Source organism: Sander vitreus, chromosome 10, assembly GCF_031162955.1.
Source record: "Sander vitreus isolate 19-12246 chromosome 10, sanVit1, whole genome shotgun sequence".
Taxonomy (NCBI): Eukaryota; Metazoa; Chordata; class Actinopteri; order Perciformes; family Percidae; genus Sander; species Sander vitreus.
Genome location: NC_135864.1, coordinates 20,961,919 through 21,106,097, shown reverse-complemented (window position 1 = coordinate 21,106,097; position 144,179 = coordinate 20,961,919). Strand labels below are relative to the sequence as shown.

Here is a 144,179-nt window from a genome sequence, read left to right as displayed (position 1 = left end):
TGTGTGTGTGTGTGTGTGTGTGTGTGTGTGCGTGCGTGCGTGCGTGCGTGTGTGTGTGTGTGTGTGTGTGTGTATGTGTTTTACCCACAGTGCCGTATGTAACATGCAGAAAATAAATAATGTGATAATTGTTAAGGGCACTTGTTACTTGGGTATAAAGACATCTTGTGTGCGTGGAGCAGTGACGCGCAGTCTCTCTCTCTCTCTCTCTCTCTCTCTCTCTCTCTCTCTCTCTCTCTCTCTCTCTCTCTCTTTCTCTTTCTGTCTCTCTGTTATTTCTCTCCCTTTAACGCAAATGAAATAGCCCGGTGACTTGCTTTAGGCAAATGAAATTGCAAGCTCTGAAGTTTAACGGAAATTAAACAGAAGCATTAATGAATCAAATCGCCCAGGATGACATAATATCTAAGATTTTGTTTTTATAATGCCAATGGGATCTGGCACCAATTTGTAGCAAGCTATGTCCATCTGTTGTGGAGCAGGATGATCTGCCACAAGCATATGGGGATCCCCATTTTCCCTTCTTTTTTTTACGTTTTGCACATGAATTGATTCTTTTGGATGTTACTGGACGAATAAAGCTCGCTCAATTTGGATGCTTAATTATAATGCTTAAGGTCCAATGGGAGTTTGCCTGGTCAATTACGGATATTTCTTTCTCAAGGGTGCAACTCAAATGAAAATCTTTTATTAATTTGGTGCTTCTATGTGTTATATTCAGGGCTACTTATCACTGAAATTCTTTCTTCTATCGTATAAATCTACCTCTTTTCATCATTGATCTTCTGACCTTTTCCATGACTCTGCTAAATTCTTGTAGTAAACAACCTCACTTTCCCATCTCTGCAATTCCAGTGACAGCTATAGAAACCACATGCACAAACTCCTTGTGGAAGGCGAGAGTATGAATTCAAAGCACTGTGATGATCCTGCAGGCCCCGTGTGTCTACTTTCTTACTATCTTGAAATTTCTGGACACATGGCAGACTTTTAAAGATAGTGTCTTTTAAAGATAAATAGTGTCACAATGCTAGAGAGAATAATTAACTGTGAGAGCTGAATCCCAAAAAGGGAAGAGGTAGTGAAAACGTCAAGCAATCGTTGTCATGGTGATAGGTTGAATAATCAATGTGTCCCTGAAACCAAGCATTTAGGAAATGATCCAGAATTTTATTTGGCGTGCAAACCACACTGTTGATGAAAACAACAGCCCTTAATGGGTGATAATTACGCAAACGCATAGAATTCTTAGTTTTTGTTGCACGCATTTAAAGACCACCCTATGAAAGTGCAATTGCAGGCAAATTGCGTTCATTTATATTGTATGTGTGTCTTCATCATGAGAAGGATTATGCTGCTGCTGCGGCTGCTGGTGAATCCTCTCTCTGGCCCTTTAGAGCTTGTATTCCAGTCAAGTAGAGTGCTATTTTTCAAGTTTCCTGCTGTGTTAATATCCATTCTTCAGTCGTTTTCTTTCTAAAATGTTCTTGGCTTGTGCTTGAGGTGTGCAGCAATCATGGCAGCTAAAAACAAAGTTTTGTGTTTCAGCTGTTGGGGAATAATCACCAAGAACGCTGCTCCCTCAATGTGTTCATTAGCTGGACGTAGCTTGGACTTTGGGTCTTTGGGCCATGGAGAAGTGGTCGACAATCACTGACATGCGCACAAACTAACGCACAGCATTTCAAAGTGCAACATTGAGTCTATTGTTTACCCTGCGAGTCTCAGGACTGCTCAAGAAAAGCTCCATGAGACTCTCTGTCTGCTGAAAAGGTCAGCAAGGCTTTGTCCTGACCTAAAGTGAATACACCTGAGTACGTCTTGGCTTGACTTAACATGGATGAACCGCTCATTGGCCTGAGAGGCCTCTTGTTCTTTAGCCTTCAGCTCCTCTTTCCGCGTGCTCCCGTTATTGCTCTCACATCCAGCCCCGTGGACGGGAGGTGTGCAGGTGCGCATGCTCCTCTGTGTATATGCAGAGGTGTGTTGTTTCACATATGAGAAAGGCTGTGGAAGGCTATTTTTGTTTTCTAATATTCTTCATTGTGTTTGACGTGTTGTCTTGGAGCAGCAGGAGCAGGAGCTGAATAATTTCCCAAATGGATACCTCTGACCTTCTGAAAATATGTCCTATCGCTGCCTATCCCACACCCAAATAAAAGCCTGTCATTGTTCTAGCACTGCTTTCACTGCATCGCAGTGTCATACACAGGAAAAGAAAAGAGTATTTGTGGAGAACTTGCATTTGATATATATTAGTTGTCACTACATTTCTAAGTAAACAAGATACACAATGACATTGATGTCAAATGCTCTTAAAGACACTGTAGAAATATCTTACAAAGCAGACTTCTTATAAACTAGACATGTTCTGATACTATTTTTTTGATACCAGTGCATTTAATATATATATATAACTATTTTTTTTAACAGCTGTACACTAAAGGATTCAAGATCCTTGAGGTTTTTAATTAGCCTGAACAACAGAACAACAGAGCTCTGAAACCTGTTGGGGCTGTACTTTAAACCCAAGTCAAACTGTGTATCCTGACGTGTCAACTCGGGGTGTGCGATATGACGATAGTAGATTGTGAACAATTAAAATGTCTCCACGATATCTGCCTTTACAGATATATTGTTAGTATTGTGCTACAGTGCACATTCTATCAGTTGCAACTCTAAAGGGCCGTCCACACCAAGAACGATAACTATAAATACATAGTTTTAAAAATTGTTCTAACTCAAGTGGATGGTGGAGCCCACACCACAACTATAACGACAACGGCAGTGGAGAACGATATCGTTCAATTCAGAGCGATTTGATGAACGATAGAAACACTGACAGCCAATAAAAATCCATCTGAATTTACAACATGGCACGGCGGAGGGAGACACTGCGGCCAGATTTGTTTCACACAGGTGGTTAGTGGCGTGACTTTTCCCCTCTGTGGGGCGACGATCCTTTAGCTCTGTGTATTTTTGTATTTTCAAACATCAGTACTTACTTTTTGTTCCAGTGCTCTGCACAGATCTGACACCGCCCGCCCGCTCTCATCCCCGGCTCTCTGCAGCACTGTGCGTCCGCTGTTTCCTGGTGTCGGCGCCCCGGCGACTTTTTTGGTTCATAAAATGTACCCAAATTCACAAATATGTAGGATATTACTACAGACATTCCTGAAATCATACGTTGCAATGTCTGCTGTGATGCATTATTATCAGCTGGAGCGTGCAGTGCATGCTTGACGTCGCTGTTTGCAGAAAGTTATCGTTTAACAGGGTGGATGCTCACATCGTTATAGTTATGGTTATAGTTCTCGTTCTTGGTGTGGAAGGCCCTTTAGGCTCCAGTGTTTCCCCTGCTATGTAAAAATCTCCCCAAATGCAACAAACTCGCCATCTCTCCTTTAAGCAGCCAGAGTCTGGGACGAGCGAGGATTATAGATTGAACACCCCCAGACATCGCCACCGCTAAGCACTCCGTTATTGGTCGTTTGACAACTTGTGGTTTCTGTACTGTTCAGTTAGTTTCAAAATAGTCTTAAAAGCCAACATGAAAAGAATCGCGATAAATTCGTGGATCGTGATCCTGCCTAAAAAACAATCACGATATGATCTTTTTGTCACATCTCCCTCCCCTTGTGTCAACTGAGCTCCTTCCTATTCTAGCTTTCCACACACATTGTACAGATGTACAATGACTAATGAAAGAGGATAAACTTGTCTATATTTGCTCAGGAGAATGCGCTTTCATCATCATTAAATTCCATCTTTTGTGATAGAATTACTGAAAAACACCCTGATGTTTTTTTTTTTTTTTTTTAATATTACCCAAAACTAGTGACAATTCACTAGATACACTTGTGTCATATTTGTTTTCAAAATTAATAAGACGTATTTGTTAAATCTGTGAAAAGATGAAAGAGTCTTTGTTTGACTAACAAAATGGTTTTGGCCTGAGGCACAAAGATACGCCTCAAGTCTAGTGCACATAACGTGTTTAACAGAGATTTTACATTGTTCATGGCCCAAAAACATCTCCCCTGACTAACAGGTTTTCTTGCCAAAGACCAATGTCTGCTTAGTAAACAAGATTATTTTGGACATTTGGATTCTAACTACAAAGCAGATGTCACACAGTATGTCTTCACTCACTGTTTGCCAGAAGTGATCTGTTTATTATTTATTTATTAATTAGAAAATGTACACTCAATAATACACAGACAGAGGACAAAGCCTGCTGAGTTTAAATCAGGGAACCGAATATGCAGCAGCAGTGGGGAGCTATTTTCAATTGTTTTCCTTTTTAAAGGAGACTTTTTAAAAATGCATCGCGTCGAGAGAGACAGCGAGAGGTGGAAGACTGCCATGATAAGAAGAGAGGCTCTCGGATGCAAAGCTGTACTTTACACTTACAGTGCATAAGCTTAGTTTGGGATGAAGCTCAGTTCATTCATTCATGTGGAACATGAAAACCACATGAATGACCTTTTCAACTATGGCGTACTGGAATCAATCCACTGAAGCAGTGTATGCAAGTTTGTTTGCATTCCGTTGATTTTACTTTGTGAAAGTGTCACACTTATTTGCAGACTGTGATTTTGCATTCTGTGATGTTATTTGCTTTCCACTTGCACATACGGTACGATATGACAACTAACGCTCAGATTAATGTATAGATTTCTGTGGTCCTGCTGCACTTTGTGTCCTCTAAAAGTCCACATCTGCACTTGCCAGCTCATTTGAATTTTGTCATTCTGTCCTTACTTTGTAGCTGACAGGGGTGAAGCCCTGCCCGTTTGTTTTTGAAAAGTTCACCTTAATCCATGATTCAAATTGCATTTTATTCCACTTAATCCACCCTGAGAATAGACAGACAAGTGACAGGGAATCAACACTTTTTAATCCCGGGGATGAACGTTACTGTTCAGGTAAAGTGGATGTGGCATAGTGTGCCTTTTCCCCCATTAATTCCCCAGTTTCTTATCCAACCAAGCAATCGCTAAGCCCCTTTCTCTCCTCATTTTCTTAACATGGATTGAGTATTGTGTATGGCTGGCAGGACAGAAGTGAGGGCCCGTCTAATTCATGGGGTAAATTAGTGAAGATAAGGCCTGAGTCAGTACCTCCAGCCTACCATAGATCCCCCGGGGGCAGGCTCTTAAGGAGCTTAGTAAAAGCCTGTCGTATGAAGACATGACATGGAGCTGGCTAAATGGCCTACGTTGGAGTGTCTTCCATCAACCTAATATTCATATATGGGTCACTGTCGTTCAAGCTTTAATCCCATTCAATTTATTCATTTTTGGTTTTTAATTCACAGTTTTAGGAAAATAATGTAAGAAAGGGGAAAGAGGGTGTATTAGTGAGGCTCTAATGCATTGCGTACTAAACTGACAAAACACATTCATAAGACCATGTTGTGTAAAAGTCTGTGCCACCAAATCAATAATAAATAAGAACAAGGAAGAACTCCTCCAGAGTCACTGGGTCACATACACTGGGGGAACAATTAGAGGCGTACTCTGGCACGTTTTGTTCTTTTTCTTTTTTCAGCTGTGCATATTTCCCTTAATTTTTCTCTGGGGTCCAGCAGCATGTCTGTACAGCTGTTGAGAATTTACAGACACCGGTCGCAAAATCTTTCTCAGCCAGAGCAATACAGAAAGGCCGTGTCAGGTCCTGGTGATGTATGTGGGGCCACATAAAGTGGAAAGCATGGTGACAGATAGGACACCAGTCTTGCGGGTGTATGTTAACCTCATAATGCTGACAGATTACAGATTTAAATATTTTAAATCTCACAGAGCACATGCTGCTGGTGATGAAGAGAGTGGAAATTACTGCAGTAATGCAATATAGATCCTTCCTCACTCTCTCTCACACACACACACACACACACACACACACACACACACACACACACACAAACTCTCCTCTGAAACTATTTGGCCATCGTACACTCACAGACCTATGCGCCACAAGTAGACTCTTGAATTAAAGTTTCTTTACACTCTTTTGTATAGTCACTTCTTTTCTCTCTCCTCTTGCCTGTTTCACTTGCACACACACACACACACACACACACACACACACACACACACACATACACCAATAAACACGGGCAAACAAATATGGAAGGTTTTTGATTATATCTACTGTAGATTTAGGCAAATCAGTGCTGACATTGAGTCCAGGGTCTGTGTCATGCTGCTTTATCTTTCATTCTTTCTCAAGGCGAATTGTAAATAATGTAGAAGTGTTTATTTCTATCCTTTTTAAAAAAAATCTGCTTTAAGGCAGACCTTCCACCACACTTTTCTGGCTGACTGAGATATTGCCTATTTAGGTTTTATTTTTCCATCTCACTATTTTAGCTACTGAGGATCCTGGAGACCAATTCAAAATATGATGTGTATCATAAATGTAAAGCACAGGATTGGGTCATTGGTTTGTCCCTGTGTGGACTATGTTGTTTTTTACACAGTGCCGTAGCCAGAGGTTTTAGAAATACTGAGGCAATGAGTCCAAATTCTCCCACTGCAACCTGCACCCTCTTAGAAAGTTTTGTCAAAATGTTTTATTATTTTCTTCTGCATTTTCTTTATTCTTTTGAGTATTTTCATCTCTTTGAATGTTGTTTCAATACCTTTTTCCTAGTGCCAGGGATACAATTGGTGGAGAAATACTAACTTAGCTGTTTATTCATCAATTTTTAGAATATCAACTCCAAAAACAAATACTGCCTTATCAGCCTTAAATAAATCACGTGTAATTTATGTGTAATTGGAGAATGTAAACTAAGGTTTTAGAAACCCCCAATTCCACAAAACAATAGGTAGGACATGTCCTCATTGTCCTCAGTAGTAGCTACGTCTCTAGCTTTACTGATGCTCACAATTCCTCCCACATTCCACATACATGCAAAATAGACTGACTGGAGACTCTGAATTGCCTGCAGGTATGAATGTGAGTGTGAGTGGATGTCTGTGTGTTAGCCCTATAATGAATGTCCACCGTGTCCTGTGGTAGTTGTAGTCTCCAGTAACCTTAATAGGGACACGTGAGTAAAACAATATATGGATTAGTGAATAGTAAGCATCCAAATCTAATCAGACTATTTTAATAGAACTGTGTTGTACAATGTGGAAGCTTTTTTTAATGTGCCTTTATGACATTGTAAACCATCTACCTTAATAGTACCTGCTTTGGGATTGGTTTATTTTGGTGCTTACATGTAGACCTGCTCCTGACTGTATTCTATTAATATCTTGCCAGCTTGGCAATGCTTCCCAATAGCCTTTGAGGACAGAGAAATTCCTCCATCAAACTCGGGGCCCATCTGTGCTCATATTCCTCCCAAAAGGAGCCATCCTCCACAATTATAGCATTCTTCCAATGATACCATAATCATGCCATCACTCTGTGTAAGAACAGGCTCCAGGAAATTGTCTTGCTATTAATCTGACAAAATTACCAAGAAAGGAAATTAGACTGGGGAGGGTTTTTTTCTGGCATTGATTGTGTTTTAAAGGCAAGATGCACACGTTGCATGGCTCTTGGAGCTTAAATAATAGAACATTTAGCTTATTGATTACTTTAAATATGTGAGATATTTAATGTCAAGTTTTGACCTAATATGTTATCTTTGAGGTATTGCCGTTCATTACATTGATACGGATCCAGATTCACCTGAAAATCTGGGTCACTACAGAAATAGCCTTGTGGCGTACTCTCCCAAGACGGCAGCTCTGATAAATTGGTGGCTGTAGGTCACTATGACAATGGTTTGAGTGAGAAAGTGAAGATGAGAGCATGGGCTTGAGATTTTGATGAGGTTCTTGTTGGTTTTTAATCTATAAAAAGTTTTGTTTCTGAGGAGTTTGATGATGTGGGCGAACACATAAGACTAGAGGGATCCTCTAGGCGTTTTTCTGATCCTTTAAGTAGCACAGATTTGAGGGTTTTTGCACAAGTTATGCGTTCAAAATCCATAATCGCATATTATTTGTAGAATGTTCTTACTATGTGGGATACAATTTGAACCATGATTATTGGTACACTGTATTTCCATGGGCTAAAAGTACTTGTGACATTTTAAATACAACTTGCTATATTTTTTGGGGAATCCTGCAAAGTGACAGATGTTTTGTCTCGAGTCACCACAACAGGAAGGCAGATTTGGGACGAGAGACTCTAGAGTTGTAGTTTCTCTCATAGGTCTTTTCAGCTGCGCCCACTGTGAATTTCGGCCGGGTTTAAGTACAGGTGTTGAATGACATAATAGTGATGGGCAGTTCAGTCCTGACGCTAAAGAGTGAAATGATACTGTTGGATAGAAATGGTTCTCTGAGAGTAGCAGGAATGGAGCGGGGATCAGAGAGGATAAGAGCAAGGACAGAAGGAAGAATAGAGATTGAAAGAAAACAAGAGGAAAATGGTTAGGTAGTAGAAAGGTAAGCCTGGATAAGCCGTTTGACAAGTGAGCTCTGGACTGGAGAAAGCCAGTCAATGAAAAAATCTGCCAAGTTTATTTTATTCATGCTGTGGACAACTACGGCTTCACCATCCATTTTCTTTTACAGCCATACACAAACAAGGAAAACATAAATGCTACCAAATTCTATTCCGCGTTCCCTCTTTAATGGGAAGATGTTTTGATTGAGGCAGATCTCTCTGTCATGTTGAATATGACTAAATGATTCAAGCTTTTCTGACACCCCAGAATTTACTGGCATTCACATCTCTTATTCTCTTTAATCATATCCTCTTTCTATCCAAACCTGCTTCACACACATTGCATGCATGCATTTAAAATTCTACAGAAGCCCCAACTCCAAAGCAAACAGCGACAATAAGCATTTATTGTTGAAGCTTTTTGGTAGCCTGGCACCAAGTAATATGTTAACTAATGGGATGTCGAATGGAGTTATTTGCTATTGCTGCTGAAGAATAACAATTCACCAAACAGGATATTGAAAATACATTCTTTGAGGCTCTTCTTGATTTGTATGACCAAGATATCTCCCAAGTCTACATCTGAAATAAATTATTGAAAGGAAGACCTATCGTCTATTTTACAGTGCAAAAGGCATCAGCACTGTAAAATATATTTTAGCAAGGCTGTCAAACTGGCACACATAATTTTACTTGATACTTGATGATTGGCTGTAGAGCAAATACCAAAAGGAAAGTCATAATTCAGTATGCACTTTTACACACTGCACCCAAAGACTCCTCAGGGTTGATTCTAATGATACCCATGTGATTTACCCAGCAGATCCATGATCAGTGGGTAAAAAGGAATCCAGAGCTGACCTAATAAGCCATATATTTGCCTTTGTTACCCACTGTGCTTTTGGAATGAAGACATTAGGAACTATGAATGAGGAAACCTTATCACAAGAGACGTCGGAAATGTGACATATTTCCTGGGGGATAATTGTGCTTTATGTCTCGTTGGCCCACTTTTCCTTCATATTGATGCTTTGCTGCACACGAATGACAAACAGCTGCATCCCATATAAAGGTCTTTTTTAGTCAAATCCATTAGCAAAGGTTCAGAGCAAAGGACTTGAGAGCAGAATATCCTCCATTTAGGAAATGTTTACTGTTTGTGTTTAATTATTCGGCACAGTGTGAAAGGACTTGTCGAATTGGGTTAAAATGAAGATCCTCAGTTTCCCTTTTAATCTGAGACTTGCACCCAATACCCACGCAAAAACACAAACGCTGCTGAAGATAACAAGCGAGCAATACAGTAGAGCATGGATATAGTGGTGAATGGCTCATAGAGGATATTTATGTAATCTTGGGGCACCAGGGCTGACTCAAACCCGACTCAGAGCCGCTGTTGCAGAGAGAGGCCCAAGGACAGTAGCACATTTTCTAAATCCCTGGTAGACACAGAAAGTTAAGACAAGCAGTGTTGCAATAAAACAAAGCCCAACCCATTTATCTGAGCATCCCACACAACCCCTGGCCCAGATTTACAGCCCCGGGCATCCAGAGCTTCCAAATCTTCTGGCAGCGACTGCCGCAGATATTGATAGGAAGAGCGAGAATCCCACCAAGGAATCTGGAATCTGAGCTGGAGGGGCTAACTTCCCAAAACATGAGCTGTCCCTTAATGGTTTAGAATCAAACACCAAAGTGTATGATATAAAATGTTATGTACTATAATCACATTGTAAATTGGGATAAATTGTCTCCCATTGATTTTTGCTCTTTCTCTGAACTTGTCTAGCAAGTATCTTTTGCTATGTGGCATTAAGAGTTTATAGATTGTTTGATAAAGCCAGGTCTTTGATGAGCATTTGTACCCTCCGGAGACGGAACACAGCCGCTATTCCATCAAGAGCAAAATGCCTGTTTGAAAACAAATAAAAACAGACCCTTTCTCATCATTAGATCTAAAGCACTTAATCCTGCACAGAGTCGGCTCTCCTCTTCCACAGAAAACCTTTTCTTTGTATCCATCACATATGGATTTCCTTCATGGAGAATGTCTGCATACCAAGTTGCAGATGCTTACCACTGGAGTCTTCGCCATCAAGACCCTCTTTAGGTCACCCCAAGGGTGTGTATACAGATACTTTTTAAATTATTCACAAGATCAAAAATAATAGATTATAGCGCTGAGATAGAAAAGAGAATTTGTTGTATTAACAAATGCTTTTGTTCCTGAAAACTTAAAGCATTGCAGTTTGCTTCTGCCATACAGACAAGCTTTGAATAAATAGCCGGATTCTATTCCTCCTGAGTGAAGAATTTCAGCTTATTTATCTCACCATTTTTTCACTGCCAACTCATAAAACATGAAAAGGATAATACAAATCACTCACACACACACACACACACACACACACACACACACACACACACACACACACACACACACACACACACACACACACACACACATAAACTGGAACTGAGACACACCTACACAGGCCAGTATTTATGATAGCCAGGCTTTCTGTTCACCACAGGGGTAAATATTGGTACTAGTTGACGTGCCATTGTGGCTCTGGGGGCTTTGCTTTTAGTAGGTATAAAAAATGCGGGAAGGCCTTGTAGTCACATGAAATTTTACAGTAGGCATGAGACACTTTCATTGTTGCGTTTGCGTCTCTCAGAAGCTCCAAGGCTCTTCAGCTAGAAAACAACAATGGCCTCGTTGTTCCGTCTCATCTGCGTCCATGCCTGGTAAAAGGAACATAAAAGTGTCTTCCCCCTGCGAGCCACGGCTATAGTTGCACTGGTATCGGCACAATTCAGGCACAGAGGAATAGTTTTTCAAAGTGTCACCGTTTAGGGCATGGTTTGGATGTCAGCAGCTAAATGAATTAATAATGTGCCCTCAAGTTACATTTGATGTAGTGGGATCTGATCTTATATGACTTTTCACTCAAGGTAGCTAACATCCAGATGTTCGAGGAAAACCCTTTTTTTCCCCCTCAGGTTGCTAATGAAACATGGAGCAGGGAGGATGTTTACACTCGTTCCACCGACAAAAACATTACGAGGAATCTTGAAACGAGGCAAATGAGAGAAGTTGTTTCGTCAGAGCGAAATTGATTCAGAAATGTTGCACCATGTGTAAGTCTGGATGCATAATCACGGGGCGTATGAGTACATATACTGTGTCTACAGTATGTTTTGTCATTGTTCTGGGCTCTTTTGCTGCAAAGTATGCCCAGAATAGGATGAGAGATACAGTAGCTCACAGTGTGTGCTGTGTGCAGTTTTTGAGGAAGTGCAGACAACCCGAGGCCAAATTGCCTGCAGTGTTTGGACATGGCCTACTTCTAAGTGTGCAGTCATTAATGTGTTCCTCTACTCTGTTTAAAGTACACAAATGGGATTTTAATTCACGCCCAGAGATCAGTATGCAGATTGTCTGTACTGTGTATTTCCATCCCACTAAATTCAGTGCTGTAGTTCACCATACAGTAGTGTATATACTAGCGGTGTGAATCACACATTTTATCACAATACAATATTGATTCTTAGGACAACGATACATTTACTGATATCACAAAGTCTACCACGATACGATTTAGATTGGATTCAATTCTGGGGCCTGTTATGAATACAAGGCGATATATAAGCCCATTTAACACAATCAGTTTCATTTATATACTGTACAGTATATTTACAAAAAAACAACTAAAATATGACTTGTCAATGTCATTACAAAGCTCTTCCAGACAATTAAATTAAAAACAAACTCTTTTTAATAAAAAAAGAATAAATATAAAGTGGAAATTTCAAAATAAAGGCGCATCTTAAAGATGGCGATATCTGAATCGTTGAAGATTGAAGCGATATATCGCTCCAGATCGATGTATCGTTACACCCCTAGTATATACAGTACTTATGATACAATGTCATGGATGTTTAGACAGTGGTGACATCCTGTATGTGTGGCGCCTTGCTGTATAACCTTGAGTACCCTCAGTAAGCCGCAGTGTCTGAGGATGTGTGTGTGTGTGTGTGTGTGTGTGGGTTTTGTACCGTAGTGGCCTACTCTTGTCTCATGGACTTTGTAGTGCCTGTGTGTGTTTGAATAATGTCCTGCAGGAGACACTCTAAGTGCAACGTCTAGGACTCAGGCGTCAGCAGTAATATCAGGGCAACCTCTCCTCTTTGTGCATTGGCATGGGGGATATTACAGCATTAGAACTCATGAATTATAGCCATAGTGTTAGCTCAATGTCATGGGACATACAGTAGAAGTGTTGCTGGTACCACCAAGGCACCAGACAAAAGCTAGAAAAGGAGAAATGGGGATTATGGAATGTGTTTTAAGTATATCCCTGTGCATAGTGTTTTTGGACTCTTGTGATAAATTTAAGCCAATTTCACTTAATAATGCTGTATTGCATTAGGATGCCACATTTGTCACAAACTGTTGTGAGCTTAAGGCTGCTCTCCTGTTTGATCTGAAGGCTGCTGTGCTATCACAGTGCCAGGTCCGACTCAGTATTCTGTATCATAGTAAAAGGATCTGTGTGTTTCCCAAAGACAGGAGCAAGAAAAAAATAGAAACCGGTGCAATAACAAAAGATGCATTACCTAATAGATTTGGCAGAAATACAGAGTTCAAGGCGGTCTGATAAAGCTGGGTTACAGTACTTTAATCAATCACTAAGAACACGAGCCAATTTAGGAAGAAGCTTGACATTCAAGATAGGCTTTCAGACAGGATTAGAAATAGTGAATGGAGAGTAGACATATCTGCCAGGGCGAGCCGAAAGGACTGTTGTCAGGGGACAGTGTTCCCTCCTCCATGTGTGATATTGAGGCATGTCTCTGTCTCACCCACTCACACAACCAATCCCACCCCCCTTTTATATTTGAAAAGTCACATCCTGTCTTACTGGCCTTGCCCCTCAGTTACATGAATGCAGATGAGTATTAGTAACAAGACAGCATTGGTCGCCTCTGTTGTTTACTCTCTCCCTTCAAGAAAAGGCACTGTCATTTAAAATGTCCCTCGCAGCTCATCATCATCTGGAGTCTCCGGTCTTACTAATAATATCTAGAATATTAATGTGAACATGTAATGAGCAGAGGCTGCTTCTCTAAACAGACAACTGGGAGAATCACTGGAGGAAAAACAGCTGCTTTCTTTGCCTACAGGACATCGTTCTGGTGTTGTTGTTTTTTTACCTAGCTGCAACAAAAATGCTGCCTGTTTATCTTATCTTGAACACTCAAATATCTGGACACCACAATCTAAGTCGAAATGTAAGGATAAATCTGACTCTATCCTCAAATTTTGAGATGAATGTATCTATTTTCCGAAGCTTAAGGATTCCCTGAAGGGATAACCTAGCCTTTAGCTCCAGCCCTGCAGCCTGGGATCAATGGGGGAAACAGCCACGGGCTGTGATGCTGCTGGATAACTGTGGTGATTGATATCACCTCACTAATCCCTCCACATCTCCTCTAAATCCACCTGGCTGTTGCTCTGAATGAGCCTGTAATGTGATGACTTAAGTAAATGCTCAAAACCACATTTACATTTCCGATTGTCATATTATTATTCAAATTTAGATTATTTATTATTGAAATGAAAGCAGTCAGGATTATATTTTTATTATATTTCTTATTAACTATTAACTTATTTCTTATTATTCTTAGATCTGTATTCAGGCTTTCTGATGCTATACAATATCCCGTGTTTAAAATCGGATTACATTTCACAGCAAATATTTCTCTTAAATGTCAAATAGTGTATGCCACATAGTCCTTCTGTGCTATTTATTTCTTAACCACCTCTTATTAATGGCTGATAGAGGCCATGTGGCGCGGCATGTGTTTGTTTGGTCTTTGTTTACGCTGAAGATGAAGGTCACCCCCTCATTAGTGTAGCAGTATCTTTTTTGATGTTGTGATATACATAGTAATCAAGTGGGGCTCACTTTGCTGTTTACTGTTGACCTTTACTTAAAAGCACATCACTGTTGGGTCACTTTGAAACTTAATTATGCTCCCATGAAACTCCAAGCATCATGTACAGTGGACAGACCTCATTTAATCTGTTGTCATTAGGCTGCAGTAACCCTGTGCTCCCTCTGTAAATAGGGCTCACACCATAATGTTTATGAATCCATTATGTCTTTTTTCTATGTAAGAAAATAGAAACTCACTCGTGTACATCCCGGGTTTCAGCTGTGTATTGAGAAATCCTGCTTGTCACACAACAATACAGTTTGGCACCTCTCACTTCTCTGCAACTGCCATGCATTTGCATGTCAATAGCATCAGTCTACCACTGTGCTTTCGGCATTTGTGAATACTCTGAAAGGAAGCCAGGTAGTGGAGTTTGAAAAGAAACATCAGAATAATGTGTTGGGTGTTCCTGCCTTCATTAACACGTTATTTTCTCAAAATCCATCTTAGCTCATTTGATCATCAATCCCAATTGATTCATTTAGAAGTACAACTCAGGACAGTTTTAAAAGTACATGCAGCATTTTAAAGCACATCCTCAAGGGAAAAGGCAACACACTGTGATACTTTTAGATCAGATCAAATTAATCAATTCCCGTTCTTACATTGAGTTTAACACCATATTTTACCTGAATGTGGAATATCTCTGTGTTTGCACATTACTGTAACTGCTGCAAATGCTAAGGCACCTAATGCATTATTAGCTCATTAATTTTATGGGCAGCATCTGGGTCATGTCTCTGCTTGGTATATGTATTATTCTGTGGAGCCGTTTCAAACCAAATGATAAAGTTGATCTTTCATTTTTCCCTGGGAACTGCAGCCTACTTACCTTAAATTAAAGCCGTTATTTAGCTTAATAGGCCATGGAAAGATTCATTTTCTCAGCATACTTACAGTACATACTGTACATGCTAGCACACACACATAAGCACACAAATGCACGAGGCTATTACATTTTGCAGTCAAGGCCCAACAGCTTTCATTTTATTGTTAAAAAATAAAAAGGGAACGAAATTAATTCACATTCTTTTGGACAAGTTGATCTGAATTTTTAATCTCCGTCTGCAGAAACATAATTCACAATGCAGTGTATGAAAGTGGTGAATTACATGCACTCAGAGCAAGGCTTCACTGCTTTTTGAAATGGTGCATAGCTAAGTGTTGTCCTCAGGATGATCAGCACTTCAAAGGCCTGGCGTTGTATGGTTTATGAGGATACTTCTGTTTGTGTTTTAGTTTCTGTAATGGGGGGGTGTCGGGGACATTACAATTGCAATAATTCATTTTCTGTATTCCTAGCACTACATGTCCACCAAATTGTCACATTACTGCATGTAAATTACCCACATAATCCCAGTTTTAGATACATACTTTGTGCTATTCACTGCATAGGCAATCTAAATCACGTTATCATGAGATCCATTCCTCTGGCCCGGAGGAACTCTTTTGTTCTGTTTAAATAATTGCCCTCCAATGTGGGTTACTCTTAGTTGCATATCTGCATTTGATATCGGTTCTGCAAATGATTATTCAGGCCAAGGACAACTGCATGCTCTCTTTAACTCTTTAACCCAGAGTAAAAGGGTCAATACTAGCCATAGGAGCTGATCCATCTAAGATTTTGTAATGCCGTGCCAATGAACTTGGAGCCCTGATTGTGAGAGATCAACTCTCCGTTGTAATTACCAGCCAGACCTCAATTAACTCACAGCAAACCCTCAGTTCAACTCTATATGTTTTTTCAAGTGTTAATAGCTGCCTTAAGAAAAATGTTTCCCCCATTCCCATCCCAATCAATTATCAATTATTTGCTGCTGTCAATTCAGCTGATCCACTTGGATCAATGTTCAATGTGCTGCATATTGTCAGATACATTACTTAAAATTACATACTTTAAGCATTAAATACAGAGTTTAAATAATAAATAAGCCATTAATCCCAAATGGGATACTCTCATTAATCTCAAACCATAATCAATCAATTTTAATGTTAAGCAAGTTTTCTTCTCAGGCAGTAACTCTAGATAACTGGTGGGGAGCTCCATGACAACCAGCATTTCGACCAAGGAGTACAGCAGGAGTAATACACAGCAGTTCACATTTGAAGTCATTGTCATAAACTTTGATTTGCTTTATATACGTAGTGCCATGCCAGCGCTGTTCAGGTTCCTTGCACTTGCCTGAATTTTATTAGGGATGCATCCCAGAAGGCTAAAAATCCATCCTCCTTTCAACTGTAAGCCAGAAATTGATGTTAGTGCTGCCATGTTATACGTGCTGTCCTCACAGTGGAGGAGATGAGAGGAGCTGCTTGAAATATCTGCTGAATTCTCCTTGGTATGCTCGAGTGTATCCTCTCTAGGAATTCAATCATGTTTCACATGTGCTCACCAAGTCCAATCAAATGTGTTGCCACTTTGCAGATGTGGGATGATATGACCAACAACTAGGAAACACAACATTTAGTAATGCAAACATGGAATATCTGATTCAGCTGGTCACTGACACTTGTGTGATAATACGTGATGAAAATGCTCTTTTGGGTAATTAGCCGGTCATGATGCTGAAACACAAAGAAGCCATTGAAATTCTGGACTACTCTTCTTTTCTTTTATTATTTTTCCCCTCTAGCCTCTTGAGCAATAGTTTTGTAAAAGTGGTGTCAAAGACAAAGAACAGAAAAGGAAAACAAGACTACGTAAGTACAGCCATCCTAGTGCCTCTGTGAGGCTTTATTTTAGGCAAAGCGGTATTTTGAGTGATTTGGACATAAATCATAAAAGCACATGCAAATATTGGACAAATCTGAATTTTGACCGATCATGCTAGATAAAAAGTCAATGATCACTCAGGTTATTACAGTTCATACTGTGGGGAACACAAATTTCAGTACCACATTTTCATGGCAATCCATCCAATAGCTCAAGATATTTCACTAAAACATTTGACTGACCAGACTGGCATTGCCACTCTGAGAGCCACACTTGTAGTGTGGCTAAAAAACCCAAAACACCAACATTCATAGTATATGTTTGTGTTATACTAATGCTGAGAGCTAGGCTGAGTATTGGTACTGAAATAACCCAGTACCAAAAAGTATCGAAACCAGTCAAAGAATACCTGCATTTAAACAATTTTTTTTTAATCAATATTTTAATTGAGAAAGGCACAAGATTAACAACATTACACATCACAGTTTTAGCCCTTTCTTTTCTTTTTTTTCAGCCCTCCTTTCCCTTAACACACACACATACAATGTAAGACAATCCAAAACTAAAACCAGAAAGTGTCTCTCCCCCCAAAAACAAAACAAAAGACTAAAGACGATGATGCTGCACCCTTTCTTTGATTAAAGTGTATATTTCATCCCATGCCTGGATTGTTTTAATGCTGGCGCCATGTATTCGGGCCACGGACCACTCCATCGAAACAACTTCAAGAAATGAGTTGGCCCATTGCTGCCAGGTTAAGGTTTGTGGCAGCTGCCATCTCAAGGCCAACATCTTAGCTGCCGTGAGGCCAGCCCATAAGATGCATCTCTGCTGTACAGACAAATCTAAACAGGAGTTATCATTTAGTAGGAGCAAAATCAGAGAGACTATAATCCTAATTTACCTGTGTTTAAACCATTAACCATTTTGTGCCCAGGTCTTTAGAAAAAAGACTATTTGTATGGTTCATTTGGATGGAGAGGAGTGGTGATGGCATTTTACGCAACCGAATGCTTCCATTCACATGAAGGGTATCAAAGGTATCAAATGAAGTACTCTATTGGTATCAGTATCACTTTAACGGTACTTGTATCATCATTTTTTAATCAATACCCAGCCGTACTGAGAAACAAAATTATGTAACAACATAGGAAATGGTCTGTAATGGATGGTTTGAGCTGCATAGAATAAACAAAATTGCCCTATTTTATGTAGACTTTACTTTTTTTATGGTCAATGGTATGGTTATTTCTGCAGACACAACTCAGAGACCATCCTTGACTTGTGCTCATTCGTTAGCAGCACTTTGGAGCTGTGTTGGCAGGGTGATAGAAATTGCATACAAAACACTTTGTCAAGAGAACAGATCCTACCCTGCAAACGGCATCCGTGGGAGGGTGGATAATGAGTATGCCATGTGTAAAGCCTTGATGTGTTTACATACGACTAGATTAGAGACGGACCCAATACTTGCCCCTGCGGTTTCTCAAAGAATCCCTGTGGGCTACTTGAGCGATTAGCTACTTTGAGTATTTTTCAGTAGGAGTGTCTAGTGGGACTCTGCAGTGGATCAATAGGAGTTAGGATGATGAACTGTTGGGGAAATTTCTTTATTTATACTTTTTTTAAATGTAAGCTCCCCAGTCGTTTGACTAATATCCCTATACCCCCACAAATTGTTTCACATATTGTATTACTGCCTTAACTGCATCTGACACTCAGAAGCATGCACACCCAGTCAAGAGAAAAAGAAGCAATATACTGTAGATGTCAGGATGGGCCCACTGCATCCACTTGCAGCTTACTTCTAGATCAAATCTGCCCCTATCATTTTAGTCACAAAGAGCAAACAGTTGTTTCAAGCACCGTCAGCAGTTAACAGAATGGCCATTATTTATTTGCTCCGTAGCCACAGTATTCATCTCAACATGTACTCACCTGGAATCTGTCTTTATTTGGCCTGCCAAGCTCACCTCTCCATGTTTCTTTGGCCGTTTGGCTGGTAATGATACTCACAGTAACATTTATCCAGCAGCCAGGAGATGGGGTGGAGACACGTGGCTTAGCAGGCGGCCACAGCAGCAGCACCTTCATTCCTCACCATCTCCCGTTTGCTTTTTAGAAATATGTCAGCATCACTGCAGTGATTAGCAGTCGAATGTGCTGCGTCTTTGTCCTTGATTTAATGCCAAATCTCCTAAGTAATAATGACTGCACAGGCTCTGTGTCTGACGAAAAAAGCAAAGGAAACAAAGAGTGGGCCCTCATCCCTCACCGTTATAGTTGTACTGGTTCCCAGCAGGGGCCTCAGTTCAGTTTGCAGTTTGGTTTTGACATTTTTTTTATGTTGTTTTTGAAACATGCCAATCTCCTTGATTTAATATGGTGGGCTGTTGTTCGTCAAGCCCCAGAGCTTATATACAGAGCATGCCTGCGAGAGTGTATTCGCTGTATTGAAATCCTGCTGTTTGCCTATGTGAAATAAACATGTGTAAGCAGACAATTTACAGATTTGTTTTCCACATTATTGACACGCAGAGGCCAGATAGCAATCCTATCATAAGCTGAGCATTCGCACTGATGTAGATTGGTATCTTTCTGGAGCACAAATGGAAGGTGAAGACACTAAATTAAGTTTTTTGCCGTTGCCTCTTACATTTTAATGAGTTCAGCTGAGGTAACCGCCCGGGTACATAGGTTTCTGTCTTCTGCTTCCTGTCTTGTTGCCTGTCTCTTATCGTTTCTAAAATGGTACTCTCAGCCTTTGTTATAATGTAACAGCACCAGAAGCATTTGTAATCAGTGATTACACTCTCTGAGGTCGGGACAGCTCACTTCATTTAAAGTTAGATGTTCCAGAGGACTAATGCAGCTTTGTGAATGCCATTGTTGCAGTCTAGCTACTATAACAACAGAGTAGGGAGAGTCAGAAACTCTATCTACTCAGAACTGTTATTGGTTCCTTTTTTAACGGAGTCCATTCAGCCTCTCTCTAAGGGATGTCGGGGCGTAGGAGTACATTTGGCTCTGTGCTTAGACTTTTATTGCGATGCCGAGATCTCTCCGGTGTAGGAGAACAAAGGGTCTTCTACAGTAAGCGTACATGGCTGTGGGCTCGGACCAAAATAAAGAGGAATAAAGTCTATATATGTTCTTCTAAATATGGGATCTGTATGGGGACATCTCCCATGTTGTTCTTTTGGGGTGCTTTTGACTATTGATGAATAGGGATTGGACTGGCAGAATTCAACATGTCCTATTAATCTGGGACCAGAGAATTGGGGAGGGTGGTGTTTAACGGCTTGTACTTGGTGAAGTGCCGTCTTGCATTAAGGGATAATAACCTCCCTTAGACTCAGCAAAGCACCCCTCTCTCCTCTTCCTCCTCCTTCCCTCCCCCCGCCTCCATCACCCCAGTTGTATTTATTATGGGCTGCAAGGCCACGGTGATGAGACAATCAATATTTCTGGGATGATGAGGGAGAACTCATGCAGTCTCTCTCTCTCTCTCTCTCTCTCTCTCTCTCTCTCTCTCTCTGTTCCTCCCTTGGCAGTGCTTCAGCAGGTAGAGAGATCAAAGCAGAGAGGACCTCTGAGATGCTGTTGGAGGGGAGACTGATGAAGTCCTCTGTGCTGTGTGTCCTCTAAACACACACACTCCATCACACTGTCCTATGTCCTTGCTATGTCCTGATTACAAAGTTTGACCTGATGTATTTTATCTCGACAAGAATTAGTGTTATCACACTTATTCTGCTGCTGTGTGCACAGATCTAAACATAAATGGCCTCAGTTCAACTTGAAATTCAAAATCTTGTGTCTATGGGGAATAATAAGGAGCCCTTTTTAAAACTTCCTTTCGGGCAGACATCTTTCTCTGTTCAGTGAATCAGTATGTGGAACTCTCTTAATGGATCATAAATGTGATTAGTTTAAATTCACGTTCAAACAGTTTTTGCAGATGGATCAGTAGGGCTGGGTATCGTTAAAAAAATGTCTATACCAATACCGTGACGTTGATACAGGTTCTTAAACAATACTTTTTTCGATACCAATTTCGACACCAAAGTGTAGGTCTTATGGCTCCATTTTGCTAACAAGCACTCACCCCCTGTTAGCATTCCATTGACTGCTATTAATTTGGACATCACTTTGACAGCGAATAACTTTACATCTGAATCGTTTAAAGACTTCATTTGTCCATTGTTTATTTCTAAAGAGACACGACAATGTATAAAAGGCTCAATTACCTTGTATCTCAAGTTATGGCTCCGTACGTTTTTGTAAAAATAGGCTAACGATTGTGTCATAACCACGCGACTTACTGTCGCATAGTAGAGGAATTACCGTATAGTACAGGAGAAGCTCGCGGGCAGTTTCGACTTACTTAATTAGCTGTTTAAGTTTAATTACTAATGTTAACTAGCATTTTATTTAGCAATAATTACCCTGTGTCCATGGTATCTCCTTACATATACCTACGCTCTCCGTCTCTGCAATATTTTGAATGATTGAGATTTCTCTTGGCACAGCTACCAGAAGACTTACAACTTTCAGACAGGTTGCTCACGTCACATTTACGTCGTCTCTCTCAGTTGGAGGCTGCGTAGTAACGCTCAGCGATCACCGGAAAAGTGCTTCTAATATCCTTCACTGGTCTCCGTCCAGAGCAACGGGATCTGTTGGTCCATTTTATATACTGTCTATTGATGTACTCCTTAGGTATTGAAATTGGGTAATAAATGATGAGGCATTTTTTCGATTCTCTATACTTTAGAGGCAATTCGGTCAGTGCCTAAAAAGTATTGAAATTGGTACCCAGCCCTATGGATCAGACATTAAGGCATAAATCACCAGGTGCTTTTCATGGTACTTTAATTTTCTGGTTCCAGAAGTGTTTTCCCCCATTCTGTGTTCTCATTTAAAAAAAAACTTTTAAACTATATCCTCAATGTTACTGAACATAGAAACAGAGGACTCTCTCGGCTTATGTAACAATCCCATAGGTTTATGTTATAGCCATCGGTATTTTAACTTCGTTTCTGAGATGTAATGTTTTGTCCGTAATTTTGGCATAGCGGACAGATTTTCCGTCGCTATTGCCAATGGAGAAGAGGCAAGTCTGAGGCATGAATTGGAGAAGTAGCAAATCGCCGTTACAGTTGAGAACAAAACACAGCGCCGTAGTTGCGTTCAACCACAATTAATTCACGTTAATTTTGAAAGGTTAAAGGTGAATAATTTGTTTATATTTTTGGGGCTTTTTGCCTTTACTGGATAGGACAGCTGAAGACAGGAAAGTGGGAGAGAGAGGTGGTTGACATGCAGCAAAGGGCCGCGGGTCTGAGCATCGGTACATGGGGCGCACAATGAACCAGGTGAGCTACCAGGGTGCCCCAAAAGTAAATTAATTTAAGATTCAGATTGTTTTCAGTTTTCAAGACTGTAATCATTAGCTTCCACCCCCAATAGACACATACTGTACCTGTACAACATTTTAGGCTTATTAGTTTTGCTGATATACCAAAAATGGGTTGGACAACGTTTTTATTCATAGAAATGGAGTGGATGTCAATGGGGTGTGTGAAATATTAGAACTACCTCTCAGTATAAAGTAAAACAATTCAACAGCACAACAAACTACAGCCTCTGAAATTAACATAAAGTTTAATCAACACCTCTCTAAAACGGTTCTAACAAAAGCTGAACATAACCTTCATGTAGGTGGGATTTAATGCATGGCTGTTAGCCTATATTAAAAAGAATTAGGTTTAGCTAGGTGTAGTTAATAAACCAGCAACTGAGTGTATTATATGACTGGTTGGGGTTTGTAGGTGTTTTCTTGTTGAGCTGTATGTATTCTTATAAAGGTCCATCTAGGTTTCACTCTAGCTTGGGCTATACATGTTGTGGTACTGTATGTAGCACTGGTCGATGCTATAGTCTTGTCTTGTCTTGTATAAAAACTAAACAGGAATGAACTTTTGACAATGTAGTTCATATAGTCTTTGAACTATGATGGCATTAAGGGACAAATCCGGCACAAAATTAACCTAGTTCATTGAAAAAGATAGTTTAGGAAGACAGTACCGTTCACGTATACAGACGGGTGCCATCTTGGGAAAACAGTCACGACCAGTCGAATGACGAACGCCGTGCAACCAGTAACCAATAACATAGCTCAACCACGGCGTACGACTGGTCGTGACTGTTTTCCCAAGATGGCGCCCGCCTGTATATGTGAACGGTATTGTCTTTATAAACTATCTTTTTAATAAACTGTCTGTACACTTACAAACTTCTCAATGCTTCAGTTTACATGTAGAGACTCTCATTATGCTACCGTTGAAGTGTGGTGCTATTTTGAGCCTTGTTAGTGGTATAGAAATAGCGATTTATTTTTACTTTAGCCGCGCCCCGACGACTAGCGTTACAAGGTAATTAGCGGTTTACGATAAAACTGGTCACATTCGATTAGCATGAAAACATATCCCAGAGAACGGTCGACTCATATGTAACTAACCCTAGATTCATTTTGCGGATTTGTCCTCTCGGCTCATACTACAGGGATCCTAGTGAGAAGGGAGGGACTTGTCAGAGTGACTTTTCTGCATTTCGAAGCCTTTGCCAGCCCTTGGCCCCCAGCAATACATGGCTTTTAGTCCCTAGATTGGCTATGGATGGCTTTTCATGTATTATCATTTAGCAGGTGCTCGCTGTGCTGGAGTCTCGAAGCAGAATTGTCCACCACACACATTTCATTTGCACAAGTATCATTGAAGGTGAGCTCAGTATTTACAAGATGTACTGTATATGAGGGTTTCCATGTACAACTTCCACCGGCAGGCTTCCCGTTGATACACGTCTGCAGCAAATGGGAAAGCTGCCTAGCTATAACAGCACCTCCAGGAACGTCAGGATTGCTTTTTCTCAGTGGTTAGTGGCCCTCCGACGGCTGCTGATACATTATAAATCATTTACACAGTCATTTTGGAATGCAATATCCTCCTCTAAATGCTGACTTTTCTTCTCCATTGTTATTAGAGTGAATACTGCAGTAGGCGCACAAGGCAGTAGGGGACCCTAAGCCACAGAAATTGAAAATTGATCAGGCAGTGTGAGAAGTTGTTGTCACTGGCACCCCTGGATCACCATGGGACTGTTGATTAGCATTTACAGCGCTGTCACTGGAGGTACCTGTACTGCCTGTAGCTACATCCTCCTTTGGCTCTTCTGTTGTTCATCCCGAAAAGAGATCACTTGTAAGAGCAAACAAGGAAGATGAAATTTAAATTCTACCTTCATATATCTGTTCCGAAGGGAGTTGTAGGGAAAATGCTGCATGACATTAAGCCATGCATGACATTTTTATGACTACTGTTGGGTTTTAGCAGTGCTTTTCCTGTAGATGGCTACATGTGTTTTCAGTTGAAGTAATGGGGGGGAAATCCACAGATCCTTTCTCTGCATATACATTTCAATGTTAACCTGAAGCTGATATGAAGGTTCTGCACTCAGAATTAGTCAAATCAAGTGGGTATCTTCCAAAGTCAATCTTTTAGTACAAAAATCCCTCTTTTTGTTACAATCCTTCACTTCCACTGCAGCATAACAATGACATTTTACTTTTTTAATTAACTTTTGACCATACCCACTTGATTTGACTCAATCAGACTGCAGAAGCCTCATATTAGCTTTAGATAAACATACACACACATATATACAAAAGTGTTTTTTTCACAGCCCAAAGACTGTGGATTTTGTGCCCCATCACTTCCATTTGAAGCATATGAGGGGATCTTTTAATCAGTATGAATTGTGACAACAAGCAAAAACTGCATCAGTGTTTATGTGGGTACCTGGCATTTGTTTTAAGACAGACTTTAAAACAAATGATTAACCTATCATGTAACTATTTATGTAAATGTTGGCCTTTGAAGTAGAGAATAATTACCTACTGACAGTTGATACCTTTCACATTTCACTTGTGCTATTAGCATTATTTGGTACATCTTGACAAGTTGCCCAGCAGTTAATTGCAATATCCAAGTCAAAGGCAGGTTCTTGATTATGTGGAGTGATGCACTGAGAGCTCTGTCATCTTTATGTGATCTGTTTTATGTCATTCCAGAAAGGGACTCCACAAGTCAATAAAAATGGCTTGACTAAAAATGAGAGCAAACTGGTGGGCTGTCAGGGAAATGTCATTAATTTTCCTGTCGTCTTCTCTTGCAGTACGGGATAGAAGATCTGACGAGCAGCGAGAGGACGGTGAATAAGGACCTCGCTGCGTGCGGAGAGGAGCTGCGTGACTGTGACTGTTTCTCCTCGTCTGTAAGCCAGCGGGCTCCAGTATCACAGCTGATGACTGTCCCTCAGGTGGCTGGACTGCAGGGCTGAGTGGGAAGTTTTTGCTGAGGGGGGTTCCCCGGCTTGTATGTTGGTCACTTGCAGTTGCACTCGCTCACAAGGACCATGTGGTTTTCTCCAAGGAGAAGTCGTCTCCCCTCGCAGAACTGGCACGGTGCCCACAGTTGCACTTTCAATTTCAACGTGTCCTTGTGGGTGTTCAGTTTTTGTTGGTGCTTCGTGGCCGTGAGAGGTCAGAACTACCACCCCACTGTGAACACGCAGTATGGGAAACTCCGAGGGGTGAGGGTGCCCCTGCCTAGTGAGATTCTGGGGCCGGTGGACCAGTATCTGGGGGTTCCGTATGCCGCCTCCCCAGTTGGAGAAAAACGCTTCATGCCCCCTGAGCCTCCTTCCTCCTGGTCAGGGATCAAGAATGCCACTCACTTTGCTCCTGTCTGCCCCCAAAATATTCACAACGCTGTGCCAGAGATCATGATGCCTATATGGTTCACCTTCAACCTGGATATAGTTACTACATACATACAGGATCAACACGAGGATTGTCTTTATCTAAACATCTATGTTCCAACTGAGGATGGTGAGTGCGTCGAGTAAACAGGATGAAACCAAACCTCTCCTCCTACTATTCTGTCTCTGCCTCCTTCCTGCTCTGTCTTTCCTCTCAAATGTTGTGTCACCTCTGTACTTTGCGCGGAGCATGACCTGTTGTCTGGCGCATGCTGTGTCTGTGTCCATCATCTCAACCTCCCATCTTGACTTGATCTTTCATTTAGTCTTTTCATCAACTCTCCCCTTCCATGCCACTGTTAGAGGTTCCTCTTTTGATGACTAATGACTTATTAGTATGAATAAGTAAAAAAAAAAAAAGAGAAAAAAATCTAATCATACAAGAAGCAGATTGGAAATACCTGGTGCACCTTCCTACCCTCACTGTCTTGACTGTTCTGGGGATATTAGCCATTAGTGATTAGTAGCCTGCCTCATAAGTGAATGATCTACTACTGTAGGGTTGGTGAAATATTCGGTCTGGTACACGAGAGGCCTGTGGCATCAGCCTGACCTATGTAAGACCCTTTACTCTCCTTGCTTTATCCAGTTTGTCCTTGCACAAAGCTAAAAGCAATAGCAGGTTTTGTGCAAAAGGTAAACATAGATTGGGCTCCACCATGACTAAAAGTCTCACAAATTTTAGATTTCTAGATGTTGACTCTTAAATAGCCCACATTGTTTCACCACTTGAAGGAGACCCACACAGGAAAAATAATGGGCTTGAAATGTTAAGTGCTCTGATAATCAAATGGGCAATGTCGAATAACACTTTCACTTTTCAGATTACAATGTGAACTGCAAAACTTGAGAAAATCTAGCCTATCTGCCTGCTGTGTGGCTGTAATGGGTCTTAAATAGAAGTGCATGTGAATATGGGCTTCCTGTGTCCCAGAATGCAGCAAATTCATTCCATCATTTTGGAATATTTCTGCAGCGACACCCCAGTTACTTTCTCAACAGGTCCTCTGTTGTTCTTGTTGTTGATGATGATGATGACCGGGAAGGGGGGAGGAGGAGGTGGATGGAAAGAGGGTGAAGATGGGGGTCTGACTCAGTCTGAGTTGTTGCATGTCACGTGCAATCTTTTCCCAGAGCTCTCTGTTATTTTGTAGTTTTTCCATTCATTTTACAGTCAAAAGAATATCCAAGGAATGTGCCAGGAAACCCAACAAGAAAATGTGTAGAAAAGGAGGTATGTAAAAACAAGAAAAAAAAAAAGAAAGAAAGCCAACACGGAACGAAAGAGGAATTGAAAGAGTGAAAGCGAGAGGAGAGTGATGGTTGCATCCTTCCCAAGCCGCCAATATCACCCCCTATCAACTCCCAAATCAAAGTGATAATTGGGATGAACGTGGGACTTGTGACTCAGATCAACCTTGACATGAGTGTGAGAGATGAGAGTGTGTGTGTGTGTGTGTGTGTGTGTGTGTGTGTGTGTGTGTGTGTGTGCTGAAGTGTGGTTTTACTATGAGAAAGTAGTGAAACTGCAGGTCCCTAAATAAATAAATAATGACGCTTTGGCAAGCAAGTGTTCATGATGTCCAAGAATAACGTTTTTTTTTTACATGATTGTATGGATTGTTCATGTTTAAAGTGTAATACTCTTCAATTTAAATACAACTGTAGATTAAATCAGAGGCACAAGTGCTGCTTTGAAATACTAGACGATAAAATTTGACTTGGTATGCAAAGAACTTTAGTCATGTTTCAGACGGCTCTGACAGCACTTAAGACACCAGCTTATTGGAAGTATTTGTCAAACATGACACCTGAAAGCGTCGGAGCCTCAGCCGTTGATTAAATTTACACAAAAAAGTGGAGGGCCACCTCTCTCTTAAATTTATGATTCACAATTGTTCAAATAGGGGGTGGTGGGGTGTTTTATTGGCATGACAGCTTTCATCCATCCACGTGGCAAGTGCGCAAACACACAGCCACGGGGAAACACAGTCCAATTTCATTAGCAACAGCTAAAATCTCACTGTTGGTAACAACAGAGGGCTCATTTTCTAAGCCTGCCTGAAGGCACTAGAGGACCTTACGAGTAGCCTTAAGACTGTGATCATGAGCATATTTCATTCCACAGTCAAGATCCAGTTTCAGCTGAGAAACCTCTGCTGCTGATTTCCATGGAGGCAAGAGGCAGCTATTGGCCTCACTCTCTGTGCTCGTACATTCTGCTTTGCTAAACCAATTTTGTTAGAGACAGACTGGCCCTTCAGGCACTTCTGCTTCTGAATTAGTCCCAGTTGTGGAATATACACAGAAATATCTCTTTAATATTCCCCTTCCACTTGGAATTTTTCAATTATCTTCCCCATGTTTAGTAATACGAAAATGGTTTATCATAATCATCATTTCATGTGTTGGTTTTGTGACACATTATTGTGCAGAAAGATGATTGTTGCAGAGTTCCTCTGTTGCTATGCAAAGGTTGTAATTTTCTGTTTTCATTTATTTCAATTGCACCGTTTTTTAAACTGCTTCTACTAATCTTGGCTTATGTTGAATTAGCAATGCAAAGGAAGCATAATGTATCCATCTTAGGTAAGGTTTAAGTAGAAAGCAAGCTCTGAAGCATACTTTGGTTTTGGTTAAATGTTTCCAACAAAGAAGTTAAATTCAGAGTGGGAAACAGTTAATCACTTTCCTCAATACATATTTTAATTAGTGTAATTTCAATAGTTAAATCTCTACCATAAAAATTGGTAATAATAATAATAATAATAATAATAATAATAATAATAATAATAATAGGGGTGTATGTTTTTGTTTTAAAGTTTTGCAGTGCTTTCAATTGAGACCTGTATAATGCAGTAGAGTCCTACACACCATGCATATTCAGAACTAATAACACTACCAACTTTACAATCTGTATCTCTGTTAATGTGCTTCCTCTGGAGGAAAGAGTGATTCATTTTAGAAAGAAGTATGGCATTTTTCTCTTGATAAAATGGTTGTGTAATTGTTGCCAAGCAACAGTGCAGTTGTAACAGGAGCAGAGTAAATGGTCCTCTTACCTAGCATGAAGCACCTTTGTTGCTTATACGCCTGTGATGCTTGTCAAGTGAGAAATATACGTCACCCACAAACCTTGTAAACTGCATCAAACGTGATCTGAGTTATACCCTTTCTCCACCAAAATTAGGGTGTATATCCAGGTTTTTTAAACGTGTAGAGTGCACCCGCTAAAAATAGGCGATAGACTCCTTTCCCATTGCCAGTAGACGAGTATGCCTGTCTGTTTCTAGTGTATGTTCGATGCCATGAATGCGCCATAAAACAGGGTTAGTAAACAGAAAAAGCAGCATGGTTGAAAATTATTCAGTCTCTCTTTCAAACTCGGTGCAGACTATTTTGGAAAGATGTCTGAGTGCTGCTTGGGTGGAGAAATACTGAATTTGTGGTCGAGATGACAGAAGTTACAAATGGAGGTGGCGGCCGTCATAGCACCGCGCTGGAAAAGAGGTGGGAATTAGCATGTCCATCTGGGTGTCATGTTTCCATCACTGCAGAGTCCTGGAAATGAATGCAGATTTTAACCTGTCCCACTAAAGACAAATGCCAGATGTTAGTGGGTTTATTTATATAGCACTTTACAGCAACCAGCAGGTATCCAAAGTGCTTTACATCAGGAACCAAGCATAAAACAACATATACAATAAAAAGAATGAAACATAGAAAACAGTAAAATCAGAAAAGGTTACATAGAAACAGGAGGAAGAGAGTGAAATTGTCACACCACTACTACATATTATGTTATTGTTCCAGAGTCTCAGGGCAGCAACTGCAAAAGCCTGATCACCCACCGTTTATACCTTGACCTTGGGACTTCTAAAACCAGGCAATGACCGGTTGTGCTCACGCAGGGTTAAAATCTCAGACAAATACTCCAGGGCCAGACCATTTAAGGCCTTGAAAACAAACAATAAGATCTTAAAATATATTCTAAAACACACAGGGAGCCAATGTAGGGTATAGAGAACAGGGGTGATGTGTGCACGTCTAGATGTATTTGTTAAAAAGCGAGCAGCAGCATCTGCACAAGTTGAAGTTGTGAGATGGAGGTCTGATTCAGACCAACATAAAGAGCATTACAGTAATCCAACCTTGAACTAATAAAAGCATGAATCACCTTTTCTAGATCATGCCTGTTAAGAAAGGGCTTAACTTTAGCCAGGAGACGAAGCTGGAAAAAGCTCATTCTAACAACGTTGCTAATCTGCTTGTCAAATTTCATGTTGCAATCTTGAACACAATCTTAAGTGAGTTAGGAATATATATGTAGAATTCTGTTTTCAAGAAATAAATCTCATTTTACAAGAGATTGAGAATTATTGAGAAAGTATGCCCTATGTGCAATGTGCAAGGAAATCACTTAATGCGCTGATATCAAAGATGTGGCTCATTTTCCTCCATTAAAGTGGAGGAAGGCCCTTTAACTGAACAGTAGTGCCCTGACAAAAGATCAGAGACAGGCTCATTTAAAAAATAATGTAAGGCTCAAGACAAAATAATAGCACATGCTCCTGTTTTCAGAATGGTTGGTTGTTATTCAGAGCTAGGTTGTTGTGCGGCTAATTTTAGCTGTGCAAAATCAACAGAGCATTGGTCTTTGTTCAGAAACAAAGTGATGTTTACACTTACTAAAATGCAATTTAGAGACTGTCCCTTCTTTTACTAGAGTAGTGCAGCACTTGTCCAAGATGTCCGAGCAGGTAGCCTAGTGTGCAAGATCAGCACCGTAGCACACTTCTCTCTCTAAAGTGGCCTTATAGTGTGCACACAGGGCACAGACAGAGCAGCAGATATCGGAGCCTTGGTTATAGCACTCGGTCATTTTCCCTTCTCTGACTCAGAGTGAATGGAGTGAAGAGAGGGGTAATGATGTGCAGGGACACAGCTAAGCACTATTCAGCCTCAGAGTGCTAGATTGGCTTGAGATGAGTCAATTTTGCGAGGACAAACCCTGTTGAGGTCAACCTTTATCTTTAAAAGAGGTGCATATTGTTAAATTGATTGTCAAACTTTAAAAGAGATCTGCAAAATCATCCTTTTGATGAGATCGTCATTGAGGCAGAGTTCTGGTGATAAGGTGTGCTGCAAGCTGCCTGTTTATACAATATGCACATTATTTTTTATGGGGTTTTACAGCACTCTGTTTCACCGCTTGTAACCCACTTGTAAAAAATGTCCTCAGAGTCCTTTACAATGGTCTCTCTGAATCACACAGCTTCTGAGAGACACTCTGAGATCAACCTTCCTGACTCCTAAATTCATCCCTCATCATGAGTCATTTGAGATAAGTGCAGTGAAATCTGTTGTACATTTTGGCTTGATTTGGACCACTCAACTATCATTCTTATGCAGCCCTCACAGGCAGCAGGCTGCCATGTGTTATGCAGCCCGGTGCCAGTACTGAGAAGCCCAATCAGTTGCCAAACCTGTAGATTAACTACCCCAGCAGAACATTCTTTCCTCTTACCAGATGACCTCCAGATGCTGGAGAGCTGTGAAAACTGCGAAAGAGCCCCAATCCTGGTTAGACTGCGTCTGGGCCATGACAGACAGTAACACGCCATGGTAATCCCGTTGGTTGGCCAACTCAACCCAGCCTCGGGGAAGGAGGGGCTGCTCCCTGAGTGCTGCCGAGGAAATCTGTACGCCAACCAGACAGCACAAAAACTTTCCAAGAAGACAGGAACAAATATTGGCTTGTGTGATTTGAAAACAGAGTAGATGTCAGCTTTTGTTTACTTTTACTTCCATGATCTTCTGTGGTCATCTATCTAGGACAGTTGATGACCCCAGTGAGTGAAGGCTGTAAAACCAGCTAGAGGCAGATCCAGTCACACTGACTTGAGATGCAAGACGCGACCTAAGCAGGAAGTCCCTATTCAGAAGCCTCCTGCTGCTGTGCTGCCCAGCTTCCCCAGTCAATCCAAGGCTCAAAATCTCTGTTCTGTTCTTTGTTTATCCCAAACTAAAAAGGGATGAAGGACACAGCCTGTGGAGTCTTAAAGTCCCGTTAAAGAAAAACACAATTAATTTTTTGCCTCTGATATCTCTGTTTGCTTAGACCAAGGCTCTTGAACCCTTTAAATTTCTCCTTTAAGTGGACTTGATCATTCAAACCTGTGTTTTTATCAAGCGGCAACCTCCGGTGCTGAAAAATGAAGCCGACACAGAAGTGCCAAAAACTTCCTTGAATGGTCTCTTGAGGCTGTCTCCAAAAGCCAGTCAATCCCCATGGACACGCTAGTAAAAAACTTTACAGCAGAAATCATCATGTTTTACAGCCTGGCCGCAAAGATGGTTTTGTTTTCTATAGCTAAGTTCACCCTTCAGGACAACCGTACAGGGGTTGAATTGTTTTATAACTCACCTGTTAAAGTTATATTAAGGCTTAAAGTTCTCCATAACTAAGGGTGTGCCGCTTTAAGTGACAGGTGGGTGCCATCACAGGAGACTGTAGGCTTGATTCGGCCCACCTCAGCTCCATCCACGCTCCACTTCTTTGCCCATGTTTGGATTAGCCGATGTCAGGCACTGCCAAGATGGCAACGGCCGGAGCCACTGGGAGCCGCCCACTTTGAGCTTCAATTTGGCTCTTCAGAAATCTATGGGTGACGTCACAAAGACTACGTCCACATTTTTTAGCCAGTCAAGGGTTTTTTATGGCTGTACTATAAAATGCATCATTTTATATACATTTTCTTGCAATTCAGGCTAATATATTGAATATCTTTGGGATTGTGGCATTAGTATTTGGCATGGAGGTTAAAGGTGCCTTATGGAGTTGTCTTGTAAACAAACAAAACAAACAACAAGTTACGTATACATTTAGTAATTCTCGCCAAAACGCATTGCTTGTAGCCTTGAGGTTCAACACAAAATTTGAGTACATTTCTTGGTGTACTACTGCCAGGTCGCCATTGCAAATGAGAACCTGATCTTAACGGCCTACCTGGTGAAACAACTGTGTTGAAGGCTACATACCTTAGCATTGTTCTGACTTTCAAAGGCTTTGAATTAATCTAAAATCAGTAATAACGCATTCAACTGTGGTGCAATTGTTGTGTCTTTCAGAAGATTAAGAAGCCTGAGCCCTGGGAAGTCAGGATTTTTTTTTTCAAGGTATTTGTGCAGCGTCGTCTTTTTTTCCTAATATAGGGAATAAATGGTTCATTAGGTGTCCAGAACAGATGTAAGAGACCCCAGTGTGCGAGGCTGCCACTATACTCCAAAGCCTGTGGTCTCTGTTAAACATGTCTATTTTCATTATCGAGCTGTAGACAGGAAGAAAGACAACTTGGCTTGTTGTTTTTTTTATTTTATTTTGGGAACAGCTGAAGCGCAGTGTGAATTTTGGCTGTCCTTTACTACAGGATTACAGCCTCCTTAACCTTTTAGCTGCATTCTCCATCATTCTCTCTTATGTGTCCCTCCCAAGCTGTTCCTTAACCTCTACACTGGGAGAAGGATTGAGAGAGATGGAGAGAGAGAGACACACACACACAGAGAGCATAGAGACAGGGTGAGAGACGGATCTGGGCACTCTGAAAGAGAAATATGGCCACCTGAGGATTAGAGACTGAATATAACTGCTCTAAATTGTCAAGGCTGCAACATTTCACATTTCACTAAGTCCCTTTCCACATCCTGACCTTTCTGATATTTAACTCTAAGGCCCATCTATTGTCAGCGAACCTTTTTCCAGCAAAGACAAGGCAGTTAACATTTAGCCCTTCCACGATGTATTGAGTGAATTCTGGATTCATTCAAGTAGTCTCTAGAGGCTGAGAGCACTCTATATCAGTATGTATGTGTGAGTTTGTGTGCATGCTTGGATTTATTCATGTAAAACTCTACAGCCAACTACTAAACTGTCTTTTGTTTGCAATTCCATCCTGCTCAAATGTTACATTCCAATAGCCTTTATGTAACAAGTAAGCCCATTAAACATCTTTGAACCTGATTTGATAAATGCGACATGTTTCTATTTTACTTGTCAAGGAACATGAATAAAAGCTGTTATTAGAGATGCCGCCTGTTCTAAAGAGGTGCAAATGTCGACTCCTGAAGGCCGGCTATGCAAAGAAACTCGTAGTTTTATTTCAATATCACTCTCTTTCGCTGCGGCATCACATTAAAAAAGCAAGGTCAAATATAGGCTTGCTGAGTCACTGCAGATGTCACATGTTTGCAGCTCCTATTATAGATCCAGCATTTGACACACACAGGCTCACAGACAACACAATTCAAAGTGACAGAGCTTCCCTGTCGACACCTGCCATCCAATCTATGCCTGTCTAAAGCATTATCACTCAATAAAATCACTGTTTTACCATGTCAACGGCTCAGTGAATGCTGGAGTAACGGCAATCACTAACAAGCCATAAAGAAGCCTGTTTCAGCAGGTGAAGTATCTTCGTTTGAAACATTTTTGTAGGCTCCCTTGAAGCCTACACGAGAGAGACATGACATTTGAGAGCTTAATGGGAGTCACTTCCTACACAAGGAAGATGCTCCTCACTGACCTGGTACTGCTATGAAATTTGTTCAGCTTTAAATTGCCATACCTGACAAACTCTGATACTAAGGCCATTTTTAGACTGACTAGCACTTGAAACAACGCAGGCCCCTTTTTCACTTCAATTGAGATCACTCTGTTGGCAGCACAGAGGGCTTCAGAAGTATACAGGGTCTGAAAAAGTGGAGTCTGGCTCCACTTTTGCTGCAACGATATCCGACACGGCGCCGCATTGGCCAATCAAATATGTGCAAGTGCACATTCTAGGTAGTACTTAGTACTCAGTAAATGTCAAGACACATAGCCTGTTACATTATGCAATATATTGCATCTGTCAATTAACAATGGATGAGATGTTCAAACACGGCGTTGCATTTATAAAAAAAAAAAAAGCTGTTTAACTAGTGCCTATGTCAAAGAGGTTTATATCACTTCTGACTCGCCCTGACTGACAGGCTTGCCCTTATGAATGACAAAAATACTATTTGAAATACTTTTTAAGGAAATATTAAATGTAACGGTTGACATTGTGATAATTGAAAAAGTATTTGGGCCTGAGTGCATCATGTGACTTATTTGTTTTATTTCACCGAACACTTCTGTTTGTGGATCATCCTCCAGGGACTATGAATATCCACAGCAAATTTTATGGTACGCAGACTATTAGTTGCCTTGAAGAAAAAGTTGAATTTGATCTAAGGGTTGCAAGAGAGGAAAGATCTTGTGATGTGTAACGTAGTCCAGTGTTTCTCCCAGGAAATTGTTTGGCCATGGAGGCAACCAGAACATGACGCATCTCGTCTCATGATTAATGTAGTAAGTAGATGACGGCTTAAACAACAGCCACATGATGTTGGAACAGCTGATGTTACTTTCAACACTGTGGGAACGCTAGACATTTTATGGAAATCATGAAAGTGTTAGTAAATTCCATGACAGTCAGCCCATTAGGGCTGGGCAATGTATTGATATTATATTGACAATGATTATGAGGCTGAATATCATCTTATATTTTGGATATCGTAATATCGTGATAGGACACAAGTGTTGTCTTTTCCTGGTTTTAAAGGCTGCCTTATAGTAAAGTGGTGACATTTTCTGAACTTACCAGACTTACTAGCTGTTTTATTGTTTGCCTTTACCACTTACGTCATTGTATCCACATTATTGGTGTTTATTTATCAAAACTCTCATTGTGTTAATATTTTGTGAAAGCACCAATAGTCCACCCTACAATATCGCCGCAATATCGACATTGATGTATTTGGTCATAAATATTGTGATATTTGATTTTCTCCATATCGCCCAGCTCTACAGCCCATTAGTTTTTTTTATCTTAAAAGTGCAGTAGGTAAGACTTTTAAAGCTAACTTTCTGTCATATTTGTTGAAACTGACCCTATGTTCGAGTAGAACTACATGAAGCAGGTAATTAAAAAAAAAAAATACGGCTTCTCTGGCACCACCTACAGCCTGTAGTACGATTTTCACAAATCCACCGATCCCTGTTCAGATGGACCAATCAGGGCCAGGGGGTGTGTCAAACTGTGTGTCAATCACTGTTCATGCACACACATTCATTCTCCCTTGTGGGGGGAGGGGCTTAGGAGACCATTTTGGGCTTTAGCGGAAAGGGGGGAGGGACTGAGAAGCTGTCAACATTTTTTGGTTAAGTCCTGGATCTTCGCTATCCTACTTAATGCATCTTTAATTTGTATTCATAGTTGCCGAGTGATTGCACCAGAGGAAAAGTCCAAGGTCACGAAAACATTTGAATTTATTGTGTCAAGAATTTCTCAGGAGGAAAATCTGAACTGACACTGTTAAGAGATGAAAGGTCAGGGTATCACCAAAATTGTAAAATTCTCCAAAAATACCTTTTTAATTTTAATTAAAAGATTGTTGAATGGATGGACTGATGGGATTGACCCACTAACCAGCATTGATATCCTGAGGCCCTGCTCCTAGTGGGCGTTAAAAATGATTATACATTGATATCAAACTAACCAGTAGGTTATGATAGGGCTTGTTTACAGTTGTACATGGTGTGCAGGCACCCTAGGGGGCTAGATTTTCCTACTAACATGGAGGACAAGGACAACAGCATATTACCTACTGTTTAGGGCAAAATGACGAGCTGAAGTAACTGCACACATTACTGAGTATACATGATACACACAATCTTGTGATTTATTCAAATCTCTACCAGCTCCAGGGAAGTTATTATATTTAATTTGCCTTTTTATGACCTCCTAAACTGGATGCCAAAGTTAGAAACTGATGTTAAGTGCATATTCCAGAGAGAATAGAAAGTCACTAAAGTCTTGTTTAAACACACCAAAGCTCTGCTCATAAAGCCATTTCCAAAATGCAATTAAAACCAATCAGAGTTCTATGTTGTGGTTGTTCATTTTTGCAACAATCCTTTAAGCTAAAAGTGCTTTTACCTAAACTTATAGGATTGGAATCAGAGGGCTCTCCTGATAAATCTAACAAAAAAAAATCTGAAACTGCCCGTGGTGTATGACTCTGCTCTAAATAAGTGATTAAAACAGTGGAGGTTTGTTTAAGTTACCTTCTGCAAGGTGTATTGATTTTTTTGTACCTAGTGCAGTATTTTTTTTATTTGTATACTATTACATTTTTTTTTATTTTTCTCTTATTGTATGTGTTGTGAGTGTTAACAAGAAATGCCCTTGACACAGTTTCTGATGGAATTGTGTAATTATATTAACATTGTTATTATTCACATGTGGTCTCAAACACTGCTTTTTTCTGAATTTCTTCTTTTCCCATCTGTGTGTTTCCAAACATGCTATTTTGAATTTCCCTGTGCCTCTCTATGTCTCTCCCTGCTTCAATAACAGGGGCCCATGCAAAAAAACAGGGTGAGGATTTATCGGATAACGACGGTGATGAAGATGAAGGTATTTTCCATGGTGAACAAAGATGGTGCATGTTTCTTTTTGTTTCTAGAGTTTTTTTCTGTTTTCCAATCACTTGGTTTTTATGTTTGATTTATTTTTGTTTCTAATTGTAAATGCAATCATCAAGCAACCCTGTCACATTGCAATCTGTAAAATAATGTTGTCTTTGATCAAATGTTCGAGTGTGAGAGAGTGAATGTGAGGTCTTCTGTTCCTAAGCATCAACATTCAGCCGTTGAGTAGAGTGTTTGGCTTCCGAGTCAGATCGGATCACAGGCAGTTGTGAGAGCCTCTTGTTAAGGTGTGGCCACAGCAGCTGTATTTGTGGCGATAATGGCAGAGGGGAAGTGGAGCAGCAGTGTAATATCAGACTGTTCACCAGGTCTGCCAGCAGATTTAGATGAGGAGTGGCAGTTCAGGAGTGCTGCTGAAGAGGATTAGAGGCGAGAGGTGTAGAAAATGGGAAGTTGCTGCTCAGCAATCACATTGTTAACTTTCCATATTTATCTTGGGATATTCCTGGCTCAGGGTGGATCTCTGCCGAGATTAGAATGAGAGACGATTCTTGTGCTGCAACAGAAACGGCTTAAGTCTCTGAATTTGAATCAAACCCTTGATATCGCCCTCGTCTTCTTTTGCCACAGTAGGGCAGATGATGCAAGCATGATTTTTGTTATCAATGTTAAGCCTTTGATGTATACTCTATTTGTTGGACATATTCGGTTTTTGCACATTTTGTGTATATTTGGTGAACAAGATTATATGTTGGAGCGAAGTGGTTTGGGACCTTAGCCCATGTTTAGGGCATATGGACCTTCTACTTAGCAGGAAAACTGAGATGTCACACCAAGTTGCCATATCCTTTCACTTATTTGTCTTGAATGTTGTCACAATTAATGCCAGCTTTGCTGTGGGTCCTGAGTTGGGTTTTAAAACCCAGCTGAGGCCGACTAGCCAGGCTTCTTTCCAGATGTTTAAGGGTTTGTAGTGAAGCTCCTTCCTCTTTGCCAGTGGACTCTTCTTTCACAGAGAAGCCTCACACTGGCCTTGATCACAGAACAGGAAGCGTTGCCATGGCACCACTTTGACACACAGGTGTTTCTTCATTCAAGCCCAGGGCGAGCTGTTGCAACTGAAGCCAAACCTTCAGTTTTCGGCTTGACTGTGTGTATACGTGCACACATGTATGTCTGTCTTCCCTCAAGCAAGCCCACATGCATCAGTGTATGTAGCCCTAAGTCCGTTAAAAAATGCTGACAAGTGCCGATCCCTTTGTCTGGCAAGGCGTTGCATGTGCACACAGTGGCTTGTCTCCAAGCTGTTGTGCAAGACTAGCCTCACTGAAAATGTGACAAGTCTATTCTTTACTGAGCGCAACTAATGCTATTTACAGAGCATCGCCGTAAAAGCACAATACGGCCCCAGCTGAATCTCTGCCGCAGCACTGTAACTAATGCATGTGTGACAAAGTTGGCCATCAATCCCTAAACATGATCCAGAAGATTTTCATTGTTCTGGTGAATGTGTCTGTTTTGAAGTGCCATGGGCCAACACATTAAAGCCAGTGTTCAGAGACAGCCCTCTGTAATTCCCCCCGTTACCTCTGTGAGAAAAATACTTAACTTCACTCCTCACTGAAGGATGGTCGAGTACACTGCACAAACTACAAAGTCCTTGTAAGCTGTCTTACATACTACTGCTCTCACAAGTGGCTGTACTATTATTGCGGGTAATAGCAATCTCCTTGTCTACAGTAAATGTAATGCAAGCATTACCATTGAAAATCAAACATTTGTATTCAAGTTAAAGGCCAAGTAGAATAAGAGCACAAGCAGAACTCATACTCTCTTACTATTTAGCTGATGCACCTCTTATCCACAGATTCTCATTCAGTCCAGAGAGCTGCTGTCTTGTCTGGTTTCTCTGTCTAACCCCCTCCATCTCTCAGTCTGTTCATCCCAACATTACCATGCTGTCTCAGTTGGCAGTCTGTCTATCCTGGGCTTATTCCCTCCCTCCGCCATATTTGAGCCACCCTCCTGCCTGTTATAACCCTCCAGACACGATCTTATATTCACTACGTTTTCTTTGAACAATAAAGGATTTCTCACATTGCCAAAGAAATGTAAGTAACATATGTAATGGAGTAGTACTATTTAAATGTACAATAAAAAGTCAGTGGAACAGACAATAAAAACATTCAACTGAGACGAGGAGATAAGCAAAATGAAATATGTAGGAGAAATATAATGACCTTTTTTATACTGTATGTCTCTCTCTGTCCGCTGGCTGTCCTCGAGGCTCTCCCTCTAAGCCATTCAGTCTGTCAGTCTCTTCCTGTGTCTTTTTATTTGTCCCTCTGTGTGTCTGCCTGTCTGTCTGAGCAGCAACAGTCAACCCTCTGGCACCCCCAAAGTACATTCAAATTCTTCGCAACACTTCCTCCAGCAACACAAGCGTGTGGGCCAAGTTGCTGTGATTTACATCGGCCCACAATCAAGACTCAGTTTTACAGAGGCTGTTATTGCACTGTAAAAAAAAAAAAAAAAAAAGGGAGTGCAAGCTTTCAATCACCTACCTGCTGTTGTTAGATAAAGGTGGGCATGTAAGTAGAGGAAGTCAGGCTGTGTAGGAACTAAATCTCCCAGGTGGAACATGGCAGTCGTGCCGAGGTACTGTGCCCAGAGTTAGGCCGAGAGAGGCAGCGTCCCAACTCCACCTCTAGAGTGTCTCGCACCACTGCTGCCTCGGCCCTCTCCAACTGATGAAAAAGGGATGTGTGTGTATGTCTATCTGTGTTTGGCACTTTGAGACTCTAGCTCTAATCAGGAGGAATGCTTCCACCCAGCGTGAGGGTGCACACACTCAGACATGTACACCCGCATCAGTTAAACCAGTGAAGCGTGCACACATGCACACACTTATACACATAAACAATGCTTGCTTCCAAGCTCTAGAAGCAAGCACGGAATAGACAACACACACACATACACACACATACCCCCACCCGCCCAGAGAAGCTCTCCATAGTTGCTGTGCCAAGGAGCAGAGCTGAGCTCCACCTGCCTGGGTATTACCATTAATTCCATTGCATAGGCCTGACTGGATCCCCATCCAGCAAAGCGCTCAGCTCAGGCAGGCTGGAGACTGGTCGAATCGACAGTGGGGGAAATTCACACACCATTCTCTCCATTCTGCCACTATCCTATTCTCTGTGATGTGGCAGGGTTGAGGAATCATGCCCCTTGAAGTCCATTTATGCAGAGATATTTGGAAGGCTGCTGCTCCTCAGCTTCTTTCCAAGGTAATCATTGCGGCTAATGACTGATCCACAAGGGCATCATTGGAGCCATTTCAAAGGATGGAAGACCCAGACTGTTGCTGTCATCTATTTCCCCCCTTTCGGCCACGTAATAAAACATGTAAAAACGTGCTGCTTTTGATAAATCTAGAGAATAATTCAACAGCAGAGACCAGCTTTGAATTAGTTCACTTTCCTTATGCAGTGCTACAGCACGTCTGAGGTGGTTTGTGCTGTGTGCTCTTCTGTTATGCGTTTATTGGTGTGCTGTCCTCAACCCTTCAGTGGGTTTGTACAGTATAGCATCAGCTTTTGTGGCTTGCACCAAGTACAGCAGGCTTCCCTGAAAGACTAAAGTGTTAGTGTTCGTTCACTCAAGGAGTAAGCAGCTGTCTGTGAGTCTTAGAGATGACAGCACCGCTACAGCCTCCTCCTCTCATCTAGATCCAGGCTAGCTGTAGGGGGCTTTGGCTAATAGCCTTGTAGGTTTCTCACCATGTCTTCTCTTTCATTTTACTCAACCGGCATCTATCCCCACCTCTCTTTCCTCTCTGTCCATACACACCACTTTCTGTCTTCCCTGTTGCCAACATCATATTTAACACACCAGCAAGGGAACAGGAAGTCACCTTCACACAAAGGTTATTCCTCCCATTACTTTTACTATAGCAATGTCAAGACGCATAGAAGAGGCACACACATCTCCTTTTCATATACCCAGTGCTATGTTCAGATTTTCTTTATATGCATAAGTCATACCTCAGTTGCTCTCAGATATGTCAAGTGTTGTGGAGAACACGGTGGAGTCTGACATCCTCCAACCGTAAGGTGCTTTTTCCTGCCCATCCAATCACTCCTGATCATGTGCAGGCTCTGAAAGTCCACTGGCTTATAATAGCAACAGCCATGCAACAGCATTTTTTTCTTTGTGGTCTCCTTTCCCTGTCTTCTGTGAGTCCAAAATGGAACATTATTACTATGTGTTCCTTCACTTCAGCCTTTTTTTCCCCTCCGAGGCCCAGTCACACACAGTGCTAGCTCATTTAATTCAGTATAAAGGAAATAGTAAGCAGACTTTCGGTGACATTCAGAATACTGTCAGTGACTTGTACGACAGCACAAGCTGCTGTATAATTTGGTGTAATTACACTGCCTGTTTTGCAAGGAGCTCCCCAGTTAAACGAAATGCACTTCTTAAATGTGAACATGGCCAGTAATGGACTTGTCATGAGTGAAGCATGAAGCTTGGCCTGACAAGAGCACTACAGTAGGGTGCATGTCATGTCCTGCCACATCAGGATATTGTCACCCCCCCCACCTCAGACCTCACTGATAGCCGCTGACAGCCACCATGTTTCACCAAGTGTTGACACAGTGAATGCCACCGACACTTATCTCCACTTGCCTTTGTCCTGTCCCACTCCAGAGTGTCAAGGCCGCTTCTGGGGGAGCTTAACGTCAGATATATGACTGACTGTTTTCAATGGAGTGAGAGTCAAAGGACAAAAAGGTGGGGGTACAGTGGAGGGAGAGGAAATAAGATAGAGGAGGGAACGAGTGCTCCCAGCCCTCTTGGTGGGTTTCACTTGCAGCAGCAACGCTTAGAGGCTGAGCTCAGGCCTGAGTCATGCCTCCCACTGACACTCCAATCAGTCCAGAGCCACCGTGATGCACCTATGAAAGGTTGTGCTCCTCGGGCTTGCTAAAATTCATGCCCTGTGATATATTTGTAGGTATGACTGCCCAAACCTTCTATTTAAGCCGGTGCGGTGAACTGAAGACTTTTTCATTTATTTATTGCCGATTTTTTATTTATTATCTCTACTGTGATACAATTATTTGCTGTTCGTATGATATGTGCTGGGAGTGTAAGTCCCTGTATTGTAGATGCTGCATGATCTGATTGAGAGAAATATATGAGAAAAGTATGTGTTACATACATATATATATTTCTGTTCAGTTCACTCGTCATTGCACATCAGCTTTCATCTGCATTTCTATCACGTACAGATTTCTTTGTCATAATGAGTTTATTTGTTTCTTGTTTTTTTCCAATTCGTTGTGCATGTGAGTTTTATTGCAAATATACCAGTCTGTGCATTAATGAACCTATCTCTGTTTCTTTTCTAGCACAGAGCTCTGTGCTACATTGTGATGCTGTGAATATTTGTGTTGATGTAATGATGTGTTTGCCTCGGAGAAGTTAGTGAATCAGGAGGCAGCTTTTTCGAGTTAGTCACCTGTTACACCAGATTAGGCCGTCTGCAACAACCGATAAAGCTCTGATCTGATTGGTTAAAAAGAGCTGCTCACCTTATTACCTCTAGTAATTCCGTGCTGCAGCCCACAGGTAGATGTATCAAGAAAGGATTTTTATTTCTCATTTTGAACCAAAGTCCCAATTGGGATCTGTTATATGCTCCTCTGGCACAAATCAGTGTCTGTGAGAACTGTATATCACATCTGTGTGACACCCCCCGCATCAGATCAAGTCAACAAATAGATTAGAACAAGTGGAGCTGCAATGTTTTGTATCACTCTCTCTAAGCCATTTAACTGTTGTCATGGAGACACAATGTGAATCAACAAAAGAGGTGACTGATAACATTGACATGACTAATCTCTTTTTCTTATTTCTGCCCCCTGTTCCGTCTTGCTCTTTGCCATTCTCCTTGTTTCTGTGGCCTATTTGTTTGAGTACCTTGTGTAGGATATGCTGTTTTTCTGCCTTTCTACTGCCCCCTCTTTTCCCCTCTCTGACTGTACCTTTCATGCTTTCTCACCCCCATGCATCCCCCCCCCTCTTGTCTAAGATAAGTGTGTGCATAGAGAAGTGTCAGCTATAAATCACATTTCACTGTGTAGCCTTCTCAGATACCAGCAAGATAAAGAAAGCCATAAATAAGGCCACATCACATACAAGTTATTGCTTTGCTTTTAAACGTAACAGGGCCATGAATAACCAAGGGAATAACAAAAAAAAAAAAACAAGTTGTGAATCAAGGCTGAGCTCTGCTATGAGGGTTACAGAAAAACCGTGTCTCTACAAAATGCATTTAAGTAGTTGTCCTCGGTGTTAGGCATGCTAATGTGATGGAGTGCATAACAACGAGCAGTGCCTGCAGATGGATGCAGATTGGGCTGTGGAGGATGTGGTCTGCGATTAGCTGTTCTTGAGGATTTTGAATTTTGGCTCTCAGTCACCATAGCAACCAGAATACAAGACAACCCTTTTAAATCTGAGCCCATTGCTTTCTCTCTTTTTTAGATTTTTCCCTCTTTTAATTTTATATCTTTATTCCTTTCTTTCCTTTTTATTTTTCTTCCTTTCTTTCTTTCTATCTTCCTTCTCTCTCTCTCTCTCTCTCTCTCTCTCTCTCTCTCTGTCTTCCTCACTTTTTGCCCTCCCACCCCTTCTCATTCTCACCACTCTCAGGGCTTAGGGGGAAAAAAGAGAGGCAGGGAGTTGGACAAAGATGGAGAGAAGGCGGGAGAGAAACAGGGAGAGACAGGGGAGAGTCTGTGAGTGAAAGCGATACAAAGTGAGGGAGGGGAAGGCGAGAAGCTACACAGAACGCGGGGGGAGTAGGAGTGAAAATGAGAGAGAGTTTCTTGTCTTGTCTCCCAGCTCTAGCTAGCCAGCCAGTAATTCAGTCTATTCCTCAAACAGAGGCTTTTTTCTTCCCTCTACCTCTGGATGTGCTTTATCCGGCTGGAATGTTGCTCCAGCTGGATATCAAGCCCTGCTTCGGGAATAGAATAAACAACATTTTACCAAAACTGAAGCACAAATTTAACTGCCTGCAATGCCAAGCAAGACTGTGCAAATAAATTGTTGCCCAGAGATAGGCCTGTGTAAAAAGGAGGTGCATGATAGCATTGTTTAATTAGCCGGTGAGTTTTCCCCATCACTGTCAAGCCAGATTAGCCTTCTCCCTGTTTAGAAATTGTGTCAGAGTACCTCTCTCTTTATTCTCCCTAATGGCTTCCTGCGTGTCTATATTGGAAAGTGGGTCTGCCTTCTGGAAGGCAATGGGAAACCAAATGCAACCATAATAGTTTGGTTTATATCATAAATATTTTATGGTAAATGACCAATTACTATAATGGAATTGAACTCAACATAATGAGTGGACATTAATTTTTTTCTCATAGAGCTGACACGTAAGGCTATTGCCTCCATATCCATTAGTAGGCCAGCAGACTGTATCCTTACAGCTGGTATCTGAGAGGTGACCGTCAGCTTGTCTGTTTGTGGCCACCATGCTCTATAGCTACTGTATCTGAATCTGAGCTGACCCTTGATCGGAGTGGGTGGACGACAATGTGAATGTGTTAATGATGGCCGCTCTTGCAGACATACGAGATACTGGGGCCAAGCCTGTGATGGTCTACATCCACGGAGGATCCTACATGGAGGGGACTGGCAACATGATCGATGGGAGCGTCCTGGCCAGCTATGGAAATGTCATCGTTATCACTCTCAACTATCGTGTCGGAGTCCTCGGTAAGCATCTTTCCTTTTCTTCTCTTTTTTTTTTTTTTAACTTCACCTCCTCCTTCAAGGACATTTTTCTGTGCCATCTTTATAGGGCAGCTAGGTGTAATGAGCACTGCTGATTGCCACATACACTCAAAATAAGGCTGAGGGAAAAACACTGGTTCCTGTGCTTCTTGTTGATGTGGTGCTCGTGTATCAAAATCACAGTAATTGAGTGTGCTGAATGTGGGTTTGTTGTTGTGACTGGGGTTTAGAATAAATTAAGAAATTATTGTAATGAGGTTGGAAAAAAATGATGAGATGGGCGTGATAATGGAGAGATGGAGAGGAGAAGAGTCTGTTAGAGAGAACGAGGGGTTCTCTCTCTGAGTTGCATTTGGTTGCAGATTGACTCACACAGCTGAATCCTCTTTCAGACACTTGCGTGTGTGTGTGTGTGTGTGTGTGTGTGTGTGTGTGTGTGTGTGTGTGTGTGTGTGTGTGTGTGAGAAAGAGAGAGTGGAGAGGCAGAGAGAGAGAGCAAACGAGAGGGAGAGAGAGCTCCATGGAAACAGCTGAGGCAACACAAAATGGGGTTTGTTAGCACACTACCCAAGCTTTGTACCTTTTCCATCCATCTCTCTGACACAACTGATTTTCCTCCTCACATGTTTTTTGTGTTTACTGACTACAAACACTGAATATAACAACATACTTGTTAAGAGTATTGCTTCAGATTTGGACTATCGCTGGCTGCTGTTAACATAAAGGAGTGAGAAAGTGTTATTCTATGTTCCCTTTGGTCAACAAATCCCATAACAAATCTGAAAACCTACAATTGATAACTCTTTTCTCAGTACTGTCAGACTTCTTCATACTGTATGTTGCTCACAGCTGCAAGTGTATTGATTCTAAGTAAAGATGTAAATAATTAAATCTTCACAAGTCACAAATATATAATTCCATTTTAAGCTCCAAGTTCAAGTAAGTAATTTACTAACACAGCTGGGCGCTATAGTTTTTGGCAAACGTTACTCAAAAAGAGGTAAATATTGCATTTGTTGGGGACACTTCAGCAGCAGATTAAATAGAGTATTTCTAAACAGCAGTATAATGCAGTGTAACTCCAGCAGAGAAGTAGTAGAAACCTGACTGTACTGTCTACAAAGCAATATCTATCTAAAGTTTGCTAACATCAGCTAGCATGAGCCACTGTACACTACTGGTCATACGAGACCAAGTAAGACTCTTGCAGCAAAACCCTGAGTGAAGGGAATTGTGTGTGTTTTATTACGTATAAATATTTTATTTGGAAGGGAATGACTTTTTCTTCCTTTTAGAGTTCATAGTATCGCTTTAGTATTCACTGGTTTGCTAGTGAGTATTTATTTAGCTGTATCAGTGTCTCCCAACACGGATGTATAGGAGCCCCATAAGAGGTAAATAAATGAATCTGAACAGTCACAGGATGATTAACAAGATAGGAAAGAAGAAGAAGAAGAAGGGATTTTCCCTTCTTCTTTCCTATCTTGTTAATCATCATCAATCATCATCAATCAATCATCATCATCTGCTATGTTAAATTTTTATTTGTTTTTGTTAAACATTGAATAGTTTTACCTTTTCGGGCATCTACAATGTATGAAATATACAATCTGTGATGAGGTGTCATAACTAGACATTGCTTTGTTTTAAAGGTCCAATATTGTAAAAAGTGAGATTTCCATGTTTTTTTTATTATAAAGCATCTCGAGGTGCTGTATAAATACTGTGAAAGTAAATGAGCCATCAGGATTTCCGTACGGTTGGGATGTCCCAATTATACTATATATAAGAAAATGGTGCTACAGTGCCGTTAAAGTCATTCCCCGGCTGCAATGATGCAGAGATGCCGAGAGCAAAGATGCAGAAGACCTGGAAACACTGACCAATCAGAGCAGATTGGGCTTTATTGGGAGGTGGGTTTAAAGAGACAGGCGCTAAAATTGAGTGTTTTAGACAGGGGTTTAATACAACCATGTAAATATGTTCTGGTAATAACCCAAAATACAAGTATGAACCTGAAAATGAGTATATGTTTCCTTTAAAAACATTAAAAACATAAAATATGACCAGCCTTATCCTAAAGGCCCTCACACACCAAGCCGACTTGGTAGGGCGCTAATTGTTTAGCGGTGCAGATAGAGAGAGAGAGGTCTATTACGGTCTTTATTTTAAATATCACGGTATAGGATATTAGTTTATTAACATTAGTATATTTTGTAATGTGTAGGTATGTAGAGATCTTTTAAAAGACATGTTATTGTTAGAATAAATGTACCTACACAAGTATTTATGTATATGTTGTTGTTTGCCATCTTATGGACATAATGTGACATTTGAACGTCATTTATACCAGTTTTGACAGCTCTTATGTGCATATGATTGATCAGATGAGATAAAAAATGAAAGGAGCCTTGTGTGTACCTCTCATAGTCGTTTGTGTTCACCCGTTTTCAAGCTGAACAGCCAATCAGATAAATTGGCTGTTAGGGTTAACTAGGGCGATGGTCGCTCTGGTGTGTCGGGGCCAGAGAGCTTAATGTCAAGAGCAGGAGGATGACTGAGGAGTGGTGCCTTATCCTCCAGGACATTGAGATGACTGGTGTGGTTGAATCACGCAGACACAACTACATTCATCCTGAGACTCTTTTTTTTGATGGAGATAAGAGCACTACAGCCTATCGATTTTGCCATCATTGCTCGCCTTAGATGCACTGTGTTTTCCTCTGTCATTTTTGTGGAGTACCATTTTGAGCGTTGTAATTAGCCTTCGGGTGGTAAGGAAGTAGGAGCACTGGCAGTGCATGCTGCTTGGTGCTGCTGCCGCTGGTTTAAAGCTAAGCACGTAGACCTAATACAGATTCTTGATCATATTTCTTTCATGGCACTTCAATTATGAGTCAGATGTTTCTTCATTTGCTGCCACATTTCACTAAATGTCATTTAACATGCATGCACACACACACCCTTAAACACCACATACGAGTGCTCTAAGCATGTATTCACACAAACAAACACACAGTGAGACGCAAGCAAAAATAATCTACACATACAGACGTGGTTTTGAACACACACACACACACACACACACACACACACACACACAGAGTTATGCACAGACATACACACATGCACAGTTCGCAAAGCAGCTCTCTTGGTGAGCTCCCCAGCAGCCATTCTGAGAAATGAGCAGAGAAGAAGTGATGCATGTAGTTGAGCGATAATGTCCATCGCTGTAGCATGGTCTGATAATCTCCCCATGGTACGGCTTTAAACTGTTATTACAGACATACTCATAAACCAAATAAAACCAAGGCCAGAGAGAAATCAGACCATGGTGCACTAATTAACACTAAGCTGTCTGAAGATTTTCAGTCATAAAGTTTGAATTGCAATACTCAAAACATGAGAAATTGCAATGATATGTCTTTATTTTTTTTGCAGTTTTTTTAGAATACAATTTGAGCATTAATCTTGTCTAGACAGCATTAAGTGGAGTAGATTAGCTGTGTGTATTGGACACTGCACATTAGCCACTGCACACAGATTTGAAAGCTCTACACTTGCACTGTAACATCATGTCATACGACAGCTACTGTACAGTAGATGAGCACAAATACTTCAATTTTTACTTCCTCGGTGGCTTCAACTCAAGTACTGTCCAGCAGGACTCCCTTCATTTAAATAGTTTAAGAAGAAAAAAAACTGTAATTTAGATGCCACGTTGGGTGACACAGTTACATGTAGAAATGCAGAATAAAAAATAAATATATAAGTATTAATGGAAAAAAATGAAAGCTTATTTAATTAGGCTGCTTAAAGGGATGAGGGAATAATGGAGGCAGAGAGAATTAGACAAGATAATGAGTTTAAAGCGAAAGCAGACAAGGCAACAAACTACGCTTTCTGACACTAATATAGCTCTCCCACCGTCCCAGGGCAACCTGAATATGGCATTAATAATGCAGTAAACACCTATGAAATACACACAACAATCTGAAAACTAACTCATTTCACAGAAACAATAGGCCCCAAATATTCAGTAAACAACAACCCTCACTAACAAATCGGCACTGAAAGCATTGAAAAACATTTTCCCAGGCAAATTTCAACAAATTGGACAGCACCAAAACCTTGGTACATGTCAGTTTTATTTATCTATTGCATTAATTACATTTTCGTTCTTCCATTTTTGTAGCAGAACTATTTCCAGCTTTACAGGGCTTTTCAACAATTCACTCAAATGGAGCAAAGTTATTGAAAGATGGTGCTCAGTGCGTTATGAAATATAGATTTACCATTTGTTTGGTGTTTTTCCAAAAGACAGGCCGCAGTGGATGTAGTCTATATTTCATTGTGGTTTTATAATATGTGCATGGTGGCTTTAGATTCCACAGTGGAAACATAAACACTCCCAGAGAGAAAAAAGGAGAGGAGAAATACTTTGGAAAGACGAGGTAACATGGAGACGCAAATGTGTCGAGTCGCTGCCACTCCAGTTGCAAATAAAGAGGAGTCCACTAAGTTTCCAGTGCCATTCTATCATCCCCCTGCAGCTTTTAGCCTTGCACTGCTGAAATGGTAATTATTGCTTCTAAGGGTAGACCACAATTCTCCCGAGGCTCCATTTGGAAACTTTCATATCTGAACCTTTCACTATTCTGATGAATGAGAATTAATTTAGATTTCATCTTTAATTACTTATCGGTCCACGTAGGATTGTCACCAGATAAGATATGGAGAATAAAGTTTTACACTGTCCGGACTGTCCTGTTCGGACTTGTCACACTCACACTCTGCTCAGGGCAGGGGACCTGAAGAGCAGAGTTTGTTTGCCAAAGAGAAGCAGTGTTGGGATTTCTGCTCATTTGGGTATGTGTGTGTGTGTATGGTACGTGTGCATGTGCCTAGTTGCCGCGCCTCTCTAATGATGTGTAATGAGTCCCAGTCAGAGGGGAGTATCTTGTATCACTGCTCTTTACAAATACAATTACTCACTGGTTCTCCAGAGCATGTCAATTTCCCAGTCCATTGGGGGGGGGACTTAATTACTAGTTTCCAAATGCATTAAAAATTAACAAAGGCTGCTTCTCTTGCCAAAACTCAAGGTGAGATTCTTCCTCTCTTCAAAAAGGAGAATGGTCAAGTACAGTCTGCACTTGTGGAGAGTTTTCACCTTTCACAGAGTTTATTTGTAACCTCTGATGTCTATCTCCCATTATCTCTCTAATCGCAGCCATTTTATAGTGGGACCGTCACAGCTATGGACTGTCGACTCAGTCCACCCAAGTTATTCAGGCCTTCAAAAGAATAGTTTTAGATCCAATCAAAATAACCTAAACCCACTGTATGAGTGTACGTGAGTGCAGCACTGAAGCAGCAGTGCATGTGATGTACCGTAGCACTGATTTGTTCAATTGTCAGAGTTATTCTGTGTGTGGTAAGTCACTCTACCTTTCTCTCTTATGCCCCTCTCCGAAACTAAAAATGGTGTCTGTTGGTAATGCAGGCAGAGATTTGGGGTGCAGAGGATACGTGTGGCTGTGTGTGAACAATATTGCAGAGCAAAAGAGTCTATCACACAAGTTTATATAGTTGTTTTTCACTGACTTAAGAATTACTGCTGAGCTACACTGAGAGCTGAACAGTGCAGTGTGCTCATTGCCTCCTGACTCAGACACTGTATTCTGCAAGATGTTGGTTAATTAGTCATACTATAGGATGTCATCTGGATACTTCCTTTTTGAGGTTTAAAACCATTGGCCTCATTTACACTTGTCATTTCAAGTGTTTTTTGTCCAAAGTCCATAATTTAATACAATTGTGTATACGCATACAGTGGGTACGGAAAGTATTCAGACCATTTTAAATTTTTCACTCTGTTTCATTGCAGTCATTTGCTAAAATAAAAAAAGTGTATTTTATTTCTCATTAACATACACTCAGCACCCCATCTTGACAGAAAAAAAACAGAAATGTAGAAAGTTTTGCAAATTTATTAAAAAAGAAAAACTGAAATATCACATGGTCATAAGTATTCAGACCCTTTGCTCAATATTGAGTAGAAGCACCCTTTTGAGCTAGTACAGCAATGAGTTTTCTTGGGAATGATGCAACAAGTTTTTCACCCCCGGATTTGGGGATCCTCTGCCATTCTTCCTTGCAGATCCTCTCCATTTCCATCAGGTTGGATGGTGAACGTTGGTGGACAGCCATTTTCAGGTCTCTCCAGAGATGCTCAATTGGGTTTAGGTCAGGGCTCTGGCTGGGCAGTCAAGAATGGTCAGAGTTGTTCCAAAGCCACTCCTTTGTTATTTTAGCTGTGTGCTTAGGGTCATTGTCTTGTTGGAAGGTGAACCTTCGGCCCAGTCTGAAGTCCTGAGCACTCTGGATGAGGTTTTCTTCCAGGATCTCTCTGTACTTGGCCGCATTCATCTTTCCTTCAATTGCAACCAGTCGTCCTGTCCCTGCAGCTGAAAAACACCCCCATAGCATGATGCTGCCACCACCATGTTTCACTGTTGGGATTGTATTGGGCAGGTGATGAGCAGTGCCTGGTTTTCTCCACATATACCGCTTAGAATTAACGCCAAAAAGTTCAATCTTGGTCTCATCAGACCAGAGAATCTTATTTCTCATAGTCTGGGAGTCCTTCGTGTGTTTTTTGGCAAACCCTATGCAGGCTTTCATATGTCTTGCACTGAGGAGAGGCTTCCGTCGGGCCACTCTGCCATAAAGCCCCGACTGGTGGAGGGCTGCAGTGATAGTTGACTTTGTGGAACTTTCTCCCATCTCCCTACTGCATCTCTGGAGCTCAGCCACAGTGATCTTTGGGTTCTTCTTTAACTCTCTCACCAAGGCTCTTCTCCCACGATTGCTCAGTTTGGCTGGACGGCCAGGTCTAGGAAGAGTTGTGGTCGCCCCAAACTTCTTCCATTTAAGGATTATGGAGGCCACTGTGCTCTTAGGAACCTTGAGTGCTGCAGAATTTCTTTTGTAACCTTGGCCAGATCTGTGCCTTGCCACAATTCTGTCTCTGAGCTCCTTGGGAAGTTCCTTCGACCTCATGATTCTCATTTGCTCTGACATGCACTGTGAGCTGTAAGGTCTTATATAGACAGGTGTGTGCCTTTCCTAATCAAGTCCAATCAGTTTAATTAAATACAGCAGGACTCCAATGAAGGAGAAGAACCATCTCAAGGAGGATCAGAAGAAATGGACACCATGTCAGTTAAATATGAGTGTCACAGCAAAGGGTCTGAATACTTATGACCATGTGATATTTCAGTTTTTCTTTTTTAAGAAATTTGCAAACATCTCTACATTTCTATTTTTTTATGTTAAGATGGGGTGCTGAGTGTACATTAATGAGAAATAAAATAAACTTTTTTGATTTTAGCAAATGGCTGCAATGAAACAAAGAGTGAAAAATGTAAAGGGGTCTGAATACTTTCCGTACCCACTGTATATGCCTCTCGGTTGGCCAGATCACAAATTTGATTGCAATCCGCCGTGTTTATCCCAGACTACAGGAACATCAGGGTCGGCCCTCCTCCAGTCCAGAAGGACATGTAATGCACCTGAAGCTGTTTGGTAACTGCCAAAAATACCAGAAAAAGAATAACGTGTGCTCGTTAGCAGTTCAAACCAGTCCCTCTTGAATGCATCTTGGATGAATTGGACACTTAGTGTCCAAAACAGATGAAGTGACTGAGTGTAAGTGGGGTCTATGTTGTTGTGGTGTATTCCTCTTTGATGCAAAATGCTCCTGCTTCCATGATTTTATTGCACCACTTTCATAAAAAAAAAAATTGTTTTACTGCGAGTACATATGCAGGACATAATCTGTCTGGGTGCATCTCATTTGTCACATTGGATGTCTGGGATCACAAAAATCGCTCTGTGAGTTACTACGGAATACAATTTGGGATGACAACCTCCTGTGTGGCAAGAGTGAATTGACTTAAAATAAAGAGCCTCCCTCAGTAAGTGTTCCCAGTCTCAGTCATTTCGGTTATCATCTGATATATGAGCTTGGCGCCGAGCGGAGGAATTCTCAAACAGTAGGTGGAAGAAAAAGCGAAGGCAGAGTAAGTTCTCTTTGTCTTTTATTATCAGAAGAGGAGCTGAGATGGATATTTACTTGCTTTTATTTTCATTTGGATGAATTCATCCAAATTAAGCAGGGAACAAAAACATTTATTCATCCTATTAATGTCAGGGAGTGAGGGATTGAAGTAATGGTTTTCATGCTCCAGTCTGCAGCAGCTTGTTGATGCTGCTCTCCTACAAATCACTGCCAGGAAATTTACTCTTAAGCTGCTCTTGCCAGACACACTGCAACAAATGTCTGGCTCGGCAAGACAGGGCCGAGATGGGGCCTATTGTTTCCCAGTGCTCGGCTTTTCACGGTCCAAGAAGATGTTTCCTTTCTAGCTTAAAACTCTTGTAAAGTATTGATTAAAACTGAAGGGGAATAACACTGTGGACTCAGTCCCTAGAAATAATTTAGCCATTGTATCGAACAGCACTTCCACAGCAGGACCTTGAATCTTCATTTAGGATGATTTTTAAATAAAACACTGCTCAAGCATTTATAGGTTGTGTTCTTTTCATTAAATTGTTTTTGATTATGTTGTTTGATGAAAAAAGAACTTTATAGTAATTATTCCTATATTAAATCCTATATAAAGTAAGTTCTCAGATGCAGTTTGCGGCACTGTGGTTTGATTAGCTCACAACGCAATCTGCACCACATCCAGAGAGTGTGCCATTTCAAATGCTGGATACCTCCATGATTGAAAGAATTTAGTCGGTTTTTGAGGGAGGGAACCAATCAAGACTAATTGTGTTTTCACACACTGATGGGAATGTCCAAAATCTGGAACTTCCAACTGGGTTTCCTCACAGAGTTGCCTTCATGCATTATTTTTAAACAAATAAACAATACATTGGTTCAGCTTGTTCCTGTTTTGATCATCATGACATAATTTCTGTCAATTTAGGGGTGGTTGGGTAGGTAGGTTAGGCAGGAGGCAATCTCCCCCGATTGCACCATTGCTACATTTTTATGTATAAAAAAATAAAGTCTGAGTGATTGATTGATGAAACAGTATAAATAGACTGACATTTTGAAGCTTAACAGGCTAATATAGTTAAAGTTATAATCCTTAATATTTTCAGGAAATCAATACTTTTGATACTTGGTGTATTTTAGCAATAGCCATTCAATGAATTTACATTCCATAATTACCTCGCTATATAGTAGTTTATTGTTAGTGGCAGCATACGCCATTCAGATTACCTACACACAAACAAGATTCACAGGAAAGAATGCACGCATGTAATCACTGTTCAACATTACTGTTCACTCTCCTGCAGTCACATCATCGTTGTATTAATTAACTTACTGATAATGCAAACAGAGTAATTCCTACAGTACAACCTCTAGCTCACATTAAAAGCAACTAACTGGCAAAACCTGCGATGGCATGTATAAGAAGCAGGCACTGGAAATGCAATGTCTTTGAACGTAGCACCGACAGCAATGCGACCACAAAACAAGACGTCGTCATTTCCGTTTTTTTTTGTAGTTTTAAATATCGTAAGATGATTTTTTGCATATTGGATATTGTGGCTCACAGCTGTAGATAATTAATTTGTTTCATTCAGTTTCATTGGCTACATCTGCAGAAAAATCACAGTTACTAAGTTAGAAAGAGAAATATGAACACAGTGAGGCAGCAGAATAAAAGTAGAATAGGTTCTAGAAAAGTCTATTAGGTTCTCCTTTTTTATTTACCTTTTGATCACTCAGAAACAAGTATTCGGGCTAATTATATGGATACTGACTCAATTCCAACTTTGACATGGTCAGCCCAACCCCACTGCCGGCAGACATAATGCTTAATTCATTTTTCAATTTTCCATTGCTATGAAGCATAATCAGTTGTGATATGTTGAACAGCTGATATATGAAATACCTTTAAAACATTCTGAGGTTAACATGGTTTTACGGCAGTTTGTGAAATTGTCACTTTATTTTTAATCTATTGATTCGTGTACAACAACATTGTTTTTTTGTGGTGGCCAGCACAAAATGGGAACCATCTATACAGAGGTTGGGTTTAGGAAAAGATGAACGGGGGAAGCAAACGTCACACCGAACGCAGCACTAAATAAGGCAAAATCATTCGCATTACAATCTCAAGTACATTGAGGGGCACAAAATGCCACATAAAAGTCATTGCAGTCTGGGTAATGGGAACTGCAAAGTTTTGTTTCTCCACTCAGATATTGACTCCTGGACTGAAAATCAGTTAAATGAAAATTGTACAAAGTCTTTGAACAGATATCACTCTGTCAGGAGATAGCACAATCAAGATATATTGTATACCTGATGGTGAATATTTGTATTTCTGAGACTTTTATAACTTTAGTCTATTCCCAACTTGTATTGGGCTTCTTGTTTATGGCTCCTGAAAGATCTATCTGTGGTAATTCGTTGCTTGAATGCTGTGTTTTGCTTCATGCTCTGCTCTAGGAGGGAGTATGGGATGAACAACAACAACAATGGGACGGCGGAGGTTGGGTTTAGGAAAAGAACAATGGGGAAAGGACGCGTCACACACCGGGAGACGGCCGCGGGGGACGCACAACAATAACGGGATGGTGGAGGTTGGGTTTAGGAAAAGATGAACGGGGAAAGGACGCCTAACACGCCAGGAGACGGCCGCGGGGTACGCGCGACAATAACGTGACGGTTGGGATTAGGAACACAACAACGGGGAAACAAAACGCCACACGCAGGCCACGATCCCCGGTCTCTGGGGTGAAAGTCCTGTGTTGTTTGACCCATCCACCACCCCAACCAACCTCCTTACGTGTATTTTCGGCATTTGATACTACTCGCTACCGTAGTCGTGCTGTGATCACGAAATATGCTTCCCATTGAAATACTTTAGTTTACATTTTCGTGCTGGCCACCACGAAAAAAACGAGAAAAACGTGCCCGTGTACACGAATCAATAGATTAAATAACGAGACCATTTCACGAACTGCTGTGAGACTGGGTTGCTGAGGTACTGTTTCTTTAAGTCTAACCACCTGCTTAGAATAATCATAGCAGCGTTGTGTAAAGATGTTCTACACTGAATGAACAACAAATTCCCCCCCTCAATGTTGTGACTTGAACTCACATTTCTGATGTATTTTTAATGAGAATTTGTCCTTCTTTTTCATCTTACAACAAATGGAAACAGGAACAAAGCTCATTATATTTCATAAGCCTGACATTTCAGAAAACTGTGACATTAAGAAATCAGTTTCTACGGTACAGTAGTGATTTTCACTATGCAAAACAAGCTGTGCTGTAGCACTGCCCTGAGATGAAAACATGTTTCGATGATCGCAGTACTCCCACCAAAACAGTAAATATGCATTACAAAGACATCAAAGAGCTAACCAGACAATTGCTTTCATCTGATCAAGGGGTCCTCTGCAGCGTCTCATGTAAAAATGGAACATTTCACCCAAAGATGGCAATATGAAGTGCACAGATGGAACGGTGGTTCACTGAAGGAAAATGTTGACCTTATGTCAGTTTTTGTGGTCGAGATTCTTTATTGATGGATGTTTGACCTTTACTGTACGTGATGGAAGACGTGCTTCTTGTGAACTTGCATCCTAAACATGAGTAAACATTATTCTTATTCAGTTCAAAAATGAAGGTTTTGCGAGTACAAATATGAGTGGCTCCTCAAAGACAAAAGACTAATATGTACTGAGCAGCTATCTCGCTCGCACTGACATGGCATGGTACAGCAACAAGAGATGGCATTTCCTCAGCACAATCTGACCTAATACTGATTCAGGGGAAGAGCTGCAAATTCCAGGTATGCCACTAGCAGCCAATGTTTTTCATATTTTCAAGTAGTCGTTAAATTGATTGTATTTGAGTGTGAGACTCAAAGTACCCAACAGGCTATATAATGCAATGCATGCACAGTGGCAGGTGTTGCCAATGCAGTGATTAAGCTATTCTTTCACCTTTGGTTTTTGTGGCAGAGGCTATAAACTTGCACAAATAGTTTTGTGTGAATCCCTGGCTGGCCTTTGCCTTTGCTTTCAGAGCCAGATGCCCTATTAATAGCCACACCAGTAAATCCCTAAATATATTCACAGCAACAGGGGCTTCTGTGTGACCCGCTATACTGGTTTATTGCCCAGCAATTGCAAAATGATCTTGGTTTCTCAAGGATATAAATTGAAGGTCCCCTCAACCTTTAATGTGTCATTGCATAACACATTAGCTATATAACATCATGATAGTGGAATGTGTAGCTGTTATAATTTATGTGTCACCATACCCCCTGGGTCATACTAAACTACATAAATACTCAACTAAGATTTCTGAACATATCTGAAAAGTTCTAGACTCAAGTTCTACAGTAAATGGATTAAATGGCAGCACTAAATAAGGCAAAATCATTCACATTACAATCTAAAGTACATTGAGGGGCACAAAATGCCACATAAAAAAACATTGCAGTCTGGGTAAATGGAATTGCAAATTACTGTTTTGTTTCTCCACTCAGATATTGACTCCTGGACTGAAAATCAATTAAATGAAAATTGTACAAAGTCTTTGAACAGATATCACTCTGTCAGGAGATAGCACAATCAAGATATATTGTATACCTGATGGTGAATATTTGTATTTCTGAGACTTTTATAACTTTAGTCTATTCCCAACTTGTATTGGGCTTCTTGTTTTTGGCTCCTGAAAGATCTATCTGTGGTGATTCATTGCTTGAATGCTTTGTTTTGCTTTATGGTCTGCTCTAGGAGGGAGTATGGGGCTCCTAATGGCAGCATTGCTTTTCTTCTTAGTGCATTTGTCCTTGAGGGATTTTTAACTTCACAAACAAAAAACACACAGGCGCTTTTTCTTCCTCAGGGAAAAATGCGTACAGGTAACAGCCTTATCGAACAGAAGCCAGCATGTACACCTTTCAGATGAGCCCAGTGCAGTATGTTTGATCATTCAGAGAAGATGGAAAAAAATGTGTGAATCTAAAACTCCCTCTTTTTTTAGGTTCTTATTGCTTCTCAGCAGCATTGTGAAGGGTAGGAAGGGGGAGAATTAGAGTGCCGGGTACAGCAAGCGGAAGGGCGGAGGCTAAGATTTGTCCATCATCAGGTGTGTCCTGAGACAGGAATGATGTGTGTAAGAAGATATATATTGGCCAGGCAGGTAGAGGTACTTGCTTTTTGTCTTGTAGAGGCATTAATCATAGCAGTGGCCAAGCCTAACCGCCAAGGTCAGCAGTCCTCGTATGTGTGGGAGGCACTTTCCACAGCTGCCACCACAAAGCACTGCTGCAGAGGGGCTAACAAAGGCGGGAGCAGGGCTTACTGTAATTTGTGCCGTATCCTGCAGGAACAGGATCCGGGATCTCCCAAAAAGGCACCAGCACCTATTTGATTGGATCACCATTGGATCATCATTGGACACCTCATTTGTCACTATCAAAATCTGTGCATTTTGTGTAATATTAAATATAATCTGTTCTGTCCTTCTTTTATTTCCCAGTGAAGTTAATTGTAAATTGCTTGTTTGCCTATTTTGGATGCATTTTAAACCTGATTTAAAAAAATAAAAAATAAAAAGTCAATTACTTAGGTCACGCAGTGACGTCTGACGCATGTGAGTTTTGTGGATGTGAGCTAATGTTACTGTGATTTGAATTGTTTTGGACAGAGAAACAGAAAAGGTAAGCATGCATTGTTTTATTACTATTCTCTGTTGTGTTGATGATTGATTGATTGGGTGGGTGATGATGAGTATGATGGTGATGATAATTACTGCATCAGGCCAATGAACATATGTACTGTAAGGCCCACAGCTAAGGAAGTGGGTGTTTTATGCTGTGAAATGGTGAAATAAGTATGGCTAATGAAAATGTGTGTAAGTCCCATTGATGTGGGCATGATTTGTGCATATATTTGTGCATATTACTGTAAGCCCCACAGCTAGTGGGCGTTTTTGCTGTGTGGTGAAATTAGTATGGTCAATTATAATTCCAATCATTGTGGGCATATAGTGTTTACTGGGCTCCATTCTCATGTCAGAAGATGCAGCAATATTTATATTGGTTGCGCGGCACATAGCGTTGTTTATGTTGCTCTTGTTTGGTTTCTGGTGTTGTCTGTGTTTTGTGCATACATTCCATGACATCTTTTCTCCCCCTAACCTGCAGGATCAGCAGCCTCTCTGTGTTGTGGCACTTCCTGATTTACAATTTAAGCACTGGGCAGGAGGCAGGAGTCTGAAGAGGGTGAGGAGCAGAGTTTTGAATTGGCAAGGTGAAAGTAGGAGGAGAAGAACAGGCAGTAGAACAAGGTTGGATTAGTGAGGACCCCGGGGCGCATGGTCGGTAAAGAGTGCCACTTGAGGTGGTAGTGAAGGAGATTGCTAAGCAAAGGTAGGTGGACATTTTTGGGATTAATGATGAAAGTGGGCAGCACAGCTGGGGAGGGTGAGCAAAATAACAGTGTGTGAGATGCACGTAAAGTGGGTGGAACTGCACCAATCAGAGGGATGAAGGTTGGGAGGGACAGTGTGTGAAGGAGGTCTGGTCACAATGCTTTTAATCACACCTCTCGAGTAGGAGTTTGGTATTATTAGCATAGGACAGAGGTGAGAATTCATTCCCATTTAGGGAGAATCGTGACTGCTTAGAGCTTTGTGAAAGATGCCAGATGATAAAGGTGCTGTTAATGTAGCAGAATACAGAGCCAGATATCCAGTGAAATGCTTATACTTGAAAAAAAGTATTCACAGAAGGACCATAGTAAGCAAATAAGTGGCAATATATCCACGACAAGTTATATTACTAGACAGGCTAGCACCATTTCTTTCCTATGAGAGTTAATTGTATAGGGCTATGTGGGATTTTGAATGTGTCCTAACCTCAAGGAGGTCTATCAAATGTATTGGAGGGCATTTCCACTCTATTACGCTATGAAAAAATATATAATAACTTTCCTTACTGTGTGAAACAGAGGTGCAATACATCCTTACATTCTGTAGTAAACAGAGCTGTGGCTGCAGTCCAACTTAGTCCAACTTCATCTCCTTCACTATTTAGGAGCCTTGATTGGTATAAAATTGAACCAAGTGGGATTTTCCCACCATCTCCTTTGCCCATTCTTTTCAACCCCATGAACGAGGAGATACTCTGGAGGGAAATGTAGAGAATTAGAACACACTGGAAGGGCTTTGTTGTAGTAAGCCAGTGTACAAGGAATTTTCAGAAACTGCCTTTGCCTGACTGCCTTCTGCTTATGTAACTTTTGCAGTCATTTCAGATGTGTGTGTGTGTGTGTGTGTGTGTGTGTGTGTGTGTGTGTGTGTGTGTGTGTGTGTGTGTGTGTGTGTGTGTGTGTGGCGGGGGGCTGTCTTTAGGCATCTTTATATGAGCCTGATAATTGTTCTTTTTTTGTGGAAATGCAGATAGAAACACTGAATCTGGCTTCTAGATTATTGGTCCGTACAAAATTAACATATATGACCTGGTGCCCCTATTGGGAGGACAAAGCCACACTAAACTGATAAAGGGACATCTTGTGGTTATGGCTGGTACATTATGGTAAAGATATGGCTATATTTAGGCAAATTTAACTACTGCTTAGGTTAGGGAAAGATAGTACTTTTGATTAAAAGAGACAAAAGTAGTTTGAAGATTTTGAAAAGAATTACTAGTCAAGTCAAGGTTAGTATTGGCTCCTTTAGAAATCAGCCTCAAGGGCTAATGTGTAAAACTATATGGGAATAGTGGCTAGTCAGGGAGAGTTAAAGTAACACAGCACAAGCACAATAAATCACATTTTGGACAATAAATCGTCAAGAACAATTTAAAATGACCCTGTAAAAATTACCTAAAATAAAAAAGTTTTTTTCCTTCAAATTTCTTCCACTTTTAAAATTACAGTGTAACTATAGCTTCTACCTAATCAGCAGGCATTTAAAAGTCAGATTATTTTTGTTTGTAGAAGTCAGTTTACATATCGAGAGTTCAGTCAGTTTAACAACAATAACACACTGCATATTTTCAGTGCAATGTTGCGCAACTGGACCCGACTACAGAGAACACAGCATATGCATAATTTCTGACTTCAAACTAACTTTATATTTATTTTCTTTACTCGAGCAAAAAGACAGGAAAATCTACTGCCAGAATGGCCAGGCAAAACTAGTGGCCATAGACAAAAGGCACTAAAATAACTAAAAGAAAACTTCCTGGAGTAAATGAGGCTTGGCGTTGGCATCTCCAAGATTCAGTGACTAGGATCTGGAACAGAAAGGTATATATAATGAGAGTGGCAGGTGGAGCAAATAATGTGGCCAATCAGTCAAAGCAAACTATTAAGCATCAGTCCCCGCCAACGGGATTCCCATTAAAGTGAATGTCTGTAAACACCCTGGACAGCCTCAGGTTCAGCACCCTGGACAGAGGTCAAGACTTTCAATGATTAGGGGCCGAGCAGCGGGTGTCTTAGTAGGTTGAATTGTCACCAAGATGCAGAGCAAGAGTTCAGTGGGGTGACAGCCGCAGGAAAGAGGTTCCTCTGAACCTGCTGGTATGGGTGCGGAGAGACCTGAGACACCTCCCGGACGGGAGTGGGGTAAACAGGCTGTGGTTGGTATTGGTATAATTCTTCTTCTTCCTTAGAAATCCATGTTTCCATGCAAGAAAACTCACTAAACTTTGCACATAAGTCCAGTCCTATGCTAAACGTAATCAGTGCGATTTGTGTGATAATTGTCCTGATGGTGGCGCTACAACAGCCATCTAAAATTCTAAACTTTAAAAATACATAACAAATCAGTTGTACATGCTACAACGTCGCAACTTATGCCAAACTGTAGCCCCAATAGAACAGAAACTATGGTCTGCTGTTACCTTGTAGTAATTTTGAAGTCCATTATTGTAAACTGAAAAACTTCTTAAACCTCCCACGTTTGTTTCAATTTACACCAAATTTGGGCAACTTCATCTCCAGACTGTTCTCGACAAAAATAGTATTCAGATTTTCGATTCATCATAAATTGAGCCCACAGTGCTTAAACTAATCCTGCAATTTTTTCCAAATTAAATGTTTGATGTTCATGGAAAAAACTTCACAACATCCGAAGATCACTGTAGATTTGGTGTGCGAAATGTCAGAATTCTATCTCAAAAAGAAAATATTTTTAAATTGTGTCCTCATCTACGCATTGCAGTCAATGCAAAATAGTTGTCTTAACCAAGTACACAAATTCTCAGAATTTTCTAATGACAAAATAATTTTTTACGGCAGTTTACAATTCAGCATTTTCACGCAGTCCTGCTCCTTGTCTACTAGGTGTTGCGATGCCACTTGTGACATCACCCAGATAATAGCTCCCTGAGATCAGAAACTGCCTACAGCCTCAAAGGTTCTGAGTTCAAGCACTTGGTATTGCAAGATGATCATACACATATCTAATCAGACATTGTGCTGTGGACAGCCATCCTGCATATTTTACAATTCATTTAAAAATTACATATTTACAGACATGCATGTAGATAACCTGGGGAAAAAAACATGGGAAACTTATTAAAATGCCATCATAACATGCAAAAGGTTTAAGCAAAGAAATCTTATTGCATGCACATGGCCTGAGCATGTGCACGTGTGTCTGTGTGTGTAGGAATGTGTGCAGGGCAATTCGAGACATTCCTATAATGAAATGGACATGTTCCCCTCAAAATTAGCTATTGATACTGCACACATGTTACTACTTTTTAAGCTTTTGTCACTTAATTTGATTTGTTGTTTATCAGTGATTTAATATGTTTTTTCGAGGGTTTGGTTCTCCAGCAAAAGAGCTTTGTTCACCACAAATACGACTTGCAGTTCTGTAAATCACAGTATCATAATAAAAGACTGTGATGACGGGTGATGAAATGGTAAATATTGAACCAGCTATTACATTTTAGACAAAAAATAAAATAAAATTGCAAATAGCAATTTGAAATAATTAGTTTTTGTTACAGTGTACGTTCTGTACTGATTTTCAAAAACCGTGCACAACGCAACCTAATCAACAGCAGGGCTTAATTGAGATTAGTCCATAGAACAGGAAGAGGCTTTGTTCCTCCCAGGCAAAAGAAGTTCAAGGGATTCTTGTAAATATCATGCAGGACTGATGTGAGTGTCAGGTTCTGCTGAATGCCAGTTTTCTCATGAATAAAAGCAGCAGAATGGGTTGATAAATCCTGAATGTCTTGTTGAAGTTGCGTGGCTTCAGGTGTTGGCTGACATTCTCTCTGTGGAGCTGCCTGTCAAAACGATGCTAGGCCTCTGGAGCTCCGTTGCTGTCTCTTTCCGTGACATTTTTCAATGGTTGCACTTGAATATCCTGCCTCTCTTCAGCAATATGATTGTAAGACAGAAAATTCACTCAACCTCACTTGCATATTGTACCAGGAGTCCCTCCCTTATATTCTGGGGTCTCATCTGTTCCTGTTTTGTCCAACAGATATGAGCCTTGCTGTGTTTTCCCATATGAAACTGTATTAGGTTTTGTCATCGCTAACATGACGTAGCAGGCTAATAAAAGTATCAGTAAAGTGTGTGTCACATGGCAGCCTCTCAGGGAATGCTCGCCACGGAGTAGCAGCTTTCATCCGGTTCTGGAGAATTGTGGGTCCTGCTCCCATATATTGGCCAGGAGACCATGTGAGTTGTGACCCCCATGCCACTTGTCCTTTACACTCACTGGCTGCATGCTGCCAAGTTGACCTTTATCATTAACCCTGCTGCGTGCTTGTCATTTGAAGTCTTTGTTATTCACGCTTCCCTTTGGGTATATTGCATACCGGGGGAGCATAGAGGAGGGCTGCAGAGATAGTTGGCACATTTACTCTCAGCAATTATAGCACTTATAGCTGCTGCTGCGAAAAAAAAAAAAAAAGATGTACAAAAATGGTGTGATGTCTACCCAGTAGTCTCGCATTCTCAGACCTATCTCCTCAGCGCTGTGGAGTAACATCTGGCTCCTCCACAGATACATTCTGGGATAGGAGAAAGGGTTGTTTGCTTTTCTTTAAATCAATCACAGCTATTTAAATTAGCTGGATATATTTCTATCTACCCAGTTACAACTATCTCTCCTAAATGCAACACACCAGCAGAAAAACATGCTCACTTTGTCTTACAGGCACACACATCCCTCTTTATTACTATATGAAATGTGCTATACAAATAACATTGCCTTGCCTTGCCTTGCCTTTATTACTATACATGCACTGGCTTCAGCACAATATTGTACCATGCTTTGCAAAGAATATAATACAAACAAACTGAAACATCCACTCCACATTTTATTTATATTATTGATTAGTCTCATCTCTTCACCATAGTGACAGTTTCTTTCATACAACAGCATTTGTTCCATTTTTTAGACTTTGATGTTTAAAGCCCATCCAGACGAGAGGCACACACACTGTGGCTGAGGCTCTGTTGATATTCTTTGGACACTCGTCTTTATCCGCAGCAGTGTTAATCAGCAGCCATTCTAATTAAACTCAGTTTGCACTTGAAATGCTTTAAAACATGTTCAAACACTTCTGAACGACAACTGTTTGATAGGACACATTGCTGCTTCCGTCCTGTTCGCAGGTGATAAGAGCAGTGTGTGCAAAAATGAGTCGGCAGGGATGTATATTAAAGTGCAGATTGTCTGCGTGTTATCAAACCAAGTCAATCCGCGTCACTCACTTTCTCTATGATATTTTTCATGAATGTTTTTTACCCCAATCCCACATCCATTTAGGCTTTATCACAACTATTTTCATTATCATACAGCGTTGCTGCTTGCCTTCACTCAACCTGCCAAGTCAGCAGTCTCCCACAAAAAGTAATCCGTGCCTTTACTGATGGGCTGTGATAAAGCTCTCATCGTTTCAGTGCTGCAGCGACGGCTGCAGAACATGGCAAACAGGCAGTTGACACCCTAGTCCTGCTTTGTCAACTATTCAATTTGAACAGAATACTATCAAAGTGAATCCTCCCAAATTACTTGATAATGTAATACATCCAATTACAGTGTTTTGGTGCGGCTATTATTATCCATTTGTAGGTGGGGAGGTGGAATATCAACTTTGTACTTGAAGCCAAATGATACAGCTTATGTAGATGTGCATACTGTATTATATTATACTGCATTTCCCATCATTAAAAACAGAGCGGAGGAATGCTATTTAGATTACGAAATGGAAAAATTGCAAATGCATTTTTTTCCTGTCTGAATCAATTGAACAAACTGGCATGATATTTGATGGCCTGTGAGCTCCAATTATTAGAACAATATTATGGCTGGGGTAAGTCAGGGGCGATCCACTGGAATTCCAATAGTGTTTGGAAGCTATTTGTATTGGCATTAGTCCTTCAGGGGCTGGAGAAGGGCATACAGCTCAATAACTCAATTCTTAACAATTAGCCCCTGACATGTCCCCCAGAAAACAGATAGAGAGGACTCTAGTGGATAATATTTTCGACGTGTAGAGATAATTGTTTCAAAGCCCCAAACAGCATTTTAAAAGAAGTTGTGGCTCCGTTTTCAAATCATACTTGCTCGCTGATAAGATCGTAGTTTATAAGTGCGTAATTCTTCATTGCTCAGCTCTTTAGGTGGCTTTTATTCTGTCGGCATCAGCATGGATCTCATCACAAGCACCGGCCACTTCTCGCTGTACTGTAAAATAAAAAAACGGCTGTTCTCCAGGGTCACTAATTATCAACAGCACAGTTGCAACATTTCAAATGGCACAGACCTTATCACTCTCAATTATAAATGTATTATACTGTAATCAGAAGGGCTCTTGGATCAGGGACCAGATCTCATCTAACTGGCCATGTGCCTGCTGCCCCCCCCACTCCCTTCCCCTCCTCGGAGCACACCTCCTCAGCCGTGGACCCAGCAGAGAGTGACCGTGGACTGGGGCTGACCTTGCTGCATCACCGCGGTCTGATGTTATTAGATTGTCCGGGAAGGAGAAAGGTTGAAAAAGCATACGCAGTCCACCTCGCATTCGTTTGGTCTTCGGTGCACTTTCAAGGGGATAGGGTGAACAAATTGAGCTGTCTGAAAACTGTGTGTGTGTGTGTGTGTGTGTGTGTGTGTGTGTGTGTGTGTGTGTGTGTGTGTGTGTGTGTGTGTGTGTGTGTGTTTGATGTTTGCGCGTGTGCAAGCACTTGTGTGGCACAGCCACATAAAACATGACGCGCAGACAGATATGGAGGTGGCATTTGGAGTTGCCTCCTTTGGGTCCTTGGAGGCCGTTCGCTGTGGTCTGATTGTAAAGAGGTCATAGCTTTGTGAAGGAAGCCCCAGAGGCCAGCTAGAACAATTAGAAATATGTGTTTCTGGGTCACTGGAGCACAGTACAAGTCTGGTAATGCTCTTCTATTTCCCGACAGTAGAGGCAGAGGAAGTGGCTTTGCTCTGGCTTTGTTTGAACTGGTTTACACTTGCAACAATCCCATAGATTCTCAGGCTTTTGCTTAATACTGTATATTCTAATCTTGCTCTCCCCAACTCAGCAGTCCTTAAATCTGTGCTGCAAACACAGCAGTGACAATACAAATGCATGAGCTACAAGGAAGAGAAGCCTAATGTAAACATGGCCACCATTTCACATGCACAGTACAGCATGTACCAATATGAGTAATATTTCCACAATAATAGACCTCAGTATTCCATAAATATTTGATGAAATCAAAAATACAGAGTCTGCAGACTATACTACGCAAGAACACATGTGTAATTTAATTCATTGTTGCTGTAACACTGCTGTGAGTCTAATGCTTTCATTGGAAGCAAATTGCCACGGGCTATATACCTCGCTCTCTCTGAGGCAGCATATCTGGTGCCTAATATAGCAGTAAACAAGTTAACAATGCTTGACAGGGATTAAAATGGATATGGATTCCTGAGTGGTGGAAATCCAATGACACAGATCATATTAGTTAAACTGTTAAAAGTGTCAGACCATGTAAGCTGAATTCAGATTTAAAGATGTGTGTCACTGTTGTCCCTTACTAATACTCATACTTTCTTGAAACATCAAGATTTTTGTTTTTTGCCCCTCGACAGGGCTGGACTGGCCATCTGGCATACCTGGCATTTTCCCGGTGGGCCGACGCACTTTTGGGCCGAATAGCCGATATAATTTATAGGCCTTTTTTTTTTTTTTTTTTGGGCCGTGCTGGCCCATAAAGAACTGACAGCGGCCCATTGGTTAATTGTCTTTATTGGCACTGGCCTAACCCAATCAAATCCAGGAGCCCCTTTCCCCACTCCCGGCCCTGGGACACGAGATGTAATAGTTATGCTTATGCTGGAAGTTTAGCATCCACGTTAAAATGGACAAACGACCATCAAAGCGCAAGGGAGGTGCAGAGAAATTACGGGAGAAAAAGATTAAGAATCTACAGGCGGATGCTTCAAAATATGCCAACATTTCTGACATGTTTGGGGCTGTAGTAGCTGCTTCAACATCAACATTACCTGAAATAGAGGAAGGAGGAGAGGTGGCTGGCTATACAGAGAAGCAGAAACATCATGACAGGGAAGAAGCCGAGGATGAGGAGAGTGACCATGACAGGGCCATGGGAGCGAGTGAGGAAAAGATGGAAGAGCGAGTAGTTGGTAAGGAGTAGGCAAATTAACAGGAACTCTCAGGAACGGAGGGAGGCTGTGTGTGTGTGTGTGTGTGTGTGTGTGTGTGTGTGTGTGTGTGTGTGTGTGTGTGTGTGTGTATAGTGTGTGTAATGTGTGTGTGTGTGTGTGCGTGCGTGTGTGCCTCACGTCATAACGACAACAAGCAGTTTGGCTGTAACATTAAAGTTAGTGGCTGTCAGGTAACCTAACTGTTTAAGCTTACATTGAAGATGCTAGCGGTTGGCCTGTTGGGAAGCTGAAAAGTCTGTGTGATCTCTAAAATCAATGTTGATACAAGCGTCAGTGTTCCTTGAATTGCTTAATTAGCTTCTCTTGTATTGGTGCTCTTTTCCAGGGCATATACTACTCTCAGCTTTATTGTAGCTTTTGGGAAGGGTTATGGTTATTGTATTTAGCAGACACTTTTGTCCAAAGCGACAAAATATGAATCTTACAATAGTTAAAATTAACTGTTTTTAAAAGTTGCTAAGCCAATATTAAGCAAAATAGTAATAATAACAATAATGGCAATATAATATCAATAATAATAAAAAAATAAATAAACAAATACCATAAATATACAAATAACTCTAAGAATGAATTAATTATTTAAGGGTAAGATCAACAGATAAGTCTTGAGACCCCTCTTGAAGGATCCAAAACTATCAAATGAACGCAGAACAGTAGGCAACTCATATCATAGAATGCACGCATATTTTAAGAGGACTATCTGCAGGGAATGTGTCGGACCAATCACGGTGGGTGTAGGCCGCCTGGGCCAAAAATGCCAGGGACGATTTTTTTGTCCCAGTCCAGCCCTGCCCGATGACAATATATAGAGGATGTTTCACCTTTGTATTTTTCTTCGTGAAATATGAAAGGGCATAGGCGTGATGAGTCACGCTGTGCCTGTGATCCATGGATCCTGCTGTTATGTATGAGTGAAAATATGGAACGATATGAATTATCATAAGTGGTATAAGGGCTGCATTAAAACAGATTATCTCCTGACTCAATAATTTTGCAGGGTTGTATCACACCAGTCAAACTTGATCATCTGCCCCCATCATTTAAGACATGAATTGTGTATCAATTATCTCCCCAGCTAGAGCCAGCTATGATTTGGTATCCCAGTTCTGGCATCTAAATGCGTGGCCTTCCTAAGGTATCATTTTTCATGCAGGATTATAAAATGCTGACTGCATGCTTTTACTTGCTGCATTTGCATTTTAATGTAAACCCCCATTTACATGTACTAACAATACCACGGTGGTCAAAATGATAATGGTAATACCAGCAATTGGGTGAGAATAAATAGTTTGGAAGAGGAAAAAAGGCTTTAAGCCTTTTAAGAACAGCGAAAGTCCCATCTTTATGAAATAGAAAGGTAACACATTTTTCTGTGCAAACAAGTCAGGGTCCAGTGCCATTTGCTGGTGGCACCACTGCTCTAATGCCCATTTCCCCCCATGTTGTAAAGGGCTAAATTAGCCTCCTCTGGAGCCAATTTAGCTGAATTAAGGAGCTTAGAAAGGTCATATTTACATTTCATTTGAACGTAATAGACATTGCAATAAGAGTGCTTTTCTGTGTTTGCCTACACCAGCAGCAGACACTTACAAATTTAATAGGACCAAATATTCATTATTCCTGATCCATCATCATCCAGAAGATTTACAGGTGGCCGGTGCAGAAGTCTCAGGTATTCAATATCATTGTGGCTTTTCCCCAAATTAGGCCTTCGATCCACTGTATGTTTGGCCACTGAGCCACCTCGTTAAGGTAAATAATGAATGAATTGCACAGGTAATTATGAAAACTCTCACACTGCTCACAAGCGGGACTAATGCTTCTGCTGGTTTAATTAGAGCAGGAGCCTGCCACTCAAGGCTGTTCTCCATGCCAATCCTGAGGACAGAAAGGTGGATTCTCAGGCTGGAGGAGATAAGACTCAACTCAGGAGCTCGGTATGGAACAAACCTTCCACCATTGCACAAGCTACTACAGGTAGCAGGGCTGCAGGATTTTCCGCCACAGGTAGGGATGTTACTGACAGTGAGCCACAACTCACAGACAGGAGGAGCAGTTAACCACCTGTCTCCCAACATGGGAGCTATTGCAGCGTAGTTAACCTATCAAAGACAAGAGGAAAGTATTGTCATCAGCATATGTCTTGATAGCACCACAGAGAGCATTAGCAGACATTATGGAGCATTATCCATAGCAGAGCCAGTTAGTGGACACTGAAGTGAAGGAATAGATGTGGGGTGGCAGAATGGGGGCTGATTTGATCAAGACAATTGGCTTTATTTCTGCTCTGCACCTGCTAGCTGTTTGCTGCTGATGCTATCATAGAGCCAGAGGGGCTACTGGTGCTTTGACTGAAACAGGATGTCCTGCTAATAAGATTCACAGTCCTTCCTTCCATTAGAACATGTCTGTTTCCTTCCCATTATTGGCATTGTTGTTGGGTCAGTAATCCTCCCTCGCAACCTCTAGGCAAACTGAAGGATACAGAGTTAAAGTGTGTCAGCTCGGAGATGGCGAGGCGGGCAGCGATGCTCATTCAGGCCGCGGCCACACTGAGGAGGGGTGACATTGGCCTTGACTACCCAGAAACACCACAAAGCAATCTGTATAATGAGTGGTTTCCCCTCTGACTGAGATGGCTTGTCATTCCATTCATACGTCATAGCTCAATACATCCTTCCCAGCTCGAGTCAGCCCGCTGAAGCCTGAGGGGAGAGGATAAGACAGTGGGGATGACATAAACACAGAACGAGATGAAGTGTTCACCAGGGGGAAATGGAACAAACTCTGTATTTAAATGAAATAAATTATCACACTGATTCAGTTGCTTTGATAATATTATTGAAATTACAGGGTAACCATGTTAACTAAAATATGAGAATGTAGTGTTTGAATTAAGTTTTAATACAATTCCCTCAGCAAATTTGGCAGACATTTGCTACACTTATTTATGTCCTTGGTGTATAACAAATGTCTGAGCTCATGTTGTTGTTTACACTATGTCTGTTTTGAGAAGTGTGAAGCATGTGCCCTAGATAAGCCCATAGGCTTATGCAGCATGCAGCTTCTGTTCAAACACATGAACCCATAAACGTCTGCTATGAAATAAAGCAAAAGAAACTCAATTAAGGGAAGCGATCTGGTGGGGATAGTATCAAATTAGGTGACTGACAAGCCCAGTAATCTGGAGCATATAGCATTTTTCATCTATAACACTCAGAGGTGTCCTTGGAAAATGGGGTATGTTGTGATGCTCAGCTGATAGAGAGGGAGGAGAGCATAGCTGCCGGGGCAGGGGTCATGTACGAGTATGGTGACAATTTCTTCCGACAATGTCCCTTCTTATTTTTGCTTCGTCAGCACGCTCCTTAAAGCAAGGATGTCGTATTTAATCAAATTACCTGCGAGAGCTGCTCCTTCCTTTATTAATTTATTGAGGCGGGGTGAGGGAGCGCGGATGAGCTCCTATGGGATGAGTGTGTTTGTGCTCTCTGAAACGTGAACCAGAGAGGGCTGATCTAACAGGAGCTGACAGTGGCAATCGCCTAGTGCTCGGCTGTGAGAGGACCAGTCGGCTTTCCTGCTCGAGCCTCGTTATGGAAACGGTGAGAAGAGTCATCTGAGACTCCGAGACAGGAGCTGGGTCTAGTACTGCTGCTGTTCAGAGAAAAGGGGATCAGGTTTGACTGTGGATGTCAAGAGTTTGAGGCTCAGCTGTTATATTAAGCGATGGTGAGCATAGCGGGCTCTTCTCCAATCACATCTCCCTGCAACGTAGACGGATGCTGAATTAGTGCTGCCAATGAACCATACATGATTTATTTGTGGTATAATTATATAGCTCAAAGGTGGAAACCTCTAACCTAATTGTCCATCAAAGCTGATTTTGTCAATGAAGATAAAACACAAGCAGTTAACAAAATGTGGCCGTGATGGCACATGCAGCAAAATTAACAAGACTGGATGCTTTTCTGTCTCCACACCACCTCTTTCGCTGCATTCTCGCTCTGTGCTTTGGCCTTCGGGCACTCAGGTGTACAGTGCATCTGACCAGCCTATAGGGCACATGGAACAAAGCCACGGTGACATTTTATCTGACGGTTGCTCCTGTGGGGCCTGAGCCATGCTGCCAAACTGTCAGGCAGATTTTCAGCACGATGAGGAGGGGGAAGAAAGCCAAACAAACAGAGCCCTGGCACAATCTCCCATCACCAAGCAGTGCAGACGAGCACAGGGAGACGTCCCTGGGGATCGCAGGAGGCCGAGATGAAACAGAAAGCAAGATCTAACCTTTTTGTTGTTGCTGGAACCTAGTTCTACTGCTAGATTAAAGGGAAGAACGGCAAAGTGAAATGAAAAAAGGAATGACTTTGGATGTTCGAATGTGGAGACCCTCACTGGAAACAGGACTTCAGTACCAATTGAAAAGAGAAGAAAATAAAGCAAATATTGTCATATTTTGTAGGACATGGGTACAAGTGTCTTTTGTATAGTGCATGCCCCTTGTGAAACATGACAGGCACACTGCATCTATTGTAGAAGTGTTATGGTAATCATACACACTATTTCAAAAGCTTTTCATACATTTTTCATTTCCCACTGTTCTCGGGGTGAGGGAACAGGCATAGCTCATCAACAAAGGAATATGTGAAGCCAAGCAAGTGAAGCACCCTCTCAAGGTAGAATGTAATAAATTCTGCATATGTAGTGTGAGTGGTTTCAATTTCTATATGACAGGAAGACATCCAACAACCAATATCGACATATCAAATATGTCCAGCATTGGTAACAAACCACATAACCACAGATTCACATCTCCAAATCACCCACTTTGATTGCTTTTTAAAGTGGCACTTCAGTTCACAGAAGGGCTGCTTAATTTATTTAAAAGAAAATGTTGTTGGGGGGCATTTTAGCCTTTAATAGGCAGGACAGCTGTACACAAGAAAGGGGGGGAAGACATGCAGCAAATGGCCACAGGTTGGACTTGAACCCTGAGCCTCTGCGTTAAGGATGGAGCCTCTGCATATGAGCACCTGCTCTACCAGGTGAGCTACCCAGGTGCCCAGGTGCCCAGAAGGGTTGCTTAAATGACACTCACCAGTCTCATAGAACATCTGCAACTATGGAGCTACTAAACATGCTTATTTGTCTTTCTCCAGCTTCAGATTTTGAGGAAGCTTTAATGTGATAAATGCAGATGTGTAGCAGTCTAATTATATCTGTGGCATGATGAAGTTCCTCCCCCACTTTTCACCCCTCTCTATAGGGTTGGTATTAACCTCCTGATGCTTTCACTGGCAGATTAAGAGATACCCACCACTGATGTTAAGCTGGAAATGGAGCTGGAGCCCCTGGAGTCTCTGATCAAATCCCCAATTTAGCGCTCCACTGTGCACTGCGTAGCCCAGTTCAGCCTCACATGGCCCAGTCTGCCCTAGCTAATACCAAAGTGATCCTCTTGCACCATCCTCCTAGTGTGAAGAAGAAAGAGGATCCCAGTAGATGAGAGGCGAGAGATCAGATGGAGAAGTAAGGGGGAGAAAGCAGAAGAAGAGAGAATGTGTGGGAGAAGTAAGATGGTGATTGAGAGGTAGTTTAACATGGAGAGCTCGCAGGAAAGTCCACAGTATAGTGAAGTCCTCCGATGTCAAAGTTCACTCAAGACGGGAAGGAGTTTGAAACGAGGCTCACTGCCTCCAGTTAGTGGCGTCAGACCTTTGAAAACAGGGCTTAACACTTCTTATATAGGTGACAGGCACTTCAAAATCAGCCCTGGCTCCATTTGTTAGTAGTGTCAGGCTTTTAAGAACAAGGCTATAAACAGCTAGTGCGGAGGTGAGACCTTCTATTCCTGAACTCGGTTTGTCAGCACTGCTGCTCACTGTGATGGCTGGTACAGATCTTATACCTCTTTCCACATCAAAGTAAATGCATACCATAACCATTGGCCCGCCGACTGCTCTCATTGCTGTCGTTCCGGCACTTCATCAAATTGAAATTGTGGGAAAACACAAGGGCAGTGCCCAATCTTTGGTTCGTAAACACACCCAGACCCTCTGCCAGTTCCCACTGGCTAGTGTGCTGGCCGTAGACCTAGTCAGTGCGCTTGGCTGAAAATATGAATGGTAATGAGTGACTGGCAGCTGGGATTGAAAGCAAAAGTGGTGTCATAATTGAGTTAGATTAATTAAACAGTATTCTTACAGATCAGTGCATCTTGTTAGAGGGCTGTGCTATGGGTTGGGGCACCGGAGGGGGTGTTTTTGTGGCCAAAGTGTATGTGTTTGTGCGTGTGTAACCTGCAGATTGTGGGTTAGGTGGGTTGTTGTGTGAGGAACTAATTGAAATGAGAGGCGATGTGCGAGTCTCAGCCAACATGGCCGGTCCATTTGTCAGGGTGACATCACTGCACTCACACCCCATCCATCTCCGCCCAGCGCCACAGAACCATGCTCCTCCTGGTGATTAATATCCATACCTCCCTCACCACACTGCATACACTCACCCCCTCCGAGCACTCGCACACTGCTGCTGCTGCTGCTCTACACATGCACACCCACAAACAAATACCCGCACACACTCTGTTGGAAGCCCTCCTCTTCACTTATGCACACAGTAGCTGCGTACTCACCCACACTCAGTGCCATGGCACTCCCATTTACTCTCTCATACACACATGGCTGGAGCCCAGTGCACAGACAGTCACTCACATAAACTTCCTAATTGTTCCAAACACAAACTGTCCTTGCTCTCTGGTGGCATAGATATTTTATTGATTCTGGTTCTACTTACTTATTCCAGTTTTTATTGAATCCTGGTTAACGTTCTTATAGTAGAAGTAGTAGTATAATATATATATACATATACATATATATATATATATATATATATATATATATATATATATATGTTTTTCATATTAATTTGAAAGCAAAAAAAAAAAAAAAAAACTTTATTTAGGTTTATGTTGCTTTGGTGGAATTTTTGCACCCCTCAAAAGAAAACGCCACATAAAATATTAAGTGAAGTTAACTGTTAACTGCACACATTACAGTAGTGTGAGCTGGATACATGGTTAAACGTAATTTTCTGTTAACAGTGTATCACTGTGTGTATTTTGTCCATAACACATCAGTCCCAAAACGTCACAGTTAGATAGTAAATGCCGTAAACATATTCTTTGTAAATCTTTACAATCATCATACCCAGAAAGAACCAAGCAGGCCTGCGTTGTTGCACTGTCCAGACTACTGTTACGTACGGGTCCAGACTACTGTTACGTACGGGTCCAGACTACTGTTACGTACGGGTCCAGACTACTGTTACGTACGGTGGACTTTCCCCATGTTATCATTTCCATGCATTGATTTAGAGCTGCAACTAACAATTATTTTCATTTAATGATGAATCTGCATATTCTTATCTTAATTAATAGCTTAGTCTAATAAAAGAAAAAAATTGTGAAAAATGCCAATCACAATTTGCAAATGTCATCATATTGCTTCTCTTCCCCAGTCAACAGACCAAAACTTTTCAGTAGAAACAATTCATGGCTGGTTTTGGTCTTTTCATGACATTTGTTGACAATAAAAATAGAAAATATCACCAGACCTAACCTTTTACAATTTTTGAATTCTTTTTATGGTGTTGCATATTGTAAATACTGTGCACGTACTATGATATATACGTAAATGCCGATCTTGTTAAAAGCAGAGCAGGTCCAGACTTTGCTTTTAGTAGTTGTGATAAGCAGAATCAAAAAGCATATTTCCTAACAAATCCTTGCTTCTTGTAAATTTGGAGCCAGTTCCAAATCAGTACACAATTCCATTGGCAGCAGCGCTACTTTTTGTAGCCAAAAATATTTTTACCCTTCCGAAGACAAATAAAACATCACTCACATGGTACACATCACAGTGATAAACCTCAGGAAAACAGATGTTCATTTAAATTGCTGCCTTTGATTTACAACTAAAGTTGGCAGGGCTTTACAAATGAACAAATATAAGAAGACAGGATTTACACTATCAGTAATAAAAGCTGTAGAATGGGCTGCCTGTGCTTATTTAACAAGTTCTCGTGAGGGTCAACCAAAACTACAAAGCCCAATTCCAATGAAGTTGAAACGTTGTGTAAAACGGAAATAAAAACAGAATACAATGATTTGCAAATCCTTTTCAAGCTATATTCAATTGAATACACTACAAAGACAAGATATTTCATGTTCAAACTGATAAACTGTATTGTTTTGTTGCAAATATTCACTCATTTTGAATTTGATGCCTGCAACGCGTTCCAAAAAAGCTGGGACAGGGGAAACAAAAGACTGGGAAAGTTGAGGAATGCTCAAAACACATTTGTTTGGACACACAGTCATGATTGGGTTCTTTTTTTGAGATTGTTGCGGCCCAAAATGCCTGACTTTGCGGGAGCTTTTGTAAAAAGTTCCGATAAAAGTTGCAATGTATTTTTATATTTTTGTTGCAATGAAGTTGCGAGAGACAGTGAAAATTGCCAAAAAAAGTTGTGATTTAAGTTTAATTCTTTAAAAATAAAAAGGAAACTTATTTCAGGCGTGAATAAATCTACTCTAGGCTGAGTTTTCCTAGTAACCATACCAAAAAAGCTCAGGATGCTGCAAATGTTGGTATGACATGAAAATGGTTGGTTGATTTAAGACAAAAAATAAGAATTAATAATTAATAGTGAATGAATCAAATTTGAGCATATGTGTCAGTGGCTTGTTGATCTTTACGTTGTTAGTTAATTTCCTATCCTGGCCTGGGCTGGGACACACATTCATATGGTTTGATGAAGTACTTATTGGACTTTACTTATCATTGCACTTGCAATAACGAGCGTAGCTGTCCTTAATTTAGGTCATCCTGTACGTCTCACCTCGCGTTTTTCCTGCATCCACAGTGTGTGTTTGTGTGTGTATGAGCAGCAGCCCCGCCCGCTGCAGAGAGCCGACAGGATTGAAACAGCAGCGACTTTAGAGTGAAAAATTGTTACAGCGTACATTGATGTTAAAATGTATACAGGTTGGCAGGAAGGGCTGAAATGTTTTGCACGGCCTTTCGCTGTACATTTTGTTGGTAAATGTGAGATGTTCGAGTCACGCACGTCTGTCTTCATATCAGAAACAAGGAAATGAATTTGGCGACGTACGTGTGTTACATCAACCCGTTCTCACTCCCGCATGGTCATTGGCTCTCAGAGTCACATACTGACGCAAAGTCTGGCACGTGGGACTGCTGTGATTGGTTGAAGTCGCGGGAAACTCCGGTTATTGGTCAAAATTGCGAGTCGCACCAAATTCACGGTGATTGGTTGAATTTGCGTGAATTATTGCGATCGCGACATCGCGATTTCCTGGAGGGACTGATAAAAGGAGCATTCCCAGAAGGCTCAGTCGTTCACAAGCAAGGATGGGGTGAGGTTCACCACTTTGTAAACAACTGCATGAGCAAATAGTCTAACACTGTCTCACATTGAAAATGTGTGGCACATTATGAAGCACAAAATACGAGAGAACCTAGACTGCTGAGCAACTGAAGTAGTACCAAGCAAGAATGGGAAAGAATTCCACCTACAAAGCTTCAACGATTAGTGTCCTCAGTTCCCAAACTCTTATTGAGTGTTGTTAAAAGAAAAGGTGATGTAACACAGTGGTAAACATGAGCTGTCCCAGCTTTTTTGGAACGTGTTGCAGGCATCAAATTGAAAATTAGTGAATATTTGCAAAAATAACAATAAAGTGTATCAGTTTGAATATTAAATATCTTGTCTTTGTAGTGTATTAAATTGAATATAGGTTGAAAAGGATTTGCAAATCATTGTATTCTGTTTTTATTTACGTTTTACACAACGTCCCAACTTCCCTTGAAATCGGGGTTTGTAAACTCATTATGGCCAGCTATCAGAGCTACTCCAACCTGAGGAGTTGGCCTTTGAAGATCCTCTAAATTATGACCTTTCTGTCCTACTCTGCTCCACTGATGTGCTTTGATAAGCCAGTCTCTGATGTCCTCCTAGGCGCATCACTGCACAACTGCCCCGTCCTGCTGGGTGGTGCTAAACTTTCTCACCATGCCCTCAAATTACATCACCCAGGCTTGCTGTCATGTTTCACATCATGCCTTTGAACTTGTTCTGCCATAGGCCAAGAAGTGAGGCAGAGCACCTTGCATACAGTGTCCTTTTGGTTGAACAAAAGATGGAGAGTATACTGTAAGAATGTATATTTTTCTAAATATCAGACTTAAGTAAAGGCATATTGTTGTTTATGGAATATCTCCCCGATGCATGTTCTTCCATGTGGAACCAAAGCGCTGCTTACACTCACAGTTGTGACTCTCCAACACCAGCGTCTCTCTCTCCTTCTGCGAGAGCATGCAGGCCCGCCTCCGCACCAGCTGTGAGATGCAAAGCTTCCCTTAATGTAAAAGCATTTCGCTGTCTTTGAGAATACACAGTCTGTGCTATTCACTGAAAGGAAAAATTGAGAGATACAGAGAAGAGAGAAGGTGATAAATAGCGGAAAAAAAAGATGATGGAGGCAGAGACGGAGAACAGAGAGACATGCTGAAAGTAGAGGAAGACAGGAAACATGACAGGGAGCTGGAGCAAAGAAAGAGATGGCAAAGGGAGGGTGGGAGAGAAGCAAAGGGGAGATAAAAAAAATAAAATCGAACAGCCGCCATAGCCGATGTGTGATTGATTGAGTGGCATTCAGGTGCCAGGGGTCATACACATGCAAACTGCTCATTTGTAGTTGCTGCCAGGGCTGCTGTTCACCAGAGCCCTTGAATAGTGTTGCCTGACCACCGGGACACATCACACAATCAGATTAAGCAGCCCTGAAGTCACATGCAGGACAACCAACAGCTGCCATGTGCAGCACCAGCGCTGACTTACAGTATCTGTTTTTAATCCCTGTCTGCTATAACAGGCTCTTGTCTGTCTATAAGAGATCTGGGTTTTAGGGACTCAGATATATGTCAGATGAGCTTTGGTTTTAATGCGGCACAGATTTTCCCTCTTGACATTTTGTTGTTGTTTTTTCAGTGCTTTGTTGCACACAAACCAGATTTTCCATTTGAGTGGCTCAGTCTGTATTCAGCAGCACAGTATGCATGATGCTCTATCTTCAGCATCATGCATCAGACTACCCGACCACCTTTTCAGAGCACAGTATAGTTTCAGTGTTGGTTCATGCTTCACACGCCGCATATCTCTGTGTCATTGTGTTCAACTGAGACGAACATTCAAGCAGAACCATTTGGGTTTCTGTTAGTCATCGGTCTGTTCACATTTTCAGCAAAGACCTGCAGTTTAGCAGGCGAGTTATCATTCAGTTTGAATTCACCAAGTGTCGAGGGGCGGGCCCCTAATACATCGGCTGACTTTGTTGCCATTCAAAGCGGTCTGATATTTCCTTTAATTATTGATTCATAGTGAGGCCAGCAGGAATCAGGGGCTCATACATAAATTCTTTTTCACAATTTTCTAGTTTGATTCACGCAGTATTCATTTATATGAAACTGGTAATTTGTAGGAGTGATAATCAAAACTTTTTTTTCCAGTCTTTATTTTCTCTTCCACCGGAAACAAGGTTGTGGTGTTGGGTAAATGGCCTTCAGTGTCCAGGCTACCATAAAGAGGCTTTCTTGTTCTTGCCTGCCTTTCTCTCTGTGTGTTTCTCTATCTCTCTTGCTCTCCTGCTCTCAGATCAGACTGCGCTCCAGCCATGCAATTGGTCAGCGAGCTGTAAACATGAGCTGTACACTGATCCAAGTGGCAATCACCTTCATTCAGGCCCATGCCCCCTTCCTGCTCCTTTCCCTTCACCCAGCCTTTTTTTTAATGAGTCTCGTCGGCGTGCTGAAATTTTGACCCAAAAAAAAGAGGATGAAAAATCTTTTGGGAATGTCTCCCTGTGTGGAAGATGGACCGCTGGGTATGTCCCTTGCTCATCGTGAGCTCAACACACAGAGGCCCTTTATGTGGCTGTGTGGAGTGTGGCCCCCTCTTCCCTCCTCTGCTTCTCATCCACACCCCAGAGGCTCCCATTCAGCCCAGGCCTGGCTGGGGGGAAGTTGAAGCTCTTTTGTAGTGGGGGATTCTTAGAGGAGGCTGTCAAGGCCGCGACTGTGTGGGCCTTTATTTCCCCAGAGAAGAGAAGGGGGGAGAAACGATAGAGGGAGAGGGCAAGAAGAGGGAGGGAGGGAGGGAGGGAGTACCAAAGGAGGGTTTGGACACAGATGGCCTTGTTAACGGGCACCCTCAAAGAGGGAGAGGATGAGAGGGAGAAAGAAACAGGGAAAAGGCGAAGTAAAAGCGAAAATGGATCTAGCAGAAAGCCAAAAAACTTTCCCTCAGTTACGTCACCGCTGTTATTCCCATCCTTCTCCTCCTCTCTTTTCCTCTCCTCCTCCCTATCCGTTCCCTCCATCTGTCCCTATGTTAGCTCACTCTTCAGCTCAATAACAAGCTTTTGCCCTCCCCCTTACCCTTCCTCGTCCCCTTCTCACCCTCCACCATTACTTTACACACATTCCATTATCTAGGAGACCAGGCTAAGAGAGATGTCTGGGGTCGGAGCGATCATTATCATCACCTCTTTCTGCTACACTCTGAGTTATAGCCCGCCGTATAGGAAACAGACATTTAAATCATAATCAATAGAGCAATATCAATGCTGAGAGGCATAGCTAAAGGAAATCACTGCTGTGGCTCAGGAGGAAACAGAGACGCTCAGTGTAGACTGAGAAAGGCGCGCTTATTGATAAAATACCATCAAGCCGCAGAATACATTATGTGGCATCACGCTCAACGCTGGCCTTTTTGGGAAAATAAACTCTCTTTCTTTGATATTCAGGCGATGCAATGATTGTGGCTGGTCTGTGAAAATGTGTGGAATTGGAAAGGTGTTGGATTTGTAGTGACCTCCTGGTCTCTGCTGCTCATGTATTGCTTCCGGCACGTTGGCTGAAACTCAAACAGTGCAGAGAAGAGACGCTGTCATGCTGTATACAATAACTGAGTCTCTGGTCATGTTAAAGTGACAAGGATGTCTTAGTTTCTCGTAGGGGGAGCCGCATTACATACACAAAGTTTTGTCCAGCAAGGCTGATGCGATGTGACAGGTGTGAGTCCGACCTGACCTGGCTGCAACCTGACCACAGCCACCTCTACCACTCCGCCTGAGATCAGGACTGAATCTCGGGACTCTGTGCCACTACACGGAGAAAATACCAGGTCTTCATACAGTAGAATTGCAAGACATCACTGTCAAGGAAGAGCAGCTTTGAGACACGATACAAAAACACATCATGTAATCAGTCAGGCCAAATTACAGTTCTAACATGCAGAGAAAGAGCACAGAATCACTGTTATTAACATATACAGTTTGTTTGTGGTGAATAAGGAACTATCATGCAAATGTCATGTCCAGTCCAGCTGACGTGTAGACAGGTTAGATTCCATTTTCATTTCCATATCTTTCTTTCAAGCGTTAAGACAATTTGAGTTATTTGTTGGCATGACCTTTTGCAACTTATATAACCAGTTCTCTCTCTTAACAGATCTTATTAAATACATTTTGGCATACACGATTCAAGGTTTGACTTGAATGAAGATCAGTTATAGGATTTCTTTTCTCCAGTGTAGTTTAACTTCAGGGCATTTCTATGTTTCTTTATGTGCCTATTTCCTTTGTCTAAACAAAACGCTTTACACTGAACCAATTGGAGCTTGATATACAAAACAATGTCTTGTTTTTTTAAGGGGAAAAGGCGCTCAGCAAACCATATATACGACATTGGTGTTCAGCCTGAAGGTGTAAAGCTTGGGCTTCGCCTCAGTTACTGCGACTGAATTGAAAACAAACATCTCGAATTTAATCTACAGTTTGTTCCAGAACTCACAACGGGCAACATTAATACTGTAATGTCACAGAGAAAATTAAATTAGCACAAATTGATTTGTATGTACTTTACTTTCAAAGTATCAGATCAACTAAAACTATTTAATGATTATTTTATGTTTGTTGAATTAACTTCACAGTGTACTGTAATTGTGTGTACTGTTTGTGCCAAAGTTAATTGGTCAGATCATTTAAAAGCGAATTTGCATATCGATTTGAACACAGGCAGCTAACAAAGATGGATATAATGTGATTACGGGTTTATAATTAAATGCTTATTGTAAAGCGGCACCTAGTGTGTAATAAAAATCTCAATTGATTGTCAGGTTGAGTAGCGCAGTCAAGCACATAACCAGCCTGACCAAGTAGTTCAGAAGCACTAAGCAGCAGCCCAGAATCCCAAGGTCTTGTGTAGGAGTGAGCTGTGAACATTACGCATTGGCTACACATGAACAACGGTTCATGTGTAGCCAAAGCCCACGCACGGCTGATGAGACGGGGATCATCTGCTACTGTAGATCTGGAAATCTATAACCCAATCCCCGGTGAGTAAGGAGGTTTGGAAATGTAGATAACTCAAACCAGAGACAAAGGGAAAGTATATGTGTCGTTATTTAAACAGTCCGTTCCTCTACCTTATTCTAGTAAAGGAGAGTGAAAGCCTGAGGTCATGTGTAGGTGATGGATGTAAAGAAATAGCCAGAAAACTAAAAAGACCAAAACACCTCCAGAGCACAAGCATAAAGTCAAATGTAAAAATAGAAATAACCATGCATAAAAACAATTACTTTGCTATCTTAATTGCTTTCCAAAGAAAATACTTTCTGTCACCTTTCCAATTAAAACATAACCAGCAGCTATATTAGATGTATTTTTAAATGGTGCCTGCAGCATGTCTTGTTGTCTAAGATATTGGATTCAACCTCTACATTTTAATGACCAGTTTCATTTATAGATGCAGAGGAATCACCACGTCTGAACAAAAAATCACAAAAAGATGCTTTATTCTGGCAGCTGGGGATCCAACTCTAATGATTAACATGTTTGTCATTTAGTAATGCCTCATATTACAATGCGAAATGGATAATGTTTGCTATATCTTTTCAATTAGGCTAACAGTTGCACGGAATCTCTTTTTCATGCCGGTCTCCTGACATTTCCTAACCCATCTGACATACACTTGGTGAAGTGTGAACCATTTCGCAAATGAGGGTTATTCTGGGAGAGTCACGTCTCCTCTCTCTCCATGGCACCCGGGAGAGAGTTGTAAAAGCTGTTGTCCTTAAGTTATGACGGAACACAAGGAGGAGCCACAAGAGGAAAAGAAAAGAACAAGCTCTTCAATTGGAGTCCTCCTTTCTCCCCCCCCTTCCCTCTCTCTCTCTCTCTCTCTCTCTCTCTCTCTCTCTCTCTCTCTCTGTGTCTGTCTGTGTGCATTTCTGTTCCTCTGCCTGTCTCTTTCACTCTCTCTCTCTGCATGTGCCCTGCTGCTCTGTCATCCTCAGGGATGCGTCTGAAGGAGACCATCTGTTGATCCATTTGTCTCCTGCTTTCCCTCCTGTGCCACTGCCTCTCTCCTATCGATGATCAGGCCTGGCCTTTCCCCTGCCCACCCTCTTTGTTCCTGCCACTCGGGCACTCGGGGCGAGGCGAGTGTGCTGTTGGGGGTGGGGCAAGAGGCTGTGCCCTCTGCAGCTTCTGATTCAAACAAAGAGAGAAAACAGGCATTGGCGGACATGCATCCTTTTTGAGGCCAGCTGCTTTCTAATCAGTCTTTATCTAAAGTGAACATCGCTGTGGTGACCCGAGTCAAAAAACACACCGATTTATTTTTTTATTTTTGCATTGTTGATATCAAAACTATTCCCTTTCCCCCCTTAGGACTTAAACCCATGAGAGCTTATCATTATATGGAGGCATAGACCATAAAATAGATGTTAGAAACAATGCTGTGATGCTGAAGGACCATCACTGGAGGCTTGCGAGCATTCACCACCAACACATTTATTGCTTGTGTTGCCACTAAAGAGAGGGGGGGGTCTTGGTTTCCACACACATCTCCTAGCTGTCACCTCGCATGCATGTTCAGGGGTTTGATGGACACTGAGTCCACCGTGGGGACTTGCTTTGCCTTTGATCTTCTCCCACGACTCTCGATTACCCATCATTCAGCAGGGCTTAGGCCCTGGAGAGCAGCTGGGAGAGGGTGGTGTGTTAACATGAGCTCTGATGTACCCAAAAGAGACTCACTGTCCAACTCGAGACATCATATTGTAGATTACACAGACACGGAGTGAAATGTGCATGGTAGTGCTTGTTATGAATGTTTAGACTGAAAGTATGTGGGACTTGAGTGTGTGAGAGAGAATCGAAATATGCCAGAGGAAGGTGGTAACTCTGATAGGATATATAATGAGGCTGCAGTCCATTCCGAGGGGTTTTGCAGCATCAAAATGATTGTAAATCTTATTATCACGTCTTTTTCCCTCCGTCTGTGGTGTTTTCATAGATTCCTAAGGTTTTCATCAGGACTACTCAATATATCCAATGATGGGTGCTTACCCGGGGAGAGATGCCATTGATTTTCCATAAGGTGCAGATGACATGTGGTCACGCGCACTCCTATTTTACCAACAGCTGTGTCATCCAATAAGTCATGATTTCCGCGGCAAGCTGATTCTCCTGACAAAATCGGGGTGGGGTTAGTCACTGCGGATAACCTTTTATGCTGCAGGTGCACATGAAAAATAGAAATTCGTGGCATATTGCATGTGCAACTTACAGACTACCCACTTTTTTATTCTGGTCATGTGCAAATTTCACTACGCATAACAATGTAATTTATTAAACCAGCCCGCCCTGGCTGACTTTTTAATCTCTTAATATCTGTGTATGTGTTGCAGGCTTTCTCAGTACGGGTGACCAGGCTGCTAAAGGGAACTACGGGCTCCTGGACCAGATCCAGGCTTTAAGGTGGATCAGCGAGAACATTGGCTTCTTCGGAGGAGACTCCAACCGCATCACTGTGTTCGGTTCTGGGATCGGAGCTTCCTGCGTCAGCCTGCTCACCCTCTCCCACCACTCTGAAGGTACGGTACAGCAAAGACGAGGGGGGTGGGTGATACAGCTGTGGAGCTCATGCCTGCTGGTGTGTAGGCTGCTTGATATTAGAAAGTGGCGATGCAGCTAGAGAGTTATTGAGTAATGTATTCTACTGTACTGCACAGCATAACGAATGCTTTAAGAAGCAGGTGTTTGCATTTAAATGATTGTGATGTTCATTACCATCCGGAAATTGAAACTCCACGGCAGATTTCAGACCACATGTGGGTCTTGATGTACTTTGCTAGTATCCCTCTCCATGTCAGAAATAGTCATGTAGGTATAATGTGTTTTTGTAAGCAAGATAAAAAGGGAAATGTTGTACCAGGGAGATCTTTTTAGTGGCATACTTAATGACACACACACACTGTTGTCTTTGTAAGCAATGTTGTTTATCTGCTAGCTACCTTAGTGCTACTTCATGATGATTTATTGCCCATGTTGGCCATGTCTTTAATACTAAATGCAGCATGTGTGTACTGAACCTGGACATGCGAAAAACATCCCTCATACTCATGCTCCTCTAATGCATCATTGAATTAAGATGGAGCCTTACTGCTCATATGGTAAGTTCTTGCAGGAAGTGATTTGGCTTATGTGAATGAACTGTCCCTTTTGAGCTCAGTCCATGAACCGCACCCAGCAACCTTATGACAGTCACGTATTCGTCCATCCGTTTAAAAAAAAAAGTTTGTTTTGCGTTCAATTGATTGTGTTGTTGTGTAGAGTACATGACAGGCCATCAGGATATTGAGGTGTTGTTGTGTAGCAGTGTTTATGTTTTTTTGTTACATTGTTTATGTGGTTGTAATATTCCAAATGAGAAATCTTTACATTCAGCCCCACTCACGGAGCCTGCTTGTGAACATGTTAACAAGCCAAAAACATGCTGCTTAGGACACGCATGGTTGGAAATGTAGCAGGGGGATTTTACCATACATTACATACAAGTAAATTACATTAAAGAAAGCACTCTTGCATGAGATAAAGGATTGGTTTATGAAAAATACTTTGGTCAGGAAACTATTTAGTGTGTATGGTGCCCAACCACCACACACACACATGAACACACACACACACACACACACACACACGTTTCTCTTTCTTGTCACTAGGCAGAGTAGGATCTCTGTTTGGATTTTCTGATTAGTAGACTGACATGCATTTGAAAGAGGTCATTTGAGCTGCTCTTTTTTGGTCCCTATTACATTGCCAGGGATTTGTGATGTGTTTTGCATTCTCCAATTTGCATTAAAGTGTTACTAATTGCCTTGATTTCCTCCGATGAATGATGACTGCTTTTGAATTGAATTTTTACCATAAATGCCTTTTTTATTCATGCTCCATAATGTTACGCTCCATGTAGCATGTTATTATACTGCCAGTGAAACCATCTCCTCTGCCTCCCCAGTAAATTGGATATTACCGGGTCTGTTTTTTCCCCTGAATGGAAATGTATGCCCCACTGATGGGATAAAAAAAAAAAGAGCCAGCAAAACTTGAGAGATCCTAGGAAATTGAAACAGGAAGCCTTCTATCACGCCAGGACTCTTGCTGCGAATGTTACCAATGGCAATCAGATTTCACACAGTCTCTCTCGGAGCACAGATTGTTGTAATTATATAAAGTTTAGGACTGGAGTGGGCTGCAGGATGTGACAGGAAATACAAGTGAAGAAATGTCTTTTTGCACCTGCTTTCACAGCCTCCGCTATACCCTCCTCCTGTCCTCATCCTCATCTTTCTATAGTTTTAACTGTTGAGTTGAAAACTAGTAGGAGGTTCTTGTTGCCAAGACAACGCAATAAACAAGAAAGGAATCAAAGTGTTTGGATCAGCATAGCTGTGAAAATTGATGTAAAAATCTATAATCAAATGAATTATACACTCTAGCAGGAGCCCACCTGGTTTCAGGTGGCCTCTAGTAATGGATTTATGTAATCATTTCCTATCCATGTTAGCAGGAAGAGAGTTTTGTATTGAGATTCCTACTTTAAATGAAGTCAGGAAACAAAGATTGTAAACATTGCATCATGGTTCCTGATTCGGCTTTTTATTTCGACTCGGCTCGCCTATGCCTAGAAATAGAGGCAGTGGTGTCACATTGAATGTGGTGTGTTTGAACTCACGAGTAGCATAAATGCAGTAGGATATGATAACATAGCATAGGATTCCACGTGTCTCACACACAAACATTTCCCTATACCTGCTGCTCGGATGCAGGGTAACGAGGCCCAGGTACAAAAGAAAAAGTAAATCAGTGATGACACATTGTTCTGGAGCTCCCTGGTGTGTCGGTGTATTTAATGACAGTATTCCCACTCTTACTGCACACAGTCTGTCATCACTGCCTACAGTGCATAGACTTCCCATCTAACAGAGACTCCTTTTATGCCTGTTGGTGGCATACTGACAACTTACTTCAGATGCTCCATGCTCCTCCTGAAGCCTATTTAATAAGCTGGATCGTCCTATATCATCCTAGCCCTTCGGCCTCTCTTTCATTGCCTGCTCCTCTGGCCTGGCCTCGGTGGCGTCTCCATGTGGGCGTGCCGAGGGCTCCAGTCAGAAGGTACATCCATCACCTCCCCCCCTTCTGGCCTGCGTGGAGGCTGGCCTGGACGTCCTCTCGTGAGGGCTGGATAGTTTAGACCCCGGTCCCTGCCCTGCCTCCTCCATCTAATCTCCTCCTCACTGCACCCATCTGTCTCCCTGCCTTCACAGACATTAAAAGCATGCAAGGGACACACGCTTTCTCTCCATGTGCCAGTGTGTCTCTCTCCATTTCCCTCTCTCTGGGTTTCTGCTCCCTAGTCTGCAGCATGTGTGGTGTGTTGCTATTAATAATATGGCTGCCTTGTCTGCTATGTGGCACCAATCTAGCCACACATCTGAGACTTTGGAAGCAGAATGGTCATTAAAAGCGCAGTCCCTCTCGGCAGGAGAGTGTTTTTGACCAGCTTATTAAATGTAGCTCAACAGTTGTGTTCCCACAGAGGGAAATCTCTGTCCCCATCTTCTTCTTTTTTCCGGCTTCACACATAAAACGGCTAAAGAAGTTCAGAAGCAAGGACATTAGCCAGTCCCATGTATTATCTATCTGGCATCGCACAGGCACTAATTGAACATGCAGATTTGGCTTTTTCCTTATCTTGTAATAATCATTATGATATAAAAAGTAAGATGGCTTCTCTGCACATGAACAGAATACCAAGTAGCCAACGACTCAGACACGTGCATTTGTACATATATCTCTGTCGATATATCTGGTTCTCCCTTCACAACCTACATAAAACATACTGTATATCTACGCACATGTATCTTTATCAGTATGTGTTTCCCGGCTGTCCATGTTTGTGCAGGCTGGCGCGTCTATTCACAGAGCACACATGAGGGAAGGGCTGGTTGTAGCGCCGCTGAAGGTCGTTTGGTTTCTTTTCTTTTTTCCTTCTCTTCTTGTAAGCAATCAGGATAAAAGCTCCGCTTCTGAGGAAGTGCTCCCCTTTTAATGGAACGTCTTGGACATTAAAGACAGCTAGTGTGGAGGATCCTTCATGCCAATGTCAGCTCTCATTTTTATTAAGACTTCTGGGTTATTGAGGACCATAAATGTGCATGTTAAATGCTTGGGCTTTATTACAGCAGTGCAATGAGTACCAAGGCTTTTTAATGCAAGACACCACCTGGCAAACACTGAAACCCCTTGAACCATGAGTATCAAGAGGGCAGTGTGACAGGTACTCGGTTTTCAGCTGGGTAACAAGTTTTTAAATCCATTTAGTGTGAAGGATAGCAAAGAAGGTGATTAAATGAATGGATGTATCGTGGAATGTGTAGAAATTGAGGATCAGATAGATTGAAAAAATCAAATGGCGTGGCAGGACATTTTTCTCAAATCAAATCTGAAATATTAACTTTATTAATGGCTGCTCTTCATCGTGAACTACTTGCTGTGGACTAAAATGTATAATTCATGCAGTCTTGGAAAGGATGTCGCTTGGATATCATAGGAATTGATGTATTACTGTACAATTTCCTTCAGCTGATTGGGTGAGAAACTGGAGTTTCTGTTAGAGTGACTTGAGTGTGATGCCATGATTACAGTGAGGCACAAACTGCCGAGTCCTTTATGTTCAAGTATGTGCAGTCAGTGAATCACCTGAAGGCAAAATGGCTGGCAAAAAAAAGCTTTAATAACATGGACTAAAATGACCCATAATAGCTGAGAACATTTAGAACTGCACTTACCTTACAGGTTCAGTAGGTTAAATGATAAAACAGAGTTGATGAATGTATAATCCAAATCATACATTTGATCTGAAATTTGAACATGATAAAGACTTAATTAAACAAAAACTGAATATTTAGCTTGATTTATTTATTAACTTGGTGATATTTATCACAAATACATCAGAAGTTATCACTGAGTTTGCGCTGGTCTCACTTTCTTTCTTGTTAAAACATCTGTAGTGTTTCTATCATAAGCTACACCCAGCAACACTCATCACAGTTTTGTTATTTCTGTTAAAACACCCTTTTCTCCCGCACCATCACCCTCCAGACTCCTTCCTCTGTACTGTCAACAACAACAAATACTTTATATAAAAAGGATACTGATAGACGTAAAGAATTATTATGAGAATTTATACATATTAAATCATGGGCTGACTATGTCATAATATGGACATAGACCCCAAATAAAATCCTATTTGCAAAACAAAACGTTTTTTCTCATGTTAATCATATAAATTGCTTCATTAAACTAAAATGTGCTTCACTATCACATTAACTGGTTTTACACATTTGAGTTAAGATGCCATACATTGGGGCTGATTCTGGAGGGGGCAACTAAAGTCGGGCTTCAAGGCGTAATTTCTTTTTTAAATATAATTTCCATGTGTTAACCCTCATATTTTGATTCCTGGGGAAGATATTTAATGTGTATTTAATAAAGTGTATTTCCTTTCCTCCATAGTTTCAAACATACTACAGACATACTAGATTCAGTATATGAAAGAGTTCTGTATATTCATACATAGTAGTTTTAATGTAAATTAGTGTGAGCAATATATAATGTTTAAAGGTCACATGGCATGAAAATGTCACTTTATGAGGTTTTTTAACATTAATATGAGATGGTCACCCAGTGGCTAGAAATGGTGATAGGTATAAACCGAGCCCTGGGTATCCTGCTCTGCCTTTGAGAAAATGAAAGCTCAGATGGGCCGATCTGGAATCTTCCCTTTATGTCGTCATAAGGAGAAAGGTTACCTCCCCTTTCTCTGCTTTGCCCGCCCAGAGAATTTGGCCCGCCCATGAGAAAGAGAGAGACATCATGGCTTGCAAACAAGCGAAGCATGGCAGTTGGTCAAGGCCACACCCCCACCCTCCACCTTGCCCCGCCTCTCTCCTCCTCAACAGCATTTAAAGCTACAGACACAGAAATGGCACATCCTAAGGAAAGCTCATTGTGGGATTGGCTCTGGTGGCTATAATTCTGCACCAAGGCTGAATTTCGGGAAAGAGACTTCAGATACAGTATTAGGGGACCAGTAAGGCCTATATAAAAGAGACTTCAGATACAGTATTAGGGGACTAATCAATGAGTCCAGAGGTTTGTACTGTTTTTCCCACTTTCCCAGAGTCAGAATCTAATTAATGCTGTAGGAAATACCTTTTTCACATATTTGGTGTAGTCTGAAGTCATGTCAAATAGCAATATTACGCTGTCTTGGCGTGTCCATGGCATCAAATAACATAATCATGATCCCATATGCATCCAGGAATTGAGAGAAACTAAGCAAGTAAACTAAGTGGGGGGTAGGGGCAGGCACCTTTTTCCAAACTTTGTCTGAGAGGAGGTCCAGTCTCAGACTTAAAAAAAAAAACCTGGATTATGCAATTGACAGAAAATTAACTGGAAACCTTTTTGATAATTAATAAATAGTATTAGTAATTTTTTAAAGCAAAAATGGGCAAACATCAGGATGCATAGTATCCTGGATCCATGAAATAACTGGCCTTTAAAAATAAAAATCTGCCTGCATCTATGGGAATTTAACATAGGGGTGTACTTACTTATGCCCCCTGTATTTTAAGGAAAAACATTTATTTATTTACGATACATTATTCATTCACAAAGAAAATTGGTGTCCTTAAAGATTGGATTTTTCCTCATTTTTGTAATTAAGGCATTAAGATCAATTTCCAAAAGATGATTTTTTATTCCTCTTTTTATTCAATGTTAGCATGGGTGTCCTAATTTTTGACACCACATCATGACATCACATGGCAGGTTAGGGAACAGACCTCTTTGTAAGGTCTTGTCTGGGCCCTCTTGTGATTTCACCGCACAAATCAGTGCAAATGACTACTGGGCTGTTTCTGGCATGTATTTACCTCGCGGACCTATGGAGGAAGGAAATAAGACTGACAACAAGGTTTATTGGACCTCGAATCAATCTGCCTCTGTCAATCTTGCTGATACAGTGCTGTTGTTGTGGGATTCAGAGCCTGCATTGCCATGAGCATCTAACCTCTGCTCTGACAATCATTTACCGTGTACATGCACACTCCTAGTTGTCCTTAGAGGGAACAACACAAACACTGTTGTAGTGAGGCTGCTGGGAATTGTGAGGATGTGTTGAGCTTTGAGAACTTGTATACTCATTCATTGCTGTATCTTGAGATATCGACAGGTAATCCAAGGCTAATGTAAATGCTGCTCCAAATTACCCTATCTTGCAGAATGGATAATGAGGCCAGCAGGTCATACAGATGAAGAGTGTGTGAGTCTTACTCTACAACACTGCTTTAACTATAATGTTACATCTGGCTGTGACCTTTGTAAATAACATGTGTGGGTTTCCTTTCTGAAACGAGACCCATGGGAGGTTCTCCCTCTGGAATGGCCAACAGGCCTGCGCACCCCCACTCCATAATGCCCCTGTGCTGAGTTCTCACCGCACAGATCTGGAGGTGCAATCCATCCACACTCGGTGTCGACTTCATTTCTGTGGGCTCAGGCATCCTGTAGCAGCCTTCCATCTCAGGCATCAAATAAAGGCACCTTGCATGAGCTGGAATGTGAATTGGAGTCACCGGGAAAGATAGCTGCATAACTACATCCCTGGGATGGTATTCATACACGATTCAGCACCATTGTTGTGCAAATGCCTTGTGCTTGAGAAAAACCAGGGACAATTGCCGTAGTTGAATAGACCTTATTTCTGAGATGTCAAAGGCATTCAGCAACTCGACACTGTAAAGTTACCTGTGTGTTTGGGGCACCAGAATGCCTCCATCTCGAGGTTTGATTTGGCTGTTTGCTGGAGGATGTCTGTGCATCTCAGGGTGTGAAAAAGGCCTATATGTGAGATGAGAGAATGGGGACGTGGCTTGTCAGGTACCGTATTCTTCCACCTCGATTGACAAGAGCGATAATTAAACCAGGGGGATGCCATCTCTGCGGAGCAAGAATGCTTGTATTTATTTACGCTGACTACTCGGCTTTGTTGTCTGCCATATAGTGTGGCCGTCATTGTGTGGAAAAAGCAAACTGCTTTTAACAAGTGGCCTATGTGGCATTTCTTTGAAAGTGAAAGTGTCTTTGACTTTGTATAACGGACTAAAAATACTTTATTTTTTACAAAACAAAGATGGAGGATTACTCACCGACTAAAAGGTATTACTCTCTTTTGGACTTGTTAGAAATCGGAAACAGCCTAATTCAGGCAGCAAATAGTTTTTTTCTCTTCACTACTCAGCGTTGCAAAGAGAAAATGAAGCCAAAGTTGTATTGTGCAGAAGAACAAGGCAGGGCAGGGCCTCCTGCAGAGTAATGTGACGTGGGAGAGGTGTTATTGGGCTAAAGATGACTCCACTGAGGTCCAATAGCCAGTTTCAGGTAACACTCTAGAAAATAATATCCAGTTGGGTTGTCCGTCAGAGTGAGGCAGTTTTACCTATCCCTAGCCAGAAGAGAGCAGAGGAACGAAGAATTGACAAATGTCCCCAAAACAGTGACGGCAGTTCATTCAGGTAGTCCAGCCATCAGTCTGTCTCTGCTTGCAGCAGGTAGTTGAGCCTATAAAGCATGGAGTTATAGGTGTTAAAGAGCCGAGCAGCAGGTCAGAGAAAGAAGCAGGGGATAATTGAGTACTTTAGTAAATCCATGCCTCCATCAACCAAGGTAATAGCTCAGAGCGTTGCATATACCTAGCCCCAGATTCACAGCCGTATATGAATGGGCTTCGGCAGCTTGAGCGACATGTGGCACACATGGGCTGTCTCAGCAATATTCTCCGAGACAATACATTGAGACCCATCTGGTGATGTATCGCTGAGATTACTTTTGGAATCTAATCGCAGCTGATGAACGAGGTGACTACAGAATATGTCATCTGTTGATGACCTGCAATCCCCAGCGAAGATGCTGGCAAGTCATTAGTTCAGGTAGATGCCATCTATGAATCATTCTTGATAAATCATTGTCAAGGGCACATTCATACACCTCCTAATGGACAGTGACAGTAGGATGTTGGAGGGGGAGCGGTGGCTGCATCTCCTGGCTGTTCCCCTGCGTTCTTTATCCTGTTAGGCTTTAGATCAATTAAACCAATAGCTGCATCATATTGCTCCCAGACTGTCTCGTCTGTTTCCTCTCTTGATTGGTCTAATGACTTGATGGAGGTCTCCATCTGTCTGTCTGTCTGACTGTCTATCCAGTTTCCCACTACCTCGACTCCACTGCCTTAATCTATGAGGCATTTTCTTTAGTTCCTTTTCCCTGTTCCTCACAGCAGTTTCTTTCTTTTTCCGGTACCCACCCTCCCGCATGTCTCTTTTTCGTCTTCTCACCATGTCTCCCTCTCTCTGCCTCAGTCTTTCTCTCTTTGGCACCAGTGTAAAGCATCCATTATAGAGTGATGCATGGGTGTCTGTGTGAGTGGGAGAGAGGGACTTGGCACTCCTCCTGCCCCACCTGCAGAGGAAGCACTGACAGCTGAGCACTGGGGGCTCATCTCTCCCCCTCCGCCTCCACCCATCTCCACGTCTCTACTGACCTCCCTCCTCCTCTCACACCTTCTCTATCTCCCTTTCTCTCTCACCCTCCCTTTATTCCCTGTTGTTCCACACATATTGGCCCAATTTCTGCCACCACTCACTAGGTTTCCTTTTTCGCTATTTTCACATTTCATTATGTCTATCCATCTTTTCTTTTTTACACTGTCTGTTCTCTCTTTTTGTCTTTGTCTTTTTCTTCACTGCACAACATATTTGTTTCTTTTCTTTTTTTACCCATGATTGTAAAAGTGTTTATTCATTAGGCATTCCGCACTAGGCCACATGGCTGGCTAGATGTGTTGTTAAATAGACTGTTTCCCTGTTTGTCTGCCAGATGAACAACGGCGGTGTAATTAGCTGAACTTTGCCCTTTAGTGATGACCACGAGCAGTCTGTGTCTGCTTGTTGTTGCTGACAGCTCACCTGTGTGGCCTGCTAGGTCATGCGTTCAGTTTCCGTACATCTATTTATCCCTGCTGAGAGAAAAGTACCCAGTGCCTCTGCATGAATAACAGAAGGTACTGTGGAGCTGCCACACCATCTCATTCTTCATCAATTTGGTTTGCTCAACTTGTAATTTATATACATCTTCTGCAGCTGGAAGGGAACATTACCGGATGTTTCAAGCTGTTTCGGGTGATGTTTTTGAAACGTCTGAATTATTTTTGAAATAGGAAATGTGCTCACTTAATTTTTGTATAACCGCTTCATCTACACAGAGAGGAAATATACTGCATGATTATAGGCATTCAGGAATATGTCATTCTGTTTACACAGAACCTACTTGCTACAGTCTGTGCTTACAGACAGATTGATTTGGAAGGAAAATAGTTTTTTTCAATGTGTAATAAGAAGTGTTGCATAGGAAAAACATCAGTCCAGTTACTTTGCAGTAGGACTAAGCGGGTGTGATTTTCTTGGCGAGAGCCTTTAATAATGTGATATAGAGAACGGAATTCATGTATGCCATCTGGATCCCCATCACTGACATAATGTGCTCCAAGTGCACACTTTATCTGTGAAGTGTAAGAAGAAAGAGAAGATATGTGTCTGTGTGTGTGTGTGTGTGTGTGTGTGTGTGTGTGTGTGTGTGTGTGTGTGTGTGTGTGTGTGTGTGTGTGTGTGTGTGTGAACATGTGCTCGTGCATGTGCCAAGACATTCAATTCTGGGCAGTGCAAATGCATTAGCCTTAGCTATGAAATTTGCATAGTCTGAGCACAATGAAATCCCCAATGAGAGGAACTTTCGGCAAACATGCTGACGAGCAGAAAGCTCTACTATAAAGAGCCAACATTGTGCAACCTGACAAAAAGACTAAATCTTTAGCTTTTAGGCCCGCAAGGCTGTAATAGATTTTTAGCTTAGAGAGGTAACATACACTCTAGATCCTTTTCGGTGGTAAAAGAGAGTGACTCGCAAATGTGAATGCAGCTGTCAGAGAACAATATTGCAAATGTGCTATTTCACAACTTAAAGACAATTGTCTTCTCCTGGATAGGAAATTCTACGTTAAGTTACAGTACTCATATTTGGTTACTACAGTACATGGACAGAGAGGCTACCTGTTGCTGCAGACTGAAGAGTGAAAAGAGATAAATGGAGTTTGACACTTTGAAAATTGCATCTGCATGTTACAAATTAAAGGGGGTATGTTATGCTGACTTTCAGGTTCATACTTGTATTTCGGGTTACTACTAGAACATGTTTACATGCTTTAATGTTCAAAAAACACTTTATTTTTTATCATACTGTCTGTCTGAATATACCTGTATTCACCCCCTGTCTCTTTAATTCCCCCCTTAAAAAAAAGCCAGTCTGCTTTCATTGGTCGGTGTTTACGGGTCTTCCGCATCTGTGCTCTCTGCGTCTCTGCACCGTCATTGCAGCCGGGGAATGACTGTAATGGCACCCTAGTGGCACTTTCACCCTATAAATAGCATAGTTGTGACATCACAACCTTACAGAAAGCAGGCTTATTTAAAGGCACCGTTTCTGAATGTGTGCATTTCTCAGTGGATTGAGCTATTTCATACTTGCACCATATTTATATAGCACTTCGACCTGCTTTATAATCAAACAAGACATATAAATCTTACTTAATATAGGACCTTTAAGTATATCTCAGGTGCAATGTTTTTGCATGCTTTTAACAAACTTGCTTTCTCAACACATCATCCAACCGTGTGTCACAGCAAATCATTTCGCACATTTTTTCAAACTAGCTAAATCAAATGTGGGGTGAGAAGCTGTCTGACATAGACAGGCATTGGGTAATATACAGGAAGAAATAATTTGTAGACGTTTGTAGCTTTGGGGTTCCTTTTGGAGATTTGTGTACTGTTTTCCTAGTCAGATAGAAAACTCACTATCTTCTGCCCAGAAAGAAATATCCCAAAAATGCCAAACTGTTGAAGCATTAACTATATTACCATGGGCCACAGGCTAACCTTAGAGCTACAATTCAACACTTGGTACAGCTGCTTAACAGACAAAGCCTTCAAGGGCAATTTAAAGCCCTCGTGTGTAGGATTTGAAAATGTCTAATGTTGGCAACTGCTGACTCTGATCTGGAAACACCAATGCCCTAGCAGCCATTCAGAGCACTGAGTTCAGGTTCTGTGAATTTTCTGGTTTTTGTGAGATGGTGTGGGTTCACTTTACAGTAAAAAACACAGTGTTTTTAAAAAGTAGCTATTGTATAAGCTTATTCCAATAAAAGAAATAAAGAAAGAAATAATTCAGTATCTCTCCACCGTCATTTTTTTTCGTGTAGCTTGGAGAGGGCTTTGAAACAGCATTTCATGTTGGGATAAAATAGCAAAGCTTTATTTTTTGGGTCCATACTTTTCTAGGAAGTTTCCTGGAAAGAATTATGTAATTCATCTTCAATTATAGGAATAATAGAGATCTAAGTTTAGGCAGTTAGAGTTTAGTTAGTTAGGTTTATAAGCAGCTGTTGATTTCCATAAGTACTGGAAAAGAAAACAAAAGTGTAACAATTTTTATCACGATTGTCTTATTTTTCAACAAACAATAACACACACCAACAAAATACATTTTTAAGATGCTGTGATCACATAGTACATCTACACTACAGGTTTTATTGTTTCAAACCTTTTAGTTAGGTTTCATTAAGGTGTTTTGATACCATATGATTTCAGTAGAAACAGAATGGTAGGCATACATACAGCAATCAAGCAGAACAAGAAGAATAGTGTTGCCTACAAAATTGATGATGCCGCCTGAAGGCTTTTATTGTGAAGCAGCTGCAGGAAGTGCTGAGGAAGTGTTTGCTGACAAAGCACAGCAATGAAGTGGATCAGAAACCAGTGAGGCTTCTGTCTGTTAGACGAAAGGTAAGAACAGGAATGTAGGAGTAAAACAAAACTCACAGTGCGACTCCTACGATATCCATGAGCTAACAAATGCAGATTAAAGCAAACACTAAAAGGAAAGATTTCCCTCAAAGCTGTTCATGATGAGCAGTTTAGTATTCAACACAGTGGCAGACGTAGTTGTGTGAAGATTGGAGAAAAAAAAATTGCAGAGTACTCGAAACTCACACCTGGCTAATTGCTGCAAAATATAAGTGTAGACTTTCAGAATCAGAAGCTCTGATGCAGCCCCATGTTCAGAACAGCTCTTCATTTAAAGCATACAGCAGCCTTGACAGCTGAAGTGATTCCTCAACAAAGACAAAAAGAATACCTTCAAGTGTGCAAGTAAATGTTAACGCATGTATCATTTGAATGTGACCTGGGCCCCTGACAGACAATCACGCCTTTGACAGACTCGACATTTAACTAAAACAAATGCTGCGTCTTGCCAGCCAAACATGATGCTGTATCAAGTTTTTTATCATCTGAAAAATAGGCATCTATCCTAAAACATTTCTCCTTGTTTAAGTGAAGGCTGTTTGGAGAGCATGCATCCTCTGCAGTATTTCAGATGTTGACATACCCAGATGGCATACTACTAATCTTGATCGATGCCCACAACTGCGAACACCATTCACACTGAGGATAATGAAATGTAGCAATGTAACATTTCACAAAAATCATCACAGTGATCTGTTTATTATCCATTATGAAAGGCATCATGGCTTCCGACATCCTCAACTCGGAAAAACAATGCAAAGGAGTGTTTACTTTCCAAACACAGAGCCGTGCAGGGTGCTCATAAAAATTTCTGTGCTCGCCCAATGTGCTATTCTTAGGGTTCCCCTTAGAACCACTATTTAATTGGAGCCTTGGTTATCCTATCAGTGAAGCTATTCTCCACACAGACTTTTTTATGAGGCCTGTGAGTGACTGAGAATCCCCGTCTGGGTGTCTATGGCTGTTCTCCGCCATGTCCTGGGACTCCTGTTCATCGTTCAGGGCTTCATTAGCCGGGGATGGGGGGGTGGCAGCAGAGAGGGAACAGCTGTTTAGCTTACCACTTGCATTGTTAGCCAGCCTTCTCCGTATGCCTAACTGCCTAAATCCGTCCCCTAGCTGCTAATAGAATGCTCATTAGAAGAGGAGGGAGACTCGATAAGAAACAGCACCACTGTGCTACAGCCCTACCAGCTTCCATTACTCCTCCTCTCCCTCTGTTCTCTATTAAAGCGCTGTATGGAATAAACATTCCCTCTGTGGATCAACTACCTATGCAGCCCACCTTGACTTCTCCCCCTGACCTCCTGGGAAAGACAGGGGGTGTATGGGTACCTGAGTTCTCCTCTGAGACAGCCAAACCGCCTCTGTGATACCAAAACATGGTCCTCACTTGCAGACATACTGAAAGATACAAGATAACAAAATCCCAGAGGACAGACGGATGATAGCTCCTGCTTCAAACCCTGAAGACAGAAGTTTGGTGTGTAGGTTTTTCTTTTTCTTTTTGCAAATTACCCCCAAGTGGTATAGTGTTAAATTATTCAAACAGTGTAGATTGTGCTGCCTGTAATTTGTCAGTAACCCAAAAGCACCAGTCTATTTCTCTGTGTCAAAACTAAGGAAGCTGGCGAGGAGGAGGGACAGCTGCGACATCAGAGATGGCACTGTGAATACCTGATGGTGTTCATGGGAACAGCTACAGATCTGAGCCAAAATCACTGCACACCCATCACAGCCAAAACACCTTGGCTGAAAAAAAGGTGGCCTATGTTTGATTAAAATTCAAACAGGAAAACATGTTACCATGGAAGTACTTCATTGAATAAACACAGACCAGTAGCTAACATTCCCCATGTAGAAATGCAGGCAAACAAAGTGCACAGTGACATGAGGGGAGACAATGTGTGGTAGAACTGATATGCTCCAAGCTATTTACAGTAAATGACAGCAACTAGATTCTGATCATGTGGAAATGTACTTGGGGGAATAGTGTACAAAGAATACGTATTATTCTCACCTGTGAATAATAATACCATATTGGCCAAATATAAGATGACCATGATAATAAGACAACACTCCCTTTTGACTGTTTGTTGATAAATACCTTTTTAAGATAAGAAGCACTCTGAATAAGACATGGTGGGCAAATTTGTATATATATATTTATTTTTTTATTTTTATTTTTTTATTTTTTTTATTAAGTTTGGGGAACATAATGATATACACCGTGAGATGAACTGTCAGAGATTCCATATTGTTATTTGACCATTGTGGGCCATGTTGCAAATCAATAAGCAGGAATGTTTTCTGTCAAATTGGATTTTTATATCATGTTTGCATCAATGTGATGAAGTGCTTTGGCTTGTCAGCTCTTTAATTTGCTACATTTGCCAAAAACAGATATTCCTGTCTGGCTATTTTATATGTTGTACTTCATCACAATAAATCAATGACAGTATAAAATGTCATAAACCATGATATTGGATTTTATCCATATTGCCCATATATTTTCGCATTTGAATATAATACAGAATATACCGGTAAAAAAAAATTTCATTAAAATAGAGTGATTACATTTTTACTTCTATTATTTAAAACAAATGCAGTTAAAAATAAAAAACTGTAGTCTACTGGTTTGAAAAAAAGCCAAAACTTAAAACCCAAATTGAGTTGTTGCTGTTTGATGTATAGATACCTATTTCCCACATGCTAAGGAGCTAATCTGTGTGTTACAGACCAGACCTGTGTGTCATCTCTTTATGTGGTGGTGATGGAAGCTGACAATGACACATTCTATGGTAATGGCAATAGCCTTACCGATGCCACTCTGAATGTGTGCTGGAAAAGAATGTCTGTGGGTGAGATATGTGTCAAGTGTAGTGACATTAGTTGCTGTTGAATATGTGCTAGCTTGACATTGAGAAAGTGGAGCGTGCCAGCATGCAGCCTTACTGATAGACGAGCACACACACACACACACACACACACACACACACGGCCGTACACACACATAACTCATCTCCACAGACCCACATCGATACTTTACAAATATGTACGCACTTGCACAAACACTGCTATACACATTCTGAACACATACACACACACACACACACACACACACACACACACACACACACACACACACACAGCTATGGCAGGTCCATAAATATTCCCCCCCATGCTCAGCTCACCTCGGTTCAGCTTAGCACACATGAAAACACACACACACACACACACACACACACACACACACACACACACAGTCCATGTGTACATAAGTCCACATACTCTCCCACTACAGGGGATGTCATGTGGCTACAGCTGTGTGCCTACTGGCACTGGCAGCAAGAGACACAACAGAGAGGGGAGAATATGGAGGAAGATATGGAAACAGACAGACAGAAACAAAGGCATGTTACCATGGAAAAGAGGACAAAAACATTAGAAAGGAACGTGTGCACTCTCATTTTCTTAAATGGCTGGAGTGCTGTTGTGATATTATTTTTTTTATTTTTTCTTTACTCCCTTCCACTGCTAACAGCCTGGTTTGAATGTAAAAGACTGATAATCTGAATTGTGACCGCTGAGGCATAAAGACAACTATTGAATGCCTTTCTTACCTCAGTGAGGCAGTCGCACAGCTCACCAGAATGCAGACGTGTGTGAATGCACAAGGACTCACACAATGTAAGCAAACAGAATGACGCTAGCTAGCATGGGCAGTATGCTCACACACACACACACACACACACACACACACACACACACACACACACACACACACACACACACACACACACACATACATACAGACACACAAATAAATAGTGAATGAGGCTGCCGGGGCAGAGGACGCACTGCTCCTCACCATAGCTCAGCTCACAGCTCTCTGCCCTTGTGCCGGGACCTCGGCCTGTCACTCTGCATTTTAGTCCCTGCACCACCACTCCTCTGTAAGCAGCCAACACAAATGGGGATATTGAGGTGGTGTGTCCACCACTACCCATTTGGCCTTTTCAGAGCTTGACAGAAAGGAACGGAGGTAAAAATACATTGCATTCTATCCTGTCAAAATTGAAAATGGCTGGAGTGCTGCTGTGAAAGGGGAATGTATATAGTCCTTGTTATTAGGCTGGCTGCTCTGAAATGAGGTTGACACGGCGCCAGACATTGAGATGTTTTCTGTCACTCTGTTTTTTTTGTTTCATCTGAAATTCAATATGATGCATTAGCGTCCCAAATGAAGTCTGCACAATAGATATTAATTACTTGTCCATTACGGTTTGTGATGCTATAAATCTGTTATCAGCTGGCTACCCCAATGACTGAAATTAACTGTCACTTCTCAATATCATCCAAGTCATCTCAGTGCTTTATTGCCTTCATTACAATATTCATTTCTTAAATGGTATCCTCATGAGATCGGACAGTAACTAAGACGTTGGCAAGCGCTAATACAAAAAATAGATGTCATGACATGCTTATCTGCACATAGTTGGTAAATATCAAAGTAAATGTCAGTGTCTGTATCAAACACCTTGCAAGGAATTAGAATATGTTGTGGACTTGAGGAAATAATGGGAGTGCAGCCGTATCATGATCTGCTGAGGTCCATGTATATTTGATAGGGCCTGCCAGATGTGGCCTTGGATATGTGGATGTGTATCAGCAAGCAATCTCTCTTACTGAGCTCATAGAAATTAGATTTCATCTCAGGCCCCAGATCTAATACACTGACTTATATATTACTCACAGTTGCAGAGCATCATAAGCCAATATGACCCTATAGAGAGGTGGCAGAGCTGTGCAAAATACAGTTTAATGAAAATGCTTTGAGCTAACCGTTCCGAAAGCCATCGAAGCTTCTTAGACGTGGACTAGCTCAGAATGTAGTTGTTTCTCCTCTGCATGGGCTTAAACTGTCAAAGAAAACTGTTCAAAAAGTCTTTTGAAAAAGTGATGAATATGTGGTGTATTTCTAACCCAAAATTTAATTCAACCAAATCACACTCCAAAATCATTTGAGAGCCTTTGTATTGAGCTCAAGAACAGCACATATTGGAGATGAAATGGTTGCATGAGTCACCCAATGCATTGATATGCCTGTGTCTTCCTCACAATGAATGCCAAGTCACAGTTAGCATGCGGAGTACCATTTTCTTATGCAGAGAGCCCTTGCCTGCTTTGAATACTCTCTAGGGACAATAGCACCCACAGAGGAATTTTGAGTCTTCTCGTTTATTTCTTTTCCCCTCCTCTCTTATCCTCCCATGACCTCCCATTTCTTTCCTCCCTCCCCTCTCCACTGGTGACACAATGACAATAGATGTGGACAGCTTAGTTCATCCATATGTCTGTCTGTTTGTCTTGCTAAGATGTATTTTCTAGCTTGTAGCACAGATAAATGTGTAGTCAGCACACTTTTGTTCAGAGGAGGCAGAAATGAAGGATCTCAGACTGATGAAGACTTTGATCAACACATTTTTAATCTCTATTATTAATGTCAACATCTAAGTCAGTGTGATTCTTAATCAAAATTTAAAAAAAAAACATTTGAATGGATTGATTTAGATTAGTTTTGCAGCAAATCGATGCTCAGTGGACAAATGCTGAGTTCAGATAGTCTGCACAAATAGCTCTTAATTGTTGGGATTTCCAGTTGACTTGATTTGTTCGAGTAGATTTTCAGGAAGCCGCTGCTGCCAATGGATACACAAGTACTAGGACATGTCATAACCCAATTGTCTAAACGTCCACTTACAGTAAGTGGCTATGGTGGCTAAAGAGCCTGCCACTGTAATTGACTCAATGGGAGTTTACAGTATGAAGCATGAGGCAGGAAAGGCAGACATAGTGCTCTCCAGGGATGGGCTGTTGTGACAGTGCTGCTATCCCTCCACTGTGTTTCTCACAGTACACAGTACACAGGCCACTTATACACACAAAAGCATACACAAACTCAATAAATGCACAAACACAGCAGCCTTCCTTTAACCAGGTAATTCCACAGGCAGGTGCAGGGATAACATTCGCAATGCCATCCTGTCCCAGGCCCAAGTTTCACTCTCAATCTTTAATGTGTGCCCAAGAATGAGGGCGAGGGCGACGCATATCCGTTCTATTTTTGTCCACTGTTTGTTTGCATAGTGTGGCGCCTTGAATTAGAACAAGTTTGTGTGGCTTCTGGCTGCAGGGCTACTGGTACAATGGTGTGCACACAAGTGTCAGATGCTGTGAGAGAGGAACACAGAGTGACACAGGCACAGCTAGAAGAATATGTTTACACTGTTGGAGCCTGTGCCCAGCCTGGCACGCTCATGCCTTGGACAATAGTTAATCAGCCCGGAAGGCTGCTGCTGGTGTGACCACTGACCCTAAAAGGCATCGGTAACAGGGGAACTCTCTATAATAGGAAGGCACTATAATTTTGAGTGGGGCACAGGAATTACAGCGCATGCAGGGGAATTTTTTTTTCTCCTCTGGTTCTGCTTCATTAATGGTGGTTTAGATTAAAAGAGTTGCTGATGTTCTTGGTCAGAAAAAAAAGCTTGCTGCCTACTAGGTGCGCTGTGTGTGGTGCCTAATGAGCTTCCTGAATTATAAGAGCATGTGTATGTGTCTGTGCAGGTGTGTGTGTGTGTGTGTGTGTGTGTGTGTGTGTGCGTGTGTGCGTGCGTGCGTGCGTGCGTGCGTGCGTGCGTGCGTGCGTGCGTGCGTGTGTGTGTGTTTGTGTTGTGGTAGCATTTATGTTGGTGCATTGTATAGTGTATATATATATATATATGTTACATGTTGCCTGTAGGAATTTTCCATTACTATTTTCTGTGTAGCTATAGTAGGATTTGATTTCCCTGGAGAGACAGTTGATATTTAGAGGATGCACACGTGCAGCTAAGCCAACATGTTTATGCTCTGCGTGTGCATTATTTTTATTTATTATTATTTTATATTATTACCTTTATTTAACCAGGAAGAGACTCATTGAGATTAAAAATATCTTTTGTCAAGAGTGTCCTGGCCAAGACAGGCAGCAGTACAACCACACATACAGTACATACAAACACAAAATACGTAAAAACACCAAAAAACATAAAACAACTGACACAGCAAATCTTTCAAAGTCAACCACAATCCTAAACACATCAGACAAAACATCTGCAGCCAGATGTGGCTGCCTCCAAGTCAATCATCATCCTCTTAAAAGCGACCAATGAGACCAGCTCAGTAAGTTTCATGGATTTCTGTAACTTGTTCCAGGCAGAGGGAGCAGCAAACTTAAAGGCCTTTTTTCCCCATCTCAGTTCTAACCTTTGGAACAGACAGAAGGAAAAGATCCTGGGAACGAAGATTGTAAGTCTCGGTACTATTTACACTGATATAGGTCAGAAGGTAGGATGGAAGGAGACCTAAAATAGCCTTGTATATGAAGGTATGCCAATGTTGAAGTCTCCGTGTTGATAGAGAAGGCCATCCAACACGTTCATACAGTTCACAATGGTGAGTGAGGGCTTTCATACCAGTGATGAACCTCAGAGCTCCATGGTAAACAGTGTCCAGTGCGTGTAAACTTTGAGATGAAGCATTCATGTATAAAACATCACCAAAGTCAAGTACAGACATAAAAGTGGCAGCGACCAGCCTCTTTCTAGATTCGAACGAAAGGCATAAAAATGAAATTTTACATTAGACATGTTATGATCAATGTTATTGATATAGAGGATGAATAGCAGTGGCCCCAAGACTGACCCCTGAGGCACGCCTTTTGTTATTTTAAGATAGCAAGAAGTGCTGCCCTCCGCCTGCACATACTGAGTTTTGTCTGTAAAGTAGTTAACAAACCAGCCGACAGTTTTTTCACAAAGCCCAGCCCTATACAGTCTCTGCTTAAGCACTATGTGGTCCACTGTATCAAATGCCTTTGAAAGGTCAATAAATAGGGCTGCACAATGCTGCTTATTATCCATGGATTCAACAAAGTCATTTAAAACCTTAAGAGCTGCCCTTTTCTGAAACCAGATTGGAAGTCAGACAACACATTATAACTGTTAAAAAAGTTATTTAACTGATCACTGACAAGGGATTCAAGAACCTTGACCAGGACAGACAGTTTAGAGATTGGTCTGTAGTTATTTAAGATGGTAGGGTCACCACCTTTTAGCAGGGGAGCCACAAAGGCTGATTTCCAGATAGGAGGAATGACATTTGTATTCAAACACAGATTAAAAATATTAGTTAAGGGCACAGCAATATAATTTCCTGCTAGCTTAAAAAGTAGGGATCCAGTTTATCAGGGCCTGCAGATTTTGTTGTGTCCAAATGCTTGAGGGCTTTATTTACGTCTGAAACTGTGATAGGACTGAAACTAAAAGACTGACTAGAAGGATCCAGACCAACAGTCTCAACTGTGCATGAACACCATGCACGTTTGCATGTGAGCTACAATCAGATGTAAGTGGGGACATATCCTTTTCTGAACCAGACTCAAAAGCTTGTAAGCTAGTGATCTGCTGTATTGGAAGACTGTGAAAAGGGCCAGGGTAAGCAATAAGCTTCCACCCACCTCCTGCTTTTGGCCGAGATGTGTGTATCCATCTCAGTATCAACTCCCATACCCCTACAGCTCGCAGCTAATTTGTTTCTGTAGGCACTTAGACTGAGGTCTCTCTCTCTCTCTCTCCCTCTCTCCCTCTCTCTCTCTCTGTCACTCTTTCTGTACTTTGCTCCGAATCCTTCTGATTCCCCCCAGGGGGCTGTACACCCCTTGCGATAATTTGTCTGTCACAAATGCAACTGCGCCCTCTCCGTGGCTTTGCTTGGCCCAAAAATGAATTTCAGCCATCCCATCTGGCTGTCACAGGCAATATGTCGCCAAGAATAGAAGCTTCCCATCCTTCCAAATTTCATGGCTGAATTGTCATATTTGTGTGTGACTTATATCTTTGACCCTTCCATGCTAGACATATTTTACATTACAGACTGATTTGTACTTATGGAGCTTTGCTTCCTTGAAGTGAGTGCACGCTTTGTCTTTGGCTGTCACTGCTTGCTGCATATATAAAAATGAACAAAGCTTTGGGGCTGCTATACAATGCAGATTGAGGTGTAAAACATGGTGCATATAGTTAGACAGGAGTCAGATGTTTGCACTGTTACTACGCAGCCACTTGCACAATTCTCTTATGAAAACCAGTTTCTCTGGGAGCTGAAGGCACTTATCATTTCCTCTCAGCACAGTGATCTGAAATCTATTTGTGGACACAGTAGGAGAAGAGAGAGGAAATCAGAAAACATCTTTAACAATTTGTCCCATCTAATGAGATTAGCAGGGCCGCTTACACAGTCATGACATGGAGATATACACAGATAACCCTGTAATAACTCATTATTCTTCCCATTTCGACATCGATGCCTAGTCAAGGCTCGCTGACAGTGTGTGTTGTTGTTGTGCGTACACAGCTATCAGGCCAATCTAGGCACTGCAGCAGTGTGGATTGAGCTCAGTGAATACCGCTTTGAATGCCACAGCACAAAGAGAGCTAGCAGTAGAAGGAGATAGTATTCTCTGCTTTTCAGAGGCTGCAGCGTTAGCGACACATGCATGAGTGCAAATGGAAAAATTCACCGTGCAGACTCTCCGTTTCTCTTGGAGGCTGCGAGGGGAGAGGACAGAAATCAATGCAGTTTGTATACATTATGTGCATGCATGTGTAGTCATGAGAAAGATAACATCCCAAAAAATACAGGAAACAGCTGAAGAAATAATAAATGTACTAAAGGGCATTTTGTTGCCATGATTTAAGTGCATATGCGATCAATAATGATTCTTTCTTTGTTAAAACTTTTCTATCTTGGGGCACCTGGGTAGCTCACCTGGTTAAGCATGCGCCCCATGTACTGAGGCTTGCGTTCGATTCCGACCTGCTGCCCTTTACTGCATGTCATAACCCCCCCCCACCATCACCACCCCCCCCCCCCCTTTAATTTCTTTAGCTGTCCTATCAAATAAAGGCCTAAAATGCCCCCACAAAAAAAGCTTTTAAAAAAGTGTTCTATCTTGGACAAGAATATTTCTTTAATGATATACAATGTCTCTATTCATAGATTGTGCATGAACTGTATGTCTTTTATAGAATGTACTGAACAAACTGCATGACTTTGTCAGTCACCAGATGTCAGCTAAATAAAAAAGAGCCTAGTTGCACCCTGTCTTGTCCATCAAACACACTTTACCGGCAAATGCAGCAAAGTACTTAAAAGCTGCCCTGAATGTCAATTTTAGCCAGTTTTTTAGCCAGTAGTTAATGAGTGGATTTATGCCTATTTATGCTTGTGCTTCTGTCTGCTAGCACCTTAACTGGATCACATAGGCTTTTCAAATAAATAGCAGTGTTATCCTCCTAAGAATGCCAGATCCAATTTGCTGTTTTGAACAATACAACAGAGAAGCAGCAAAAAGTTTAGACAATCACAGAGAAGTATTTAATCTGCTTTACAGCAAACTATAACACGCGCTAATCTGAAATGTCCCGATGTAAACCCACACCCACGCCAATTTCTAGGCTGAAATGATTTCTGAGCATTAGTCCACAAATACTGTTCGACTCAGGTGTGGTGTGCATGCCTGTGATTAGCAGCCAGGTTGCTGAGTTCAAGGAGGAGCGGTGGCCCTGTTGTGCTGTGCGTGCAGACAGAGGGAGGCCAGTGTGCATGTGATGATGAGGCCTGGAGTGTGTGGTATTGACCAGTGGATGTCACGTCATGATTAGTAGGAGATATCACACTCGCCGGGCTCAGATGCACATCGATCCTGGAACCTTGGTACAGCCTGTCAGTGGGGTCATTTTTATCCTCGTCTTCCTCTCCTCTTCCTTTTCTTTTCCTCTCCTCTCATCTCATCTCCTCTCCTCTCCTCTCCTCTCCTCTCCTCTCCTCTCATCTTGCCTCCTGCTATTTCCCAATTTCTATCCTCTCCTACACTCATACCTTCATCTTTCCTCTGTGTTCTTCTCCCATCCCATCCTTTTTTTGTCTTTTTCCCTCTCTTCTCTATCTCCTCTGTTCTGCTTTCTCAGTCCCTCCCTCTTCCCTCCATCCACCCCCGTGGATCAAACTCTTTATCTGGCCTAAGCCACTGCCTGCAGGCAAGCAGGCAGTCTCCTCAGAGGCTGGAGCAGAAGACCAACAGCTTCAAACAACATTATATAGGGCTGGCATGAAGCATGTCTCACACTGATGGATGAAAACACTGGCCCCTCAGACAATGTCTCTATATGGACATGATGAAACACGAGCAGGGCAGTCCTTCTGTTTCAAAGCCCACTGCTCTTCACTTGAATGTTGTTACAACACCTCCCAAGATGTAAGAAAGACTTACGTTTTGTAGGAATTAGGCAACAGTTTGCTTTTGTGTTCTGGTCTATGCAAAACAAAACAGTCAGTTTCTGGGAGGAAGATGCATTTTCTCTGGCAGCTATCCTGTTAGATAATCTGTTAAAAAATCAGTCCAGAGTAAATTTGGTTCAGAGGAAACATGTGAAGTCAGGTAACAAGAATAGTTGCAATCATAAAAGAGCAAGAAAACAAATCATGCATGCAATGAATCATAAGTAGTGAGTCCTATTTGGGCCATTTCATGTCATGTTTCATTTTTATTGTTTAAGCAAACAAGTATGGAAAATAACTGCCTTTCTTGGATTAACATTCATGTGCACACACACAAACACTGCCTGGTAGCTTTTGTGCTCTAACTTACAGTATATCGCTGTAGCCCGAGGGAATCCAGAAACTGTATTCAATGATGCTACTGCCTCAGAAAACGGCACATGGCCCTTTTTCTGATTCCATCAGCTCGTTCGTTCATTTGAAGTCGACGAGTTTGAAGCATTTTAATGGAACAGAAAAAACAATGTAGGTGTTGTTTCAGGGCTGCCAGACTAAATTATCCATGGACTAATGCATGATCAGACCAGAGGCACTTGTGTTTAAGTGGATGCAGCCTGTGGTATTGTAGGCTGTAGCCATGGAGACAGCAGCTTTAACCCTGTGTTATGAGACTGCAAGTGGCCATGGGCGTACAATTAGACAAAATGAAAAAGTGTTCATCTCATAGCTGGCTTTAAATATTTCAGGTGGGGGTAAAGCACTTCATATATCTTTGTCATTTAGAAAAACAATAACAATGTGGATCCTCATGACAGAAAATGAGAGTTGAAAATGGGGGGGAAACAGCACAGAGAAAGAGAGATAAAAGAAGAGTGAATGAAATGCTCAAACATAGGCAGAGCAACAGTTATTGAATGTGTCCAACTGAGTGCTAGCCTAGTTTGACTGTAGATGGAGAAATGTTTGTTACAGAGGGAGCTTTGCATAGTCCACGGGTCTGTGGAGATTTGTTTACAGTGAAGTGATGGTGGAGGTAAGATGGCTCAGAGGATTCAGGCTCTGCTGAACGCGGGCTTACGTCTAATAATCAGCAGGGAGGGACTCAGCACGGTCTCTCAGAAAAACCGACAGGGAGAGTGAGATGGAGAGACACAGAAAATCATAGCAGAGGAAAGATTGAAAGGCGAGGAAAAATCATGTAGAAGATCTAGTAGGAGTTGTGGGGGGGAAAGAGAAAGAAAGACGTCCCTGTGGCCACGTTATTCCTCTCTCGTGATGGCTTTTATGTGTCTGAGAAGAATTTTGATAAGATTTTGTAGCTTTACATATTTTCTCCCCTACTAGCTCTTAAAGTCATGTAGGATGTTGTTAAGAAAATGAATTACTGACCTATAAAAAGAGACTTGGCCAATCCAAACTTTCAAGGTCATGTGATAGACATCTTTGTTAAGTTTGTTTTTCTTTCTTTTTTTATGTGGATGACATTGTTGAGAAGGTTGTTGAGTGTTCTTTGCAGGATGCATTTTACAGACTGATAAAACTCACCGCTGATGCTTCAGTGATTTTTGCCAGCTGTTCCAGATTGCAAAGTACAGTCATTTATGGCGCTTACTGGCATCATCACCAACAGAACATCCCTGTCCATTAACACGGACTGAACACTCACACATGCCCATAGTTGACACGTAATCCAAAACACAGCCGTGTCACGTTACTCTCTCTCCAGTGATGTGGCATTGGCTCGTTAATATTAGCATTTCTTTATAACTGTTACTGTCAAAACATGGCCTAAACCTGTGTGTTTGTCTGAGCCTGTGTGTGTGTGTGTGTGTGTGTGTGTGTGTGTGTGTGTGTGTGTGTGTGTGTGTGTGTGTGTGTGTGTGTGTGTGTGTGTGTGTGTGTGTGTGTGTGTGTGTGTGTGTGTGTGTGTGTGTGGTTTGTGGCTCTCAAACCTATGCCGTGGTCGTCATACCCCCAAGGTCAAGCTTTTTTTCCTCTATCAGCGGTGAATTATCTCCGCAAGCAACTCAGCCAATCCATGATCTAAACCGCATGCCCGTTTAACGGGTATCTAGCGAGGAGGCAGCGCGGTCGAGGTCGGCAAACCGCAGCACGGAGGTGGCTGCAGAGCGGCGCGACAGCATTTTAGCAGGGACCCAATGAGTGATTACCTCGGAGCTCCAGTCATAATTCAGTGTGACCTCAATCTGCCAGCAACGCTATGGTTTGATGGATCTGCTCACAGTTTGGGTGTCGGATTCTCGCATGTCAAACACAAGCAGATAATGTTAGGGCTATCTGTTGCTTTCACAGGGTAAAACATGCAAGATATGAATGTGGCCCACATGTTGATGGTGTTGCGTCATGCCCTTTCTGCTTAATTTTTTCGGGATGTTGAGCGAGGAGTCGTTCACTGCGTAGATGTCAGAGTAGATACTGAAGGCAAAACAATGTCACAAATGGTTAACCCCCATCAAGATGATGCCTGTCGTCTGGCGGTCTATTCATCATCTCTGTGTCTTATCAATAAAAGTCAGCATAAATACACGTGCACGCACAGACACACACGTACACCTCCCAGTGTGGATAATTAGTGGATTCCCTCAGTGGGTGATAGAGCCTGTGCTCTTCTCTCCTCTCTCTCTCTCTGACCTTCCCTAGTGAGCTTCATAACACAGTGGGGCTCATCACACACAGCTCTAATGCATATTTATCGTGTCCGGTGACAGCTCATGTGCGCTGGATTTATACGTTTCTCAACAAGCAATAGTGAAGCCTCAGTCACTCTTCCTCCCTTTCATCAACCAAAAATGGGAGATAAATCAATTGTTGTCAACCTGGCTGCAGCCTCCTCAGCAGTTGGCTGTCTGTGGGTTCAGACAGACACGAGACCAAGCCTAGTTGCATTCAAGCTGCTCTCCTCAATTACGGCAAACAGATTTGATATACGTATGTCTGTCAAAATCGCCATGGCAATCACAGAAGCTTCTCTGCTGGCAAACGTTTTCCTACAGCAACTTTCTGATCAAAGACTTTTAGAAAGTGTCTGTGGCATGGCTGTCTGCATTGGGATTCAGGACAGACTCTCTGCGCTATGACTGTCTCTGTTTGCACAGCACAATCTGAGTTGAGATGTGAAGAAAGGCAATACCACTAAAGAGCGAGGGGAGGATAAGGGAGGGGAGAGGAGGAGGAGAGGGGAGGGATGGCAGGATTAAGCCCCAGCCCCCCTCTCTGCCTCGGAGCGGCCATCTTTCATCTTGCGACTGCCCCTCTAATGCTTTCAAGTGGGTGAAACCCTCGACATCTGCTTCCCCTCCCTGGGACACGGCACAGGCCAGCATCCTGTAGAGAAGCACAACCACAGGACAGCTCAAAGGGCAGTGTCCTTTGAGCTGCCACAGAAAGCTGATGGCTCATCCACGTAGAATGATGCAGAAACAGAAAAAAAGAGGTTACTTCGTAAACTCATATTAAGACGTGGTGATATCTTCGCTGCCAACAGCTGCCACTTTCAGACCCAAACTCATTGTTTAAATACACAAATTGTGGCTCATACAAGTAAACACACTCACCACAAAAACATTTCACAGTTCACTCACCCAGACACATTAATTCTACTTACTACTTGCGAACAAATAAATGTAAATAGCTCTGTAAATAAACACTTCATCTTCGCCAAGAAGAAATAAGCCCCCCACCGCCTCTGATAAAGACTACCAAAGTGATATATCTGGCACTTAAGTCTGCCGTTTACCTCATAAACACAAAGACTTCAACACAGCCACCCACACTGACGCTGAAATATCACAAACTGTCTGCGTCTGAGTCTGCGTGTCTGTATATTTCCCTGCTAGTCTTTGTGGCTTAAATGTGAAATTGTCTAATAATGTTTTTTATGCATGCCATTTCTGGAGCATTTCATCTGCTACAGCTTTCCATATCATGAGTTCAGTGGTATTCCATGACTCCGGCAGTGAAACCGCCATGAGCAATAAAGCAGCACTGTGAAGTGGTAGGAGCTGCGTCTCTGATTTTCTCTGAGATCGGTAAAACAGCACTCGTGATTTCGAAAATCATGTCCGAACAGATGAGTAGTGCTGTCAAGATGAAGACTGCAAGGCATCGGCGACGAGGTGATTGAGGCCTCCCCAAGACAGAGAGGGTTGTGTCATGTCACCTTCACTCTGCTGTCTGTAAGGAAGACATTATTTTCAAAGAGGAAGCAATTCAATTATTTCTTAGGAAATTATGTTTGTTATTTGGGATTTGTTCCTTGTGGTGAAAAGTCATTGTAGATTTCCTTCATACTGCACTGCAACTAAAATGTAATTTAGGAGCACCCCATGAGACTGTAGATTTGTTCGCTTTCGTCTCTGAACCCCCTCCACCCCCTGTAAAGCCCACCCACGCACAAACAATGTAGATTCACGTAAAAGATGGTCTGTTGACTCTTAGTGCAACATGTGTCTATTTCTGTATAGAAGCAGGAAACCGAGGCGTTCTGTTCAGCTCCTTTCATTGTGTGCCACCATGTAGCATTGTATTGCCGAGTGCTTGTGTGCAGCTCCATTCCTTCTGCAAATGTTGGAAGTAGGAGTCTCTCTTTTATTTATAGCAATCCGCCCACAAACTGAAGTATTTAGTGATCTTTTAGGTACAAAAAAAGACTTTTAACTTGCACAAGGCATAACTGATGCAGAGGTGTGTGTGTGTGTGTGTGTGTGTGTGTGTGTGTGTGTGTGTGTGTGTGTGTGTGTGTGTGTGTGTGTGTGTGTGTGTGTGTGTGTCTGTGTGAGACGAATGCAAAAAAGAGCATCTGTGTCTATAATTGCAGTGTTTGAGGTTCATCCAAGTCAAGCTACCTTGAAAAGTACATTAATAGGAGGAGGGCATGTGTGCAGGGTTCATATATTCTAAGAACACTTACATCTCACTGCATTAATGCATTTCCTACAAAGAAAGGAATTAATTATTTGGTCTAGTCCATCCTCTATTTGCAACTAAACCTATCGAGCCATAATGGCAGCATCTGCTCCTGACAAACATACAGGGATTATTGTCGAGAGCATATAGAGATGGATGGAAGAAGAGAAGATGACAGACAGCGTACTGATTCCCTCCTCAGTCTGTGAGCTGTCTGAGACACCAGGCCATCTGCACATTCATTATCACAGCCATGATTCCATTATTGTTCTGTGTGGCAACAATGACTTGTTATGTCTGGCCTTTGTTATTCTTACCAACTATGTTGCTGACAATTATTATGTAGTATAGCACATAACTGAATTATCCTCTGCCATAGTGACACGCTAAACATCATCCTGTCTCTTCTTCCTGTGTCCTTGCAGGTCTGTTCCACAGAGCCATCATTCAGAGTGGGTCAGCCCTCTCCAGCTGGGCGGTGAATTACCAGCCGGTCAAGTATACACGTCTCCTGGCGGAGAAGGTGGGCTGTAATGTCCTGGACACCTTAGACATGGTGGACTGTCTGAGGAAGAAGAGCTCCAGGGAGCTGGTGGAGCAGGACATACAACCAGCGAGGTACCACGTGGCCTTTGGACCTGTAATCGATGGGGATGTTATCCCTGATGACCCGGAGATCCTGATGGAGCAGGGCGAGTTCCTCAACTACGACATCATGCTGGGGGTCAACCAGGGCGAGGGGCTGCGCTTTGTGGAGAATGTGGTGGATTCAGAGGACGGCGTGTCTGGAAATGACTTTGACTTCTCCGTATCAGACTTTGTGGACAGTCTGTACGGGTACCCGGAGGGCAAGGACACGTTGAGGGAGACCATTAAGTTCATGTACACAGACTGGGCAGACAGAGACAATCCAGAGACCAGGCGCAAGACGCTGGTGGCTCTGTTCACCGACCACCAGTGGGTGGAGCCATCGGTGGTAACGGCTGATCTCCATGCTCGCTACGGCTCACCCACCTACTTCTACGCCTTTTACCACCACTGCCAGAGCCTGATGAAGCCAGCCTGGTCAGACGCCGCCCACGGGGACGAGGTGCCCTATGTTTTCGGAATTCCTATGATTGGTCCCACTGACCTTTTCCCCTGTAACTTCTCAAAGAACGATGTCATGCTCAGTGCTGTGGTCATGACCTACTGGACCAACTTTGCCAAGACTGGGTGAGTAAAGTTTTGAAAGTTATTCCAATTGTTAGAATTTATTCGGTATTGATACCAATACTGCTTATGGGTATCGATACTCCTACTTAATTTGAATGAGTGAAAAGTATAACGGCGCACTAGTGTTCAGTGTGCCCTTTATTTATGTTTTATGTGATCATGGTATTCTGTTAATTATCTGGAGGAGGAGAATGTGTGTATGACATCTAGATCGATGGCTGGTTGTCTACCTCACTGAGTCTCAAAGTGGGGTCCTTGGCACTGTTGTCTTTAATAGTAATGCTGCGATGCTGTATGAAGAGGAATCCGCTGAAACTGATCTCGATTATGAAAAGGTTTATTACAATCAAAGATTCAGCATCACTTTTACAAGCTTCTGCAGGAGCTCGGAGAGGTGACCAATCCAATCTTCAAATATTGTCGCTCTCCTGTTCTACTGTTAAAACGTGGTATTTATCTGTGCATTTTGTAACCTAAAGTGGGAGTGTGAGTATATGCTTGGAGTAGGGAACTGACCAATCGATGCCTTTTATCTGGCAATCTGCCAAAAAAGGACTCTTCTGTCTTGGGGGGCCCTCTGCTCATGTTAACAGTTTCCAAATGTTTTCAATAAAAGTGGGGTAAAGTTCATGCATCTCCTTATACCAAATCTTAAGTCATAGAAAGTTATAGAATGTTCATATACTACAGCACTCTGCCAAGTGGTCGGTGAAAGGTTTTCAGATTCATTTATTTTATTTTTTTTACGAAACGCTTCATAGTTCAACAAATAATATTAAAACATTTTAATCTATAATAGTGCATAGATTACTTTCTGATCTAACAAATCTATAACTCTTAGAATCTGCAAATATGTTTAATACACATCTGTCTGTCTAATACAATTCTCTTGTGTTGTTCTTTCACATAACTACAGAAGTGTAATAAATGGACTAAATGGTCTAATTATTTCAAGGGACATACATGATCTCTAGTCTACCTCACACATGGTTGGTACAGGAAAAATAACAAACCATCTTCTTCACATGCGTTGAGAGCAGTTGATCAATATATAATAATAATATGTGCACATGTAGTCAATTGCTACAAAAAAACACATCAGATGCAATTTAAGAGCAGGGAGTTGCTTGATTTTAATCGTGCTAGCTAAAGTTAACATTAGAATTTAAACATTCTTTAAACATTTTGTTTACAAACTACTAAATAATAAATACTCAAATAATTGTGAGTGAATGTCACCTTGACTTGAGGTTAACTTGCTTATTCTTATTCTTGGTATTGAAGCCGGCTGCTAATTAGAGCCAGGGGTAGTAGACTGACTGCAGTGATGGTGGAGCAACAGCTGTTTTGGTCAGAAAATCAACTGTTACAGGTGGCGTTAGCTGTGTTACCTTTCTCTTTGCTAGCAAATTTACTCTTCCGAGCCTTTTGATCCGTCTGCTATACAGTTCTCGCAATGCAAACAACCGTGATGTAGAAAGTCATCATTAGCAGACAGCTGTATATCTTGAGTCTAATAATAGTAGCAATAACACACATTCACACATATTATTAGTCTTTTAAATTACAGAAGTGCTTCAAATTAGTAAAACCATTGATCACGCAATTACAGACTTGTTATCAGTCGAAAGCCACAGCGAAAAATCCTATCTCAGTCCTATTAAAAGGACATCTGTGCTACAGAAAATAAGCTGCAGGAAAAGGAAGCTCTACAATGGATAGCATAGGACAGAAAAGGCATTTTTCAACACAGACATTTTTTTCAAATGTGTTTTTTTCCTGGACTTCCTGGGTCCTAGTCTGAAAACCTGAGACATATTGAATCTGAGGAAGATTAAATGTTCCTCCAGAATGTGTGCTGTGCTATTTGTGCTTGGCTGCCTGTTTGGGTTGAGTATGTGTGCATGGCCGCCTGCTTTTCTGTATACTTCTGTGTGTGGGTTGGCTGGAAATACTATCTATGCTCTATTACACCGAGGCCCAAAAGACACAGAGACTTATCAGGGACACATATCAAACTCTTGCCCTCTGTAGTATTGATTCCCTTTGCGTGGACCCAGTCGATCACCCGTGCTCTGCGTGACTCCAACTCCCCACAATGCTCAATTTCACCCCCACCCATCAAAAAGCCTGGCCGTTTTGTATGACCACTAGTAATCATTTCTAACAACTGAAATTTAATTTGACAGTCCCCGTTACCAGAGAGGTATTGATCCCATCCTGAATGGGATGCAGTCTGAAATTTTGTTCTGTTTTTTATCTGTCTCTAAATCATCTGCTGTCCAATCAGGTGGCATTTACATCTGGCTGATAGGCTGAGCCACGTGCCGCCGCCTCTGCTAGATCCTTGAACCGCTAATGGCAGACTAGTGCAGATGGACTGATGTCGGCTCCTCAAGGGAAGCAATAATGTCCATCAGTGATGCTCTGACTAAACAGCTGTCTCCTCTGCCTGGCAGCCATCTTGTGTCAACACATACAAGGCTGCAATTTGTAGATGGAATTTCTTACTTGTCCTTCCAAGGATATTATCTGCTGTTATAGGAAAAGCAAGTGTGTTTAATTTTAATGAGAAACGTTTGAGGCCTCCAGGTAACAATGCACAGTGTTTATGTACTGAATCACTCTGAACTTGGATCTTGCGACATCAGCGAAATTAATTCTAATGGATGATGACAGCCTGCCCATCTTACCCACAAACACTCAGACTCAAAACAAAGCCATGGGCAAGAAGCCTGCAAAAATCCTGACCTGGCCTTCAACCTGACAAGCAGTAGAAGTCTAAAAACAAATTGCACTTTTACTCCTGACCCCATGTCAGTTTTGTAGATTGATTGATTGAAACTAGAGGCAAACTGGTTTAAGATCCGTGCTCGCCATGTTACCGGTAGTATCCACCCTTTGGTGTGTCGCCTTGGTGTAACTCCAGACTGGGGGATTACTTGCAGACCAAAATGAGGCACTCAGATGGTAAAGAGCATGGGATTAGATGCCACGATAATAGGAAACTCAGCATGCTGCTCCAAAGGGTAATTTTACCCCAGTCCAAGTAAAGGACTCTACCATTAATACCTCGATGGGTATAGATTCATAGATTCTGAAGTTCATTCTCCTCATTTAGACCACACTAGGGTCTATAGATGTCTCCTCCAACACCACCCAACCCAATCTGACTCTAGAGGACATCCTTTTAATTAAGACAGTTGAATTCCCTTTGCATTCGTGGCCCGTCCAACAACTATCTTCTCTATATCTGTAAAGCAGCTCTCACTCCCCTTCCAGATGTTCGTAATGAACTGACCCAGATTGCACTTCCTGCCCCCTCTCAAAATCGGCTGTAGAAACATGTGTGACACTTGTGCTGCATGTCAACAGTGTGTATCATAGCAGCATTCCCCTCAAAGCTCTTCCTGTCCCTGACTCTCATGTGTCATCTTTACAGGGCAAATCCCTGCCCATGCGCTTTTTTCTGTCATCAGTGTCAGTGAACCATAAAAGCATACAGAGAGTGCATGCAGTCAAATCTTCTTAGTGTGTGTGTGCACATGTGTGTGTGAGTGCGATTGGTAGAGTGTGTGCTTTACACTGTGAGGCTGTTCTTTCCTGAGAGTTAGGGATGTTTCAGAAGCCGGGGATTTACTCAGCTCAGAATTATTTTCCTGGCTGCAACATTTGTTTTACTATTGACAGGCAAACATTGCCTGCGCTTTATTGCCACATCTTCTTTTGAACAGTTTTTTCCAAAAGTTTTGCAACAAGTCCACATACTGTGACTTTCACACCTTCTTGTACACAAATACAAGCACAGCAGCAACAAAAACACTGCCAGAGCGCGTCAGAAAAGACAGAATGATGAAAAGCCCCAGAAAAGATCAATCATTATACATCATTAGTGCTATAAATACTGTGGTCCATCTTCCCACTACTTGTTTTTTTTTTCCTGCTGGCTGGTGCTCATTTCCCCTGTTCTGTGTGCGAGCTCTGCCACATGCTGCGCAGGGTCTTGCTATGTAGTTAAAGAGCACAGCGCTGTCATGTGTTGAATATTTTTCCTCATTTTCCTCCATCCTCCTCTCTCTCATTAATCTATACAAAAAAAGAAAGTCTACTCGTGTTTTACGTTCACAACATGAGCTAAAATATGCAGTATTGATTACTTTGTCTTTACTGACAATGGTTGTCGACCAAACAAATGTAGATAGAAGTAACTACAGTGTATCTGTAGTGCATTTAAACAGCCACCGCTTTGATTTACAACCCTGCTAGCTGATTTTTTTTTTTTGTTCTCCTCCCACTTGTCAATCGAACAGCCCTCCTCTGTAGGATAAACAATGCGTATACCTCAACTGTTTCTCCCATCTGACCTCATTCCCGCACTCCTTCAGCCTTTTTTTTTTACCCCAGCTGTCTAGTAGTTACATCACTCATCCTTGATTCCCGTCCTTGTCCTTTCTCCGGATTATCCCCGTTCCCAGCTTCCTTCGTTAGGGCCAACTCAACCTGTACCAGGAGTCTGTGAATGCTCGGCATTGTGGAGCAGCACAGCCCCATACAGCCACCTAGCTACTCCATTAAATAGGCACTCACTTGATAGGAGATTTGTAGCCAATATCCTGATTTGCATTAGAGAAGGTAAGGAAGTGGTGTGGCTTGTTAAGGGGCCTGGATGCCATTGATCGTTGTCCATGCTGTGTGCTGAATGTAATGAGAGGAGGACGGCGGGGGAGGAGGAGGAGAAAAGGAAGTTGATCTGCATGTGTACATCCGTAAGTGGTTGTTAGTTTAAAATGGGTGTAAGTTATACAATTATGTTGCATACTTACAAATATAGCAGTTTAGAAGTGTTAGAAAGCTGCTAGGGAGAAAGGGAATGTGAGGAAGGTGGTGGGGGAAGGAGAGGTGTTTTGTTTGTTGCCACTCATCTAATCAAACAAATCAATAGCATCCATAATAAGTAGTGGTCCGAGAGTTGTGACCTCCAACACTTCTGCACGCCCCAAAGTCACAGCGCCTCGCCCTGCATCACTTAGCCTGCTGAACCGGAGGCTGCCATTAAATTTGAACCACACATCACTCAGCCCTCTGCCCCAGCGTGCAACCACATGAAGGGTAAAAGAGCACAGGCTGATAATTTGCCCGCTCTGTGCTGAAGTTGCCCCCTACACCGATACAGGCAAAGTCTACACAGAGAATTGAGCGTATTTATTAAACATTTACACAGAATGCAGGGAGAGGTGTTGGGAACCTTCTGGAGTTAAAAATTACAATTAGCTGCTTACTTTGTGTTACCTGGTAAGTAGATAAACAACTACAGGGGATGAATTTGTTACACAACACTTACAACAATAACTAAAATCAAAAACAGGCTTCAACTCAGCATATTTTAGCAGCATAGCAGAATGAGCATCAGTGCCACTGAATTAATGGGTGTTCCTTTTTTATTTTATTTTGAGACGCTATACTCTGAATTCAGAGACCCTGAGTGTAGTGAAAATAGATTCTTGTCTTCTGCCTTAGGGCGCCTAAACGTGTCTTTTCAGATTTGGTAATGGCTAGGTCTATGATCATTCAAGCGCTTCAAATTACATCAGGATGAAAAGGGGAAGGAGGTACATGGGAAATGAAAAAAAGAAAGAAAATGATATTCATTCTTCCCCCTTATCTACCTTTTACATCAGTGCGTTCAGATAGGGCTTAGAATAGGTAATGAGCTCAGGCCCCCGTTCTGTAGGTATAGAGATGGGAGTCATGTCTGCCATCAAGGTGCCGCAGCATCTTATAGAAAAGCAGTTTAACACTTACAGCAGCCTTTTTTCATTTCTTATGTCCGCCTTCAGAGGCTCGTCATCATAACTACACAGCATGTACTGCTTTGTGAAATGTGACATTTCTTATGTTCAAGTCCTGCGCTTGTGTGGCCCTGGAGGTCATCACACCACAGTGCGTCACAAACACACACACACACACACACACACAGACACACACACACACACACACACACACACACAGGTACACGAGGACGGACTGGAGATGAAGCGCACACATACCAACTCCTAGTCAATCATGGATATAAACACACGGGAGCACTTAAACACGCATGGCAGGCCAAGGTTAGCGGGGGTCAGCAGGGCATCGCGATGGGAGGGGTGGGGGGGGGGGGGGGGGATGAAGGCGATGGTTTATAGTACTGCAGCCATATGAACACATCAGAGGAAATCTGAAAGGCCATTAAAACGCCTGCTTTTATGGGTGTAATAATCCCTCTCCTCTGCCTGGGAGTCCAGCCACAGCTCCAATGACCATCCGGATTAAGTGGGAGGTCTGACAGGAGGCAGGCTATCAGCTAATGCAGGGGAGCTCTGAGAGCCCAACAGGACCACAAACATCACATTATGCCAGGGCTGTTCATACAGTACAAGTCACAACGAGGTGTTTGCTATGGAGCTGAACACATACTGCAAGCTCGAGAGGTGTTCAGCGTTTTATCACCGGACTGTAAGAATATTTAAATGGGAAATTATACGATGACCACGAGGTTTGAGTGTCAGCTGTAATTTTAGGCTATTCAGGTACAAAACAAATGAACAGGGAAAACAATACAGGCTTGTTATTTTTTTTAAAAAAGGCTCCGACACACCTTTTTATTTCAGCTTGCTAGATGTTTACAGCTTAAGATAATGCTCAACTTCAATAAGTGTTTTCATGAAGCCATTCATTTTTAAAAAATTTTTTTTTATCTCAAACGAAAAACAAATATTGCGCGGTGACTTCTAAAAGTCTTCAGCCCATCAAAATCAGCACACGGTTGATATCTTATTGCCAAGCTTCTCTTTCCAGCCTATTTAATTATATTTTGTTCTGTCTGTATCTCTTGAGTATTCAGCTGCTGCTAGTCTTCTGCTGACGTCAATATTCATTACATCGTTTTAAAGTAATAAAAGCACAGAGACTAAACAAAATGTCTCATGGAGCTTACTGCGCAGTTCAGATAGAACAACTTCAAACCTTTTTTATGTATGTATTATCTACAAATAATATCTTGTGGAGCTTATCATTTTTTGTGTCACTTTATGACTGTTGCAAAAAAAAAAGACTGCTTTTGTGGTGAATGTTACTTCGCTGTCATATGCATACAAGGGGAAGACAAAATAAGACCTATAAAAGATATCTCAAGATTTTCAATAAAAAGGTTTATATCATCAGCTTTACTCTGCTGGCAGTATTCAGTATAGAACTATTGTACTGGATTATATTATACAGGTGTTATGACCACCTATAATGTTCCACACAGAATTCAGACATCCCGAGAACATGTCAGCAATGATTACAGCACTATTTTACCATGTTCAGATGGAAATCATAGCACAGCCCTCAGAAAACATCATAAAGTAGATCTGGCTACATTGCATCACACAACGCCGAGGAAGCCTTAGTACAAATAGAGCAGAGTAACCTAGTAGTCCTCACCGCATTGAGAAGCAGAGACGGAGCTCAGTTCACTCCCTCCGACTACAGCTCAGGGCAGGACATCAAAGCCAGCGTGCAGCCCAAAGTTGAGCTGCAGTGGTAGAAATTGTTCAAAGGATTGTAGCCTGTTTACTATTGACTTTGCAACAATTACCCAAGCATATGTGTGTGTAATTAGATAAGGCAGCCAGTTGTTCTCTAATGCGGCAAATCAAATTAACTAAAGATGCCACATTGATTTCTTTGTGTTCCCTAAATTATTCATCTTCACTTGCACGGAACCAGCCAGCCAGCCACCAAAGAGCTTTCCTAACTCCTCCACACCACCGCTCCCTTGCTTCCTGCGCACACCGATTGTTATGTGAAAAAATATCCAAGTAACTGTTCAATCATTTTGTCGTAACAATTCAGCAACTCGTTCGCCCCTCTTTTCCCCTGAAAAGAGAGCATTTGCAGTGTTATGGAAATGCAACGGAATTCCCATTAACGAGATGGCTCTAACCTCCATCATTGTTGTCATGTGCGTGTATGTGTATGTGTGTGAGAAAGAGAGGGGGAGAAAATTTGCATGCGTGTGTGTGACAGCATGCGCAAGACTACTGTGGGAATTCATGAAAGCATGCAGGCTGCAGACAACCACGTCTCAGGCTGCTCCATTGACGTCCTGTTCTCTGGCATGTTGCACACGGGGAGATCAATATGACCTTACCTCCACCACCCACTCCTTTGAAACTTAATTACTGATATTCAGCTACAAAGTCATCATAGTCTGGCTGTCAATATTCATTGGGGATCATTACAGGCCTAATAACAGAGGTTATTTACAGGCTGCTCTGCTGACACCAGTCCAGGTCCAGGCCATCTCAATTTGCTTCACCCCTCCCCACTCTCTCTCTCTCTCTCTCTCTCTCTCTCTCAGTCTCTCTCTCACCTCTCCCAGAAGCACTGACCTGAAAAAGAAAAATTGACAGCAGAGAAACCAACAGGGGAGATGATGGAGGGTGAATTCTTCTGGCATGGCTTTTAATTCTCTTGGCTGTGTTTGGAGGTTTTTCAGCCCATGCCAAAAAAACACTGTAGACACCATATCCCTTAATCCCGAACTAAAGTGAACTTTTGCTTGCCACTGACATCGCAATCAGAGGGATATTTCATGACATTTAGAGAAATGTCGCGCAGATCCTTGCTTCCTTTAAACAACACAGTGATTGTGTTTTCAAGGCTATTCTTCAGGTTCTTTCACAGAAAAGTAATTTCATCAGTACCAAAAGCAATAGCGATGGGCAGCAGAACTCCCACTCCTGACTTTGTATGGCAACAAGGCAACATGGAGCTGTGTGATTGTGGGAGATTGCTATATGTTAATTCATTCAATAAATCAATAGCTTCAATGTAATTGAAATGGTTGGTCATCCGGTTGTTGAGGCAACGTGTCAAAAACTGAAAAGTGGAACAGTGAACTCTGTAGATCAATAGAGGTACTGCATCCAGAAAATCTCTCTCTCTCTCTCTCTCTCTCTCTCTCAGTCTCACACACTCTCACACATTCCTTTTGTCTCTTGCTTTCAGTCCTACACACACACACACACACACACACACACACACACACACACACACACACAAACATCCTTATATCCAAGCACACAAACGCGCCTCTGCAGTTCCCTCTTAGTGTCTTGATTAATATGGTCCACTTTACATCAGTACACTGGATGCCAATGCACACTGTGCTGCCTTCCCCGAGCAATTAGCAGAGGGGCTCCACCAGGGTTGGATTATCAACAACTAGATGCCTCCTGATGCGAGCCCTAAAGCCTGCTGACTTATTCATGTGTTTACTTTAAAAGCCTCTGCCCTGGTTTTTGTGGGTGGGCTGCATCAGAACTGAATTAAGAACAACATCTGGGCTGAGAGAGGATAGGAGAGATAAGACAGACAGAGAGGTGGCTGAAAGACGAGAGGGAAGGGGTCGTGCTGCATGGAGATCTCGTGTTACAAATAAAAATGGATTGGGAAAATAAATTAATAGCAGAAATTAGTGTCAGTTGATGCCGCAACATAAAGTGTAATACATACAGTACCACACCATATACACCTTGATCAATTATTAACTGCAGCCTGTTAGTGGCTGTTGTGGGTTTGTGCTTTCGCTGTTGTGGGTTTCACCAAGCAAGATCAATAAATTCTCCAGTGGTGGCTGAACCCCTTTTACACCAACATATAAGCTGTGACGGATACTGTTGTGTTTTCCTTGTAGTATTGTTATGTGCTTCATATATCCACATGAATGTGGGAGAATGAATAATTAAATGTACTTCTAGAATCTCATGTCACATCTGTCTATTCTCTTTCTGTAGGGATCCCAACAAACCAGTTCCCCAAGACACCAAATTCATCCACACCAAGGCCAACCGTTTTGAAGAGGTGGCCTGGTCCAAGTACAACCCCCAGGACCAGCTCTACCTGCATATCGGCCTGAAGCCACGAGTGCGCGACCACTACCGCGCTACCAAAGTGGCCTTCTGGAAACACCTAGTGCCCCACTTGTACAACCTCCACGACATGTTCCACTACACCTCCACCACCACCAAAGTGCCCCCGCCAGAGACCACCCAGAACACCTTGTCCACCAAGAGGCCCAACGGGAAAACCTCCTGGCCGTTCAACACCAAGCGGCCTCCCATGTCCCCGGCCTACAACAGTGAGGACAAAGACTCTTGGAATGACGACGAGGAGACCGGGCCGCTGGTGGTGGAGAACCCACGGGATTACTCAACAGAGCTCAGCGTCACTATCGCTGTGGGAGCCTCGCTGCTGTTCCTCAATGTGCTGGCTTTCGCAGCCCTCTACTACCGCAAGGACAAGCGGCGGCAGGACTCCGGCCACGGGCAGCCCAGCCCGCAACGCCAGACCACCTCCAACGACATTGGCCACCACGCGCCCGAGGAAGAGATCATGTCGCTGCAGATGAACCAGACGCACCATGAGTGCGAGGCGGGGAACAGCAACGAGGGGGCACTGCGCTTGGCTTCGCTGCCCGACTACACGCTCACTCTGCGGCGCTCTCCGGACGACATTCCCCTCATGACCCCCAACACCATCACCATGATCCCCAATTCCCTGGTGGGCATGCCCAACCTGCACCCCTACAACACCTTCACAACCGGCTTCAACTCCACAGGCCTGCCGCACTCCCACTCAACCACCCGCGTATAGCTTTAAGAAGGCCAGGGGCAGCCGGCGCAGGCGGGGGAGGAGGCGGCGGTGGTGGAGGAGGAGCAGGAGGATGAACGACAGAGGAGAGGATTGTGTTTTATAAATATCACAGGGAGGGGGAGGGCTGCGATGGGGAGGGGAAGGGCATGAGTCGGATTAAAACGTGAAGAGATTTAACTAGACTTTTACTACGAGGAGAGTTGCTGAGAGCTCTCTGTGGATGTCAAGTTGTGCAGAGCTGCCAAAATCAAACTGCTTCCCTTCCCCTGATCCGGGGAGGGGTCTTTCTGCAGTGTTTTTTTCTAAAATAATCATTTTAAAAAGCCTTTTTAAGCAGACTAAGGAGATATCAACACTTATCTTGAATTCATAACAAAATCAAAGAGAAGTGCTTTTTATTTCCCATCCCTTCCTCCTGCGGGAGACACACTTCGAACGATGGCCTCTATGTCAATATTCGCAAAATGTTTTTAATTGCTTCTTTGGTTTGTTTTACGTTTCAATGCCTTACAAAGCTTGTTCTTTTTTGTCATTATTTCTATTCCCTGAGACAATTCCAAGTGGAGTGTGTTACAAGCCGATGAGACTCAAAGATGAGAGACTGAATCCAGGATGGCAACCTGGAGGATATGCAGATGTAGAGATTTTAAACCCATTTTGGGCAACTCATTTTTTTTTCCTTCTGTTGCGTACCACCACAACAGCCACACAAATGGTGTTATCTTTTTTTATCTCGTATAGAAATGATATGTCTGGGACAGCTCCTGCCGGGAGTTGAGAAGGCAGAGATAAATACTATGTTACTGTGATTGTTTTGCTAAGAAAAAAGTGCATCTTTTACAGCCAATTTATCTGTTAAGCTATCTGATATTATCTCCACAAAGTGTGCACGTACACATGCTGCTTAGAGCACCTGTGTGTTTGTGTGCATGTGAAAATGATTTCTTGTTCCTTGCGCGGAAACGCGGTTAAGGGGATGAGATAAAGGAAGAGACACATTGTCGGAGCAAAAGCAAGAGTGGCGAGTGAGTGAGTCTGTATGTGTGAGAGCGTTTCAGAGCGTGTGTGTGTGTGTGTGTGTGTGTGTGTGTGTGTGTGTGTGTGTGTGTGTGTGTGTGTGTGTGTGTGTGTGTGGGTGGGTGTGTGTGTCCGTGCACCTGTTTTTTGTTTGTAGGTTGTATAATGTGTTTTTTTGGGGGGGGGTGGTGGGAGGGGGGATGAGTACTTTCTCATGTTGTTGATTTTGGTTCACCACCAGTAGTGTTTCTGCTGCGTCTCTGGGTGTCTGTCTTTGCGAAATAGCACTTTTGTTATTTTCAAAGTTATATATGTCTAATTTTGCTTAAAGATTACAAAATAAATCTATTATTTTACGTGTAAGAGAAAAAAAAATAGCTAAAGATTCAACTGAACTAACTGACATGATTCCATTGACTTTGTAAGAGTTCCTCTTAAAAAGCAGACAGTGGCCTGTTTGCACTGAATAAACCTACATCAGTGCACACTTGTATTTCTTTGAATATATATATATATAAATATGGGCATACATACATATATGTATAGGGCTTCTATGGAGATATCACTCCCACTTACGAAACAATTTAAACACTGCAATGCACCAACACAAATAATTCGACATGTATTGTTGTCATTTGAAACATCCTATTATTATCCTGTTATTTCCCATTTTTTGGGATCAATACAAATCTATCTATCTATCTATCTATCTATCCTAAGCCAAGTCTTCTCTAGGTGTCTTTGTAAGAGCTCTATATGTATATTTATGTATACAATATTTAATATTTATTTATGTATACCAGATGCATACATGCTGATTGTGCCATGTGCCAAATTAAAACTGTAAAAAATGAAGAATATAAAGTTTGACAAAACTTTTTTTCTCTCTTGATCAAAGTTCTTTACCCCCCTTTTATGACTTTATTATTTCCCTTTTGAATGAGTTAAAAAAGAAACATTCTTGCAGCAAGTGCAAGTCTCCCCCCAGGACTTCCTCTCTACCTCCCTCTTCCTCTCTCCCCTCCTCCTCCTCCCTCTCTCCTTTTCTCTCGCTGAAACCTTTGAGAAAAACAGGCTAACAGCTTGGGGCCTATCTGCGTGCATAACTCCACATTTTACTGTAATTCATGCAAAGTAGTGCTGCAGCAATGGGAGATTGTGAAAAGATTGCCTTGATGTACTCACATTGCATCTTATTATATGTTATTCTCGGGGAGAAAACTGGAGTTATTGATTCTGCGAGTAAAACTGACAATTTTCATTAAGTATCTCGGCATAGCACAGATTGTCTCCAGCGCTAAAGCGAAGTGCAGGAATGTGACCTGACCAGTGATCCCTGATCAGTGTAGCAATTCTTAGATACTTCATGCACATAGACCTCAACATTTTTATGAAGTAGTCCATAACAACTTCCTCTGGTATTAAATGATTGGAGACGCAGCAGCGCGAGAAGCCCGGTCTGGTCAGCTCATCACCGATCCTGCCAGTAGCAGAAAGAGAGAAGGGGTTATTTGAGGGAAATTACTTTGAGACTGATCTATATGAGTCATCTTGTTTTTGCTCATCCTGCCTTATATGGGGTTCACAACCTAATGAGCCACCGTCTTCAACTGAGCCGCAGCCACTAAGAAAGAAACAGGCAGTTGGTTTTCACCTGGAGCTGTCTCACACATACAGAAACATTTAATAATGTCTCTGTGCTTGTGCTTATGTAAGGAGTAGGTTATGCAAATAGACAAACTTGTTTCAGTAGCAATAATATCAACGGTACCTTGTTTTCTGGCATTGATGGCATATTGACGAACAAAAATATTTCTAAATATTCCTCACTGCAAAATGGATGTGAACCTTTCATATTGGAATATGTCCTTCAAGATTTGATTCTCCTATATTACTTTACTAAACTTTTTTTTTAACTCCTCTTACCAAGTTTTGGTTTTACTTGTCAAGGTTTTGAGAAATTAGTTATTTTTCATACCAATACAATGAAATCTGATGGAATTTCAATTGTGGTGCTAACAGCTTTGAAATATGACATTTAAAAAATAAAGAAAATGTGACATTTATTTCCAGAAAAAAAAAAAAAAAAAAAAGTTGGAACTATTTCTTTGGTAGAAAGTAGTTTTAATAAAAAACTGTTGAGTGTTGGTTGACTGTTGAATGACTGTAACAGTGAGGCCTGGGTATTATTCAGAGTAATAGAGATAAGTTGCTGTTGAATTCTTTAAAGCTACTATAATCAATATTTTTATACTAACAATGGTTAAAATGACTTGTTTTTCATAGGGGCAAACCCACAGATAGTTATCACTGACCCTGCAGTTCCCCTCGGTGACACGGAGAATTTTAGCATCTTTTATTAGCACATTGTTTTGGTTTATGGCTCGCAACTTTATAGCTACCTTTTGGTTCTTTTCACTGCTCTCATAGTGTCGTTTACTTACGCAACCACCGTACGCTACCTGCCCAACACCAAACAGCGGTCAGATAAAATTAGCAACCAGGTGGTGAACATAACATTTAGCAGCTAAGATAGAAGACGGATACTTCTCTCAGGAGTTTGAGGAGAGCATAACATAGCTAAAATGAGAGTGAAATTGATTTACATGCATCTTACATGCATCAGGTAGCCAGAAACATGCATCTACATAAATGTTGCTCCTGAATGTTTAAATAAGCAACTGTTTGCTAACAAGTGTTATGTGGCCAAAAAATAAGCTTAAATATAATATAATTTGTAATGTTGTTAGCACCACAAACAACATTTCATCCATTTATTATTGAATCATTATTTATCATAAGCAACGTCCATTCGCTGATGAAGGCCATGAGATGCAGCTCAAAGCTGCTGAGGATTTCTTTTTTCGAAATATTTTTTGTCTGTTGTTTTTTTGTTTGTTTGTTTTTGCTATTTAGGTGACCCAGACTTTTTAAGGCGGGATATGTTTCAAAGTAGTCCTCTCGTCTGATCTGTCTGCAGTGGTGGGAGGTCAGTTCCCATTGGCTCCAACACAGACACATACAGTGGCACAGGGCTAAAATTCGAGTTGAGAGTGAAGTATCAAAGGAAAGAAATGCCATGGGAGGGCAACTTGTTCTTTGCCATGTAATTTTCCCATATGCTCTTAAAGCAGAGCAGATGTCACTGAGTATTGGCAGGGGAAGACCTGGTGGCCTCGGGGACACAGTTTGGGATACATGGCTCTGTGAAGAGCCACATAATTAAGTGCCGGACCAAAGGGGAAGACCATTGAAAGTGCAGTGTGAGAAAATTAGGTCAAACTCCTTTAGCAATCAGACACCTGAAGGCTGAATGAAATTAGCCCAAACTTCCTATGACAAGAATCGCTGCAAGTAGAAAAATGGGACAGTTATGAGCGAGACACTTTTCCACAGTCGAGATTTGTTTGCAGTTCAGTGAGTGTGTTTTGAAAGTGACATCATTCTAGGGTTGGCTGGAATACCGCGATGGGGTTTGTGACTGCCTCGACAGCAGGGAAGACAAACCCAGCCTCGGAAATGGATGTGCCAAATTACACAGTAACACACAGTGCCACCCGCTGGGAGAGAGCTGCAGGTGTGTGTGTGTGTGTGTGTGTGTGTGTGTGTGTGTGTGTGTGTGTGTGTGTGTGTGTGTGTGTGTGTGTGTGTGTGTGTGTGTGTGTGTGTGTGCGTGTGTGGATGGGGTGGGGGGTGCAGAAATTGAGAATTGTATTTCTACCACAATGAATGTGTTGTTACCTATATATCCTCTCACCCTCTCCCTCACCCTCATCTCTCTCTTTCTGTGTGTCATTCGTCTTTGCTCTCGCCTTCTCTCCCCTTTTATGCATCTTTTTTTTTATCTTCCCTCAAACAAAATGCAATCTGAGCAGCTCTACTTCTGTCTCACACCGACACAACTTGCCCATTTTCTCTTTCTTCTGCTTTGTAAAGTGCCATAATCTGGACTGCTCGCTTGTTTCCAATAATTTAGGGTCTAATTTTGTTGAGTTACTAGGTTTCTCTGCTGACTACGCCGCTAATTAACATTACTTAACGAAACACAGAGCAGAATCAGTCACTCCTCCAAAACTCTTGTAGTTTAAATTTAAATAGTCTGTTTTTCTCCAAAGGGAAATCATTCTGCTTTCTGTCAAAACATCAATAATCTATTATTTCCATGTGAAAAACACACTCTCGACAATTTTCTTTTGTACCCTCAGAGCACAGACAAATCCCAAGCATATTTTCAGGTTTTCCTAACCATCATGCACTGGAGCTTTTTTTGGTGGTATCAAACCCAGATACTGTAACACATTTTTCACCCGAAACTAGGACTGATACAACCAAACCAATGGTGTTTGAGCCCAAATACATCATGATAATCTCAGTGTCATTGTACAGATTACTAAAGATGCCCTGTTACTTCTATGTTTATGTCCATAGAATGTATTTATAATCTCGCAAACTGGAGTAATCAAAATAAAATATCTATTCTTTCTGTATCTTATTGTGGTTCTCATGAATATAGAACTTGTCATTCATTTTCAGTGGGCGTGAGACCAGGAAGTTTTCTGCTGATAATAGTGTTTGTATATTTTTCATCCTACAAAATGATTATAGAGAGAGCATCACAATCCAAGAGAGCATCTATGTAAGTGCTGAATTTGAGTGCTCTGTTCTGCCAAAAAAAATATCACAAAGCTTTTGCTTTAAAGGATAAGGCCGGCATATTTGATCTTTTATTTCATTATCAACAAATCCCACCAGTAGACCTAAACCAATAATGAATTTATGCTGCTAACAAGTACTGACTTCGCAGCCAGATGTAGCGTATGCCTTTGTGACATTGAACTCATAGCCAAACAAGAGCCAGACTGGTGCATTGGGTGACATATTCTTTAATTACAAAGAACACAGACAGCGTAGCTCTTTCCTCACAGCTCGTCAAACTAGCAAAGCGAGGAGCCACATTCCCCCAGCATGCTCAGTGACATCTGCCCAACATGGAGCTACTGTCCAGAGAAAATGCTGCTGCAGTTGTCAAAATAAAGTAATACAGTATCACCCAATGGTCTGGCTGTTTTATGTGTTTTTAATGGTTTTTGGATGGCGATGGAGTTCTGTGGCACAGGAGCATAAGCTACAAGCTGTGGCTGCACAGACAGCACTTGTTAGCAGGATAAATTCATTGCTGTTTTTTGGTCCTTTAATGGGATTTGTTGGTAAAAAGATAAAATAACATTAACATGATCCTTTAAATGCAGCTTTGGGTGCAACAAACTATTGCAAGAATGGAACAAGCTCAAGTATAATGTACTATTCAACAGTAAAATGGGCTGGTTTGCTTTTTATGGAGGTCCAGTAAAGAACAGTAGCAGCCTATAGTTCATCTAGTACAAGCAGTCCCACCTGCCCCCGGCCTAAAGCTGCCTGTCAACTACATAATGATCCGCCCTCTGTAAGATGGATGGCCTGGAGATACCACTGAGGCTGCTGAGACATAATGCCTGCACACTCCCACTGTGTGTGAGGGAAGTAACAACAGCAGGCAACAAGCACATGATAAGGCTTTTCAGGGTATCTATTCTGTTTCCTGTCCAGAAAACCCTGTTACCACAAGATGTTGCTTGACAGCAAATTTTTCCTACTTGTTGGTCCAGTTCTGATGGCCGGATTGGAGAAGAAGTTTCAAGGCAAGATTTGCAATTTTTAGGATGTTTCATTCCTACTCTAACTGCTCTCAATATTCACATCATTTGCAAAGTCGTTCCTCGCTAGCTGAGGCTGGGCCCAGGCTGCTATCTCTCAGTTGCATCAGCTGGAGTTCACCATCAGATGGCAGTCCACTAATGCCTTTCTCAGATGTGGGTTACTGGTGGCAGGGGAAGGTTGCGTCAGTGGACCTTTGGTGTCTGAACTCGCCGGCCTGTGCTGCTCTAGCACAGACTACAGAGGACTCCCAGAGGACTTCCCGAAAGTATCTTATCACTTAGATCACATTACAATGACTTTCAGTTGCACCAATTTGATCTTAAGTGCTAATCCAGGCTACCAGGCTTTTCACAGATCTTTCAGATCAAATACACTCTGAGTTTCACTTCAATAACTGAGCTTACTCCCTAAAAAAACGGCAGCCTTTTTTTCTGTGAAAACTACTGGAAACATCCTTTGAAGTTAAGTCTATTTTTGCCCAGAGAGGCAGAGACATTCATCCATCAGTGATGCCTAAATGTTAGTCCTGACTGTAGTCAGTAAGTGAATTCTCCAATTTTTCTGACAAATTGAATAGCTGGTGCATGGTGATTGGTTTTTGTAACCCAAATACAGTGGGGAGAACAAGTATTTGATACACTGCCGATTTTGCAGGTTTTCCCACTTACAAAGCATGTAGAAGTCTGTAATTTTTATCATAGGTACTCTTCAACTGTGAGTGACGGAATCTAAAACAAAAATCCAGAAAATCACATTGTATGATTTTTAAGTATTTAAGTATTTGATACATCAGAAAAGCAGAACTTAATATTTGGTACAGAAACCTTTGTTTGCAATTACAGAGATCATACGTTTCCTGTAGTTCTTGACCAGGTTTGCACACACTGCAGCAGGGATTTTGGCCCACTCCTCCATACAGACCTTCTCCAGATCCTTCAGGTTTCGGGGCTGTCGCTGGGCAATACGGACTTTCAGCTCCCTCCAAAGATTTTCTATTGGGTTCAGGTCTGGAGACTGGCTAGGCCCCTCCAGGACCTTGAGATGCTTCTTACGGAGCCACTCCTTAGTTGCCCTGGCTGTGTGTTTAGGGTTGTCATGCTGGAAGACCCAGCCACGACCCATCTTCAATGCTCTTACTGAGGGAAGGAGGTTGTTGGCCAAGATCTCGCGATACATGGCCCCATCCATCCTCCCCTCAATACGGTGCAGTCGTCCTGTCCCCAAAGAATGATGTTTCCACCTCCATGCTTCACGGTTGGGATGGTGTTCTTGGGGTTGTACTCATCCTTCTTCTTCCTCCAAACACGGCGAGTGGAGTTTAGACCAACAAGCTCTATTCTTGTCTCATCAGACCACATGACCTTCTCCCATTCCTCCTCTGGATCATCCAGATGGTCATTGGAAAACTTCAGACGGGCCTGGACATGCGCTGGCTTGAGCAGGGGGACCTTGCGTGCGCTGCAGGATTTTAATCCATGATGGCATAGTGTGTTACTAATGGTTTTCTTTGAGACTGTGGTCCCAGCTCTCCTCAGGTCATTGACCAGGTCCTGCCGTGTAGTTCTGGGCTGATCCCTCACCTTCCTCATGATCATTGATGCCCCACAAGGTGAGATCTTGCATAGAGCCCCAGACCGAGGGAGCTTGACCGTCATGTTGAACTTCTTCCATTTTCAAATAATTGCAATAAAATGCAAATTAATTATTTAAAAATGATACAATGTGATTTTCTGGATTTTTGTTTTAAGATTCCATCTCAAGTGTACCTATGATAAAAAAGTACAGACCTCTACATGCTTTGTAAGTAGGAAAACCTGCAAAACCGGCAGTGTATCAAATACTTGTTCTCCCCACTGTAGACCCATACATACCCTTCTCCTCTCCGTGCGTGTCATAACTCTGTCTGACGCCCCCACCGCTAGCCTAGTTTAGCCCAGATCCTGGAGGTAACCGGCTCCATCTAGCCTACTGCTCCCAATAAGAAACAAAATAACGCCAACATTTTCCTATTTACATGTTGTGATTTGTATAGTCACAGCGTGTACAAATAACAAGGTCACATGAGAACAGCCATCTTCCAACCGCATACAAACTGGGAACTATATTCTCAGAAGGCGAAGCACTGCTACTTGGGCCGAGTGATTAGCGCAACACCTGAAAAGCACCGCTGTTACTCTCTGCTCCTCACCACGGGGCTTCTCGTGTGCTGCGATCAAATCACTCCGCCCAAGTAGCAGAAGTTGCAGTGCTTCGCCTTCTGAGAATATAGTTCCCAGTTTGTATGCAGTTGGAAGATGGCAGTGTCTCATGTGACCTTGTTATTTGTACACGCTGTGACTATACAAATCACAACATGTAAATAGGAAAATGTTGGCGTTATTTTGTTACTTATTGGGAGCAGTAGGCTAGTTGGAGCCGGTTACCTCCAGGATCTGTGCTAAACTAGGCTAGCGGTGGGGGCGTCAGACAGAGCTACGACACGCACGGAGATGAGAAGGGTATGTATAGACTTATCTAACTCTGGGAGATAGGGTGAATGAGCTAAAGTCCCAATAAGTCGCCGTGTTCCTTTTAAAAGCCAGCAAGTCAGGCTCAAAGAAGGATCTCTATATTTTAACACTGGCTACTGGTCACATTAATCTTTATGCCTCACACAATACAACACATAAGTCGGCGTGTTCCTTTAACACTTGATAAGAAAGTTTAATAAATGTCAGCTTTCATCAATTAGAAAGAAGTATCATCTCAGCCACAAAAATGGTTCACACCACTGAAAAACTGAGAAAATTCAGCAGAAAGGCAGTCTGGGTACCACAGGCAACTCTCAAGTCTACTCTTGGATCTTTAATATTGTACACATTTGTTTTTCATTCGCTCTCCTGAAACTACTGGGAACATTTTAACAGCTGTAAAGATGCACTGAAACCTCCTTGTGTGACTGACCGCTTGCTAGCTTTGTACATTACAATAGAACACAGTTTTTCCTGCCCACTAGGTAGTCCATGGCATTTGCTAAAACTATGTTCACTGTCACTTCCAATCACACATCCATCTTCTCACAGCTTGTTTTTACTCCCTATTCTCACAAGTGTTGGACATTATTAAAAGTACAGAGGTTCTGCATAATCCAAGAACGGCGTTATAACTATATTATATATTTTAGCTCTTTGATCAACTCTATGTTGTTTGCTTAAATTCAAGTAAATTGCCTGTCTGAGTTGAAAGAGGAAGGGTGAACTGGCTTCAAGAAATCCCCAGTCAGCAGTGATGTAATGGCTCATTTGAAGTTTAGGAAAGGCTGGATGAGTCACATTCTTTGGGAAAGAACTCCTCTGAAAGTAATTATTATGGTTTCCTGTACAATACAATGAGGTCTGGAGAGTCAGAGACCAAAACAGGAAATGACATGGGCCATCAGGTAGACACTTGGATTTACGTGACAGCAACCACAAAAATCCAAATAAGCCATTAAAATGTTTCCATTGCACTGACACTGATGACTTTAAAATGAGGGAGTAGTGATTTCTTTCCTCCTGAATGAGTCGAGTATTGCCTTTTATATCTATTTCACTTTAAGATCCATGACATTATTCATGTTTTGTTATTCTGTGAACAGTTTCTTTATATCACTAATTGTTGTAGCAGAAAAACAGGCCAATATGCCTACTTGTGATAAGTTTACAAACACACAAAATGCTGATTTTGCATCATTAAGATAAACTTTTCAATTAATATACAAATATCACTCAAATAAACCTACTGCTATGCTCTGTGAGTTTGTGCATAGCCCCATAGATGCTTTGATTCTATATGCTAACACCAGGATGCTAACATGCTATTGATTAGCAGGTATAATGTTTACCATGATAGCCATCTTAGCTTTGCACATCGTGCTATCATTTGCTAATTAGACACAAAAACAAAAAGTATAGCTAAGGCTGATGAATGTCATTATTGTGTTATAAAGGAAGTATTGGAAAAACTGACATTTTGACCTGAGGATGAAATTTGACCTGAAATGTAAGGGGATCTCCAATGTCAGGAGAAGAACACGAATGTCGAAACTTTTTCGTTTTTGAGAGATTGCGCACTCAAAAAATGTAAATCTTATGGTTGCGCTAGAGGAATTGTCGTGGGACCAAAACATTAGTATACACGCTCTGGAAATCATGAATGTCTGCACATGGATTATCTGACAATGCCGTTAGACTGGGTTGTACTTTGACATATTTCAGACTGTTGTACTCAGTCGTTTACTGTCCTGTTATGTCATGATATCAAAATAACTGAAAAATGGTTTTACAGTATTTATGGTTTACATGAATATCTCCCACACAACTTTGAAGTGGTGTCATATATGAGATATTTCACACTACCAAGTCCTTTTATGGTTCAAACTCCTCGTTCTGCCTTTTGGGAGCTTGTGCAAGAAAAACAAAGCAGTGATCCGAGTCCTTGATCCGGACTCAGGGACTGGCCTCAGGTACGCAAGACCCATTCAGACAATTCTGTGTGTGTGTGTGTGTGTGTGTGTGTGTGTGTGTGTGTGTGTGTGTGTGTGTGTGTGTGTGTGTGTGTGTGTGTGTGTGTGTGTGTTGGGGCGGTTGAGCCAGCTAATTCCTTGGGAGAGCGTTGTTAGCCTGGACCATTTGGAGAGCTCTCAGGGGAGAGGCGTTGCTCCGGTCTCTCATCAGGCAGATGACAGAAGACGTGCTCTGCATGCTGCACTCATCTCGGCCATGATAGCTTCACTGCACAGGCCATATCTCTGCTTCATTTACTCATTGTCTGATGATAACAAGTGTCTCCTTTCTGCTATACTCAATTACATCTTCATTAGCTTGCTAACTAGCTTAAAACAAACCAGCATTGCGTGTAGAGATTTTAAGTCTATGTGACATTTATTACCAAGATGCCTGAGTCTATAGGTGAGGGCTGAAGAGCCTCAACATGATATTTATTATGTCTTCAACTCTCAAGACCATTCACTGTCTCATCATAACATCAATTCATTTTAATTTATCAGCTAATGAATTCCATTCATTCATCATTTACTCTGTTATCTAAACAAGGCGACTGGCTGACTTATTGGTCTCTTACTTTGGTGCGCTGCCAGTCAAATACTGGATTCAGTAATTAGCTAAACAATAGGGAGTTGTTCCCATAAGACAAACTGAGATAGTACATCAGATCCCACTGAAGAGCAATCTAATGAAAATCATACAGCATAATTAACTGCCGGCGACTTTTCGTGCACAATGAAATGACAGCATGGATTAGAGAAGGTAAGTTTGGCAGCAATGTCAAGTACCAGACCGGATACTCAGTGGCAGATCTGAGACATACCGTTACAAAACCACCGCGGGGGACACAGAGTGAGAATTCCAATCAAATGCCTTTCAGTTACATCTGTACTACACCGTTTCCTGCATTCTTGTGAGTTCCTTGCCTTCTGTCTTTGAAAACAGGATGTGCCCCTTCGTTTCAGAGGGAAGTTCCATCATGTCAAAGCAAACTTTGTTTGTTACCATGTTCAACAGCTGTGGCCTCAATCAGTCATTCTCGCCTTTCTCTAAACGGAATTGACAACACAGGAGGAGCAGGTTACTTTATCCCACCCCTGTGTATTTCCCTATTTTTTGAACACTCATTTTCCATTTAGTCTATGTTCCCATTATTCATCTTTGCTTTACAGTAATGTCACATTTTAAGCTAATTTGCTCTCACAACCATACCCTTCTCTCCACACACCAGCGCCAACTCTCGTCCCGGTCAGCAGGGTTAAATAGTTGGCCAGAGTTCAGAGCAGTGAACTTTCTCTTCAGTGTCTTTTAATGAGACATAAACAGACATGGAACAGAATAAATGTCTAGCCTTCCTTCCTTTGGCCACTGCAACGGACATGATGTCAAGAAGCAGGTCCACCCAAGCAGTACCAACTACTATATATCACCAGGGCTGGTGGTATAGATGACGGATCAACCAGTTGTATGGGGATTTTTAAGGTGTAAACAATGACAATTCAATAAACTGCTGGTCCATGACATCTCTTTCTGAGAGAGCAACATTTTCCTTGGCTTTCATCACCCTAAAACCAGAGTCTGTGTGATTACAATAAGCTGTGCAGCTAAATACTTCAGAGATTGTTGACTGTTGCAGTTCCTCATTCAGCCTCATTCTCAACTCAAATCTGGCAGCTCCTCAGCAGACTAAAAATAATATTGCATACTACAGCTGGATTATGCAGCTGATGTCACTCAATGTAAAGTCACAAGTGAAAAATCACAACTTACTAGCACAACATTCACCTTGGCCTTGTCTGTTTCTCTAAGCAGTGTTGCTTTGACAACAGGGAGGTGACACCTGTAAATGGATGAGACTCGGTGGAGTGAAATGACAGCGGCATATAAACAACCGTGGTGGAAAAGTCACAGAAAGAAACTGCTAAGATGCTCTTTTGTAGGCGACTCAAACAATGCAAAACAATTTCCTTCCTGCAGTTCAAAGCTTGGATTTGTGGTAATAAGTTAAAGCACAGTCAAAGCCCCCGCAAAAAGAATTACAGCACAAAGTCTCAATGAGCATTGTTTCTCACAGCACAACTGACGCACTTCCTTTTTAAGCTGTTGTCACATGGTGTCTGAGCTAAATTTGTGGGTTTCCTGATTTGAAGGCAGAAGTGAAACTCAAAGCATAATCAGAACAGACAAACAGGAAGCAGGTACAAATTAAGTAGAATGGGTGAAGGGCTCCCGAGGCATGTGGCGTGACAAAAGCAACAGTCAGTTTAGGGGATAGTGAAGGTTTAGACACATTGGATACAATCTGTTGTCAGTACTGTCAGGAACAGTGAGGATTTTTGTTTTTTTTAAGTGAAAGGCTTTCAACATTGTATTAAGAATCAGATGTGGCCAGCAAGGACAGCGATGTCTCTGCACAGAAGATTACATTTAGTTTCATATATCAACCAAGAAAAAGGAAATGTATACGGAATTCAATCAAAATTTAGCTTTATTTAGATGTGCATTCATCTGTACAACAATTTATATATAAAACAAATAATATTAACAAGAACTGTACACTGGAAATGTCAGCACATAAACAACTTTTGATATTACACAGCAGATCTGAACTCCTTGGACTTTAAATTAGTTTGAAACTAAAGTGCCATCTGTAATTTCTAACAGCCACCTTTACAAAAAAAAAAATAAAAAAAAAAAAATATATATATATATATATATATATATGATGATGATTAAGGGCCCTTTACTGGCATAGTACTTATGGGGATTTTAAATGTGGCATGAACATGCTTTGTTTACTCTGAGCAGCGTTTTCTCGTACGCCCCGGACAGATGGAAGCTTTGTCTAGTTTCAGGAATATGTCACACATCTCGGATGCTGGAGGGAAATCATCTTGCCGGCTGGACGCGGCGTCGCCAGGGGTCTGAGGGTGTTCTTGCATTTTGGAATGGTGTGCCCTTTTAATTTCTGATGTTAACCTTTTCCCCTGGAGCAGCCAGGGGAGCTTTTGCTCCCTCAGATCTGCTCTGGTGTAGATCTGCCTGTCTGCTCGGCAGTAGCCAGCCATGTTGCCCCCGGCCTGTTTTCCCCCCCTCTGCGTGTCTCGCTTACTCTCTGTTCACATCTCTGCAAAAGATAGAGGAAGCGAAAACTACAAAAGCTCAGGAGCCAGAATGAGAGAAAAAGCACAGAGGCATATTAACAGACACACAAACACGCCCTATGTGGACTACATGGCCTAACAGATGAGCCTTGTGAAGATACAGGGAGAGTTACGATTTATTTGTAACATTAATTCTCTCTGCGTCAACACCACTGATAGCAGCAGATGCATGTTTTGTTCTTTGTGGTTTGTGTGTGTGTGCACACACAGGCCTCTGAAACACCACTGCTTTAGTGCTGATAGCAGGATCATGGTGCTCATGTAGCCAAGTATGCTATTATCACTAAAGGTTATGTAGATAGTCCACCTTAGTTCCCATGCAGACATGGCATTTACACAGAAGAGGTGCTCAGAGACTACTAGGCACTCTGTTTTTCAATGTGTAACAAACCCTGCACTCTATCTGGGTCTCTGCCACCATTACACACACAACCTGCTGGCTTGTCAGCTTAAGTGCAAAAGGAATAAAGAAACTATTGGGGGGGGGTTATTCTCTTAAATACGCACCTGCTAGTTCCCGGTCCAACACGTCGATAAAACTCTCAAGTTCCCTCGTGTCTCCCAGCTTGGCTGTAGGAAGAGGACAGAAGGAAAAGGAATTTGAGAAACGTGGCCCAGTTCAATGGCATTTCCTTTGGGCCAGACACTAATCTAAATCACAGAATTGCATATGAATCAAACTGCTTTTGGACTAGCAAAACACTTTTTCAGCTGCTTTTTTACAAACTGAGATGAGGCTAACTTTAAGCGCTGTAAAAACCCAGACAGCTTGATGGATCCCACCAGGTCGTAAATATCTTCAGGTATTCTGCGTAAACACAGAGTGAATGACATTGTCTTTGTGTTCATCCATTGAGATTTAACAGTAGTCGTCTGTGCATCTACATGCAATGAGATGTAACCACTCTCATTCATTTACACACACCTGAGCCAGTCTCCCTGCTACATAACAGCACAAATAACCCCTGCAGGAGACTTGGAAAGAGGGGGGTGGGTGTGGGGGGGCGAGACATCACAGCAGGGGCTTTGTTGTGTAAAAACAAAAGAGCTCCCAGCCTGATGTAGAAGGTTTTTGTGTGGCTGAGATAATGATCAGAGCAAAAGTGATAGTGATCACTGTAAGAACAAGGGCTATCTGAATGGAGATGGGCTGATGGGAGTCTAGTACCTTTCGGTGCTTGCGTTATGCCTGCTGTGTGAAGCTCCTCCTCGCTGGTGTTCAAACTGTTTCCCAAAGAAGCTTCACTGCCTGTGGGGAGAGGGAGGCGAGGAGGGGGTGAGCGCAGATAATAAACAGACGGCGAGCACGAAAGGCATGCAAATGATCCAACAAGAACAATGACAAATTTTAACAAAATGCAGGAGTTGCACATTATGATAACAACATGCAGTAAAATGAAGGTAAGCGCTTGTTCACTGCTAGCCACTCCCGAGTGGCAGCTTTTGAAACATTAGGGGGCCAAAATACTTTCAATAATGACGACGCTTGGGAGCAGAAAAACACTCTTCTTTTATCTTCTTTTATCTCATAACTATCGACAAACGCAGAACTACAGCAGCCGTAACAATGACAAAAAAACACAGACAATTACAGGAGTAATTGCAGTTCATTCTTGTACACAGCTATTGTCATGAGCAAAAAGCCACTTTAATAGAAGTGTACAGGGATGTGTCCTCTTCTGCCACTAATTTCATGAAAATTAAGTGTCAAGCTGCAGTTGTTTGGGCTGATAAAGGGGCTCAACCAGCACCCATGGGGACTCCAAACAGCATCACTCACCAGCCAACCACCACCACCACCACCAAATGATGCACTAAATAATGTTCTTCTTTCCCCGACACTTTGGACAATAAGCAAACATGATCTTAATCACAGGAACACTGTTTTAGTGTGACTCACTGTAATCAGAGTCCTCCACTCCGCTGTCGTCGGCCAGCCCTGTGCGACTTTTGGCCTGCTGCAGGACGTGCTGGTAAGCGTGAGGTTTGCTTTGAGAAGGGGCCTTCAACTCCTCCACCACATCCTGGAACTCCTGCAGCAACTCACCCAGCTCCAGCTCCAAGTCTGTGGAAAATGTGACAGCAGTTGGGAGAGAAACCACATTACTCCACTAAAAGAAAATGTTAAGATCATATCATGTACTGGAAAAAGTTACATTAATACATTTTTTCAATAGTTTCTAAATAAAAACAAACAAAACAACTTCTTAGATCTTGGATATTTCTGAATATAAGAAATTACGGTAACACTTTACTTGAAGGTATCTACATAAGAGTGGCATGACACTGTCATGAACACATGACACTATCATGACACAGTCATGACACATGAACCCTAACTCTAACCATAACCATAACTTGTCATGACAAAAACCGAATGACACTTACTAAAAGAAGCGTTATGTCATAAACGTTTATGACTTGTTTGTAATGTTTATGACACGTTCATGACAGTGTCATGTCACTCTTATGTAGATACCTTCAAGTAAAGTGTAACCGAAATTACTTATAACACAATTATCTTGGTAACGTTGAAATTAAAGCTAAAAGCCAAAACCTGCAGTAGAAGTTTATGTCAGTGGGTTTTATCAGATAACTTGATGTGTCATAAGAAACCTAACAGCTCATAAGGCAAATAAAGCCTCTAACAGCCTGTAAAAAACCTGGTCTGCTAACTGTGATACATAAATATTACAATTCAAATCTAAGTTTTATGCTTTAGGCTGCAATAAAAACACCACTTTTGTCAATTTCTTAAATAAATGTAATTTCTTCAGTAAATAACGGAAGAATTTCATGAATATGATAAAGCTTTCACAGTCCCCTATGGGGTATAGGAGTAATGCTAGTAGGTTGCAGCAAACAAATACAAGCACATTAAAAAATGTCAATGTTTGGTAAGTTATGCAATAACAGCCTTCATAAAATGAGTTTTTATGTGTATGTATATGAAAAAATATACAGTAGATATGTGCCATGTAGCTGGCTCAAAATATAACAAATAAAGAGGAGTTGGAAAATGTGTACAATTAAAGCATAGCAGGCTACATGATTTCCCAAACTGCTCATGTGTGTGATGTGATTTATAAAAAGGATTAAGGAAAAGTGGAATTTGAGGAGGTTAAAATGTTGAGGTTTAAAGCCTCTGTGAAAGCATTATACAGGCGTTAGCTGTACAGGCCTATGATCACCATCACTGAATCACCATTTAAAACTAATGGCTCAAGTAGTCGTTAGACTCACCTGCGGTAATGTCTGAGGCCATGCTGGAGCAGTGAAATTAAAACACCACCGGGATGCTGCTGTGAGTCTGGGTTCAGAACGGTTTAACGCTGACAAGCAGGATCTGTAAGTTTAATATAAAGCCCTACCCCCCCCACACACACACACACACACACACACACACACACACACACACACACACACTCACTCACGTACACACACACGCACTCACGCTCAGCTAGCGGGACCAGCCAATCATGTCGCAGAAAAACCTCAGAGGTCTACTGTAAATGGAAAAAAAGTGGGCGGAAAGTTAAAAGAAAAACCGTCCGCAAATGAGACAGACAGAAAGAAGCTGTTCCATAACTACAGGTCGACTCGAGGCTTTCCCGCCCTCCCCCACCCCCATGCTTTGAAAGTTAGAAAGAAACTGTGTGTAGACTTTAAAAGTGGATGTACCCGTTTAGTGTTCATAATATTTTAAATGTTACATTAAAGAGTCATTCTGAGTTTGAGTGCTTTATTGAAGAATAAAAAGGGGACGATGATCAATCGACAAACGTAGTGTGCGTCAAACTAAAATAAAAATAAATAAATTTTTTAAAAAAAATCAAGAATTGACATATTTTTTACTTAGCAACATAGTTTTGATTGGGTGGATTTGTACGTTCTTGTTCTTGATTCTGGGTGGGGTAAACTTACTTGAATA

General features: G+C 41.8%; 2 protein-coding genes across 11 annotated transcripts; one reads left to right on the top strand and one right to left on the bottom strand.

Annotated features, from left to right (window-relative positions):
• The first annotated feature begins 25,447 nt into the window (after positions 1–25,447).
• nlgn3a (neuroligin 3a) lies at positions 25,448–125,851 on the top strand. 10 transcript variants are annotated; one of them, XM_078261488.1, is made up of 8 exons: positions 25,448–26,123; positions 37,495–37,554; positions 45,213–45,362; positions 84,997–85,182; positions 91,615–91,634; positions 97,611–97,617; positions 114,375–115,164; positions 124,989–125,851. In XM_078261488.1, exons 1-8 carry the CDS (start codon positions 25,649–25,651, stop codon positions 125,845–125,847), a joined length of 2,547 nt encoding a protein of 848 aa, XP_078117614.1. In that variant the 5' UTR covers positions 25,448–25,648; the 3' UTR covers positions 125,848–125,851. The 10 variants fall into 10 exon arrangements, with proteins under 10 accessions (XP_078117614.1, XP_078117616.1, XP_078117622.1 ...); XM_078261490.1 differs by lacking the exon at positions 37,495–37,554 and adding an exon at positions 27,228–27,287; XM_078261496.1 differs by lacking the exon at positions 37,495–37,554.
• Positions 125,852–139,554: 13,703 nt separating this feature from the next.
• Positions 139,555–143,602, bottom strand: LOC144524551 (regulator of cell cycle RGCC). Its single transcript, XM_078260881.1, has 5 exons — positions 143,492–143,602; positions 142,149–142,313; positions 141,417–141,497; positions 140,756–140,818; positions 139,555–140,211 (listed from the first exon to the last, which is right to left on the bottom strand). The coding sequence occupies exons 1-5, from the start codon at positions 143,511–143,513 to the stop codon at positions 140,204–140,206; spliced, it is 339 nt and encodes a 112-aa protein (XP_078117007.1). The 5' UTR covers positions 143,514–143,602; the 3' UTR covers positions 139,555–140,203.
• Between the last annotated feature and the right edge of the window lie 577 nt (positions 143,603–144,179).

Excerpts from the sequence above, each read along its gene's own strand:
- nlgn3a (XM_078261487.1), top strand. The coding sequence starts at position 25,649 with ATGTGGTTTTCTCCAAGGAGAAGTCGTCTCCCCTCGCAGAACTGGCAC. Across the intron at positions 27,288-37,494 it reads GAAAATGTGTAGAAAAGGAG|GGGCCCATGCAAAAAAACAG; the intron begins GTATGTAAAAAC and ends CTTCAATAACAG. Across the intron at positions 85,183-114,374 it reads CCTCTCCCACCACTCTGAAG|GTCTGTTCCACAGAGCCATC; the intron begins GTACGGTACAGC and ends GTGTCCTTGCAG.
- LOC144524551 (XM_078260881.1), bottom strand. The coding sequence starts at position 143,513 with ATGGCCTCAGACATTACCGCAG. Across the intron at positions 142,314-143,491 it reads GGCCTCAGACATTACCGCAG|ACTTGGAGCTGGAGCTGGGT; the intron begins GTGAGTCTAACG and ends CATTTTCCACAG. Across the intron at positions 141,498-142,148 it reads AGTGGAGGACTCTGATTACA|GCAGTGAAGCTTCTTTGGGA; the intron begins GTGAGTCACACT and ends CTCTCCCCACAG.